Genomic DNA, 144,179 nt, shown 5'->3' with positions numbered 1-144,179 from the left:
GAACTAGATCCACTCAATCAAAGCCCTAATTGATCCAATCCAGAACTAGATCAAACAAGGCTAGCCTCAGATCCAATCGATGAACTGCTTCGCTGGCAAGTCTGTGCGGTTGCCGCACCTGGCCTTGGCGTCGGCGTCCATGCAGGAGGCATGACCGCACAAGTCAGCCAGATGGACCACGTCTTTCGGACACCGCCATCGCCGGAGGAGCTCCTGTCGTCCTACGCCGCCTCTCCCGTCGGAGGCTTAGTGTTGACTGCCGAGCAGTGAGAGCAGGGTGGCGGCAACCGAGTTGCAGGGGCAGGGGGCCAAGGATGCAAAGGCGGAGGCTGTCGGGCGGTGGGGGTAGGGTGGCGGCGACCAGGCGGCAGGGCCACGGGCCAGAGATGTAAGGCGGTAGTTGTCGGGCGGTGGGAGTAGGGTGGCGACACCCGAGCAGGGGGCGCAGGGCGATGACTGTGGGGCGGTGGGGGCAGGGTGGCGGGGCTCGGGCGGCAGGGGTAGGGGGCCAGGGGTGTAGGCAGCGTGAGAGAAGGGTAAGGGCGGCTTGTGGTGGCCAGTGAGGTGGGGAGCATCTTTTCAGAGATGGGCGTTGACGCGGGCTGGCCAACTGGGCTGCAATGTGGATGCACGATTAGGCTAGGCTGCAGTGCACATGCACTTCATGTAACATTTCAGGCGACCTGTGAGCATCCTTGGGTAAAATTTAAAACTCGAGCCCAACCTAACCCACAAAACCCCTATGTATAAAGTTGGACACAAACCCGAACCCGTCGGACGCAAAACCCATATATACTTAAATCCACAGATCCAATTACCACCCTTAATATGATCAGTTGGTTTGAAAATGGACAGGTAAGATTCAGTGTGATAAGGTGGTACAGTAATACTACAGTAAACTAGCACAGCATTATTATGAACAATACTCGTAATGCACTAGTAGATATAAATTATTATTCACCCTCTCACAGAAAAATACTATTTACATGTGCCTTTGCTTCTTGAAGTCAGATGAACCATTTCCGCTGAGGTAAAATTTATACTACAAGTACTGGCTCTTATATATTCAAGTACTACTAGATACTACTAGGTACTTAGATAAAATCAGAAGGCATGCATGCGGCATAGTATATATATATGTAATCCGAATCATGTGAGGTGGAAGCAAAGGTGGCCCGTAACCCAAGAAGAGCCAGCGGCGCCGCACTCGAGCGTGCTCAGTACAAGCTCTATCTAGCTAGGGCATGCAGTGCACACGACAAACAACCATGATGTCGTACGTACGGAAACAAACCTAAGTAGTACGAACATGTGGATGTTCCAGCTCCTTGATCGCGTTGAACAGTCTATCGTTTCATATTTCACACAAAGAGAATTTTACGGTACACCCACTTTAATATAGGTCGTCCACTTCCTACGATCTAGTAGCTAATATTACTCTTAACTCCTAGGATGTAAGAGGTTGTCAAAGACCACACCAAGGTCATTGTGGACTTTGTGGCATAAAGTAAATAAGGAAACAAATCATAATTTAATTTTAATTCTTAAATCAGAACACTATACAAGGAAAATAATAGCAAACATATTATATTAGCTCCATGACAGAATACTTGTGCATTACACAAACACATGAACCTCATAATATAGTGTATTTCATATAAATTTTTCGTGGGTATATGATATTTATTTAAATTTTGTTGCACCAATCATACTTTACCTTCTAGTGTATTTCATATCAGAGACGATTAAATGGGCTACTTGGACTGGTCTGGTACAGGCCGGCTCAACACGACCCGGCTACGGCATGGCTTGAACAGTCCGACTATTATAACGGGTCGTACCGTACCGACTCATGTGCCTCCCTCTCGGCCCATAGCGTGGTCCACCAGCCATTGTACCGTGCCGAACCGTTCCAAGCACGATTGCGGCCTGGCGGCACGACCGGCCTAGCGGGCACAACAGGCACGACGAGCACGGTGCCACGAGTGGCCCAACGGCACACGGGTAGCCCGTCAGCACAGCCTTATAAAATAAAAAAATAGCTACACAATTAAAAAAAATATAAAAAATAGATAAAAATGAGATTAAATATAGAAAATAGATTAAAAAAGCTATAAAATTAAAAATATATATAGAAAATAGCCGGACAAATGCATATCGGGCCGGATCATGCCTGGCCGTGCCGTGCCCGTGGCGGCTTGGGCTGGGCAGTGCCCGTGGCCTCGTGCCATACTGGCCCGACCGTCTCGGCTCGAGCTGTGCCGTGCCTATAAATTTGGGCATATTTATTTTATATCAATATTTTGGTCAAGGGAGAGCAAGAGCATGACACAAAAAGAATTGATGCTTCATAACGAAAATATATGCACTAAAACTAGCTGACAATACTTGATTTAGGTCCGATACCACTGCCTTAAATCGTGCTGTAAAGAAGGAAATGTGCCATTAGCGGATTTCATTTGAAACTTTCTTCGTTTAGGTATAATCATATATACTTGGTAAAACGTCATGGTAGAAAATTCCACCAGTAACCCGTTAGAATGGACGCCTGTGATTTAGAAGTGATCTTACCTCCCATGAGGCAAGAGGAGTACCATAAAACTCCCCTTCACAAAACGTCTGGAACCTTGTCAACCTATGATAGGACAACTCTTAAATATATTCTCTAAAAAACTCCTTAAATATATAGGAGAATGAGATGCATCAGTATCATTCATTACAAATGTCGTTATGTCTAGGATGCCACAGCAACAAAAACAGTCATATTAGACATCGTATCTCAGATGGCCCATATTAAGAGTTGTATGGGACAAATTATATGGCTGGAGACATTTGAGATAAATTTTATCTCAGACAGGTCCTATACAAAGTCATCTAGCTAATTTCTCAAACAGATTCACATTGGAATCATCCAAAATACTCTGGAAGCGTGAAGGATATTGAGGGCCAAGCTTACCTCACACGGTTCTCACTTTCCAACCGTCGGTAATAAATACTATTCATGTTCCGTGCTGGGCTCTGCACTCTCACCATCCTCTACCATTATTAAGGTCGGTTGGCATTGCCCTAAAAGAACCCATTCCTCTTCGCCAGCATTGCCCATCTCCATCACCATTTCCACCACCGGATCCATCACTTTTTTAACCGATCTTTCTTCTTTTTGTACATTAATGAAAAGATATGTTGACTTAGCCTAAATTATTTTTTTGTTTCATTTAAATTCTCTTTCATATACATTTATGAATAAAGACAAGAATGAATTTCAATTGCTATGTGAATGGATGATTTAAACACATGAAGAAATTTAAACACATAAAAAACTACAAGCAAAGGTAAACTTCAAAGAAATGCATCCCCATATTTAAGACATATTATTGACCCATGTTAAACACCATATTTCACTCCCGAATACTGATAAATAAATAGGGTGAACACTTTGTTCTATGCATTTTCGTCGCAATAATGCTCACTATCCACTAATTTTGATGCGTCAACTTAGTTTGCAGCAAAAGACAAAAAATATGAATAAATGGACGCCTTAGGAGGTATGGGAGAAAATGGGCCTTTCACAAATGGTTCAGCCACCCCATAGTGAAAGTGCATCTAGTCCCTCTATATGGGTTTTTGAGTTGTTGGTGTCCCTCAAAAAGAAAAGAGAAGCGGCATAGTTACTCAGTAGGTATAAATTTATTTTATTTTTGAATTTGAGTTAAGGATAGCCGTACTATCAGGAGGGGTGCATGTTGATAGTCTTGAAGATGTCTCAGTGCTCAAAATATCCTTTTAGGACCAAAATATGAGAGACACAATCACTCACGAACACCGGAAAATAGTTTTTGTTGTCTGAGCCCGGAGTCTCTGGGTTAGCCCGGATACTCCAGACTCTGTCCAATTGGCTGGAGTCTCCGAGTGAGACTCTGCTAGAGAGTCTCGGTTTGAGTTGAAGAAACTCAACCCGGAGTCTTCGGGTTGGCCTGGATACTCCGGGGTTCTGTTAGTGGCCAGTGCCTCCGAGTGAGACTCCGCCAGCGAGTCTCAGGTAAAGCCTTATGTGCTTAACCCGGAGTCTCCGGGTTAGCCTGGATACTCCGGTGTTCTGTTCGTGGACGGAGTCTCCTAGTGAGACTCCGCCAGAGTGCCTCGGGTAGACCTTAAGTGTGTGATCCGGAGTCTCCGGGTTAGCCCGGATACTTCGGTGTTCTGTTCGTGGCTGGAGTCTCTGAGTGAGACTCCGCCAGAGAGTCTCGGGTAGACCTTAAGTGTGTTACCCGGAGTCTTCAGGTTGGCCCGGAGTCTTCGGGTTAGCCCGGATACTTCGGTGTTCTGTTCATGGCTGGAGTCTCCGAGTGAGACTCCGCCAGAGAGTCTCGAGTAGACCTTAAGTGTGTTACCCGGAGTCTTCGGGTTGGCCAGGATACTCTGGGTCCTGATATGCCCAGACCCTCCAAAGAGGCTCCGGACAGTGTATTGTACCTAAGTCTTTGTGTGTTACCCGGAGTCTCCGAGTCAGTATAGACTGTAACAGCTAGTTTTTTGAAGTGAGCTATATATACCCCTCACCGCCTTTGTTGGGGGCTGTTGAATGAACTCGTGCACACATACTTCCAAAGCCATCCAATAGCCTCCCTAACTCCTCTAGAGCTCAAATTTGTGCAAGATTTGTAGATTAGGGTTTGGGAAGTGAGATTGAGTGCTAGAAAGCAAAAATTCCATTTTTGAGCACTTGAGGTCATCAACGAGTTTTTGATTCGCAATCTTTTCTCTTGGAGCTATGAGCTCCTAGATGGCAAGGCGTCACCCGGAGAGCACCCAAATTTGTGGAGTGCCACGGGAAGTTTGTGTTACCCTCGTTGAATTGAGTAAGAACCCTCGCTTGATCTTTGTGGTCGCTTGGGAGAGGAAAGAGTTGGAAAATACTCGGCTCTTTGTGAGCTCCTCAACGAAGATGTAGGCACCTCTTTGTGAAGTGGACGAACTTCGGGAATAAATTCTTGTCCATTTCATTTTGTTGCACATTAACTTGCTTTAGCTAATATTTAGGGATCTTTCCCGATCTACTCGTTAGTGTGGTTGTGACTGCATGGTGTTGGTGATAAGTTACTTAGACCTCCTCTAGAACCTGTGGTAACCCTTGGAATCACTTAGATTTACTCTATAATTATTCAGTTTCGATTTCTTGTATAATTCAGAGTATTCGGGTTCTGTATAACCTAGAGTTTCCAGATTAACTCGGAGTATCAGAATCCAGTTATCCGCTGTCAAGTTTTTAAATTGCAGGAATCGCCTATTCACCCCCTCTAGGTGACATCTAATACATTTCAATTGGTATCAGAGCCTAACCTTCTACAAGGCTTCATCGCTTGGAGGATTTGAAGACGTTGGCATCCAGAGAGAAAAGCCTGAGGAGTCCGAAAGGTGAAACTTTGGGTGGTGACTCAAGAAGGCCAATGGATTCGGGTGATGCTTCAACAGCTGGCGGCTCCAAAGATAGAAGGGGAGTCGAATTTAACTTTGATTATAGTAAACTGAATTCTCTGTGCCTTTCGAGCGTGCGTCGTTCTTTGATGGCACACATTATGCTGCTTGGAGGCACAAGATGAAGATGCATTCAATCTCGCTCCATCCAAGCATTTGGAAGATCGTGTGTGTAGGTCTTGACTTTCCGGCGGAAGACATTGAACTCACACCCGAACAAGAGCAAGCAATCCATCAAAATGCTCAAGCAACAAGCGTTCTCCTTAGTGCCTTAAGCCCCGAGGAATTCAACAAGGTGGATGGGCTTGAGGAGGCTAATGCAATTTGGGATACACTCCAAGTCTCCCATGAAGGCACCACTAGTGTGACAGAGTCCAATATAGAATTGCTTGAAGGAAAGTTGGGAAGATTCGTTATGGAGGACGATAAAACCCTACAAGCCATGTATGACCGAATGATGGTGTTGGTAAACAAGATTAGAGGGTTTGGAAGTGAAGAGCTCGATGATCACAAGGTGGTGAGGAGGTTGCTTAGAGCATTTGCACCAAAAAATCCCGCCTTGGTCACACTAATCCGAGAAAGAAATAACTACAAGAGGCTCACTCCAAGTGACGTACTTGGAAGGATCCTTGCTCATGAGCTTATGGAGGAAGAAGCCAATGAAGTAAAAAATCTTGCAAAGCAAAGCTCAACCTTCAAGAACAAAGAAGTGGCATTCAAAGCAAAGAAGAGCAAGCAAATCGAACAATCAAGTTCAAGTGAGGATGAAGACTCAGATGATGAAGAAATAGCATTCTTCGTAAGAAAATTCAAAAAATTTATGAAGAAGGGTGGCTATAGCAAATACAAGAAATACATGCCCAAGAAAAGAACATCCAAGAGGGCATGCTATGAGTGTGGTGAAGTTGGTCACTTTATCGCCGAGTATCCTAACAAGAAGAACAAGGATAAGGAAGAAAAGAAGAACAAGACTTTTAAGAAGGACAAATACAAGACCCACAAGAAGAAATACGAAGATGAAGGAGTCACATTGGAGAGGAGTGGGATTCCAACTCCGACTCTGACTTCGAAGATGAAGGAGTCACCACCATCGTCATTCGTGCCCCTACACCGCCAAAGTCACTTTTTGGTGACATGAGCGACGACGACACGCCTAAGTGTCTAATGGTGAAAGGGCGCAAGGTAAAATCACAACCTAAGATTTTAGATAGTGATAATGGTAGTGAAAGCACGTTTAAAGGTCTTAGCAAAAATGCCATGTCTAAATTAAAAGAGCTCATGGAAATAATAGAGAGTCAAGAGGAGATCCATGAGAAGCAAGATGACTTGCTTATCCTTCAAAAGGAGAGAAAACTTGAACTTGAGGAGATCCTTGCTAAAGAGAAGGAGAAGATTGAGAAATTGACCAAATGTCTTGATTTGGCCAATGTCTCTATTACTAATCTTGAGAGTAAAAATTCTACACTTCAAGAGAAACTATCATATTTGGATGAAACTCATAAGACTCTTGAAATGCAAATTGATACTCTTAAGAATAGCAAATCCATCTCTAATGATGCAAACTTACTCGCTAGTGCCTCCACTAGGAATGGTTGCTCTTGGTGCTATAATGTTGATTTAAATGCTTGTATTACTAATGTCGAATCTTTGCAAGCATTACAAAAGGAAAATGAGAGACTAAATGCTTTAGTTAAGTATGGATGCATCAAAACTTACAAACCCAAGGATACATTATACAAGACCATTGAGACTATGGATAACAAGCAAAAGAGAGGCCTTGGATTTGACACACATAAAAGCAAGATAAATGAGTGTGTAGTGATAAATGGCAAGGAATGCCTCAAATTCATCAAGGGAGGCAAGCAAGTTGATCATATCTCTTAAGCAAAACAACTGAAGACCCATGCTCCACAATCTACTTTCTATGCTTCTTATGCTCAAGAAAACTACCATGGTAAAGTGCTTGTTCTATATGTTAGTGCTCATACAAAAGATAGAGTTGTGAAAAGGAGCGTGTGGGTACCAAAATTACTTGTCACTAACATGAAAGGACCCAAACAAATTTGGGTACCTAAAGCAAGAGCTTAAAATTATTTTGTAGGCATACTCCTCCGGTGGATCAAGTTGGGTGCTTGATAGCGGTTGCAAAAATAATATGACTGGGGAAAAGAGTATGTTCTCATCATTTGAAGAAGATGGAGGACCACATGAAAATATCATATTTAGTGATGATAGAAAAGGAGATATAATTGGTTTAGGTCAAACTGCCATCAAATGATCATTCCATTTCAAATGTCTTGCTAGTTAAATCTCTTAGTTATAATTTGTTATTTATTTCACAACTTTGTGAAATAGGATATAATTGTCTTTTTACCAATGAGGGTGTGACCGTCTCTAGAAGGGATGACGCCTCAATAGCTTTCACCGATAGGTTGAAGGGTAAATTTTATCTTGTTAATTTTTCAACAGATGAAGTAAGGCTTAAAACTTGCTTGATTACTAAGTCTATCATGGGTTGGCTTTGGCATCACCGACTAGCCCATATTGGCATGAGAAACTTATCTAAACTTCTAAAGGGGGAGCATATCCTAGGACTAACAAATATTTCTCTTGAGAAAGATAGAATTTGCAGCGCTTGTTAAGCGAGAAAGCAAATTGGAGCTCCTCACATCGCCAAGAATGTAATGACAATCAGAAGGGCATTGGAACTTCTACATATAGATTTCTTTGGACCAATCGCCTACATAAGTATTGGTGGTAAAAATATGGCTTAGTTATTATTAATGATTATTCTCGTTTCTCTTGGGTATTCTTTTTGCATGATAAGAGTGAAACACAGGCTATATTCAAGAAATTCGTGAGAATGGCTCAAAACGAGTTTGACGTGAAGATAAAAAGAGTGAGAAGCGACAACGGAAGTGAATTCAAGAACACATAAGTTGAAGAATTTCTTGATGAAGAAGGGATCAATCATGAGTTCTCAGCACCCTACTCCCTTCAACAAAATGGGGTTATCGAGAAGAATAGGACTCTCATAGAGTCAGCAAGGACAATGCTTGATGAATACAAGATCTCGGATCAATTTTAGACGGAGGCCATCAACACCGCATGCCATGCCATCAACCATTTATAACTTCACAAGATTTTGAAGAAGACCACCTACAAGCTTCTAACCGGTAACAAACCAAATGTATCTTACTTTAGAGTCTTTGATAGCAAATGTTTTATTATAAATAAAAAGCTAAAAGTTCTAAATTTACTCCTAAAGTAGATGAATGTTTTATGCTTGGTTATGGATCAAATGCCTACGCCTACCGTGTCTTCAACAAAAACTCCGGTTTTGTTGAAATCGCGCGTGACGTGACATTTGATGAATCTAATGTCTCCCAAGTGGAGCAAGTTGATCCTAATATCTTAGGTGATGAAGAAATTCCAAGCGAAACAATTAAGAAGATGTCAATCGGTGAAATCAAGCCTCAAGAACCCCAAGAGCAACAAATGGATCACAATGATCAAGCTCAATCATCTTCATCAACTCGAATAGAGCCATCAACATCTATTCAAGATCAAGATCAAATTAATGATGACTTTAACAAGTTCCTTGATGATGATGAAGTGGGAGCGATTCAACTGCAATCCCAAGTACCACAATCAAGAGTTCATCAATGCATCCAAAGAGATCACCCAGTGAATAATATCCTTAGTGATATACAAAAGGGGGTAACTACTCATTCTAGAATTGCAAATTTTTGTGAATACTACTCTTTTGTTTCCTCTTTGGAACCATTGAAGGTTGAAGAAGCACTTAGTGATCCGGATTGGGTAATGGCTATGCAAGAAGAACTTAACAATTTCAAAAGAAATAAAGTATGGTCATTGGTGAAAAGACCCAATCAAAATATGATTGGAACCAAATGAGTCTTTTGCAATAAGCAAGATGAGAATGAGATTATAATAAGAAACAAGGCAATGTTGGTTGCTCAAGTCTTCACACAAATAAAAGGTTTGGATTTTGGTGAGCCTTATGCTCCTAGAATAGCTAGGCTTGAATCTATTCGAATATTACTTACCTATGCTACTCACCATGATTTCAAGTTGTATCAAATGGATGTGAAGAGTGCCTTTCTTAATGGATCAATCTCCGAATTGGTGTATGTGGAGTAACCACCCGGGTTTGAAGATCCCTCACATCCTCATCATGTGTTTAAACTCTGTAAGGCGCTCTACGGGCTTAAGCAAGCACTAGAGCTTGGTATGAATGCCTTAAGGATTTTCTTGTCAAAAAGAGCTTTGAAATAGGCAAAGCTGATTCTATTCTCTTTACTAAAAACATAGATAATGATTTATTTGTTCGCCAAATATATGTCTATGACATTATATTTGGTTCTACTAATAAAGTTTTTTGTGAATAATTTAGTAGGATCATGACAAAGAGATTTGAGATGTCAATGATGGGAGAGTTGAAGTTCTTCCTAGGATTTCAAATTAAAGAACTTAAGGAAGGAACCTTCATATGTCAAACAAAGTATATCAAAGACATGCTCAAGAAGTTTGACATGGAGAATGCCAAACCCATCAAGACTCCTATGCAAGCAAATGGACATCTTGATTTAAATGAAGATGGAAAGGCCATGGATCAAAAGGTATATCGCTCCATGATTGGTTCTTTACTTTACCTTTGTGCATCTAGGCCCGATATTATGCTTAGTGTGTGTATGTGTGCAAGATTTCAAGCCGCTCCAAAAGAGTGCCATTTAGTGGCCATTAAGAGGATTCTTAGATATTTGGTTCATACCCCTTACCTTGGCTTATGGTATCCTAAAGGTTCATCCTTTGACCTTTACGGCTATTCGGATTCTGATTATGCCGGTTGCAAGGTGGATATGAAGAGCACATCGGGGACTTGCCAATTCTTGGGTATGTCCTTGGTGTCTTGGTCTTCAAAGAAACAAAATTTCATAGCCCTATCCACCGCCGAAGCCGAATATGTTGCCACGGGTGCTTGTTGTGCTCAACTCCTTTGGATGAGACAACATTGAAAGATTATGGCTACAACATGTCTAAAGTCCTACTTTTGTGTGACAATGAGAGTGCCATCAAAATAGCCAATAATCCCGTGCAACACTCAAGAACCAAACATATAGACATCCGTCACCACTTCCTATGAGATCACTCAACAAAAGGGGATATAAATATTCACCATGTGAGAACTGAAAAACAACTAGCCGATATCATCACAAAGCCATTTGATGAACAAAGGTTTTGCGAGTTGAGAAATGAGCTAAATATCCTCGATTCTCGTAACGTGGCTTGATATGTTGCATGCAATTGACTGTTCTAGCTTTATAGTTTTGGTAGCTAGATTTTTGCTAAAATCTCCTTATTTGCTATTTTAAAAAATCATTTGATTCTTGATCTTTTGATCATAGCTTGCTACTTGTGATCATTGTTATGTACTGTTGTTTGTTGGCTGATCACAAGTGGTAAGAAGTTCTTATATGTCCAACAATCATTCTCTCAAAATTCTCCGTCAAATCTCAGCTCAAAATTCAATCCTGTCAAGTTCCAGAACCCAGAGTATCCAGATAGATCCGGAATGTCCGGATTCTGGACGACCAATTCTTTTTCTGTTGAGTTGACAGAACCCGGAGTCTCCAGGTTCACTCAGATACTCTGGGTCCTGTCACTCAACCCAGAGGATTCGGTTCACCCTCCGGGAAGGAGTCTCTGTCTTGTGCCTAACTCCAACCTGGAGTATCTTTGCTTTTTAGCCTTCCCCGAGCAGCACACCTCCTATTCAACCCCAAAACACCTCTTTCATCTCTCCCCCTCCGTGAAATGCCTCCTCTGGCGATTCAAGCATCCTCCGAGGATTTTGCAAGTTTTTCTTCAAATCAACCTCAACTCTAGGCCGGATTCTTTGGGGTTCCCTCTGGATCGATCGTTGGTGGTATTTTTGCCCAAAAAAGGTACTTCAAGAACTCTTTCACCTGATCTCTTAAATCCTCGATCTAGAGTTTGATTCCTTTAGTAGATATACTTCATTTACATCATAGTATCACATACTCAAAGGATATCGCAATCCCTACTCCAATATCTCATACCCTAAATTCTTGGTCTGGAGTCCGGGTTCACCCAGATACTCCGGGTTAGTGAATTTTTCTGCAAAAGCCTATTTCGTCGATTCCTTCGTGAGCAATCTTTCTAGTATCTTAATATGTTCATCCTCTGGTGTGTCTTAGGATTTGTAAAGATGGGACGAGACAAGGGCAACGCTTATCAAAGAAGAACTAAAGCGAAGTTTGATCCGCTTACCCAATCTTCTCCACATCAAGCAGAAGGAAGTGAGAGTAGAAATGGCAGTGGCCATGGGGGTGGTCTTGGTCAATCTCAATTAGTTGTTCGAAAAGTACCTCACTCATCTACAGGGATTCATATTAATGAGCTTGCTCTCACAACAACTTCAACTCGCGGGATATCAAAGATACAAGCTATGAGAGGTAGAGGAAGAGGTGCAGCGGAAGATAGAGGAAAAGGGAAAGCTGCTGCTGCTGGCTCTTGGAGTCAACATCATGAAGAAATTGAAGAAGAAGAAGCTCCAATGATAAGTCCTTTGAAGCTTCATCGACCCATTAGACTTGACACAACAAATGACATTCCAAAGCAAGTGGTTAATTACATGAAGAGGGCAAATAGAGTCAAGAAAGAGAGATATGAGGACCCTTTTCAGTATGTGAAGAATGTATCTGATCATCGTTTCTGAAGTGACTTTCAAGCAGATTTTTATGAAACGGTGATCCTTACAAAAAAGAAACCAATCACTCTTATGCAATGGATTGATTGGGACTACATGACCAAAAATAATAATCTAACTTTTAATGAGGTGATTTCAGGTTGTGATCACAAAAGAATCAAGTCCATCATGGGTCTGAGATATGATTGGAGTGAAGAAGTAATTGCTCAATTCTATGCTACACTCTGGTATGACTGGGAAGAGAACCAATCCATGTTTTGGACTATCGAAGGTGAAAAGTATGAAATCTCGTATCGAGCCTTCGCTCATGTTTTTGGCTTTGACATCCGTGACACTCAGAAAACTAAGATCCATATTGAAAATCTGCTCTCAGCAGAAGACTTGGATTTCATGTATTCGGATCATGGAAGAGTAGTTCATGGCATGGTCACCAGCTTGAGGCCTTTTTATAAATGCATAAACTCATTGTTTAGGGTCACATTGGCTCCAAAAAGTGGAGATGCCACCACTGTACAAGGAATTTCAAGAAATCTCCTTGCCATGATGTCCAATAAGGGAGATCCCTTCAGTGTGATTGATTTTATTTGAGAAGAAATTCACACAGCATCTCACACTCCCAGCAGAAACTGCCCATATGCTCCCTATATCATGTTCATGATTGAGAGAATCTCCCAGAAAAACTTCTTCAAGGAAGTGAAGCACGAGCCTTACAGAATGAGGTTGGTGAGCAATAGATTAGCCACACCTCCTCCTATAGCTCCAAGCGCTCCCAAGCAAGCTTCACAACGTATGTCTTCCTCGCATAGCTCTCCATCTTTCATAAGAGAGCTCTCAAGGCAATTTTTAAAGTGTGCACTCACAACGCCATCAAGATCAAAAAGCATAAGGATAAAACAAATTTGAGATTGAGGAAGATAGAAGAGAGGCAGAAAGCTATTTATGCCCACTTGAGGATTGAGCCTCCCTACTCTCCACTTGCCTCAGAAGAAGAAGTGAGTGAACCAGCAGCGTTTGAAAACCCTTGGGCATTGTATGATGAGGCACAATCAGCTGTGGCCGGGACCTCTCATGTACACAATGATGATGAGGAGGAGACTCTGGGTCAGTTCAAAATAGACTGTAATGACTAGTTTTTTTAAGTGAGCTATATACACCCCTCACCCCCTTTGTTGGGGGCTGCTAAATGAACTCATGCACACATACTTCCAAAGACATCCAATAGCCTCCCTAACTCTTCTAGAGCTCAAATTTGTGAAGGATTTGGAGATTAGGGTTTGTGAAGTGAGATTGAGTGCTAGAAAGCAAAAATTCCATTTTTGAGCACTTGAGGTCATCAACGAGCTTTTGATTCGCAATCTTTTCTCTTGGAGCTATGAGCTCCTAGACGACAAGGCGTCATCCGATGAGCACCCAAATTTGTGGAGTGCCACGGGAAGTTTGTGTTACTCTCGTTGAATTGAGTAGGAACTCTCTCTTGATCTTTGTGGTCGCTTGGGTGAGGAAAGGGTTGGAAAAGACCCGGCTCTTTATGAGATCCTCAACGGAGATGTAGGCACCTGTTTGTGAAGTGGCCGAACTTCGAGAACAAATTCCTGTCCATTTTATTTTGTTGCACATTAACTTGCTTTAGCTAATATTTGGGGATCTTTCCCGATCTACTCGTTAGTGTGCTTGTGACTGCAGGGTGTTGGTGATAAGGTACTTAGATCTCCTCTAGAACATGTGGTAACCCTTGGAATCACTTAGATTTACTCCACAGTTATTCAGTTTCGATTTCCTGTATAATCCGGAGTATCCGGATAAGGCCAGAGTATCCGGGTTCTGTATAATCCGGAGTCTCCAGATTAACCCGAAGTACCGGATCCAGTTATCCGCTGTCAAATTTTTAAATTGCAGGAATCACCTATTCACCCCCCTCTAGGCGACATCTAGTACATTTCAGACAACCTCGGCAAGGCCAGCCAATGATTTTCAACCTTTCAGTTGGAAAAACCCACGGCCGAGCTACCGAACAAATCTGGTAGATTTGGCCAACAGATTTCAACCATTTGGCAAGGGAAACCAGTGGCTAAATAGCTGGATAGACCTTGACGTACACCTCATTCATTCGGTCGGGGAAACCCATGGCCGAATGACAAAGAAAACACAAGGTCATCCAGCTTCCACATCTAGGCCGCCTGACCTTAATTCTAGGCTGACCGAGGGGAGGCCTCAACCACATATACCACCAAGGTTAGCCGTCCTCAATGCCAGGACAACTGAGGGGCCTCAACCACTGACCGAGTTAGCCTCAACCACCCATGACAACCAACCCCAAGTGTTAGGCTTCTCAGCCCATGGTCCCTAGGCGCTCATGGGTCCATTGGACATGTGACCTCCCAAGCATCCAATTGAGGCTAGACGGCCCCTCTACTAAACCAACCAAGTATCCACTGCCTTGCCACCAAATCCTAGGTGGGAACTCCCTTAGGCTGCATAGGGGGCAGGCAGGCCGCTCGACCCGCGCGCTTAGTTAAGGAAGCTAGGCCACCTGATCCACTGCCTTGAGAGATCAAGGGCCTATCAGCCTCCACGCCTAGGCCACATGGTCCATGTGCCAAGATTCCAAGCATGTCTACCTGATCCACTTTCTTGAAGATCAAGGGTTGGTCGGCCTCCATGTCCAAGCTGCCCGAGCACTAACTTAGGAAGATCGATCCCCTATAAATACCCCCTCATTCTTCACCTTTGAGGCAATTCATTCCATCTTCACCACTTCCAAGGCGCAATATAGGATCTTGTGCACCTCGAAGGTGTAATGTAGGCGACACCAAGAGAGTAGTTGCTAGATAGTAGACTAGAAAAAGAGAGTAGAGAGAGATGAAGAGAGTAGCAGCATGAAGGTTAGGATACTGGCTCTCCAACTACATTGTACCGCTCTGGTGAAGATCTTCCCTACAATAAAGCCTTTTGACACTTATGCCTGTCTGGTAACATTTTACATGATCCCTCCTATTTTATAGTCTGCCTCAAATTGGGTATCTTAATTCTCGTGGGTTCCTCTGCAAGTTTTGATTTATTAAATTACATTACTTAGTCTAGTTACTCAACTTGAGCAAGACTTGCCAGAGTATTAGATTTATGTGTGGATGTGGTTTCTAGGCCATAGGATAGCTTGGAATGTGGGTAGCCCACAGGAGACTGATAGGTGACAACTATCATGAAATCAGCTATGTTCGAGTTACTTAGTAGGTGACCATAGAAGGTAGGCCTTGAAAAGGTTCGATATCCTTGTCTCAAGCATTGAATTAACAAAACCAAAGCATTAGGATATAATATATCATTAGCTAATCAACTAGTGATGCCACAATGATAACTAAGTTAAATTGGACATGCTACTAGACTCCAGTTATATCCCTATTTACCCTTAGTTGTGTCATGTGCCCAGTAACACCATTGGTTGTATCGATGATTAGTAAACTGATGATCTTATGAATACATGATGAGATAAGGAGATACTCCGTCTTACCGAATCAAGCACCAAAGATAGAGATTTTTTACGAGTTTGAACCTCCCAGATGATAATAACCCTACGTCATGTGTTCTTATTTTGATCTTTGAGACAGAGTACAAGGGCGTCATAGCTAGCCTAGATGGGATCTAAAACTAGTCAAAAGCTCCTTGCGTGTTGTCTTGGTGAGTTGTCGATGTAGATCGCGATTGTGGTTGTGATTGCCAATGCCTCCTCTGTAGGGTCCGCCAGTTCCATATATATGGGGGTTACCGTGTAGCATCCAAACTCCTTTCTAAGTAGATTCTGTCATCCTTAAACTTAGAGATATATTTCCTAGTTTAAGGGATACATGCAGAAGATTTCTATACGTCCAGAGATTCCCTTCCTAAATACAACCGTACACACCAGGTATCTAGGGTACCCCAAGGATTCATATATGTATTGTATATAATAGTTTTGTACTACTCATCGTCATGTTGTGTGTGGCAGATACCTTCACTCGTCTCTTTTATTGACCAAAACACTATCATTAGAATGTTTGAAAATAATTAAATACTTATTAATTTGATATTATTTTCTCATTTGCTTCCCTGTAGAGTGTGTGTGTGTGTGTGTGTGTGTGTCTATATATATATACACACACCCTAGAATGCTCTAAGGAGAAATCCTACGACAAACCCTGTGTGCTTGTGGATATTTATTTGCATGGCATGAGATAGAGATTTTTTACGAGTTTGAACCTCCCAGATGATAATAACCCTACGTCATGTGTTCTTATTTTGATCTTTGAGACAGAGTACAAGGGCGTCATAGCTAGCCTAGATGGGATCTAAAACTAGTCAAAAGCTCCTTGCATGTTGTCTTGGTGAGTTGTCGATGTAGACCGCGATTGTGGTTGTGATTGCCAATGCCTCCTCTGTAGGGTCCGCCAGTTCCATATATATGGGGGTTACCGTGTAGCATCCAAACTCCTTTCTAAGTAGATTCTGTCATTGTCAGAGGATTAACTCCTGTCGCAGGGATCCCGAGAGACCCCTTTTTAGAGATTCAGCCGGGGGGATGATCCTGAATAAGTTCATTGGAGAAATGAAGGAGAGTAAATGCAACGGCTAGTGGTGGGGAGGATGACCTAGTGCAAAGAGAAGTAAATGCACCAGAATTTAGACAGGTTCGGGCCGCACGGGGGCGTAATACCCTACTCCTGTATGGATGTAATAACTGTTCTGAGGAAGTCCCTCAAGGATGTTGCTGGTTACAAGAATATTGGCCTAACTCAGAGCTTGAGGCTCCTTGTTCTTCGGCAGGGATTGTGCCTTGTGCCTTGTGTTGGTTCTTGTGTTCTTTGGTTGGGTCTATGTCTTCGATTCTCGCTATGTTCGTCGATCTCGGATTCTTTTCTCTTCTGTGCCGCCAGCTCTTATAAGCACCTGCCGGCTGAGACATGCCCCGAACAGGAAGGAGGGGGGCACAAGTTCCAAGACGCCATGACTGGAAAAGGCGTCATCATTTCTTCTGGGTGAAGTGATCGGGGGTGGAAAAAAACGCCGCACGCCCGGTCACCTGTCACCATAAACGCCCTGGCAACGGGCGCCGTGGAGAGGGCCCACCGGGCAGCCGCAGAGCAGCCCCGCCTGCCCGCCCTGTCTTGTTCCTCTGCCACAGCAGGGCGGCAGACGGAACGCCTTGATCCTCGCGATGTTATCCCGAGACAAGCCGGATGATACGGGACGGGACCCGTGCAATTAATAGCCCCCACGCCTCTCTGCCAAAACGTGGCAGGAACTGACACCGCGGCGGGAGCAGTTGGAGATGTCAGGCCACATACGCTCATTAAATGCGGCCTTGGACCTCTGACTGGTGGACACCTCATCGACGGGCCCCTCGGGGGCCTTTCTGGGTCGTCGGGGCACCGAGTGCTCGGGGGTACTGTTCACCTCCCCGAGCACTCTCTCCCGAGAATGCCTGTCTTTGTCCTCGGGGTACCGGGTGCTCGGGGGTACTGTTCACCTCCCCGAGCACTCTATCCCGAGCACTCTTGCATGATCCTTCGGGGAACCGAGTGCTCGGGGGCTGCCACGTGCAGCCCCGAGCACTCTCTCCCGAGCACTCTTGTATGGATTTTCGGGGAACCGAGCTCTCGGGAGCTGCCGTACGCAGTCCCGAGCACTCTCTCCCGGAACTTAGCTCTTCTGATCGTCGGAGGACTAGGGTGCTCAGGGGCGACCGGGCACCTCCCCGAGCACTTTCTTCCCGGTACTTAGACTCTGTGGATCATCGGGGAACTGGGGTGCTCGGGAACCACTGACTGTGATGCCGAGCACCTTCTCCCGGGACTTGAGCTCTTCTCATCCTTTAGGAGGGACCTCGTGGAATGGCACCAGGTGGCGGATGGCTGGCTGGGCCTCGGGACTCAGGGACCCCCGGTTCCGCATACACCGACAGTAGTCCCCGGGCCCATTGGCAGGCGATGGCACGGAGACTGCGGATAGGCCCTTCATCACGAACGAGGCCGAGACCGGCGTGGACGCCACGTGGCAAGCTTTCAGAAGGTGGCCCCTTCGATTCGGGCCTTTGGTACGGCCCAACGGGGAGACGAATGGACGCGCGTCCACACAGCTCCTGAAGGGCATGACAACGGGACGAGCGGCACGCGCGGCTGCCACGCAGATCGAGGGAAATGCGCCTGGCAGCCGCTGACACCGCACGACCAGTGGGAGATTCGCCTGGCAGTTGCGTTGATCGAGGAAACCGTCCAGACGTTTGAATTCTCTGAGGTATAAAAGGGGGAAGGGAGCGATCCGCCCCCCTCTTTACGCCATCTTGCGATCCTGCTCTTGCTTCCTTCGCGCTCCTGAGCCCTTAGAATCCCTTAGGCGATCAGAGCACTTCTCTCTCTCTCTCTCTCCACCACCCAGACAACCTCCCCCACCGACGAGATGCCGAGAGCTGGGGGAAGCTGCCGCGATAGAACTCCGGACAGCGTACTGCCGGAGTCTCGCTTGAGGAATGAGGAGGCGGCGGAGAGGGTCAGGAAACTGCTGGTCCCCGAGGGCTAGCAGGGGGCCCTGAAGGTGACGCCGGTGAGCTTCCCGCCGGCGACGACCCACCCCGGGCGCATCGTCTTGTTTACGTCCTTCGTGGCGGCGGGGCTAATGCCGCCGTTTTCAACATTCTTTCTTCAAGTCCTCGACACTTACGGCGTCCAGTTGGTGCACCTGAGCCCCAACTCAGTCGTCGTCTTGGCGGTGTTCGCGCACTTCTACGAGATGTTCATGGGAGTGGCACCGTCGGTGACGCTTCTTCGGCACTTCTTCGCCCTACGATCGGCCGGGAAGAAGAGAGGGTACTCTACGGTAGACGTCGTGGGCTGCTACAATCTTCGGCTGCGGGACGGCATGGGGGAGCGGTACATCCTCCAGGTGCCGCGGCGCAAATGGGAGGAGTGGCGGCGGGACTGGTTCTACGTCGACATCGACCCCCACGACCGCCTCGCCCTGCCGGAGGTGGCGGTGGAGCCCTAGAAATCGACATGGGAGGTACCGCCACCGTCGGACGTGAGGTTGGAGCCGGTCTTCGAGCGCATCAGGTTCCTGCGTGACGCCGGGCTGACCTCAGTGATGGTGGTGGCGGACTTCTTGCTCCGCCTCCTGGCGCCCCTGCGGGAGCGGGCCCGGCCCTGCTGGCTCTACACCGGGCCTAAAGACATCACCCGGACCCAGATCGGCGCAAGCTGGGACCTGGGCCCGGCGGAGCTGAGGGGCATGCTCCGGGTGGTGACCAGCGTGGAAGACATGAGCCGGGCGGAGCTCCCGTGGAGGGAAATGGCGCTCTGCGCCAACCCCAAGCGCGTGGCGATCCAGGCGCAGCTGCCGGAATTCAACGCCCAGGGGCTCGTCGACCGCCGCTGCCAGGGAAGAGCAGATCGCCAAGCGCGAGGCGGAGCTGACCGCCCGTGAGCGAGCTCTGTCCGAGCTGGCGGCGCAGGTGAAGCAGGCCGCTGGCCATGCACCCGACACCGGCTCTTCTGGCACGGCCGGGGGCCAGGGGCTCGAGGAGCAGCTGCGGATCGCGAAGGAGAAGCTTGAGGCCACCTTTGTCGCGCGAGCCAGCCTGCAGCATATATTGGAGGACACACTCCGGCGGATGCGGCGGTCCGTGGTGAGGGCCGGTCTTGGGCGACTCGTCGTGGAGTCGAAGGGCGACGGTCCCAGCCGATTCGTCCTGGGATTCCAGCAGGTCTGCGAGCGCCTCGAGGCGCTGCCCTGGGCCATCCAGGAGCTTGCCGCCCGGGAAGGGCGCGGCTTGGCCCAAGCGGTGGCTGAGCACGTCCTGGCCTACTACCGGAGCAGAGACTCGAACTTCCCGCTGGAGCCAGCTCGGGATGGAATAGTCGAAGCCGAGGAAGAGGCCGCCCGGGAAGAGGTCCGGAGTACCGCTGCCGAGGTGGCGGCTGGCTTCAAGCGGGAAGTGCCGCCGCCGCCAGCCCCCGGGGGTGGCCGTGACTATTCCGACTCCGACGCCTACTCCGATTAGGCTTTTTGTAGTTTCTTCTTCTTTCATTTTTCTTTGACTTGATGTAAATACGGGAGTGATCCCTTAGAAATGCTTGTATTCCCTTTGTAAATATAATGGAAGCTTTTCTTCGGGCTCGCAACTCCAGTATTCTCGAGTACTTAGTGCTTCTTCTGATGTTTTGCCTTGATGTCCCGAGGAGTACTCAGTCGGACCGGTCTTGACCTTTCCATCCCCAAGAACGAAGTCGTCCCAACCATCCTTCTCGGTGCGTTCAGCCCCCGAGCCCTCGCGAGTCCGCATCGGCTAAGTCAAAAGACAAAGACACGAACTTCCTTACTCGGGAGATAGATCGATCCAGCACGGAGCACGCCATGACCGGTGAACACTTTTCCACCTTGCGACCACTCAGCCAGCAGATCGGAGACACATGCGGGCGGGAATGCGACCAAGAGTCCCCATGGTTCGGTGGTGCCCGGGCTTAGGACGGACCGAACCGAGCACCGACAGCCCGCCCCTGAGGCCTAGGCTCCGGACTACTCAAGCGGCTCGAGCGATAGGATTACCCAAGGCGCCCAGGGACTCGGTAGTGCTCGGGGCCCTTGAAAGCGGACCGAACACCATGACCACCATGAAAGACTTCGATCAGACATTACCGCACGTACGGTACACCTTTCTACGGACCGTTCTGTTGTTCTAGGAAAAAGTGGACACACGGTAGGGTTTTGTGCGCGAGGAGACCATCTCACCAGGCAGATTAGAATACGAGGGCCCCCGAGGACGACTCGGGAACAAAATATTATTGAACGTAAATTCGTCTGAATTTAACCACTCACCGGACAGCTGTCGGCCTTTCGGCCAACCGATCCAGGAGGGGCGTGCACTCCGAGCTCAGGGTGCCCGGGGACTTGGTTCCCTCAGCCGGGGCGCCCGAGCATCAAGGGGCGCGTGAGGAGCCCGGGGTCGGGTGATCTTGACCACTCATGCTTAAGCGGTAAGACCACCCGAGGACCCTTGGGGCCGAGCAGCGACCTAGGCATCAAGGCCCTCGCGGTCGAGCTACTTTTGCTTTGATTGTCGATCTGTGACTTAAGAGAGAATGGAGAAAATCCTTGTTTGGTGCACTTTGTTAGTGCGGTACTTGCTATAGACTGCTCTCATTTTTGACTCGAGACCTCTCGAATATCCAGATCGGCGAACAAGAGCGGACAGAGGCATAACCCAGAGGTCCTATGGTTCGGTGGTGCCCGGGTATGACAGACCAGACCGAGCACCGACAGCCCGCCCCTGGGGCCCAGGCTCCGGACTACTCGAGCAGCTCGAGCGATAGGATTACCCAGAGCGCCCAGGGACTCGGTAGTGCCCGGAGACCTGCCACGACACCGAACACCAGAGCCTACCACATCGGACGTAAGTCAGCGGCAACTGCCCGTGCGCCTACCGATCGGGATTCTTTTATCAGCGGGGAAAATGAGAGAGCGAACTTTTCTCTCACAATCGAGCATCTCACTAGACAGATTAAACATATGGAATCCAGAAAAATGAAATTGACATACGATTGCACATTAATATTCATACTAAATTGACAATTTTTTACAAAGTTGGGTGACTTACCCAGCTAGTGGTAGCCCCCGGTCAACTTGGGCGGGGGGGAAGCCCCCGGCCTGGTTGACCTGAGTCGCGAGCATGGCCATCTACGGGTAGAACTTGCGCAGGTGCTTGATGTTCCATGGGTTGTGGAGCGGTTGCCCGTCTTCTGCAGCCAGCCGGAAGGAGCCTTCTCGCGGGACCCCGATCACGGTGAAGGGACCTTCACACATAGGGGATAGCTTATTCCTTCCTTCGTGTGACTGGACGCATCGGAGAACTAGGTCCCCCACCCCGAGAGAACGGGCCCGGACGCGGCGCTGATGGTAGCGCCGCAGACTTTGCTTGTAACGAGCTGCCTAGACGGCGGAACGCCGCCGGCGCTCCTCTAAGTAGTCGACGTCGTCGCGCCTCTGCTGCTCCTGTTCGCCTTCAGAATAGGCATGCACCCGAGGGGAGCCTAGGGTGAGCTCGGAGGGGAGGACCGCCTCAGCGCTGTATACAAGGAAGAAAGGAGTCTCCCCGATAGCGCGACTTGGCATGGTCCGGTTAGCCCATAGCACGGCAGGTAGCTCGTCCACCCATCCCTTCCTGTGCTTTGCGAGCACGTTATAGGTTTGGGTTTTGAGGCCCTTCAGTATCTCCGCGTTGGCGCGCTCAACTTGCCTGTTACTCCAAGGATGAGCGACGGAAGCGAAGCAAAGCTTGATGTCGAGGTCTTCACAGTAGTCCCCGAACAGGGCACTTGTGAATTGGGTGCCGTTGTCGGTGATGATCCGGTTCGGGACACCAAAGCGACTGGTGATGCCGCAGATAAACTGGAGCGCCGTGTTCTTGGTCACCTTGATGACTGGGACCGCCTCCGGCCATTTGGTGAATTTGTCGATGGCGACGTAGAGGTACTCATAGCCCCCGATTGCTCTGGGGAATGGACCCAGAATGTCCAGCCCCCAGACCGCGAAAGGCCATGACAGGGGGATGGTGTGAAGAGCCTGAGCTGGCTGGTGAATCTGCTTTGCATGGAACTGGCACGCTCTGCAGCGCCGAACTAGCTCGGAAGCATCCTGGAGGGCTGTAGGCCAGTAGAAACCTTGCCGGAAGGCCTTCCCGACCAGCGTGCGGAATGATGCATGGCCACTGCACTCGCCCTCGTGGATCTAAGCGAGAAGCTCGCTGCCTTCTGCTCGAGAGATGCATTTCAGGAGAATACCGCCTGCGCTACGCCGGTAGAGATCCCCATCTACTATGGCATAGCGTTTGGACTGCCGAGCAACTCTTTCAGCAGACGCCTCATCCCTAGGAAGGAACTTTTCCTTTAAGTACCCTCGGATGTCGTCCATCCACGAGGCATCCTGAGAACATTCAGCAAGTGCAGCGCACTCGCTGGACGGTGGCACCCTGACAGGGCTTCCCACTGAGGGCACCGCCGGGGTCCCCTGAATTGAGTTCGAGGTTTCCCCTTCGTCCTGTTTGGCAGGCAGGATGGAAGGTCGTGTGAGTCTTTCTTCAAAGACTCTGGCAGAGACGCGCGCACGGGAGGAGGCCAGGCGGGAGAGCTCGTCGGCCAGAGCGTTGTCGCGGTGAGGGATGTGCCGCAGCTCCAGGCCATCGAAGTGCTTCTCCAGCTTCTTGACTGTTGCCACGTACGCCGCCATTTGAGGATCCGTGCACTGGTACTCTTTGGATACCTGGTTGACCACCAGTTGGGAGTCTCCCTTGACCAGGAGGCGAAAAATCCCGAGGCCCACCGCGGCTCGGATGCCAGCGATGAGACCTTCATATTCCACCATGTTGTTGGAGGCGCGGAACTGCAGCTGCACGACGTACCGGAGTTCTTCACCCGTGGGGGAGGTAAGAACCACTCCGGCCCCCACGCCTTTCAGCGAGAGGGAACCGTCGAAGTGCATGATCCAGTACCCGGGCGCATCGTGCCCGGGATATGCAAAAATCTCTTCTGGGACGACCTCGGGGAAGGGTGTCCACTCTGCCACGAAGTCAGAGAGCGCCTGGCTTTTGATCGCCTGGCGACTGACAAAGTGCAGGTCGAATTCCGCCAGCTCCACCGCCCACTTTACAACATGCCCGGTGCCTTCTCAGTTCCGGAGGATGGGTCCCAGTGGGTACGTGGTAACCACCGAGACCTTGTGCGCTTGAAAGTAGTGGCGCAACTTCCGGGAAGCGATGAGCACAGCGTAGAGCAGCTTCTGAGCCTGGGGGTACTTTGTTTTGGTCTCCCGGAGGACTTCACTGACGAAGTACACCGGTCGTTGTACCCGGCGGGCCCGGACCGTGGCCTTACCCGGGGGGCTGTCGCAGCCCCCAGGCTTGGCGGCGTGGTCGGGGCTGACCGGGTGCTCGGGCTCTACTCCCTGGTGATGCGAATGGCGCGTTGGAAAGAAGACCCAGCATTGCGCAAACCAAAAGGCATTGACATATAACAATAAGTCCCCACTGGGGTGGTAAAAGCAATTTTTTCTTCATCCTCTATGGCCATGCGAATCTGGTGATACCCAGAGTTTGCATCTAGAAAATACAAAAGATCACATCCCGCAGTTGCATCTACAATCTGATCTATGCGGGGCAAGGGAAAAGGATCTTTAGGGCAAGCCTTATTTAGGTCGGTGTAGTCCACGCACATGCGGAGCTTGCCGTTGGCCTTCGGGACGATAACTGGATTCGCCAGTCACTCAGGGTGGAGGACTTCTCGGATAAATCCGGCGTCAAAGAGCTTGCTGACCTGCTCCCGGATGAACTCCTGACGCTCAGGCGCCTGCCGTCGGACCTTCTGCTTCACTGGGCGTGCGTCCGGGCGCACAGCCAAGTGGTGCTCAATCACCTCCCTAGGGATCCCGGGCATGTCGAATGGTTGCCATGCAAACACGTCGGCGTTAGCCCGGAGGAAGGTGACGAGCGCGCTTTCCTATTTGCCGTCCAGGTCACCGCCGATTCGGATGACCTGGGAGGCGTCTTCGCCCACCACGACCTCCTTCGTAGGAACAGAGGCGTCGGTGGCGAGTCGGGGTTTGGATGAAGAGGGTCCCGGGCCCCCTGGGCAGCCTTCGACCTCGGCCTGGGCTGAGACCAAAGCCATGTACGACTGCTGGAGTCAGCCATCACGGAGATGGGGCCTGCTGGGCCCGGCATCTTGACCGTGAGACACGCATAATGCATAGCCATCATGAATTTGGCGAGCGCCGGACGCCCGAGGATGGCGTTGTAGGGGAGAGGGAGCTCCACGACGTCGAAGAGGACGTTTTCCGTGCGGAAGTTGTCCCGACTCCCGAAGGTTACGGGCAGCTCGACCTGCCTGAGGGGCAGGGAGTGCCCGGGCGTCACTCCGCAGAATGGAAGCGACGGCTTTAGGCGCCTGGAGGGCACCTACAGCTTCTCGAAGGCCTCCTTGGAGAGGAGGTTGAGGCCTGCGCCCCCATCGATCAGCACTCTGCCGACCTTGACATTGCAGATGGTGGGGGACACTACCAAAGGTAGTCGCCCCACGCCTGCAGTACTGGAGGGGTGGTCGGCTATACTGAACGTGATCGGAGAGTCCGACCACCTCAGGGGCCTGGCGGCCTCTTCGCTCGGGGTTGCCGAGCATACCTCGCGCCGCATGGTCTTGATGCCACGTCGCGAGGAAGGCGTGTAAGCGCCTCCGTCGATGAAGGCGACGGTATGCTCGGGTTCCTGGAAGCCAAGCTCGGCGTTGCCGGGGGCGGCCTCAGCATCGCCTCCCCCACGGGACTCATCGCGCTCCCTCTAGCGTTGCTCGACGAGGCCTTTGACCGTACGACACTCTGTGAGATCGTGCCATCTGGTCTGGTGGATGGGGCACCATTTGCCTGGCTCGGGCCCCACGGGAGCGGGGGCCCTCGCTGGAGCAGGAGCCCGGGCGGGTGCCGGGGCTCTTGCGGGAGCTGGTGCCCTTGCAGGTGCCGAGGCCCTCGCGGGAGCCGGAGCCCTAGGAGGGGCCCTGGCCAGGGCCCTTGCAGGCGCGGGCCGTCTATCGGCAGCCGCCTGGCGTTCTTGCCGGCGGTCGGGCTCTTGGGCCGGCCTATGGGCGGGGCCCTGGGCAGGTTCGACAGGAGCGGCTTCGCGCTTTCTTCTCCTTTTCTTTTCCCACCTGTCGGAGCGGGAAGAACTTGGTTGGTCAGCGGCAGGGCGCGGAGCATGCCAAGCTCGGGCCTCCGCCGCCTTGGCGCATTTGTCGGCCAGTGCGAAGAGTTCCGTAGTGGTTTCGATTTCGTGCGTACCTAGCTTCTCGAGCATCCGCTCGTCGTGGACGCCCTGCCGGAAGGCGACGATGACAGCGTGGGGGGCTATCCGCGGGATGGTGTTGCGGACCTGGCTGAAACGCTGAATGAAGCGCCGCAGCGTCTCCCCCTCCTGTTGCTTGACGGTATGAAGGTCGCACTCCAAGCCGGGGCGCGTGAACGTGCCCTGAAAATTAGCCACAAACTGGTGGCAGAGGTCATCCCAGGAGCTAATAGATCCTGTGGGTAAGTTCATGAGCCAAGAGCGGGCAGAGCCCCTCAAGCCAACATGGAAATAATTTGCCATCACCTTTTCACTGCCATTGGCCGCTTGGACGGCCGTAGTGTATATTTGGAGGAACTCAACGGGGTCGATGGACCCGTTGTACTTCTCCGGCAGCTCAGGGCGGAACTTGGAGGGCCATTTGACCCGTCGGAGCTCACTAGAGAAGGCACGGCAGCCGGTGTCGTACCCCGTGGCGCGGGTGGCATTCCTTGGTGGTGAACGCCGGCGAACCGGGGAATCCTGGCGATCGTGGGCCAGAAAAGAGGAAGCCTGGTCCTCAGCCTCGGCCTCCTGCCGGGTCTCCCGCTGGCGCTCGAGAGTGACGCGCGCATCTTCGTGGCCCCTCCGCTTGTTGAGACGCAAGCGGAGGTCCTGGGCTTCTGACGCGGCCAGGGGGGTGGCACTCTGCCTGGAGGCCCCCGGGCCTGTGCGAGCGTTGCCCGTTGATGGGCCGGTTCTGGCGGCGCCACGCTGGGTGGTGGCGCGAGAACTCTCGGCCAGCACCTGGCGGCGAGCAGTGCTGACCAGGGCAGCGACTTCTTGGATCCAGCGGCCCTCTGGGGTTTCCGGAGTCGCCTGAACAGGCGGATGCCTGAGGAGAGCGTGCGCCACAAGCAGCGCACTCCCGGGGCCGGCCTCGCTGAAAGGGAGCCTACGCCGGAGAGGCACCCGGCGTTGTCCTGAGGCGGACCTGGCAGCCGGAGTTTCGACCACCAGCTGAGGGTCGGATAGTGCACCGGCGGCGGCGACGGCGGCCCTGCTGGGCCCAGCGCCTTGGTCCCCTTGGGAAGGGAACGCCGCGCGTGCAGATCGCGGTTGCTGCTGGGACGCAGCAGCGGCTAGGGCCTCCTGTGCGAAGGGCTGCATTTCCTCGCTGGAACTGGAGCCGGAACGCTGGAGGCGGTGTCCACCAGCCATTTTTTCTGTGGAAGAAAATAAACAAACAGATTCAGGGATGTTCCCCCCTACCTGGCGCGCCAGCTGTCGGAGGATTAACTCATGTCGCAGGGATCCCGAGATACCCCTTTTTAGAGATTCGGCCAGGGGGATGATCCTGAATAAGTTCATCGGAGAAATGAAGGAGAGTAAATGCAACGGCCGGTGGTGGGGAGGATGACCTAGTGCAAAGAGAAGTAAATGCACCAGAATTTAGACAGGTTCGGGCCGCACGGGGAAGTAATACCCTACTCCTGTATGGATGTAATAACTGTCCTGAGGAAGTCCCTCAAGGATGTTGCTGGTTACAAGAATATTGGCCTACCTGAGAGCTTGAGGCTCCTTGTTCTTCGGCAGGGACTGTGCCTTGTGCCTTGTGTTGGTTCTTGTGTTCTTTGGTTGGGTCTATGTCTTCGATTCTCGCTATGTTCGTCGATCTCGGATTCTTTTCTCTTCTGTGCCGTCGTCTCTTTTAAGCACCTGCCAGTTGAGACATGCCCCGAACGGGAAGGAGGGTGGCACAAGTTCCAAGACGCCATGACTGGGAAAGGCGTCATCATTTCTTCTGGGTGAAGTGACCGGGGGTGGAAAAAAACGCCACACGCCCGGTCACCTGTCACCATAAACGCCCTGGCAATGGGCGCCGTGGAGAGGGCCCACCGGGCAGCCGCAGAGCAGCCTGGCGTGCCCGCCCTGTCTTGTTCCTTTGCCACAGCAGGGCGGCAGACGGAATGCCTTGATCCTCGCGATGTTATCCCGAGACAAGCCAGATGATACGGGACGGGACCCGTGCAATTAATAGCCCCACGCCTCTCTGCCAAAACGTGGCAGGAACTGACACCGCGGCGGGAGCAGTTGGAGATGTCAGGCCACGCACGCTCATTAAATGCGGCCTCGGACCTCTGACTGGTGGACACCTCATCGGCGGGCCCCTCGAGGGCCTTTCTGGGTCGTTGGGGCACCGAGTGCTCGGGGGTACTGTTCACCTCCCCGAGCACTCTCTCCCGAGAATGCATGTCTTTGTCCTCGAGGTACCGGGTGCTCAGGGGTACTGTTCACCTCCCCAAGCACTCTTGCACGATCCTTCGGGGAACCGAGTGCTCGGGGGCTGCCACGTGCAGCCCCGAGCACTCTCTCCCGAGCACTCTTGTATGGATCTTCGGGGAACCGAGCGCTCGGGAGCTGCCGCACGCAGTCCCAAGCACTCTCTCCCGGAACTTAGCTCTTCTGATCGTCGGGGGACTAGGGTGCTCGGGGGCGACCGGGCACCTCCCCGAGCACTTTCTTCCCGGTACTTAGACTCTGTGGATCATCGGGAAACTGGGATGCTCGGGAACCACTGACTGTGATCCCGAGCACCTTCTCCCAGGACTTGAGCTCTTCTCATCCTTTAGGAGGGACCTCGTGGAATGGCGCCAGGTGGTGGATGGCTGGCCGGGCCTCGGGACTCAGGGACCCCCGGTTCCGGATACACCGACAGTCATCCTTAAACTTAGAGATATATTTCCTAGTTTAAGGGATACATGCAGAAGATTTCTATACGTCCGGAGATTCCCTTCCTAAATACAACCATACACACCAGGTATCTAGGGTACCCCAAGGATTCATATATGTATTGTATATAATAGTTTTATACTACTCATCGTCATGTTGTGTGTGGCAGATACCTTCACTCGTCTCTTTTATTGACCAAAACACTAGCATTAGAATGTTTGAAAATAATTAGATACTTATTAATTTGATATTATTTTCTCATTTGCTTCCCTGTAGAGAGAGAGAGAGAGAGTGTGTGTGTGTGTGTGTGTGTGTGTGTGTGTGTGTGTGTGTGTGTGTGTGTGTGTGTGTGTGTGTGTGTGTGTGTGTGTGTGTGTGTGTGTGTGTATATATATATATATATATATACAGCCTAGAATGCTCTAAGGAGAAATCCTACAACAAACCCTGTGTGCTTGTTGATATTTATTTGCATGGCATGAGGTTCACCAACACACATGAGATTTTGAATGAACATCAACAGTGTCCTCATCAAAAAAGGTAAAGGATCAAACCTACCAGAAAGATTAAAAGGAATGTATTATTTAAATTTCTATGTGAATGGATTTAAATTGCAATGTGAATGTATGGTTTAAATTCTCTTCCAAGCATTGTTGTGTCGTTTAAACATGCACCTACAATCCTCATATGCACTTTCAAGCATTGTCGTGTTTAAATTCCCTTCTGTTTATGCAGTTAAGTTTTGTGTTTAAAATTCTAAGTGAATGTATGATTTAAATTCATTTATGTGTTTAGATTTGGCATCAAGGCATGCACAATAGCCTCGATTGCGGGAACAAGTTGCTCATGTAGGGCATGCATAATAGCCTCATTGTTGTCGACGTCATCGACATCCCTGGTCTCCTCGTTCTCGTTCTCCCCCTCGTCTAGGTTGGTTGCCAAAACCAGTGATGGCCGCTCATTTGGAGAGGATGTCTACTAGGAAGATGAAGCCATTGTTGGCATTTGAAAGTGTACGATAGGACGAGAGCTACAAGAATGAAGTGAGTGAGTGAGTGAGAGAGAGAGGGGGGGAGAGAGAGTAACCAGTTAGCTCCCGGTCGTCCGAATATAAAGCGTGAAGAGACACATCCTATTGAGTTACCAACTCTTTGTATTTCAGACGGTTTTGAAATCACACAACCATTTGTGATAATGTTTTTGAATATATATCGTAGATGGTTTCATTGGTCGGAATTGTCTGTGATATAGGTCAACGTAGTCATCTTTTTCTCAAGAATGGTACGCGATATCTTCTAAACTCTTTTTTTACTACCTTCTAATCCTTGTGTCATGAATTGTGCTATCCATTTCATACACACTTAATTTGATTTAGAGCTATTTCATACACACAATACACATAGCTAAGATATATATATATATATATATATATATATATATATATATATATATATTGATTTTATTTTACAAGTAACCAAAGGCCATGGTCGGCACTGTATGTGAAGCCAAAATACAACCGACGCGCGAGAAGCCAAAATGAAGCCGCGTCATTCAGGCGTTGCCACACCGCCTCCATTGCCTAAGCTATAGCTAGCGAGAACTATATATCTATTGTGTGATAGCTTCATGCACTACTACTAGCTGCATGCATGCACTACTATCTATTACAGATTCCTCTTGTTCAAGGAAGGGGTGTCCTTGTCGCCACCTACTATCATAGAAATAGTAATAGCAGACACAACGTCACAAATAGTTATTTAAAACCGTCACTAATAAATTACGTATAGACGGTTGATAGGAAAAAAATATATGTGATATTTTCAGTCATCTAGAAGAGCGAGAATACACAAACGGTTTTACTAAAAAGCCTTTTATGTGTTGACGGCTCCTAGACACAGTCACTTTTCCTAAAAAATTGTCTATGTGTTTTTGAACGATACAGATGACTTTGTATCAAAACCATATATGTGTTTCATCTCTCCTAGACATAGATGATTTTTTTTTATAAATATCCATTTGTGTCTAGATGATCAACACAGACGGGTTTTATAAATATCCATCTATAGTATATATTTAAAAATTCATAAAAATATTCATACAAAGTTAGATGAAGAAATGTTTTATATGAAAATTGTAGTTTGACAAGATCTACAACTCTGTAGTTTATAACCTTTTCATTTGAAGTTACTAAATGCCCAAATAATTGCCCAATATTTTAGACAACAAGGATAAAAAGGATAAAATATCATAGTGCAATTAGCAATGATGTACAAGTGAGATAGTAAGTAAATTACACACGAGGCATGATGTCACTGGTTCAACACCTACAAACCGCATGCGCACGTATTTTGGGTGAAAATTGCGTGACTTGTGACTTGGGTGCAAAAAAAACTCCTATGTTGAATTTTTTTTTTCTAAAAATAATATCACAGGTGGTTCTTATTGAAAACTGTTTATACTATGTCATATTATAGATGGATGGTTACCCGTCTGTGACAAGCTCGATAACACAGACACTTCACACAGACGACTTCGTTCTCTGTCTGTGATATGTGCCAAACACCGTTTGTGATAGCATGATATGTGGCAATGATTGTTAGTTGACAGAAGCTAGGACCAGTGCAGGCTATTAGGCTTCTCTTCTGGGTCCTCCTCAGTACCCTTCTCGTCCTCATCACCGTCATTGTTGTCTCCCTCGAGCTCCTCCTCATTGGGCTTCTCATCGCGATCGCCATCACCTTCACTGTCGTCGCCCTCATCTTTAGGCAAGTCCTCATCAGAGCCCTCCTCACGATCACCCTCCTCCTCTGACTCCTCATCGTTGGAGTCATTGTCGTACTCTTCGATGACCTCGTCATTGCCTAAATCCATCGCCTCTTCATCATCATCTTCATAGCCTGAGCCCTCCTTGGGCTTCCTTATGCTCGTTTTCCTCATACTCAGACTCCTCCTTAGGGTTCGAGTCCTCCTCGTCATTGGGCTTGCCATCATCGGATGGCGACTCCTCCTTGTTGAGACGAAGAGATCCGCTGGCCTATTGTTGTTGACGCCATCCTCATCATGATCTGAGGACAAGGTGGGTGACGACAACCACAGTGACGAAACCATCGGCAATGGTGGCGGTGAATCGGGAAGCATGAAAGGCAATGATGAGGAGGAGGAGGCGACCATGGTGTGGATCTATCGAGAGGGAGGTAAGAGAGAGAGAGAGTAGAGTGAGAGAGTGAGAAACCCCTAACTGCATCCTGCGTGAATATAAAGCACAAACTATCATCTGCTCAGCTTCCTGGCCCAACTCTTCATATACCAGACGGTTTCACATGAGAACCAACTGCAATCACAACCATATAATTAACGGCTCTTATGAATATTCGTTTGCCATTTTATCATCCACGGTTCACTTAAATAACCATGTGTGATGTGATCATTATAATTGACGAATCCTATAAGCAATTGTCTAGGATTATATCACAGACAGTTGTTGTTGTTGAGACTAGTCTATGACGTTCAGTTTGATTTTTGCCTTGAGCTCTCTGAAGTAATAACAGACTGCTCTATAATAAAACCGTTTATCTTATCTTTCTTATAGTCGGGGATTTTTTTAATAGATTGTGATTTAATAGATTGCGATATCTATCATATACGTAGAGTTCTGTAAGTAGTGAATCACTCACGGATATCATAGTCGCGCGGTCACCGTCCGTCACGTACGCGCGCCGCGGTCCGGCGCTAGCGCGCGACGGGGACGTCATGGATGGACACGGCAACCGGCGGCGGGCCTTGATCGAAACGTAGCATATGTGAGTTCGTGTCGCCGTTGCGCACCACCCAGACGGGCGCTCCTACAGCGCGCTCGATGATCGATCGCTACCCCTCATCGACCAGCCGGCCACGCGGCGATCGATATCGATGGGTTAATTTCTTCCAGAAACAGAAACAGCAGTACAAGGCGAAATGTCCCTTTTAGCCAGTGCGAGCTGTCGGTTCCTGGGTCGCTGTGCCCATTGATGCGGCTGATCACACACATTCCACGGATGGCGAGAGATCGAGCCCGGCCTTCATGGTCACAGGCCTAGAAACGGCAGGACCGAGCAGGGTCAAGAACATGCTATATATAGGATAGGTGGCTGCATTTTGTCTTTGTTCGGGTTCGTCACGTCGCTGTGCGATCACCACCGTGCACCGATCATATATATGCATGGCTCGTCACGTCGCTCATCGCTGCGAGGATGAATCTGACCAGACCCGCAGGCCTCCTAAGCGCGCAACCACGATGACGACGTGAAAAACCGCGCGTGCCTGCTTGATAGCAAAAGATCGGCTGCGTTCACATGCAGACATGCCGATCCGCTCGCCTGAATTCTCCCGGCCCCGGTCTCGCCGCGTCCTTCTCCATCCTGCGCGTGTTGTAGATATTTGTTAAGAAACCGTGATTATTGGATGTAGTTCAGCGATTTTTTTAAAAAATAATTGTAAAAAGATATGATATAGGGTAAATCTACTTATTTTTTATTTATTTATCTTAACAACGAAGAGTTATGTCATATATATATATATATATAGTGTCAAAAACCTCTAAAAGATAAAATCGAATATTTCAATAGATCAAGATGAGCTCACATTCTGTTGTAAACTTCAGGTTTCCTAATACTTTCTATTGTGCATTTCTTGCGAAATGTATATATCTTATTAAAACTCTCCAAAACCCAATAAAAAAATTAGAAGAAAGAGTACATAGCTCGTGACAAAGTCACACAAATTATCGTATTAAAAACTTTAATATGAGAACTTTAGGAAAACTCATATAAGGAAAAAAGAGTACAATACATCTAAAATACTTCATATAATCTTTATGATTAATTTTTTGACACTTGCTCTTCTTAACTAAAATTTAATTTCTTATATCGGTATTATATGAAAATTCTTCTCATGAAATGTGCAACGCTCTAAGTCTCATTATCCCAATACCACAAATACATATTTCAAAACTAGATACAGAGAGAGGCTTAGTGAACAAATCTGCAAGATTCTCACATGACTTGATATACATTACCTTTATTTCATTCATCTTATGCAATTCATGAGCATAAAAGAACTTATGGTTGATATGCTTCCTTACATTGATTTTCACAGATCCCGATTGCACTTGTGTAACACATGTAGCATTATATTCATCGATAATAGTAGAGGTGTTAGTAGTGTTCAAGCCACATGACTGCTAGATATGATTGATCACTCTTCTAAGCCATGTGTATTCCCTATGGCTTGATATAAAGCTATTATCTGACTGGTTCGTCAAAGTAGATACAAGACTTTGCTTTGACGATTTCACGAAAATTACAGTTCCACCATATAGAAAAATATAGCTAGTCTATGATTTCGATGTATGTGGGTCTGATATATATCCAATATCTATGTATCCAACCAGACTTAGGTCCTAATTCTTTCTGTATAATAGACACATATCTTTGCTACCTTGCAAGTAATATAGAATATCCTTCAAGCCCTTCCAATTCTTTTTAATGGGCTCTGCATTGTATTGTATAAGTAAGTTTACTGCAAATGCTATGCCTGGTATAATGCAACTAGTTAGATACATCAGCATCTATTGCACTTAAGTATGGAAATTTCGGTCGCAATACTTCCTCCCCCTCTTCTCTAGATTTATAGGGATCTTGGTATGCTTGCAATGACCTTCGGCCCATAAGGGTATTAGCAGGAAATGATTTTTCAAAACCAAACCGCTCTAACAACTTCTAAATGTAGTTTGGCTGATGTACAAAGATTCTATCTGCCACATGCTTTAGCTGTAGACCCAAGAAAACTTGATTTTACCTAAATCTTTCATTTTCAATTTCTGACTTCAAGTACAAGCTTACTTCCTTAATTTCTTCTTCTATACCGATGATATTTATATCATCTACATATACAGATATTATGAAGAATCCATTCTAGGACCTTATGAATACATAAGGATAGCCTGTGCTATTTGTGTAGCCTCTTTTTCCGAGAAAATTCACTCAAACGATTGTACCATATTTTACCTGACTATTTCAATCCATATGCTATAAAGATATCTATTTCTTCTATCCTAATTCGGCAATGATATTCCTTCATGTACCATTATATAAATATTCGATTCAACGCTCTCATAAAGATATGCGTCATAACATCCATCAATTTTATTTTCAACTCTAGGTTGACTGCCATTGAGATTAAGACCCTGTTTGTTTCCTCCTTCTAGTTCTGCTTCTGCTGCTACTAGAATCCAGAAGGCAGAACAAACGAGGTTCTGGAGAAGTCAAAAATCTGCTTCTGAGGAAAATAAACTAAAGCTCAGAAGCTCGCTGAGAGACACTTTTCTGAGAAGCTATATGCTGAGAAGCCAAAAATTTATTATAGAAGCCAACAACCTATTTTCAAAAGCAGATTTTCAGACAAGCTAAAAGGACAGTTTTTCTGAAAAGCCTACAAGCAGAAGCCTAAACAAATAGGCTCTATATATCTAAAGGTAATACCACCCATCACCGAAGAATAGGTTTCTTCATAATCAATGCATGATCATTAAGTGAAACCTTGTGCCACTAGTCATGCTTTGTACCTCATAACTTCATTCATTTTATTCCTCTTACGAACAAAAACCCACTTGTATCCTACTGGTTTGATGTGGGGAGGTGTGCCGCATACTAGCTCAAAAATATTTCTTTTGTTCAGGGACAACAGTTCAGTTGTTATTGCCTTCTGCCAATCTGACCTCATTCTACATTCAGTGAGTGATGCAGGCTCAGGATCATGATCTATAATTGTGGCAATTTTATTTGTAAAGTATACGATAACTATTATGGTTGTTCTGTTCCAAGATTCCCCTGAATTCAGATAGTTTATTGCTATTTCATCATGGGTTATATTTTCAGGCGCTTCTACATCTTGCTCTTCATAATTTCTTACTATTGGAGCAAGGTCCTTTAGTTAACCAGCATCAATTTTAGTGCGTGTATTTTCACTGGTTTATTCCTGCATGGAAAGATTCAAATCCGTTAAGCCTACTTTCTTAGGTTCCATACTATCGTTAGGTCTCAACTAGCTCCCCTTCTTTTTCTTTTGGGGTATTTTTGTGATCAGCTATGATAAGCTCTCATTTCCCACATTCGTCAGACGTCTCCGGCTATTTGGGACTTGAGGAACCAAATTTCTTGTCGTTTTATTATTTTTCGAAGCTCCTAGGACAAGATGAGGGGTATCTTCTTTTGGTACTTCCACCCTCTGTGCTGCACTGTGTGCAGACACATGCAACTTAGTCACACTATTTAAATCACAAAAATGATCAAGCATATTGTTTGCTAATTTCTGCAAAACGATAATTTTTTGTATTTCATCATTTGCTTCACTAGTGTGAGGATTATGTGCCGCAATTCCTTCAGCATGCCAAATAATTTTTCGGCATTTTCTATCCAAGGGTATATTTCCTACCCTAATGATAGAAAAATATTTTCATCAAAAATACAATCAACGAAGTGGGTCGTATTGAAAGAAATCGTACAAACAGTACTCTAATTAATCATAAAAATTTTCATTTACTTAATCACGACTTCAACGATTAATCAGAATACCTCTCCAGTAGTCCCGGCACGTGTTTTGTGCCCAAGATCGGAACACACCCCTTTCCAACATATCACATCATAAAAAATCTTAACAAAGCGTGGGTAATTTAATTATTTTATAAGTTCTTAAGTATCCAAAATTTCTTATAATTTATAGCAAAATAGAGCTAGGATGGGCCCAAAACTAACCAACTGTTAGACAGAAGAGAACTATGCAGCGGAAGCTAAAACTATAAACAACACAAGGAAGATGGAGCTATATGCCTTTAGGCTCCATCACAAATGCATGACCTCTGAATAGTTGCCTACTCATGCCCGTCACCACTCTCGGCGGGCGTGAAGTAGCCAAAGACCAACTCCTCCTCGTCAGTAGCACCTGAAAGAACAGTGTGAGTACGAAGGTACTCACAAGACTTAATCTATATTGGGTACTTATAAATAACCTGACTCTAAGGAGTTGAAGTCCAATAAAGAAGTTGAGCACGCCCATTATCGATATCTCGAACTCCCTGCTCATAGTTTCTGCAAACTTGCCCATAAGTGAATGAGAAGAGCCAAAAAATGATATTATCCACATAAATTTGAACAAGTAATAAATTATTGACATGCCTGAGAGTGAACAAATTTATATTAGTTGACCCCGTGACATATTCATACTCTAGTTAGAAAGATCTAAGCCTATCATATCAAGCCCTAGGTGCCTCCTTGAGCCCATACAAAGTTTTCTGATGCTTGTATAATCTATTAGGGTATTTAGTATGCTCAAATCCTAGGGGTTGCTTGACATATACCTTTTCTCTATGAAACCATTTAGGATGCACTCTTGACATCCATTTGATACAACTTGAAATCTCGGGATGCCGCAAATGCAAGGAGGATCCTAATGGCTTCTAGTCTAGCTACTAGTGCAACGGTCTCTCCAAAATTTATCCCCTCTACCTGAATGAAACCCTGAGCTACCAGTATAACCTTGTTTCTTACTACAGACAAATCCTCCCCTTGTTTGTTTTTGAAAACCCATTTAGTACCTATGGTGTGAACATTTGGGAGTGGCTTTACAAGGACCCAAACTTGGTTTCTTTCAAAGTTTTCAAACTCTTCATGCATGACATTGACCCAGTTTGAATCAGATAAAGCATCTACAACGTCATGGGTTTCAAAGAAAGCAACAAATACAGAATTAGTAAAATAAGCATATTTGGACCTCGTTACCCTCTCAATGATGTCATCGATCATCGTTTGTAGAGGGTTAAAGAACTAGAGATGCCAAAGCATTATGAGGAGTAAACAATATAAATCAAAGGTGTACAAAGTCTAAAAGTGAGTTCATGTCACAAACACCGGGAGTGAAGTAAGTTTTGATCATGTTGTTCAATTATCCAAAAGATGTCACCAAAAGTATCAACAGTTTTATGATTAGTGCAAAGATTAGAGAAACTAGTGCTATATCAAGTTCAAACTAGGCAACCAAGTTTAACCTGACGGGCTATGCAAACACCCACATATCAATCCAAGCCTTACTTTGACAATATGAAAAAGAACATTCTTAGCAGATTAAAAAGCACAAGTTAACTTTCTCAATTTGATCATTTAACTATCCTCAAGTGAGCTTTAAGCAACCATGAGTTCACTTCTTTGGCAAACCACATGAAGCCTTAAGCCACTGTATTGAATTCAATTTTAGTTCAAAACTTGATCATTTATTTTATTAACTCAATTCAAGATATGCAATTTTTCACAAAGCTAAAATAAGTTGTGCCTTTACGACACGAAAGAGCACATGCTCTCCCAAGGGTTAATCATGTGCTAAATATTTACATAGATAAATCTCAAAGACCTCCAATCCGTTGAACTGAACAAAGCGATCTAACACAAGCTTTTCACAAAACTAGCCCTAATTTAAGTATTTATCAAGCTAAAGCAAATACTCAAGGGTGACAAGATATTATGTTCACATTTCAAGTTCATTTTTAGAAAAGACAAGCTTGCTCAACAGATTTTATGTGATGTTTCAATAAGAGTCTAAGCTTGCATAAATTATTATACATCCACTACACTTAGCACAAATTCACAACTAGTATAAGAAAGTGCAAAGAATATATAAGTGAAACTTGCTAACATGATTATCTAACAAAATGCTATGCAATGCAAATGCAATAAAGTAAGATATAGTATGTATAAAGGCAACTCCTATTCACATAATACTATAGGGATGGCACACACCAAAATCTCTCCTCATAAAAGCAAACTTTGTTGCATCTAGAGACTTGGTAAAGATGTCGGCTAGCTGTGTGGGTATCAATATAGCTCAACTAAATGTCTTCCTTCTAATTGTGGTCTCTCAGGAAGTGAAATCTCACATCTATGTGTTTGATTCTAGAGTGTTGAACTAGGTTATTGGCTAAGCTTATGGCACTGGCGTTGTAACACAAAAGTGGCATACTCCTGAAATCTATCTTAAAATCTCTCAAAGTAGCAATCATCCACAAAATATGTGAGCAACAGCTGGCAATAGTTACATATTCAGCTTCGGAAGTAGACTATATAACGCTAGACTGCTTATGAGAAGACCAACACATAAGAGAAGTACCTAAGAAATGATAAGTGCCAGAGGTACTCTTTCTATCACTTCTATAACCAGCAAAATCCGCATCCGAAAAGCCACAAAGAGAAAGCAAAGAGGATGCAGAAGACCAAAGGTTATACTCAAGAGTGTGCTTAAGACACCTCAGAATGTGTTTCACCGCTTGGCGGTGAGACGACCTCGGTGAAGCCTATAAGCGAGCACACAAGCATACAGTTAAGTGGATGTTGGGTCTTGTCGCCGTCAGGTACAGGAAGGAGCCGATCATGCTCTTGTACTCCCGCTGGTCCACCTTATCACCATTTTCATTCAGATCAAGCACAGTCGAGGTAGCAATTGATGTCGCCAATGGCTTTGCATCACTCATATCGAACTTCTTTAGTAGATCCTTGGTGTACTTCACCTGGTGGACGAATGTGCCTTGCTTGCACTGCTTGATTTGAAGACCAAGCAAGAAATTGAGCTCGTCTATCATCAACATCTCGAACTCCCTACTCATAGTTTCTGTAAACTTGGCCACAAGTTCATGAGAAGAGCCACAAAAAAAAGATATCATCTACATAAATCTAAACAAGTAAAAAATCATTGTCATGCCTGAGAGTGAATAAAGTTATATCAGTTAACCCCATCACGTACCCATGCCATAGCAAGAAAGACCTAAGCCTACCATACCAAGCCCTAGGTGTCTGCTTAAGCCCATACAAAGATTTCTGAAGCTTGTATAGTCTATTAAGGTATTTGGGATGCTCAAAGCCTGGGGTTGCTTGACATAGACCTCTTTTTCTATGAAACCATTTAGAAAAACACTATTGTCATCCATTTGATACAACTTGAAACCTCGAGATGCCGCAAATACAAGGAGGATCTTAATGGCTTCTAGCCTAGCTACTGGTGCAAAGGTCTCTTCAAAGTCTATCGTCTCTACCTAAGTGAAACCCTGAGCTACCAGTCTAACCTTATTTCTAACTACAGACTCATCCTCCCCAAGTTTGTTTTTGAAAACCTATTTGGTGCCTATAGTGTGAACATTTGTGGGTGGCTCTACAAGGACTCAAACCTAGTTTCTCTCAAAGTATTCAATCCCTTCATGCATGGCATTGACCCAATTGGAATCAGATAAAGTATGTTCAACATCATAGAGCTCAAAGAAAACAACAAATGCAGAATCAGTAAAATGAGCATGAGAAGCGGATTTGGACCTCGTTACCCTCTCATTGATGTCAGCGATCATCATCTGTGGAGGGTGTCGTCACTGAATGTGTTGATGGGCCTCACGCCTTGAGAGAACCTCCCCCTCAAACATAGCTAGTGTAGCCTTGAGAGTAGCTGATGTGGAAGTAGAGGCTGCAGGACCCTCTGTCGGAGTAGAAGAAGTAGGAGTCAGATGTGGAGCAGGTGTGGTCAAGGGAAGTAGTGGATCATCCTCATCATCATCAAGAGCGGGAAGGTCACCATTTACGAATATGCTCTTGCTCATCTCCTGATCACCTGCATAGTTAAAAGACAGAACTAGCACAGGGAGTTGACTCATCAAAAGTCACATTGCATGATTCTATGATGGTGTTAGTGTCAATATTATAAACCCTGTAAGCATGACTATGAAGAGAATACCCCAAGAAAATACTATCAGAAGAGCGCGACTCGAACTTGTCAAGATTACAACTCTTTAGGATGAAGCACCGACAACCAAAACTCTCAAATGTGAAACCTTTAGCTTCCTCGAAAAGCGCAACTCATAAGAAGTCAAATTCAAGATCGAGCACAAGAAAATTTGATTTGAGATGTAGCGTGTTGTGCTAATGGCCTCAGCCCAAAACTTCCTAGGAGTCATATGCTCATCGAGCATCGTTTTAGCCATCTCCACCAAAGTCATGTTCTTTCTTTCAATCACGCCATTGTGTTGAGGAATGCGTGGGCCAAAAAATTGATGCTCAATACTGTCGGAGGGTTAACTCCTGTCACAGGGATCCTGAGGGACTCCTTTTTAGAGATTCGGTCGGGGGGATGATTCTGAATATGTTTGTCGGAGAAATAAATGGATATGAATGCGATGGCCGGCGGGGTGGAATGATCTAGTACGGAATGAAGTAAATGCACTGGGGGTTTAGACAGGTTCAGGCCGCACGGAGGCGTAACACCCTACTCCTGTTTGGATACTATAAAAGCCCTGAGAATGTCCCTCAAGGATATTACTGGTTACAAGAATGTTTGTCTATCCTAGAGCCTGGGGCTCCTTGTTCTTCAGTCTGTGTGTGTGTCTGTTGGCTTTGGGTGCCCTTGGCTTTCTCGATCTTCTCTACTTCCTTAACTGCTTCAACCGTGCAGAGCTTGCCGAGAGATATTCACTTCTTCAGGGATTTTCCAACTTCCGAGAGATTGTCTAACTTGTCGAGAGCCTTTTTCACTTGTCTTTGTCCGAGCTGCCGGCTGCTTTAAATACCCACCAACAGTAGCGTGCCTCGAATGGGAGGGCACAAGTTTCAAGGCACCATAAATGGAAAGGACGTCATCATAACCTCTGTGCGAAGTGACTGGGGGTTGAAAATGTGCCCCGTGCCCGGTCATCTGTCGCCATAATGGCACTGGCAACGGGCGCCGTGGAGCGGGCCCACCGGGCAGCCGCAGAGCGGCCCAGCGTGCCCGCCCTGTCTTGTTCTCCTACCACAGCAGCGCGGCAGACGGAACACCTCGACCCTTGCGACGTTATCCTGAGACGTGCCGGATGGCGCGGGATGGGACCCGTGCATTTAATATCCCCACGCCCTTCTGCCAGAATATAGCAGGGACTGACACCGAGCGTGGCAGGAGCAGTTGGAGGTGACAGGCCACGCGCGCTCTTAAATGCGGCCTCGGGCCTTTGACTGGCTGACACCTCATCGTTGGACCCCTGTGGGGGCCACTGTCAGGGGGCTTCCTGGGTCGTCGGGGAACCGAGTGCTTGGGGTCACTGTTCACTTCCCCGAGCACTCTCTCCCGGAACTTCCTTCAGTGGGCCCTCGGGGTACTCGGGTGCCCGGGGGGCTACTGCTCGCAGCCCTGGGCACGCCCCTCCCGGTACTTGGTCTTCATAGATCATCAAGGAACCTAGGTACTCGGGGACCACTAACTGTGGCCCCGAGCGCCCTCTCCCAGGACTTAGTCTTTTTAGTTCTTCGGGGAACCCAGGCACTCGGGGACCACTGACTGTGGCCCCGAGCGCCCTCTCCCTGGACTTAGTCTTCTTTACCTCGCGGAGGAGACTCCGCGGGATGGCACCACGTGGCAGATTGCTAGCCTAGCCTCGGGATTCGGGGACCCCCGATTCCTGATTCACCGACAAATACCATGTTCAAGGAAGAAAGCATCAAAGAGATAGTTCTTAAATTTAGTGTCATTATCACTACAAATTGCTTTTAATGCTCCTGGGAGTATGGAGGGTGAAACAGAAGGCTATTGAGATGATGTTCGGGACATATGAAGATTCATATCACAATCTACCTCGCCAATTAGCCACAATATGTGAAAAAAAACCCTGAAAGTTACTATGACATCAAGCATTACCCCTCGATTGATGTAGAGTACAGCGGGAAACGAGTATTGCAGCGTGCTTTCTTTGCATTTGCGGCAACCATCAAAGCATTTAGGCATGGTCGACCCATCATTTGCCTGGACAGGATGTTCCTCACTGGGAAGTATAAAGGACATATATTGTCTGCAATTGGGGTTGACGGGAACAACCAAGTCCTGCCACTGGGATTTGCCTTCATGGAGAGTGAGAACAGGGATAGCTGGTATTGGTTCCTTGAGCGGGTGAAGCATGCTATCATTCTGGACCGGTCATATGTTTGTTTGATTCATGATAGACATGTGGGGTTGTTGCAGGCTTTGCTGGATATGCAATATGAAAGTGTTCGACGGTGTGTTACAGCAAAGTGGCCCGACTTGAAGAGCAGGTGGTGCACGCGCCATATGGGTGCGAACTTTTACAGACAGTTCAAAAACAAAGACTTGATCAAGCTTTTCAAGAAATTGTGCAGTCAAAACCAGCAAAGAAAGTTCAACGCCCAATAGGCAAGACTAGATGAACTAACTATGAAACAGACAGCTAAGGTAGCAGCCACAGGTGATGAACTGATAGCTGTTGGATCTCTACCAACAAATACTCCTCGGATAGTAAGGAGGTCAGGGTCAGCTATTAGGAACTTTTTGCAGTGGATACGTAATGAGCCAAATGAAAAATTGGCTTTGCTGTACGACAGTGGTGGGGCAAGGTATGAGATAATAACAACAAATCCTTCTGAGGTCTATAACTAGGTCATGCTGGGTATGAGGTCCCTCCCACTCGTTGGAATTGTATAAGGTATTATGCATGTCACTTGTAGATATTTTATTGATCGGTACACAGCTGCTTCGAAGGCAATGGAAGATAATCATATACTTTATGAATGAATGCTATGTGAGTACATGGATAAGGCCACAAAGAAGGCACACATGCACCGTACTAATCTAGAGGGGACTGTGGAGCACAGGTTCAGTGTCCTGTGTCGGGATAAGGGTCGTAGGGGTGGAAGACGTGAGCAGTATGTGCAAGAGTGCGTGCTTAGGAGTGGGTCATGCATTTGTACGTGCCAGAAGCCACAATTGCTTCACATGCCGTGTACACACGTCATAGCTGCATGTGCGGAGCACAATATGCTTCACAGGCAATATATTTCAAAGTACTTCATTAAGGATCATATATTGAACACCTAAAATCCTGAGCTGTATGGCTACGACATTGTTGATACATTTACAAGTAATTCAGGTCTCTCATGAATCTATGTGCCTGATTTGGAAAGGATGAAGAATGCAATGGGACGTCGACAAAATCGCCGAATTCGCAACGATATGGATGAATACGAGGCGGGTCCAAGGGTGAAGCGATGCAACCAGTGCAATGAAACAGGTAACACATACAAGTATTATCCGAAAAATACACCTGTTGTGTAGGTGAGTACATGACCGCGGTTTAGTGTGAATGTATTTAGCGTACCTTGCTGTTATATTTGTACGGTAATAGCCTTAGTTCCCTCTGTTGCATTTGGATCTTACATTTGTACCTACATGTTGCAATATATTCATGTAACTTTTCGTACGTGTATGTAATATGTTTTTCTGTTCACGTAACTATATACATATTTTCATGTAACAGACTGTACATATTATTCATGTATATGTAGTTGCAATGTATATTTTGATTCAATATATATTCTTCTTGTCTACATGTTGCAATATATTAATGTACATGTGGATATGACGCACCCTCCGACCCCCGAGCTTCTTGACCCTGCAGTGGACAAGAGACACCGCAGCTTCTTGTCCGCGGTGCACCAGACGAAGTTAGGGGTATTCCGACCACGTGGCCCTGGAGAGCTACTTACGATCGACAATCGTTGGAAGCACCGGTATGTCGCTATTTAGAAACGCATGTGCCGATTTATTTATGTATTGCATTCCCCAGTTTATTTCTATTCCCAATGGTGCGGGTTGGTAGCATCGGGATTCCCGCTTTGTCGTTTGGTGGAGGTCCGAGCGATGGAGAACCCCGAGGCAGCGGCGAGATGATTCTATTTTGACTGATCGCTGATAGCTACCCTGGTTTACCGATGCAGACCTGAGACCCATACTTTCCACCTCCCCTGTGGCGAGATGACTCTGACATTACAGGATGTAGTCTACATGTTAGGCTTACCTTGCACCAGAGCTGCCGTTGGAGTCATCGACATGGATGCTAACTGATGAACGTCATGCATTAGCGCTTCGCCCCTGTTCAGCGGACAGACGACGCATCCCCTTCGTGCCTGAGTTCTTGTCCAATCCACGAGGGCCCACGAAGAAGTGGATCCTATAGTTCCAGATACCTTCCAATTGAACTTCTCATTTACTTTTCGAGTTTCCAGATATTTTTCTTATCAGCACTTGCAATACTTGTAGCCTGCGTACATGCACCCGGAGGTTGGCATGTACTCGGTGTCGAGGCATTTGGAGGCCTACCTGCTTTGGCTATTTGGTTGGGTTCTATTCACCAGCGGCCAATGCCACCTGGTGTCAAGGACCCTTGTTCCATAAGCGAGGTGGATAGCGGATGCGAAGGGCGATGAGGTACCACAGTTGAGTTGGGCATATGCTGTCCTTGCTACGACATAACAGGTGTTGTGCGACGCGTGCACGAAAAAAGAGCCATTAGCCACTTTTGCTGGGTGCCCACTACTGTTGCAGCTGTGGTCTTACGAGCGGTTCGCGATAGGCCGGCCAGTTGTGGACCGCTCCCCATACCCCGAGGAATGGTTTGACAAGCTTGAGGAGGACGGGCCCAACATGGTCTCGCTGTGGTGTCGACGCCAGGTACGTACATAATATTTGAATGCTTTACTTCTCACATGTTTTTGTTCTGGATTCTGACTATGTTTCTCACACAGCAGCACTAGGCGCATGAGCAGGCCCATAGCGCGTACAACTTTTTTTATCACAGTTCGACTGGCTTCATCCAGACGACGTGATCTGGATCCCCTACAGCTACTTGTCCGTCCAAGGCCGTGCATCTTTGGGTCTGTCTCCATTGTGTACTCACGACGAGGAGTACTGGCTTACGAAGATGCCACTTGTCTTTGACATCTTCATCGAGGAGTACTCACCCCACCGCGTCATGCGGCAGTTCATACGCTACCAGGCTTTCCCCCTCGTCAACATTCGCACGATTCCAGGCCTCGTCCACAGGTAACTATAATCAAGTAAATAATTAGTAACATTTGTCTCATTGTCAATCTATTTAACGTGGTTCACTTGCAAGTATACACGAAAGGGACAGGCGGGTGGCAACCTTTAGCCAGATCGCTTGGCGTCGTACGTCTCAGCATGGTCCCAAACCCTTGAGGATGTCGTGGAGGAGGCGCGTCCATTCGACGAGCGGAGCTTCAAGGAGTACCTGCGGTGGTACATGCCACGTACACATACACGGGTCACCTTCACCCTAGAGGATGTCCGGCCACACATCGCGTCGACTACGGAGGCTTACCCGGGCCATTGGGACGAGGACGCTGCATTAGTGGTATGTGTAATTTATATCTTATTTCAGTAGCATATACTCGTGTAAGAACATCTATAAACTAAAATTCTCATTTCTTGTTTGTTTCCACATGTTGATATCATTTATGATATCCATAGGGACACAGCTAGAACCATGGACCGCCTCAGGCAAGGGGTGCAGCTCAGTGCGGCGGATGTAGCGGGGTTCGTCAAGCGGGTTTTCGAAAAGACCGCACGGGCCCTGAAGCTTACCTCTTGCCGATCCACTGCAGACGCCGTCGAGGCGCCTCCCAGGTCGAGTGGGGTCCACGCAGAGTCGTCCAGGAGGTCTAATGGGCAACACCGTCCACTGGGGTCGGCACCCACACGGCCCCTTGGACCACGACCTACAGGCCTGGACCCAATATGTACGGATATTTAATATGTACGGCGTTTAAAGATATTCGTTTGTTACTAATGCATTAATTTGAAACAAATATTAGGTGCACCTATATACATCTCGACGCTGCCACCTAGACCGAGCCCAATGCCGACACCCTCACCACTCGCAGGCCACTCAGGTACTAGGCGACACTACATTATCATATTCAATATATTCAATAGTATATCTAATATTGTCTACAGGTTACTTCGGAGATGAGGCCGGACCTTCTTTAGCTGCACCTCGACCGATCCCACCTCCACCGTTCGACCCCTACTACGGCACGCACGCCTGGCCATCCACTGCTGCACCTGCATACCACACAGGTACAATCGTGCATTTTATACAAATACTTTTATTTGCACATTTTTCGTATCTAATAAATTCATCTGTTCGTAGGACCCTCCAGCCAATACACATGGACGCTGGCGGAACCTTCGTTGTCTACATACCCGAGCCAGGAGGATGAGCCTGGGCCAGACCCCCCGTTCGACCTCGTGAGGGACTTCTTCGAGGGCACACTAGACTACGACGTCTTCCAGCAGTCCCAGCTACCCAGTGCTCCACTTCAGACACAGCACACCCAGGAGGAGGCCTCGACAACTTTGATCCCTAATAGGCCTACCAGGCAGGTTGGTGCACCCAACACCCTGACCTACTCTAGGGCCATGTGAGGGCCAACCAATGGCAATGGCACTGGGACCATGATGGTGGGAACAACCGGCGTCAGCGGGGGAGACAGCAGTAGGATTGTACATTTGCTTTTGTAACTTACATATGCATCTTCGATTCGCGAGCTATTCTTACATATTTGGACGCGTCTAATCTCTATGGTCTACTTACCATGTCGTAACTGCATTTCTTATTCCAATGTGACCGCATGCTAGTTGCATTTCTTAATCCAATGTGACCATACGCTACTTTCTATCATCCTCAGCTTTGTATGAACCGTTCACGACAGACCTAAAAAAGTATTTCTTACAAAGCTACTTATACACGAAGTGACCACTCGAAAACTCTGTCGGGAGTCTAGCTTTAGTCATGAAATGACTACACGACTCAACTTTAACCATTAAATGACATCACCTCTGTCCTGGCGTAATCTGCAGACATGAATTGACCGCACCACTCAACTTTAACCATAAAATGACAACACATTTATCCTTGCACAAGCTGTAGACAAGAAGTGACAACACGGGAGAGCTTTTACCAAAAATTAAATGACAACACATGTATCTTGACACATGAAATCTCTGTCCAGCATCAATGCCACAACTTTTCCATTCTTCAAGAGGGAATCCAATGCTCCTACCCTACGCCACCATAAATAACCCCACCATCATGCATGGATACACCACTTATTTCTCAGTTCTCTCAACTGCAATGTCTTCCTCAGCTCCACCAAGCCCACCCAAGAAACATTGGGGGATTTTCATCCCTTAAAGGGTCAAACCACCGATGTGCTTCCGTGGTGACCGTTGTAGGCTTCGCGAGTCACAGGACATCTCCTATACCTATGGCCTACGCTTCTTTATGTGTGCTAACCAATACGACAAGCCTTAACATGGACCATATGAGTACCCACCGGTATAGCGACAAAGATCAACCACATCTTTCCCAATTTCACGCACTGTTTTACTAATCCTTCATCTTCTTCTATTTGTCCAGTCTCCTCCACCTATCTGTGACTTTATTGAATTGCTCGATATTGTGCAAAATGAAGACCAGAAGCGGTGGGTCGACATGACCATGTGATGGAAGAGAGAAGCTTACGCGCGCCGGGAGTACAAGCAACAGCAAGAGGAACTATACCTAAAGCAGCAGGAAGAAGAGTGCATGAGGAAGGCAATACAGGACCATACCGCGGCTCAGGCCCGCGAAGCTGAGAGGGAAAGAAACGGGAGATGGCCCGTCGCGCTAAGGCGACAGGTCCCAATGCCCTGCGAAATGGCAAATATCCTAGGTGTACTCAGTAGAGAGTATCTAATGTAACCCAGCATATTTCCACTCACTAAGCCATGTTATGATTAGGAGCGGTGCACTATTAAGTATGTCTTTATACGAACCATACATGCCATCTTTTTTATCATCGTGTCTTTGTGGTTATAATCCCATATAATATGGTTTTCACCGTATATATAATCTTATGTTTGTTGCCGTTTGTAACCTCATTGTCGCGTAATATGCTGCGAGTGCTTCACATATATAATTTGTTCACAAAAATGGATTTTTTATCCTCCCAACAATATGTAAACTAGTCCGACATATGTACAACGATCTATATTTTTCAAAATATCACTTCCTCATTATACCGTATTGGCCACTTTTTTCTATTTTAATTCCAACTTTTACAACATATCAATTTTAAATATTTAGCAATACAAATGTACAATTAAAAAAATATAACAGGGCCTACCCGCCCGGTGAGAAGGTGGTTGGAACCTACCCGCCCTCTCAGTAAGCGGTTGCCGCCTACCCGCCCTCTCAGAGGGCGGTTACGCCCTACCGACCCTCTGAGAGGGTGGTCCTGCCACCGTGGCACTCCTTACCGCTCTCTGAAAGGGTTGCAGTCCTTTCAGAGGATGGCAGACGTCTATTTTTGCAAATGTTACCTCAAAGAATCTATTTATTTAAATTTTTAATGAAAAAATATTTAAAAAAAACTCTAATATATGTTGCGATCATTTGAACTGGCCCGGCCCACTGATCTGCGATCCGGACCCATGCGTCACAAGTTGTACCACCTGCTGCCTCTTTTTGCTTTGAGATCCGTACCACCTGGTCCAGCCCACTAATCAGCGATGCGGACAGGCTATGCCTCACAAGTTGTACCCAAGGTTCACGTTACCGATCGGAGCTTGGTTACCGAGCTCCGGCGCTAACCAAAATCTCGTGATAACCGCGATTACCGGTCAAAAATTCAAAAAAATTCGGAGAAAATTCATTCGGCAAAATTTGAATTTTTGCGAAAAAAATCGTGTTTTTGACCTCTCGGTAACCGCTCGGTTTTGGTCGGTTACTGAGCGGCTTGGGTCGGTTACCGAGCGATTTTCTCGCATTTTTAATTTGATCGGTTACCGAGCGGTTTGGGTCGGTAACTGCTCGGTTTTCTCGATTTATTGAGCGGTCTTATCGAATTTCAGCGCAGTTCAATAAAAAAATCTAAAAAAGGGCTCAATCTTGTAAAATCAATAACTAATTCATCTGAGCTTCAAATCAAGTGAAACAAATTTTGTTGCCTTCCTTGTAACATGATCTACATGATAAAAGTATTTATACTCATAAAAAAGTTCAAAATTTTCTGTGAGAAATTTTATTTTTTAAACCAAGTTAAATGCATAGTTTACTCTTTGCTAATCCAAAAATCATGAAACTAATTTTGTTAGTATTATTACATGATCCTATATCTTTTAAAAATACATGAACTCATGAATTAGTTATTGTAATATGCATGATTGTGTAAATGTGTTGCGACTAGATTAATTCATAACTGACCCATCACACCTCAAAAATTAGTGAAACTACTTTCATTAGCTTATTTATACTATGATTTACGTATAAAAAATAATAGTAGACATGAAAATTTTAATTACAGTTTTGTTTCTTAATATATTCACTTTATGCTTGTGAACTTTGTAAAAATCATAGAGAATTTAATAAAACTCTAAATAAAGTGAAATTAATTTTAAAGATTCTCTTAAAATACGTTTTATACAAGAAAAATATGTGTTTGCATGTTACACTTTTCCTTAACGTGAGTTAATAACTGAGCCGCACGCTTCAATTTTTTTCATTTTTTTCAAACTTTCTGCCTATAGAATATGATGCAAACGACATTATTTTTGAAAAAAAAAATCATAGAAGGTCTTAGAATTGTGTCTAGTTTTTTTAAGATGTTTTTTGAATTTTTTTGAATTTTTTTATTTTTTCGAATTTTTTGAATTCAAATTTCGGTTACCGTTCGGTTTCTGAAACCGGACCGGATCGAGAAGGTCAGTAACCGCGATTTTTGGGCGGATATCGACGGTTTTTTAACCCTGGTTGTACCACCTGCAGCCACTTTTTGCTTTGAGATCCGTACCACCTTACACCCAAGGTTTATCATATGGTTTGGACCCGGAAAATCGGTATTCGGGGTAACAGTTCGGTTTTTCCAATTTATGAAGTAGTTTTTTAAAATTTTAGTGAAGTTGAAAAAAACCAAAAATAGCATAACTTTATAAACTCAATAACTAATTCATCTGAGTTTCTAATCAAGTAAAATCAATTTTATTGGTTTTCTTATAACATGATCTACATAATAAAAGTACTTATACTTATAAAAAAAGTTGAATATTTTTTATGAAAAAATATATTTGCTAAACCTAGTTAAATATATAGTTAACTCTTTGCTAATCCAAAAATTATAGAACCAATTTTATTAGTCTTATTACATGATTCTATATCTTTTAAAAAATACATAAATTTATGAAATAGTTATTATAACATGCATAATTGTGTAAATATATTGCAACTAGATTAATTAATAACTAACTCATCACACCTCCAAAATTAGTGAAATCACTTTTATTAGTTTACTTATACTCTGCTTTATGTAGAAAAAATAATAATGGACATGATAAAGTTAATTACAATGATATTTCTTATCATATTCACTTTATACTTGTGAACACTATAAAAATCATAAAAAAATAATAAAACTTAAAATAAAGTAAAAACCAATTTTAAACATCCTCTTAAGTTACGCTCTACATAAGAAAAATATGTGTTTGAATATTAAGCTTTTTCTATGAGTTAATAAATGAGCTGAACGCTCCAATTTTTTTAAACTTCCTCCGTATAAAATATATTGCAAACCATATTATTTTTTAAAAAAAATCATACAAGGTCTTAAATTTGTCTCTAATTTTATTAGAAATTTTATTTTTAATTTAAATTTAAAAATCATTCATATTATAAAATTGATGTAGATCTATAAGCTCCGTAATCACAATAATCCCACGATAACTACCGTATTTTCGAACCTTGCTTATATCGGCTCCTATATACACGTAGTCTCTTACTCCTAGCATGACTGGCGCCTACAAGGGCACGAGGTTCCAATGCAAAATGGCTAGTTGCGCCGCACATTGCACGAGGCAAAGCACTGTGTCGTTCGTGTAGGGGTACGGATGTGAGGACACTTTCAATAACTGTAGATAGTTACTGGTTCTTAATTAAAAAATTAAAAATTTATAAATTTATATAGATATCGTTGTTTATAAATCTAGGAGATAGATATTGAGATAATTTACAAGTGCTAACTATTTATCTCTTCTCTTTGAGAACAAGTACTTAGACCATCTTCAACAGCTACCTCAAATTTTCATCCTCAAAATGCTATTACAGCATCTCCTATCACTATTACAGCATCCTCTATCCCTAACATTGTAGCAGTACTGTATCACTGGATAGAGGATCTGTTGGAGATGAATTTCCAGTGCTACAGTAGATCGCAAATTACTGTAGCACTAGAATCCTCAAATTTGAAGACTCCATTGGAGATGGCCTTATACTCTTTCTACTTTGCGTGCTATAAAGAATCATACTAGTCACAATATCGAGAGATGTGATATCACACTTAAGATATAGCAGCTATCTTTTATTAGAGAACTCTAATAAAATCATATAAAAAGATCAAAATCTAAAATTAAATAATATATAGACGTATTTACTGAAATAGATAACATGTTATCGTATCTACAATTTTAGCATTCGTATTCAGAACATCATTTAAAAAATGAAATTTCGGTACATCGTACACCGAAAAACCACGGTCCGGTCATATTCGACAATGTAGCTCATATTCGACACATCATATACCAAATATCAAACGTATTCGGTACACCGTGTACCGAATACGAGCTACAGTGTCATATCCAGCACATAGTGTGTCGAATATGACATTTGTCCGCCTTGCGGTCACATGGTCATATTTGGCACACCGTGTAGTGAATACGGTGATGTAGCCCGTATTCAGCATACCGTGTGGTGAATACGGCATTGTAGCCTGTATTCGTCACACCGTATGCCGAATACGGTTGATATTTGGCACACGGTATGCCGAATACGGGTTATAGTACCGTATTCATCACACGATGCGTTGAATATGTATTTTTTGACGTACGGTATATAAAAATTTATTTTAATCTATTCTGATAAATATGTTTATGTATGTTGATTAATTTTAAATTTTTACCGAGAAAGAGAAACTGTGCCGAGTGCTGCAGCGTCCCGCTCCTGATGAAGAAAGACTGCGAGCGAGGGGACAGCTCTCAGGCAATCTGATTTAATGCTTATCGATGATCGCTGCACCACCCTAGATAATCCATGGACGGTGGCCGGCCAGCTGCTCGTGATCGACATGATGATCGCTCAGTACTAAGCTGGTAGATCTGGAGCACACCTGTTTTCTCCACCTGCACCTGTGTCTCTACAGTGGTCGATTGGAGGTATTAGAGCGTGCATGTTAATTCCGGAGTTCGGTCGGACCACGGAGGGGAGGTAATTTGGCAGTGCGCCCTGCCTGTGTGCCCCCTGAACAGCTTAGCTATGGTGCATGAGCAGTGCAAACGACTGGCGTCCCGCGTGTGCAGTGATGGGACTGGCCGCTCGCTGGTCCTACTGCAAAAGGCAAGCAGGGTGGTCACGAGCGCGTGATTCGCGGGCGCTGTGACACTCGCTTCTTTCCTTTGTCACTTCGCACATCACTTCCACCGGTCGCGCGGTTCCCTCCAGCAGGCATGACAGAGCACATGAGATGAGGGCCGAGGAGCGCTACTTTCCTCAGCCATCTTTCCCAACCTTGTTCTGTTGGCTCAATGCGCGTCGCTAGCTCGTTCAATTCGTATATTTTTTTCACGCTTTCTAATTTTCAAATACCTGAAATTTAAAGAGACGATAAGATGATGGTGTAAATATGTGTAAATATGGGATAATCATTATAGTTAGGGAATCAAGATCCACGATAGGCCAACCTAATTTACCAACAAGTATTTACCTGCTGCCAAGCTTAGAAAGAGATCGACAGGCGACAGGCCAACCTGATGGATAAGCGCAAGGGCGAAGCGACAGGGCGGCAATGTAAGCTGCGGGTGGCAGAACGACAAGGCGGCGGAGGACAATCGGATGGACACGGCGAGTGGGAAGCATATACAGAGCTAAGTTAGCGTAATGATACCAGCAAATCCTGTGGCAAAAGTATCGCTAAAGAGAACGGGAGATTCAAGAAGATCACAACCCTCTCGAATATCGATGGGATAGCTGAGGACGTCATCAAGAAAAAAGAAAAAAGGCTATGAAGTATAGCTTGGGTCATATTTTTCATGTCCGGTGAAAAGATGAAATCTCCCTCGCTCGCTTTTAAAAAAAAATTGTGGAACATCAGGAAAAAAAATGGACATCTGGTACGCGAATCTTTCTCGATTGATCTATCAATGTCTTTTGAGAAACTAAGTTAAGATATACTTTAATTTATCTTTTATAACGAGTGATTAATATTTGTGTGGTTTTTGTTGTTTAGTATATGCTTAGTTATATACTGTAATAGTGATTTTGTCTAACCAAAGTCGAAAAGAATTAGAGTTTGTATCGGTGTCTCGGTGCAGGAGCTTAAACTCACTGGATAGTCTGGTGTGAGAGTTTTTAACCTAACCGGATAGTCCAGTGTGTGCTAGATGTGAGTATTGGAGCTTTTCAGCGTAGAGGCAGAGAAAAATTCATTCACCACAAGATTCGGTATGAGTGAAAGTGAGCATCGGACTAATTTTTTCAATGAATGATATAAATATGAAAGTCTGATGCGGTAGTCTCACCAGATGGTTCGGTGTGTGCACGGTGATCACCAGAGGCTTTACCGGACAAAGATTTGTAGAGAGGTTGAAAAACTAAGTTCCAGTATTGATGTACTCACCGGATGATACGGTGATTGGCGTATGAACATTAGAGAGTATCACTGGAGCCTTTCAGTTCTGAGGCGAATGCTGAGTTGTTCACCGGATTGTCCGGTGTTTGGATTTTATGATCACCGGTCTAATTTTTTCTAAAGAGGAATGCAAATCAGGTTTTAGTGGAGTTGTACTCACCAGATGGTCCGGTATTGCACTGGTGTGAACGTCGGGTCATCTGACGTTCACATTTTTGCTATGTCTGATCTTTTTCAATTTTATTTCGATTTGGACTAACTGGTAATGATATTATATGGCTCTGGAGATGCATATTTGTTGATCTCATTGTGTGCAGATGATGGATACAACTTGATTGTCGACGGCGAGTGATCTGGGCTAAACAGGTTGCTTGGTGCCGGACGGAGTCAAGGATGATCCTAATGATATACGTGAATATCAAATAAGATAAGAGATGAAGATTAATGAATGCAGTGTGTTGGCAAAGTCAAGCAAAAGGTATACCGGTGTAAGTGACAAGACGGACCAAGGGATTGGGAGCAGGAGGAACTTGTCGGCAGTCAAGATCGTAAGACGGAGGACACACGTAAACATCGAAAGACTTGCTTGAGGTCAAAGAAAGTAGCTATGAGTCACGCTTCAAAAGCGTGCGAGTTAGTTTCCCGATTTAGCCACAAAACAACGGGCTGATGGAGTGCATATGGCATCATCGTGAAACTTGCGTCGAGACGAAGCTAAGTCGTGAAGGGGTCATGATCGTCCATTGGATGGAGGAGAAGATAGACCAAAATACCTCTGGTGATAGGTAGGAATGTAATACAAGAGATGAGTATTTTGATAACAGTAAAAAAAACTTAGAGGTCAAATTTCCTAAGCTATAAATAGAGGAGTTTGGCTGGTTGTGAAGCCCACCTCTTGAGTCATCTATATGAGAGTTTTGTGTTAGCGTGTTAAAAGAAATGGAGATAAGTGCTTAGCCTATATAATATATGAGAGTTTTGAGAGATAAATTTTTGTAATCCGTTTAATAGAGCTGACATATTTGAGTAATGAAGTTTAAGTTTTTGTATATACTTGAATTCCTCTCCTTCTAGTTTTATTCTATTGGTTCTTGTTGGGATCATCTCCCGCCACCCCTTGACTCGAAGGGAACCGCGAAGTTTACTCGAGATGCTACGTGATAGCTATCGTGCTGATTGCAGAAGTTCGTCCGTCAGTCGCGAAGATCAGGGAGCGAAGTTGGTCGAAGGGTGCGGGCGTCCACGCACCTTCAGGTCCCCGAATCGGTGAAGGCGGAGGCTAATCGACTTCGACTGTCGAGCGAAGCCTCGGTTCGTATCCTGCATCTTTTAGAACGAGCGAAGGCACGACCTGATCTTCCCCGGGGGGCGAAGGCTGACCGTCATGCGGCCGGGCGAAGAGGGCTTCGACACCCTTCGAATGGATGGCCAGCTCGACAGTGGGCCCAACTACGGTTGTCCTGGGTACCGTTGTAATTATAGGATCACGCTCATTTATACCATATTACCCCTAGATATTCCGGGAATGTAGCAGGTTAGGGGATAAGATATGTAAACGGGACCCGTGATCGTCGAGTACGGGCTATAAATAGAGTCACAATGTAACCGTAAGAGGTAATTGAAAACGGTTCCACTTCCAGCACATGTCACTCTAAGTGACCTTCAATATCTCCACTTCCGAAGGCCCGCCTTGTCTGAAACTTCAATCCCAACAGTTCTCTTACAAGTTTGTAAGTGTTTGGTGTTTTATTGTTGATTTTCACTTTTTTAGCTGATTCAACATCCTGAGAAGTTATTTTTTTAATGCTAAAGGTTAGAATTCACATACACATACATTTGTGATGAGGTCTTAAATTCCCTTCCTTTAGACCATTATCTTAGAGAGTTTAATTGCTCGGTGATCTTGTCTCCGTTTCATCAATTTTCAAAGTTACAAGTTTTTGACACAAAGATAAATAAAAATAGTTTTAAATAAAACATATGATTCATATTCTATCTATAGAATCATATTGCCTTAAAACTTTTCATCTTATTTTGCTGAGTATTTTGCTTTCACTTAAGATTTAAGATATATTAGATAATTAAAAATAAAAAAACTATTTATTTCTTAAGAAATTATTGAGATATACATTCACCTCTTTAGTTGTCACTTTTAGTTCTACCACCTTCAACCAGAATTAAAGAAGCTGGCTGAGGACCGTACACGTACGTCGCTGAGATCGATAGATTAGTGCAATTAAGGTTATTTTCAGCAGCTATCTTAAATTTTTATCCTAAAAATAATATTACAGCATCCCTTATTTTTTCATCTCCAACAGCTACTCTATTTCTTACCTTCTACTACTCTTTTCCTCCCCCACGGATCTACTGTCACCCTATGTCTACAGTACTGCTACAGTACCAACGTCGGTGTTGTCCTCCCTACAGTACTGCTACAGTACTCCGCAAAAATTGCATCCCATAACCTCTCTGTAACACTGTAGCGCATTGTACCGCTGGATACTATTTTTCAGTGCTACAGTCTGCAAAAGTACTGTAGCATTGGAATTTACAAATTTAAAGACTCTGCTGGAGTTGGCAAAAGGGGTCGTCAGTGCGCGCCTTCCCTCCGACAGCAACTGCGGCAACAGTTCCCAATCCCATCCCGGCACACTTGCGCCCCGAGGCGACGCGCCACCCGCCGGCGGGTCCGGCCGGGAACATGAGTTCGGATTCCCTCCATCGCGCGCGTCGCCGTTGCGCACCGTAAAGCGTACCAACGGCGACTGTTTCACCCTCCGCCGACCCCAGCAGATGCACAGGACGACCGGCCCTGCCACTGTGCCCTGCCACAGGCTTCCTTCCAACAAGGTTCGTTCCTGATACACTCGTTAGGCTTACATGGGCCGCCTCGCGAGATTCCTTTATCCTGAAAGGATACAGCTTCACGAGAACAGACCATGGATAGATGTACTTCACGGTTAGGCCTGAAATGGGCCCAGCAGGCTGGCCTCGCATGTGTCGGCCTTCTTGGTTTTGTCGAGTCGTGGTCAGGATTAAAAATTCGTCAGTAACCGATCAAAATACATGATAACTGAGTATCTTGTCTGACTCGATTTCAGAAATTAAATGGTAACTAAATTTAAATTAAAAAAATTAAAAAAATCCTAAAAAGACTAGACATAATTCTAAGACCTTTGGTGAAAAAAAAATCAAAAATAATATCATTTGCATCATATTCTATAGAGAGGAAGTTTGAAAAAAATAAAAAAAGTTGAACCGTACGGCTTAGTTATTAACTTATGTTAAGGAAAATCTTAACATGCAAAAATATTTTTTTTTGTGTAGAATGTATCTTAAGAGGAACTTTAAAATTAATTTCACTATATTTAGAGTTTTATTAATTTCTCTATGATTTTTACAAAGTTCACAAGCATAAATTGAATATGTTAAGAAACAACATTGTAATTAACTTTTTTATGTCTACTATTATTTTTCCTACGTAAATCATATTATAAATAAACTAATAAAAATAGTTTCACTAATTTTTGAGGTGTGATGGGTCGGTTATGAATTAATCTATTCACAACATATTTACACAATCCTGCATATTAAAATAACTAATTCACGAGTTTATGTATTTTTAAAAGACATAGGATCATGTAAGAATACTAACAAAATTAGTTTCATAATTTTTGGATTAGCAAATAGTAAACTATGCATTTAACTTGGTTTAATAAATACATTTTCTCGTAGAAAATTTTGAACTTTTTTATGAGTATAAATAATTTTATCATGTAGATCATGTTACAAGGAAACCAACAAAATTTGTTTCACTTGATTTGAAGCTCAGATAAATTAATTATTGATTTTACAAGATTGAGATAATTTTTGAGTTTTTTGTTGAACTTCACTGAAAATCGAGAAAACCGCTTGATAAATCGAGAAAATCGAACTGTTACCGATAAAACCGAGCGGTTACCGACAATGCAGAAAAACCGATAAAACCGCTCGATAAATCGAGAAAATCGCTCGGTAACCGGTTCAATTCGACCGGTTACCGAGAGGTCAATTTTACGATTTTTTTCTCCAAATTTTAAATTTTATCAAACGAATTTTATCTGAATTTTATTCAAATTTCAAGCGGTTGTCGCAGTTATCGCGAATTTTCGATTACCGCTCAACCTCGGTAACCGACCGGCAAACGGTAAGTTGAACCCTTGATCGTGGCTCCTGTGAGTTGCAGATTTTTTTTGTTTTTATATTTTGAAAATAAAATAATTACAAAATAGTCATCTTTCGCCTGATGGAAAGGCGACATGCACTTGTCACTCTTTCAACGGATGACAAATTTAAAAAAATTAACATGTTATCCTTCCAACTGATGACACATTAAAAAATAAAAATACAACATTACAATGCTCTTAAAATTCAAAAAATTATTGAAATAGTCATGAAATTTCTAAAAAAAAAATATGGTATATAGGTATAATTTAGCATAGAAAAATTCAACTCCAATAAGATCCGTACAACTAGAAAAAAATAAATTTTATTATACATAGTCTGCCAGAATTTTTGGAGAGCAAGATTATAGTATCTTCTATACCACTATTTTATTCAGAATCTTTCATAGTACTTTTAATAGTATTTTGAATTTTGAGAGTAAAAGAACTAAGTATTTTTATTTTTAAACATGTCACCTGTTAGAAAAACGACATGTTTACCTTTTTTTTTTAACTTGACTGTCGCTCCAACGGACGACAAATGTCTATTTTTACTTCTTTTTTTTCAAATTGACATCTACTTTTACAATTTTTTATTTTTAAAATATAACAGAAAAAACTGTCAGCAAACTGCATACGATTGGTCAGGTTTTGGTCTGAAAAGGCCCACGCAATGTTTTGACAGATTTTCAACGCCTGCAAGCGGAGATCGTCGAGCTTCATACTTGAACGGATTTGGTTCTTCGTTTCCAGACTCCCTTCGCTTTGTACTTGAAACGAAGTTCAGAGGCTATTCGTTACCATTGGTAGGTCTGAAAGAGCACGAACAAAAGGAGAAAAGTACCGTGTCCGGTGCGGTCAAACGGATGTACACGACCAAGTAGGCCATGTTAAAGGATTGAATGGAATTTGCAACAAGGATTCAATATTCCCCAACTGCCCGAAATGTTGTCAAGTGGACCAAGCGAAGGGCGTCCAAACGATTGGTCGAGTCAGAGAGTCTCCGCGTAACGTCATCTTCAACTATTTTCTCTTTTATTTCGTTTTTTATTTTTCTTCTCATTACTATTCTTTTTATTTTTTTCTTACTTTTAACAACTTCTTTTTAGGTGATTTGTGGAAAAAAAAATAAGAGAAAACTCGAGTAATAAAAATGATATTAAAAATCCTTTGCAGAAGAAATCGCAAAGAAAAATCATTAAAACATTGAAAAGCAAATATGTTTTAAAAAGAATATAGCTCACGAATAAAATCCGTTAAAAATGATCTAAGCACACGGCTCCATTCTTCCAGCTACAACCATCACCACAGCAACTCATCGAGCTTCGAGATAATCGCGAGCAGAGCTGTTAACACCATCGCTAGCAGCTATGTCGACAGGAAGAAGGCCGGCGACGCCTCCCCCGCGACGGCCTCCAGGACAGCCGCGGAGGGGTCTACCGCTTCCACCCGGACGATCACGGAACGCACGGCGCGACGCGTGTGTGGCCGTCGTGCTACCAAGGATTGTGTCCAGTCATACATGTCGTGTTGTCCCGAGCTTTGTTGCGGATTTGTTGAATAATGTGTATTTATCTATCTACTAGCATATGGCCCGCTCTCTATAATTCCTAAATTGTGCTACTCTTTTTTTAAGGTGCTTCTCCCATCGACAACTCGATCCCAAAGTGGCGACAATAGGACCTGAAAGTACTTTGGGGGAAAAATATGTTGTTTCAGAGACATAGCTTTCAAAATGAACTTATGGCCACCAATTTCTGTTATAGTTTATTGGTAAAACGTAGAACAGATAATGAGCACTTCAATGCTTATTTATACTAGACCAACAATAAACGAATGTTTGTGTACTTCATCTCTATCCAACTATCCCTCTACCCTCATCCCATACTATAAATTGGTCAAACTCTAATAGCACTTAGCTCCAATCTGCCCTACCGTCATTTCCCTATCCAACTGTCACCTTGTAACCTAAGTGCTTTATTGTCATTCACCATCTTCCTCTGCCCCCCCCCCCCCCCAACAAAGACAAAACCCTCACAATCAGTACTTACCGTCAGTCTGTCACCAACTCAACCTCCTAAAGAACTTGGGCAGGGCAATGTCGGAGTTGGAAATGATTTTGGTAGCGTCATGTATTTTTTTTTAATAGGAGGAGTATGCATATATATTATATATTCTTTTTTATTTCTTATTTTCTGTTTGTCCTTATATAATGTTACAATCCTTCACTAGTCTAAAGCAGAGAAGAGGTTTGGGAGGGAGAGATTGGATAGATTCATCAGAGGGATACAGAGGAAGCAAGTTCGCCGGAGAAGAAGATAGCTCCGGTTCAGAGGTTCGTTTTGTCTATCCTCTTCCTACCCTATCTCTCACACGTTCGATCGTTTTAAGTTTGTTACAACAAATTGTCACTGGATCTACTTGTTAGCCAGGTATCACACATTTGGCTGCCTGGAGCGCTCACTGATGCGTCGGGCCTTCTCTGCATTCGCAGATGGAGTTGGCGCCTGATGCAGCATGTTCCATGCTTGCGCCCGAATCTTCTGCTCAGCTATAGTCGAAGTAGTAGGCGCCGTGACATACAAAATCAAGAAAAGACATAGCTATTCAAGCAAAGGCATATGAAGATATTGTAGCTTTCCTGAACAGTCGTGCACAAGTGTAAAACAACTACAACAACAACAAAAGAATGGAGCGGAGTACTCGCTTAGGTTTGAAACGGACCCAAACTAGCCTGGCATATGGCTGCCTTCTTGGTTCATGTGTGGTCGTGACGTCTGAATCGTAACTCGTGCGACCGTGCAACTGCCGGTTCGTCACTAGGGTTCAAAAATTCAATGGTAACCGAGTAAAAATCGTGATAACCGGCCATCTCGGTCCGGCTCGATTTCAGAACCGAACGGTAACCGAATTTGAATTCAAAAAATTTGAAAAAAAAATAAAAAAAATATTTTAAAAAAAACTATACACAATTCTAAGGTCTTCTGTGAAAAAAAATTCAAAAATAATGTCATTTGCATCATATTCTACAGGGAGGAAGTTTGAAAAAATGAAAAAAAATGAAGCGTGTGGCTCAGTTATTAACTCATATTAAGGAAAAGTTTAACATGCAAACACATATTTTCTTGTGTAAAACGTATTTTAAGAGGATCTTTAAAATTGATTTCACTTTATTAAGAGTTTTATTAATTTCTCTATGATTTTTACAAAGTTCACAAGCATAAAGTGAATATATTAAGAAACAGCACTGTAATTAACTTTTTCATGTCTACTATTATTTTTTCTATGTAAATCATAGTATAAATAAACTAATAAAAGTGGTTTCACTAATTTTTGACGTGTGATGGGTCAGTTATGAATTAATCTAGTCGTAACATATTTATACAATCATACATATTACAATAACTAATTAATGAGTTCATGTATTTTTAAAAGACATAGGATCATATAAGAAGACTAACAAAATTAGTTTCATGATATTTAGATTAGCAAAGAGTAAACTATGCATTTAATTTGGTTTAACAAATACATTTTCTCACTGAAACTTTTGAACTTTATTATGAGTATAAATATTTTTATCATGTAGATCATGTTACAAGAAAAACAACAAATTTTGTTTCACTTGATTTAAAGCTCAGATGAATTAGTTATTGATTTTACAAGATTGAGATAATTTTAGAGTTTTTTTTAACTTCACTTAAAATCGAGTAAACCACTCGATAAATCGAGAAAACCAAGTGGTTACCGACAATATGAAAAATTTGATAAAATCGCTCGATAAATCGCAAAAACCGCTCGGTAACCGGTCCAATTCGACCGATTACCGAGCGGCTAAAATCACGATTTTTTCTCAAATTTTAAACTTATTCAAATGAATTTTGTTCAATTTTTTATAAATTTAAGCGATTACCGCGGTAATCACGATTTTTGGGTTACCGACCGTAAACCCTGTTCGTCACATTATGGTCTAAAAAGCTCGAAGCACCTGCTTTGACATATTTTGGGCGTTTGCTAGTGGAGGTCGTCGAACTTCAACTTGAATTGGTTCGGTGTACAACAGAATTCCTTTGCCATGTTACTAATTCCTTTGCCATAAAGAGCACTCGACGAGAAAGGATTGCTTCTGCTTGGGGTCAACGGATTACTCGGGCACGTAACATGTTGACCGTACGAAAGAAATTAATTGGGACATGAACTCAATACTCCCCAACTGGCTCAATCAGGACGCGTGAGGTAAGCGATGAGTTGCCTGCTTGGCCGGATCCTCTGTGGCCATGCGTGCACATCCATTTCCAAAAAAAAAAAATAGTAACATTTGCTTCTTAGAAACAACGCCAGCTTGATTTGGTTGTATTACTATCTGTTTGACATGGAGTTATTTGGTGCTGCCGTTACATTTTCTTTTTGTTTAAACACGTGTGTCAGCATAGGCCAGCAGCCGTACCGGTACGTATTGTATTCCAGCATCGGTTTCGTTGGATTCTTGGCCAAAGCGGACAACCAAGACAAAACCCTCGAAGTCAGTACTTACCGTCAGTCTATCACCAACTCAACCTGCTACTAAGCATAAGGGCATAATGAATTCTTGAACCCAAATTCTGTAGTAACCCTAAAGAACTTGGGCGGGGCAATGTTGAAGTTGGAAATGATTTTGGTAGCACCCTGTATTTTTTTAACAGAAGGAGTATGCACATATAGTTTCATATGTTCTTTTTTACTTGTTGTTTTAGTTTCTGCAAAGTGTTATTTTTTGTTTGTCCTTATATAATATTACAATCCTTCACCAATTTAAAGTAGAGAAGAGGTTTGGGAGGGAGAGATTGGATAGATTCATTAGAGGGATACAGAGGAAGCAAGTTCACCGGAGAAGAAGGTAGCTCCGGTTCAGAGGTTCTAGTTTCGTCTATCCTCTTCCTACTATCTTCCTCATACGTTAGATCGTTTTAAGTTTGTAACAGCCAATTGTCACTGGACCCACTTGTCAGTTAAGTATCACACATTTGGCCGTCTGGAGCGCTCATTGACACGTCGGGCCTTCTCTGCATTTTCAGATGGAGTTGGTGTCTGATGCAGCCCGTTCCGCGCTTGCGCCCGCATCTTCTGCTCACCTGTAGTTACAGTAGTAGGCTCCGTGACATACAAATCCAAAAAAAGACAGCTATTCAAGCAAAGGCATAGGAAGATACTGTAGCTTACCAGAACAGCCGTGCACAAGTGTAAAATAACAACAACAACAAAAGAACGGAGCGGAGTACTTGCTTAGGTTTGAAACGGGCCCAGGCCAACCTCGCATATGGCTGCCTTCTTGATTCATGTGTGGCCGTGACGCCTGAATCGTCACATTATGGTCTAAAAAGCTCGAAGCACGTGCTTTGACATATTTTGGGCGTCTGCTAGTGGATGTCGTCGAACTTCAACTTGAACGGGTTCCGTGTACAACAGACTCCCTTTGTCATGTTACTAATTCCGGCATTGGCAGGTGCTAAGAAAGGACCGCTTCTGCTTGGGGTCAACGGATTACTGGGGCATGTAACATGTTGACCGTACGAAAGAAATTAATTGGGACGTGAATTCAATACTCCCCAACTGGCTCAAGCAGGACGCGTGATGTAAGCGATGAGTTGCCTGCTTGGCCGGATCCTCTGTGGCCTTGCGTGCACATCCATTCCCCCCCCCCCCCCCCCCCAAAAAAAAGTAACATTTTCTTCTTAGAAACAACGCCAGCTTTGTTGACATGCCGTTACATTTTCTTTTGTTTAAACACGTGTGTCAGCATAGGCCAGCAGCCGTACCGGTACGTATTGTATTCCGGCATCGGTTTCGTTGGATTCTTGGCCAAAGCGGACAACAAAGTTGTCAAACGGACCACGCGAAGGAAAGGAATGGCTAGGAAATGGTCGAAAGGATTGGTCGCGCGTGTCTATAAATATTCCTCTCCATCCGTCTTCCAGCCTCCGCCATCCCCGCATCAATTCAGATTTCACATAGCTTCGATCGAGCAGCACAGCGCAGTAAGCAGCTCAGCTGCCTGTCTTGGTGTGTCGGAGGCGGAGGAGGGGAAGCTAGAGGAAGCCGAAGCCATGTGCTACCAGGTGAAGTGCGGGGCGTGCGGCAAGTCCACGTGGGCGGGGTGCGGCCGCCACGTCGCGTCGGTGCACCGGCAGATCCCCGAGGGCCAGCACTGCGCCTGCCGCGACTGGCCCGGCGTGGTCCCGGCCGGCGACAATGCAGCCGCCGACGGCGCCGCGGAGGGGTCGTCCTCTTCTTCCACGTCCACCTGCGCTATCCTGTGAGCGATGCGCGCGCTCGCTGCTCCTGGACCCGGCGGTATCGGCTTGCGTGTGTGCTCCTGGACCAAGGATTGTGTGTTAGATTTGTTTTGTCGTGTTATGTAAACCTCGCTTTGAGAATAATGATGGGTGATTAGTTCTCTCTTTACCCTCCGATGCCGTGCCGCTGTTTCCCGTGAAATCGCCTTGCCGCGCTTGCAAATTCCATCGCTTTTGCCCTGCTGTGCTGACGCAGAGGAATTCCCGTCAGCTTCTCCTTTCCCTTCCATGCCGCCACGGCACGGTTCAGGAACCCATTCCGCGCACACTTCAGAGATGGGCACGCCAAAATCTAGTCCCACAGGTTCTTCATGACCAAATTGGTAGTAGCCTTGTAGTTGATCAGAGAATAGCTTGCAGCAGCAATAACAGATCTGATAAACAGCAGTAAATACAAAACTAGGCGCAGAAGAAACTGAACGCAAAAGGGGAACACTACTTTTACACAAGTAATGGACAACATAACCAGAGATGAAATGCAAAACTGTATGTTTGAAGAATCAATCGAAGAATAGTATTTTTTTTCCTTGTATAATAGAACATGAACGACCTGAAAAGTCATTCAGGCGTCAATTGACACATCAAAATTTCTACCCTTGCAAACGGGTGATGCTCCCTTCCATTTCTGCGTATATCTTCCCCTGTACGTGCTATGAATATAATGTGAGTGGTTTGTCGACTGTAAATTTACATGGGCGATGAAGGAATGGGCTATGCCGATAATCCTCTCTTCTGCAATCTCATAATGAAACTAAGTGATCTCGCCGCATTTCGTAGCTGACTGACAGGGAGCCCTTCCAGTGTTGGGTGAGATAGGTCACTGCTGGATTGATCAGCACTTTCTTTGCAGCTAGATTCACCGGAAGTGCCACTTCCATCTTCATCTTTACCAATTGTGTGAACTCCTTCCAAAGGGATATCATCAGTGTCAGGAAACTGGAAGTAAGCAGCATGAAGACGTTGATGAAGGTCCTCCATTCTCCCCGCTTGTTGATCTTCCCTGTCCATGACAATTAAATCCTGTGCATGCCCAGAAGAAGAGGAAGAGAGAGTAATTCATGATAAGAAAATTCATTGGAAGTGGCTAATAGATAGAGCTTCTACAGAGAGCTTTGCCGTATGCAAAACAAGAAAAACAGAAGTTACTAACTTCACAGCTGAGCTTAAACAAAGTAAACTGGCACCAAGGTGAACAATAAGGGCGTGTTTAGCTACCTTGCCAAGTTTTGCCTAGCCTTGCTCTTGCTTTTGTAAGAGAGCCAAATTGACTCTCCTCCACTGTTAAGGATTATTTTGCCCCGGCAAGGCTACGCAAGGGTAGGCAAGAGAATCAAGCGTGCCCAATGTTTGGACTTTGATCCTTCCGTGCTACACATAGATGAACTTCTATAAACTATTATGGAAATTATACTAACCTGTGCAGGGAAAGTCTTGAATAATGGGAGAAGACGCTTTCTGCAATACTGGTTGAATAAAAGAGTAAGGATGATAAGAGGTATAGTGAAGCCTGCAGCTACTGGGGATTCTTTGAGGCCAAATACACCAAGACAGATGATCTGGGTCAGGACGATGGAGAATATTGTTGTATTGTGTGCAATTGGCCAATATAGACCGCCTGTGTCGTATTTTGTGCAATAAACATTGAGGAACTGAAAAAAAAAATAGCTAACTCATTAGGTCACAGGAGCACAAAAACAGATTTTTACAAAATTTTGTTCTATACAAACTTAAATTCACTAACTAGGAAACAAATGTTTTCAATAATTTTACACTACAAATTAAGCAACTAAATGAAAGTTTAGGTATTAGGAAGTTTCTTTTGTCAATACAAGGAAATTACATATAGGATACAATAAGAAGCATATATAGAGGCCATGAAAGCATGTGTAACCATATCCAGAACATTGGTTGCCTTTTCACCTAAAATATGAAACTTGAAGAATGTTATGTCATTGTCAAAATTCCAGGTTTACTTGTTATTAAAACATATGTTAGACAGCATGTTCACCTAAATTTTACATATTCTCCTGACAGCATTCATAATAATGCATAAAAAGTTTGCATATGGACTTCCAAGCAGAATTTCATCCCCAGTTTCTCACCTGGTTGCGATACACAACATAGGCGAGAAAGAAGTACAGCAGTAAAAAAGGCAAGATTAGAGGTGCTAGTACAGAGCATGTGAAGCCCAATAGTCCAAACAAGAGAATTTTTGGAACTTCAGTGTGATAGGGAAATGAGAAAACAAAATCACTATCTTCTTTAATTCTCAGAATATATCTTCTTATAAAGTTCCATATGAGACCAAAGAGTTGCATAAGTTCTGATGACAGACTAGCCCATCCTGAAGTCAGAACATAGGTGGTAAAGAAGGTAGCCTGAAATGGAAATAAAATCCTCAATAATTTGCAATGAACTATTGAAGAAAACTCAATAAAAACAAATATTGTGCACATGTGCGTGATTAAAACATATCATTTTTTTTGCCTATTTATAGCCAAAATAAACAAACATGTGATTCACCTGTACAGGTACTGCTCTAGCAAGCTGCATAGGAATGTCCTTTGGGCTTGATAAAGCATTCAGTTGGCTAATTGCTGAACCTGATAAGACATTGACAAAGAAGACATTCCAAACGGTGAAGTACAATACTTTACAGCAGGCACTTCTCTTCCTTTCACTGTGAGAAATAGGACCCTCTAAAGTAGAAAATAGCATCATGGTTGGGGGAACAGTATATAAAAATATTTGCAAGATGACACTGGGAAGGTATCCAGTAATTAGCTCGGTCATGTATTTCCTGCAAGCAAAATAATAGTCAATATATTTTGCTGTTATGATGAATAAAAGACTACAGAGCAATGCTAGAATAGAAGGCCAGAAGTAACTATCAACTTTCATAGAAATGTTGTGTAGTTGCTTTCTCCCCATTTCACTAGTGTAACAGCCCAATTTTTGTGATATAAAAATTTCTCAAGAAAAATATTAAACAATGTTCCTAAAGCCTCTTTAGTCCAAATCAAATAAATAAATTAATATGATTAAGAAAATTGAAGAGAAAATAAATAAATGGAATAAAGAAGGTTGGGAAATAGAAGAGAAATAAAAGACGAAAAAACAAAGAGAAAAAATCCCTTTTGATCCCCCTCTCCTAGCCCGACCTAACACCGCCCCCCCCCCGGGGGGCTCTCTCTCCCTTTGGTTCGGCCTCGTGCGCGCCCGCCTCTCTCCCACGCCCAAGCCACACAGACCAAGCCGCTCGGCTCGTCTCCACTCCCACCCGCTCAAGTGCCCCGCCTCTGAGCCACAGCATGCCACCGACCCACACCGTGCTCACCCTCGCGCTTAGGATCATCTGTCGGACTTTCTTTCCACCTCCCCCTCTCCCCTTCCTTTCCTCTCTCTATAGCGTATTTGACACTGCGCCAATCCTATGCCCAAAGAAGGAAGCAAACCACCCCGCGACCGTACACATGGAAAGCCTGGCCAAGAAGAAGGAAGGAGAAGGAATCACGATAAGGGATTAGAGCTTGATCATGGAAATCCATCGCGGACTTGCCACCGGCACCTGAACCCTAGCCGAAGTCGAATCTCGCGCTCGAGCTATATAAGCCCCTCGAGACCCCCCCCCCCCCTTAAGCATCACCAATGCCTCCGCCTCCTTTTCCCCCATTTTCCAGAGTGAAAACGCCACTCGAGAGCGCTCCCGCCGAGTTCCAACTGCCGTTGTGGTGCCTTGTTGTCGCCAAACCGCTACGAGCTGCCCCGACACCCACGTGTTCCCCAACCGGACTTGCCATCGTCTTCGCGACACCTTCAACTGCTCGTCGTCGATTCCCGAGACGCGCACTGTCGTCTCCGCCCTACCCCGACCGTGCGCTGCCGTGCCCAGCCGTCGCCGACGTCGTCCCGAGCCGGAGTGGATGTAGGCATGTTTTTTTGCCGTCCGATTTTAGTATTCGGTTAGGATTATAAGTAGAGAATACCCTTTCGCGTTTAGATCTCGCCCGTCGGATCAGCGATTGACGTCTCTGGTTTATGTACTGCCACGTCAGCATGCCTCATCGGTGCTTTTGTCCTATGTGAGCCCCGTCAGCATAGTGATGTCAGCATGAGCAATAATTAGAGTTTTTCTTTAATAGAAAAATTGGGTAAATTAGAAAAAGGTTTTAAAAATGTTTTCTCAGTAGAACAATTTTATTAAAATGTTTTTAATTCTGTTTTAGGTTTTTAACTCAGTTTAATAATATTTAATATATTTTTGGTGTTTAAAAATGGAAATAAATTTAAAATAATTGTTTCATTATGTAAACAATTTTAGAAAATCTAGAATAATTATGTTAATGTTTTAATTTTGGAAAAATAGTAAATAATTAGGATAATTAATAAATAGGTTTTTCTTAGTAAAATAATTTGGAATAATTATTTTAATTCTTTTCAGTGTTTATTAATTCCTAATAAATAATTCCAAATACTTGCTAAAAAAACTAGAAAATTCTAGAAACCTCCAAAATATTCTAGAAAAATTCCTACACCTTTATTTCATCCTTTCAAGTCATATCTCCACCGTTGCAACTTCGATCTAATCTTTTCCTTCACCAATAATTCACAAAAATATTAAAATAATTAATTAAGCTGTTTTTTTTTTTGTGTTTTTGGCTCTTTTTTGTTTTTTTTTGTGTTTATTGCCTTGTTTTATTTTGCGCTTAGTCGCCAACGTCCCGGAGGAGGAATTTGCAGGACTTCAAGATCAGGAGTTTGAGGAACCCGCTGAGCAACAAGGAAAAGGCAAGTTGACCTTGATGCATTTTGCTCCTATGTTTCCAAATACTTTTGTTTTGCAAAGTTGCATGCTAAAAGATGTTGTTGGAAAACCTATGTTAGGCTTGACTTAGTTTCCTCATATCTACCTTGTTGTCTCGGCTTTGGGGGGATCAAGGGTAGTAATGCTTAGCCTTGTTTGGGAGTTTGATCATGACACTTTAAATAATAATCATGATAATGGTATTGTGCAACTTGAGTTAAAATTTGGTGATAATGTTTTTAGCAACATGGAAATTGAGGATGGATTGGGTTGCATAGTGCAGGTAGGTGGTAGTCTTGCTCAATTTGATTAAGGACCGATTCATGGTGCGATCGGACCAAACTTTACATTACAATCACAAGCCAAGTATGGGTGTAGCCTAGCCAACTAATTAGTTTTCTGCCAACATAGTGTAGACTAGTTGGTGGAACGGGGAACAGAATGTGATTTCCTTGAATCCGTATGGACGTGTGGCGCAAGAGGGGGCTTCCGTTGTTAAGGTGTTATTCACGTGGCAGTGAAACCATACCGGGTAAACACATTGAAAGGATCTAATGGCTCTAGAGGGGGGTGAATAGAGCTGTAATCAAACCTTAAAACAACTATCGATTTCTAGAATAAAAAAGCAACCTTAGCATAGAAGAAGAAAATACAACTACTCGAGCAAGCAAGTTAGAACATGAAGAACAAGCATGCAAGCATATAACTTAAGAATAAATTGCGAAATTGAAACTTGCATGAAAGTAGATGCTATAAGTAAATTGCGGAATAAAAAGAGAGTAAGAAAAGAAATGAAACTGAGTAAGGGGGCATATATAGGCTAGAGGTCCAAATCTAACTGTTGTCCAACCACCCACACTTTCTGTGAACACAGGATGGTCTGGTGCACGCACTATTGTAGACACCAGACAATCCAGTGAGTAACCTTTTTAAAAAGCTAGCCTACCAGCTGTCATTAGTCGTTGCCTGAAAAGCTCCGGTGTTCTCCATACCACATCACCGAACAATCCGGTGAGTTCATTTCCCATGCATCGAGACACCAAGTCTGAAAATATTCTGGTGTGTTACACATCTCAACACCGACCATCTGGTGCCTTGAATTCCAATTCCTTCGAAAATTCTAACTTTCTGTTAAATGCTCAGGTGTTCATTTTCTCTGAACACCGAACAATCTGGTGTACTTAACTTTAATTTTCCTCAGAAAATATCCCTTCTGTTAAACACTTCGGTGTACATATTTACCATCATCGAACAATTCGGTGAGGTCATTCAGCTTCTCCTCAGAACAGGAATAAGGTCCGATGAGTACAAATCCTTCAGCACTGGACAATCCGGTGAGAACAAAAACTCTGAGGTTCATCCAATTCAATCGACTTTAAGCACTAACTTCTTGACTTCTCACCCATTAACTTCTTTGAGATACCTAGTACTAGATTTTCACAAATGTGCATCCAACTAAGTCTAGACCCAACTAGTTCAAGCTATAATACTTAGCCTCCCTTTATAGTACGGTCAAAATAGTAGAAATGAACATATATCTACTCTAAGTATCTTTCATCACATTGTGACACTTAGAACTAGAAGATCCTTAATTTTTGTAATGTTGAATTTTTTTTAAAAAAAACATAGAGAGATTTGACCGAATTTTGACCTTTTGATCCGTGGCTCGTATGGACGACCGAAGACTGTGGTTGCGTTCATCTCGTCGAGACGAACCCATTTTGCTATTCATATGTCCGTTCCGGGCACTTTGTGACCCATAGCAAGCCCAATAAATTTAGACCGTTCGTTGTTTAAAAAAAAACAACAGATAAGGCCGGATGGATCGGTCGGCACCCCAACCCATCCAGAGCTTTCGAGCGCCTGCGTTCTCTTTCTCTCTCTCTCTCTCTCTCTCTCTCTCTCTCTCTCTCGCCGCCGTGCGCTGCTGCCGCCTTTGCGCCGAGCTCCCGCCGCCGCCTTGCCGCCTGTCGTGCGCCGCTGCGCCGCGCCACCGCCTGTCGTGCGCCGCCGTCGCGCCAGGCCGGCTCTGCTCCATCGCGCCGGGCCGTGCGTCCTGCCGCCTCTGCGCCGAGCTGCCGCTGCCGCGCCTGCGCCGCTGCTGGCCGCCGTGCATCGCCGAGGAAGTAAGCAGCAGCCAGCCGGCCGAAGAGCAGCGCGGAAGAAGAAAGCCAGGAAGGAAGAGAAGGAAAGAAAAAGAAAAGAGAAGGAAAAGAAAAAGAGAAAAGGAAAAAAAAGGAGAAAAAGAGAAAAAAAGAAAAAGGTAAAAGTTGGAAATTTTGGAATTTCGTCGGATTCGTCGTCAATCTTTCGAAGGCGATTTCTCAGTAATTCCTGGACGATTGTGGTTTGATTAAATCAAATCAATCAATTCCTGTCATATCATTTCATATGATCAATAGTCTGATTCGTTTCGATAATCGTTATTGATTCGAAGATACGACATCCGAGTCGAAGCATTCAATTCATCGAAGCGTTCAATTCATCGAAGCGAAGTCTAATTAGTGAGAATTTTAGTTCGACTCTGAATTGGAAATAGTGTATCATTTCATGTGATACAATTGTCTGTTCGGTTTTCCGAAATATAGGCGTAGACGCGACGTTTTCCGACGTAGGGTTGACGTTTCATATTTTATGTGTTTTAAATGTGTTTTAGTGCTAATAACATACCTGTACAGGTGGCACCACTTCTGGGCGTTCTTGATCGAATTTTCTTCGTCGCTTTTGGTAAAAAGCAAGTAACGTGGGGGTGTGATTCCGTGCTATGTTTATATTCATGTCTTACTTCTTTTGCAAAAAAAATTGAAGTATATGGTTTTCTTTTCTAATTCATTTAAATCATGGATGACGTTGCCTTTGATTATTTAAATCCATGCTTTTCTTATTAAGTTGGATTGTACCTTTATCTTCATGTATCAGTTGTGGTTTTTTATCATGAGTCATTCAAAAGGAAACTAAGAATTGACGTCAATTCACATGCATACATATGCATTTCATATGGTGATAAAGGCCGATCACTGCCATCGTGCGTGATTCGTACCGGTACATGGAGTTGCATGAGATGTTGGCATCGTCCAGCTCTCAAATGGAGTTGCATCATGGCATTCATATATTTTTTTTATGATATCTGGAGAATACAGAATTTTGGGAGTTGAATGCCATATTTTGTGGGAGACTGGGTTGAAGTTTGTCGTTACTTTCTCGACAAATATTTTGAAATGATAATTTCTTTAAAACCATGTGTTTTCTCTGGTTGATGTGAGAAGAATGTTTATTCTCCCAAATACTTTTGATCTAAGTGAGACGTGTTTATATTCATAGCTGTTACTTGCTGAGCTCGTCCAGAGTGGGAGCCGACATGGGCTAAGGAAGGTGGGTGGCGCCGAGCGGGGAGGGGGTCATCTCTTCTCAAGCTTTTCGTTGATATATTTACTTTCGCTTTATTAAATGTTTTGTTAAATTTTGCCTTTATGCAAATGAACCCCCTACGAGCTTTATTCTTGTGAATGCCTTCATTTCATATTTTACCACAACTTATAGAGTACAAGACGTACTCACACTTGCTATAATCACAAGACTCAATCGGGGAAGGTTTTGAGGATTATCCTGAAGATGGTGCATTCTTAGGTGATGCTCTACGTCGACTATCTGTAGGAGATGTGGGAATAAAGATCACACTAGTTGTGGGAGTTTTATTGCTTTTTGTCCCTCGAAGGTCCTTGTAATAACGAATTCTTACGTTAAGTTATAACATTGTGTAATGTTATCATCTATTAAGTCTCTGTATATTGAGATTAATTCCTGGCTCAATATATGGTATGGAATCGTTCTTCCCTTAGACCGATCCCGGTAATTAGTAACTAGAATATACCCATCAGGTGCTCAACATAGATATATCCAAACTAATAAATTGAGTCATTTGGAATACGATACACACTTTATTCTAATAAAAGTAAGAAAACACATATATAATGAAAGGAGAGTTGTAATAGTACTTACTTTTTTAATATCCCTCTCAAGAAAGGGAGCCTTTGCTGCAGCTGTTCCAGCTGAGTTAAACCTTGTATAAATGTCACGGGTATAAGAAATAAGAACATGAAAACAATAGAGCCCAGAAGTGTAGCAATGTGCCGGATCCAGAGTTGCTTGTAGGGTAACCAAAGATTAGACCAATATATGTCATCAGGTTCTGGAGCCAAACTAGTGACCCATCTCATAGGGTTGGATGTCTGAAGAATTTCTGCTACAATTAACGCTGCATACCGAGTTTTGAAAAATACAAAAGCAGCACCGCATACCTGTGTTCAGCTCCACCAAAATTAAATTACTAGTAATTCAGTAAGAATAGTAAAAAAACAACATAATTGTTTGTAGTTTGACCTCATCAGGTAGGCTCAAGCTTGAATCATTCACGTCAGGCTTTTCACTCTCTTTCTCAATGGGCAACAACTGGAATGAATTAGAAGACGCTCCACAAAAACAACATCGAAATGTAATTGGTCTGCATTTCTGATCAACTGTTGCACCCTTGAAATGTTTGAACTTCCTGTAAGCCTTCTTTGCCCCACTCTGTAAACATAAGAATAAAAATACTACTGTGAACAGCAATAATATATGGAAGATGCAATGACGGCATTTATTCAAAGATATGAAAAGTATTCCCTTCAGGATAAGGGACTGAAGATCACAGAGGAAATGAACTGCCATACATCGTAAAGTTCAATTGTCACAAATTTCAGTTATGCTACAGCCTCTGGTCACATGAACATTAAATTTGAATTTCGTCAATTTAATCTACCCATCAAAAGACAATGCCAGATTTCCAGCTACAATTGTAACGGAGCATATTCTTAATTAGAACATAACATCATGTAAGAAAAGGGCAAACAGCTCGGTAGAATTACAAGAATTATGCGCAAGAGCTTAGCAGGAGTTCTGATAGTTCCATTGTTTTCCATGTTAGCAGATGGTAAAGGGTGCCGCATGAATGTGCTAGACAGGCTAATAGAAATATGCATAGATGCTCCTGGCTAAACTGCATGCAAACTTTTTGTGCATAGATGCTCCTGGCTAAACTGCATGCAAACTTTTTGTTGGCAGTGGCCAAGCTAACTGCTTACTGTAATCCTGCTTGATCTGATTAGAAAAGGTTCTGTGTTGCTCTAGGAAAAAAATAAGAAGTTAGGAAATAACATTGGTGTCTCACTGACAAGTAGCCATAGGCCCCACATGTCAATCTCATTTTATGTTGTTTTCCACTTGCATATCTTTTGCAATGTTGCTGAGCTGATTTCAGATAACACACGAGGGGCTGTGTCTTTGTTTTAAGGGGAATGGAGCTTCAAACCCACAATACACCACACCACAACCTTTTATTTACCATTTGCTATAAGGGCAGATCCTTAATTTGCATTATTATGATGAGGTCTATATATAAATTATATTTAGTGTACTACCATGCCCATAACTAAGAACATTACATCAGGACTCTCTCTAGCAGCAGCATTTATATTTCCTCAAATAAGAAAAGAAATTTGGTAATTTTACATGATATATGACTGAATGTATTGCTTACCACTATCTTCTGAACTTTCCCAACTTTGTAAACAACTTGATGAGATAGGTAACTTGATGCATGGTACTTGGTAAAGAAACTCTCAACGGTGCTGCTGAATGATTCTTTACTTGATTTTGGTATTCCACGAACAAGGACAGTAAAATGGCTAGGATTGCTTGTTGCTCGAGAAACATGACATAGCCTCAGCCTAGCAATATGCTTGTACTCCTAAGAAATAACACAGAATAATATAAACAAGTTCCTAAACATAAGGTAATAGAAAAATATTTAAGTGACCTTCAAAGGCCAAACTACTTGATCTTACCAAGTATAGAAGAAGGCAAGCTGCAACAGATATGATGTACAGTATGACGCAATGGACCCAGAGCCTGCGGTTATAACTAGCATGTAAATAAAATCCAAGAGAATGTATAATTTTCTAAAATATAGGCGTCAATAATTCAGTGATCAGTACAAACTATAAAAACAGAAATAATTATCTGAGACCAAAAGCAAAAACAGAAGGCAGTACAAAATCAGTTATCAACATAAGATAATATATATAAGATGTCATATTTAATTATTGGCGTTAGCCGCCTTATAACCATAAGAGAAGTTCTACTACTCACCATCTTGATCTCTCTTGCACATTTCCTATCGTAAATGTCTCTAATGATGCTGCAGGAATCCAGACATGATGCATATCTTGTCCAAAATAATTCAGTGGAAGGACTCCAAATACACAAAGAATGGCGGCTAAGGAGAAGATGCGTATGCTGTTGAAAATAAAATATATCAGAATGTGCCATTGTATGTTGAGACTAAAAAATTGAAAAACTACAGGAACATAACAAAAGGCAGGACCAGGCAGAAGCACATCTAAAGGTTTTGCTATGTCCTACCAAGGCCACAAGTTTCCTTACCTTTTAATTTGAATTACACATAGATGTTGACATTTCAGTTATGACTTCTGAGAGAAATAACCCACATCCACCAAAAACAATGACCAAAATAAGTGCTTGTGTCATAGAAGTAGATAGAGTAGAGTAAATTGCAATGGACATACTTGAAATAGCTAAGTCTATCAAGTTGCATTTTAATCTCACAGGTTCGGCATTGTTTAATTATTTCACCTTCCTGTCGATCCATACAGATATCGGACAAGTGACATGAATGGTGATACTAGGCCTAGCCCTTGGTGTCACACCACATATGCAAACCATGTGACAATGCAAATGATATTTAATATTTTTGTTATATTCGTACATTGTAAATTTTCCCTGAATTTTTTTATTTTATTTAATTTCCCAGTTACGTTGATTTCTGACTTTTGTTTCCATATAACTTTATTTTCATGAAATTGCCAGTTGTAAGGTGGAAAGTTACGTGACTCACATCAATAAACCATTAGAGGTGAAAAGCCATGCAGTTTAAAAGCCACATTAGTGAGCTTGTCATTCTAGAAGTAACATTGTGAACCTTCTAGACCAAAATACAAGCTGATGGACTCAAGTGACACAAAGACAAACGACTTCAAAATTCTCTGTGGATACTTTTAACAGTAATCAGAAACTGAAGAAGCACAATATGTTAAAGTAAAGATGTATGTACCTAAATACTAGAATTCTATTGAAAACAACAGCATCCAACCCAGCAGTAGCTAAGATTTCATCCTCCGTACACCGCAGACTTTTCACAATCCAGCTAGTGGATGGAACAAATCTCTCCAAGATAAAAGCCTCACGGAGCTGGTTGTGCTCCTCAGCAATCCTTCTCCCAAAATAGACCTTGACATTTTGTGGCTGTTTCCTCAGAATGGAATACAGTGACAGAAAAAGTACACAGAGACCAATGTTGATTCCAGCAGAGGTCAGAAGGCCACCGACTTTCATCTCTTTCTAAAACAAATATGTGAGGTCCAACAACCCTGTCATCTAAATACAAAAGCCTAGTTATGTTTGTACCTGCAGGAAAAGAATGATACTTGAAATTTCACATATATACAAGTCTTACAGAAGTGACTTCAAATAAAATGTGACACCACATTCTTCTCATGTGCACCAAATAAATCAACACATAAGCATGGATACTAAAAGGCTAAAAACAGTACTCCGTCCTCTTGGGAAGCTTCGTTTCAGAATATTTATCCATTGTGGAAAACAAGAGTGTAGTTATTGCAATATCTCCAATATCTACTCCTACTTTGATGATGTGAACGAGTTTAAATGATTGTATCAACACACCAGCAACAATAATTCAAACCCCCGACTGGATCCAAGCTAAAATCAAGCCCCAAAAGATTCATTTCAGATATTAAGTATATTCTGTCATTTGGAAACGATGGAGTAGAACTTCCATTGAAGCAACCGCACGACACTAAGACAGTACGAAATGGAAATTAAAGTTATGGTGTGCAGCCTATTGTGAATAGGTAGGAGACAATCGACAGATAAATTAGGGGTAAGTATCTCAGTGTGAGTTCAGGCTTGAAATGGGCCTACACAGGGTGGGGTTTGAATTTTAACTTCTTGTCTAACTTTTTACCGAGTAATTTTCTGATTAATTATTATAACTACTAATACAACCTTAATTAATATATTTAGCATTGATAAACATTTTTTATCAAGGTGGGGTACTGAAGCAAACTCCATTTATCTATTTTTTCGACAAATAAATGGTGGATCCATGAAACAATGAGATGAGAACCTGGAAGAAAATTAGCTTAGGTAGCTCCGTGGACGGTTTTACTTCTATCAGTTGAGTGTTTGCGGTCTTCAGTGTTATTTTACTGGGAGGCTCATCTCCCTTATTGGGTACATAATGTAGATCTCACCTCTGTTGTTACAAGCATAATGTAGATCTCACCTCTTGTATTAAATACATAATGTAGATCTCTTTCGTTGAAAAAACAAAAGAATAATAGTTAACATTGATCAAAGGAGATGGTTCATTCTCGGTATAAAACTAGGGCAAAAGTGCTTAATTAAACAAACCCTGCAGTTAGATATAGAAGAGGTTGACTGCAGCATAAAAAAAGTACAAAACGGAATATCTGCCAAATCTCATTGGAAACATGAGGAATCTAGAGAGAAAAGCAGAACCGGCCATTGCATTTTGCCAAAAAGAGGACAAAAAGTCCACTACTACAAGGATGTTGTAACACTTGGACGGGACCTTAAGCACTTCATGATTCATGTTATTTGTTCTGCATCTGAATCCAGTTAGTCTTTTATCTCCATTTTTGACTGAAAACCAGTTCACCAACTAGAAGAGTGCAGTCCATGGAGTCTACTCAATACACCGGATTAAGAATATGTGACCCCCAAAGCACTGAAAATTCAAAATCGATCACCAGGATCGCAATCGCCGCCCCCCTCCAATTCACGCAGACGGTATAAATGAGCGGTTAGAATGATAGTTGTCGAGTAGACAAAGCCGGCACGGCGCCAATGCCGCGCACTTCACTTTCACTCCGCACGAAGGAACTCCAAATTTCCCAAACTAATCCTAATCTCAAAAGCAGCCTTACCCACCAAATCGACGCAGCCCGAAGCCGAATCCACCAATGCCGCCCGAAATCAACTCCGCAAACCCTGCACAACCATCGAGGACCCCCCAAAAAAGGGTTTAGCGACTAGAACCATGAATGGAGAAGGCAACTGAACGATCACCTGGGCTGCAGCAGCGAACGCGGTGGCAATGAACTGGAGAGCGACGAGGAGACACGGAGATTGTATTAGGGACTTGGGGTTGGGGAGCGATGGTTATAGCAGTAGGAGTAGTTGGCGATGCCGATAAAAAAAAAAAGCAGTTGGCGATCGCGAGGGGGATCGGAATTGGAAGTTCCGATCGGAAGGAAAGGATAGAACGGAGGGAGGGAGACGAAAAGGAAAGCAGCCGCGCAGGGGAGTCATACTGTCAAAAATACGAGTACTACGGAAAGTGGAGGGAGGCGGGCCCGCTGCCACTGGGATGTCAAGGGACACGTGGCGGGGTACCATTGGCCCTCGCCTAGGCGTCGCTGGAGGCACAGCCGCACGGGATGACACACAGAATCCTCTTAGTATTTTGTATGATATTTTGAAAAAGAAAGGTTTATTTTGATTTTTAACTTTAAATTATAAAACTAGGCATCCTATAATCTCAAGTGATAAAATTGAATAAAGTATCCTGCACCCAAACCACTCCAATTTCAGTATATATCAGCACATCGTGGTAGTGATTTTTACTGATGTGACATGATTTAAGATTGAAAATCAAACTTCCATGATAGGTGGAGGGTGTAAAACAAAATACTTCTACATACTACCTACTTTAGATTTAAACCTAAATATAACATATCTACCTTGGTTGGAAAAAGAAAAAAAGAAAAAAAACTTACCGCGCGTCCGAAGCCGATCCAACCTTGGCCTCTGTTGGTCGCCCACCCGCCACCTTTCTCTCTCTCCTGGAGGTAAGTTCATAAGCCAAGAACGAGCAGAGCCCCTCAAGACTACATGAAAATAATTGGTCATCACCTTTTCACTGCTGTCGGCAGCTTGGACAGCGGTGGTGTAGATTTGGAGGAACTCGACGGGGTCGATGGACCCGTCGTACTTCTCCGGCAGTTCTGGCCGGAACTTGGTGGGCCAGTTGACCCGGCGGAGCTCACCGGTGAAGGCGCGGCAGCCTGTGCCGTACCCTGCTGCACGGGCAGCGCCCTTGGGCGGTGAACGCCGGCGAGCCGGGGAGCCCCGGTGGTCATGGGCCGGCATGGAGGAGGCTTGGTCCCCAGCTTCGGTCTCATGCTGGGACTCCCGTTGGTGCTCAAGGGTGACGCGCGCATCTTCGACGGCCCTCCGCTCGTTGAGATGCAAGCGGAGGTCCTGAGCTCCGGTAGTGGCCAGGGGGCAGCACTCCGCTTGGAGGCCCCCCGGCCGGTTCGGCCGCCGCCTGAGGATGGATCGACCTTGGTTGCGCCGCGGTGGGAGGTAGCCCGGGAGCTTTCGGCCAACACCTGACGGTGTGCCGTGCCCACCAGGGCGGCCACCTCCTGGAGCCAGCGGCCTTCTGGGGTTTCCCCCGCTGCCTGGACTAGCGGGTGCTTGAGGAGAGCTTGCGCCGCAAGCAGCGCTCTCCCAGGACTGGCATCGCCGAAGGCAAGCCTTCGCCGTAACGGCGCCCGGCGCTGTCCAGACGTGAATCTCGCGGCAGGAGTTTCTGCGGCTTGCCGAGGGTTAGGTGGTGTGCTTGCAACGGCGGCGGCGGCCCTACTGGGCCCAACGCCATGGTCCCCATGAGAGGGGAGCGCCGTGCGGGCGGACCGGGGCTGTTGCTAAGGAGCAGCAGCGAGTGGGGCCTCCTGTGCGAGGGGCTCCATTTCTTGACTGGAGCTGGAGCCGGTGCGTCGGAGACAATGGCCACATGCCATTTTTTCTGCAGGAAAACAAAACAAATTCAGGGATGCAACCCCCCTACCTGGTGCGCCAGTTGTCGGAGGGTGAACTCTTTAAGCAGGGATCCGGAGGGACCCCCTTTGAGATTCGGCCGGGGGGATGATTCTGAATCTGTTTTGCGGGTGAAATAAATGGGCGTAAATGCGATGCGGGTGGAATGGAAGGATCGGATGCAGAAGTAGTAAATGCACTGGAGGTTTTTAAACAGGTTCGGGGCGCACTGAGTGTAACACCCTACTCCTGTGTGTGTGCTATAAATGCTCTAAGAATGTCTCTCAGGGATGTTGCTGGTTACAAGAATATTTGTCTAGCCTAGAGCTTCGGGCTCCTTGTTCTTTGGTGATCTCAGCTTCTGTGCTTGTACTGAGACTCTGTCTTCTTCCTCGGCTTCCTGTCCTCAACCTTTTCCTTGTCTGTCTACTCATCCTACTTCTGTGTCAACCCGCCCCCTCCACCGGGGAGCCCGCCCCGCCTTAAATACCCGCCGGGGCGGTAGCGTGCCTAAAAAGGGAGGGCGCGAGTTCCAAGGCATTATCGGTGAATCAGGAACCGGGGGTCCCCGAATCCCGAGGCCAGGCCAGCAATTCGCCACATGGCGCCATCCCGCGGAGTCTCCTCCGCAAGGTAAAAAAGATTAAGTTCCGGGAGAGGGCGCTCAGGGCCACAGTAGGTGGTCCCTGAGTACCCCGGTCCCCCGATGATCCACGAAGTCTAAGTGCCGGGAAAAAAGTGCTCGGGAAGGTGTACGGTGACCCCCGAGCACCCGAGTCCCCCGACGACCAGGAAGGCTAAGTACCGGGAGAAGTGTGCCCGGGGCCGCGAGCGGTGGCTCCCTGGGCGCCCAAGTATCCCGAGGACCCACTGAAGGAAGTTCCGGGAGAGAGTGCTCGAGGCTGTGTGCAGCAGCCCCTGAGCACTCGATCCCCCGAGGATCCGTACAAGTGTGCTCGGGAGAGAGTGCTCGGGGAGGTGAACAGTACCCCCGAGCACTCGGTTCCCCGAGGATCAAGAAAGGGCATTCTCGGGAGAGAGTGCTCGGGGAGGTGTACAATGACCCTCGAGCACTCGGTTCCCCGACGACTCAGAGAGCCCCCTGACAGTGGCCCCCGAGGGGCCCACCGATGAGGTGTCAGCCAGTCAAAGGTCCAAGGCCGCATTTAAAGAGCGCGCGTGGCCTGTCACCTCCAACTGCTCCCGCCACGCTCGGTGTCAGTTCCTGCCACATTCTGGCAGAAGGGCGTGGGGTCATTGAATGCACGGGTCCCATCCCGTGCCATCCGGACCGTCTCGGGATAACGTCATAAGGGCCGAGGTGTTCCGTCTGCCGCGCTGCTGTGGCAAGGGAACAAGACAGGGCGGGCACGCCGGGCCGCTCTGCGGCTGCCCGGTGGGCCCTCTCCATGGCGCCCGTTGCCAGTGCATTTATGGTGACGGACGATCGGGCGTGGGACGCATTTTCCACCCCCGGTCGCTTCGCCCAGAGGTAATGATGACGCTCTTTCCATTTATGATGTCTCGGAACTCGTACCCCCTCCTGTTCAGGGCACGCTACTGCCGGCGGGTATTTAAAATCGGCAGAACGGACGAAAAAGAGAGGAGGAAACAATTGCTCACAAGCAGAGAAGAGAAGATCGAGAGCACCCAAAACCGGTGGCTACACACAGACCGAAGAACAAGGAGCCCCAGGCTCTAAGATAGATAAACATTCTTGTAACTAGCAACATTCTTGAGGGACTTTCTCAGGGCATTTATAGTATCCATACAGGAGTAGGGTGTTACGCCCCCGTGCGGCCCGAACCTGTCTAAACGCCGGTGCATTTACTCCGTTCCGCACTAGGTCACTCCACCCCACCGGTCATCGCATTCATACCCATTTATTTCTCCGGCGAACATATTCAGGATTATCCCCCCGGCCGAATCTCTAAAAAGGGGTCCCTCAAGATCCCTGCGACAGGAGTTAATCCTCCGACAGGTGCCATAAATAGAAAGCAACCATCATGGGCTACTGCGCGAAGTGACGGGGAGGGTTGAAAACGCGCCCCCGTCCGGTCTTGTTCGTCATGATGCCGTTGTGCAACAGGCGCTGCGGAGAGGGCCCACCGGGCAGTCACTGAACAGCCCGGCGTGCCCGCTCGGTCTTGTATACCTTACACAGCAGGACGGCAGGCGGGGCACCTTGGGCTTCGCGATGCTATCTCGAGGCGCGCCGGATGTCCCGCGATGGGACCCGTGCATTACATGTCCCCACGCCTCCCTGCCAGGCCGTGGCAGGGACTGACACCGAGCGTGGCAGGAGTAGTTGGAAGTGACGGGCCAGCGCCCTCTTAAATGCAACATCGGGCCTTTCACTAGTTGACACATCACCGTTGGACCTCGGTGGGGACCACCGGTGAAGGACTTCTTAGGCCGTCAGGGAACCGAGTGCACGGGGGTCACTGTTTACAGCCCCGAGCACTCTCTCCCGGATATGCCCTTTCTTGGTCCTCGGGGAACCGAGTGCTCGGGGGACACTATTCATGGCCCCGAGCACTCTCTCCCGGAATTGGCTGTTCGGGTCCTCGGGGAACCGAGTGCTCGGGGGCCACTGTTCACGGCCCCGAGCACTCTCTCCCGGAATTGACTGTTCGGGTCCTCGAGGAACCGAGTGCTCGGGGGCCACTATTCACAACCCCGAGCACTCTCTCCCGGAACTAATTTCCTGGGGTCCTCGGGGTACTCGGGTGCTCGGGGGTCACTGTTCGCAGCCCCGAGCACCCCCTTCCCGGTACTTAGCTTTTCTGGTCGTCGGGGGACTTGAGTGCTCGGGGGCCACTGTTCATGGCCCCAAGCACTCTCTTCCCGGCATTTGGTCTTCTCGGGTCATCGGGGAACTCGGGTACTCGAGGACCACCATTCATGACCCCGAGCACCCTCTCCCGGGACTTAGTCTTCTCGTACCTGACGGAGATGATCCCCGCGGGAGGACGCCATGTGGCAACCTGCTGATCTGGCCTCGGGACTCGGGGACCCTTGGTTCCTGTGTCACCGACAAAGCCATATGTACTAAGGGAGGAGGAGCCCAAGAGCTTTGAGTCTTTACCACTTGAGCTGCAAAGTGTGACCAAGAGGAGGAAGGGTGGAATAAGGGTTAAATGTTTTTCCGAATTGATTAGACATGAACGATTGGAGAAATAGACACTCATTGCAGACACTGATGGTTCACGTTATGGAATTATGACAACTAACCTCACCAGGGTTTACAATTGGATAATGAAGGAGAATATGTCACTTCCATTGATGGTAATTGTGGAGGGAATTACTCGTGGTACGCAGTGGTATTTCCATAACGTGAACATGTGTTCAACTCTTGTAATAGTTCAACTCTTGTAATAGTGGCATGTTGTTATATTATGTAATATTCGGACAACTAGGTATGTGTTGTAATATTTGGACCATGTGGTGTAATATTAGCGTGATTATGATTGATCTGTGTGTTATTTATGATTGTTATTATTCTGTTAAACTTTTACTGTAGGAATGATGGACCTTATGCTTACTGGTCCAGTGATCGATGGTAAATATCGATCACATTTGTGAGACGTTGTCTCACATTCAACTCTTCGCCTTCGGACAACAGACCACTACTGGCCCATAGACCCACACTAGGTACCCAGGTAATTAATAGTTACATGTGTTCCATACAACTAAAGCTGGAGGTATTACTTTCTAAATTGTTTGAACCGCAGGTTGACCATAGCAGGGTTGCTACCATTTGTGAGACTGGTGGCACTAGCTCGGGATGGTTCTCCCTAGTTCCCGATTGACGCATCACTGATCATCATGTGAGTTGACCGCTGGAGGCCGGAGGTGTCAGGACCCCGAACCCGAGTTCCCCTGTGCCTCCTGTATCAGTCCCTGGATCAAGTAGCTGATACACACAGAATTTAACAGAATGATATCAAATACATACTTTGGATGCAAATAAGTAAAATAAATACCTGAAAAGTAAAAAGATGATCCAGTGGACAAAAATCCACAGCAGACCAGCCAGGCAGAAGAACCTACAGCGCAGCGGAGCGAAACGACGATGCAACCCAATGCCACAGGCAACACGGGTGCAGACGCAACCTTAGACTTCTTCTCTTTGACTTCATCTGGGTTGAGATTGATCTCCAACTCAACAATCTGAAAGCAAAAAAAACTGAGTATGGAAGGTACTTAACAAGTCCTATACTACTTCAAGGGGTTGATAAATGCCTAATGGATATTTCAAGGATAAGACTTTACATCATAGTTTTAAGCGTAAAGCAGGTTTTATACAGGTATCTAGTTATATTCTCTACTGTTAACCTTTTGAAATAAATGTAACAAAGCTTTTGAAAACAAAGGCATGCATCTTCTGTTGGTACTGAGTATTAAAGACGTCCAAATGGGCCGTGCCTACTGGGTCGGCCCGAGGCACGGCACTGTAGGCACGGCCCAGGCACGGCACGGCACGACGCCACGGGCCGTGCCTGGGCCGAACGCGCGGCACGACGGGCCGGCACGGCCCGGCACTATTTTCTATTTTTTTTTATTTATATTTTTAATTTTTAGCTATTTTTAAATATTTTTTTTATCTATTTTTAAATATTTTTTATCTATTTTTTATATTTTTATCTATTTTCTATATATTTTTTATGTATTTTTTCATTTTTTTTATATTTTTTTTTATCTATTTCGGCCCGTCGGGCCGACCGGGCCGTCGGGCCGAAATCGTGCCCGGGCCAGCCTGGCACGGCACGGTCACCGACGGGCCGTGCCGTGGGCCGAGAGGAAGGCACACGGGCCGGCACGGCACGGCCCGTTACTGTAGATGGGCTGTTTGGGCCGTGCCGTAGCCGGGCCGTGCCGAGTTGGGCCCGTGCCGGGCCGGCACGAACGGCCCATTTGGCCATGTTTACTGAGTATCACCTCAAGTCACCAACGTATTAGAAGGTAACCTGGTAGCAAAGCTGTCGAAATAGTTTTAAAACCAAAACCAGGGCAACAAGTTGTATCTGGGGGTTTTTGGTCCTGGGAGGGGCTATACCTCACTCTGCAGTCCCTTTTTATCACATCTGGTGTACCTCTAGTACCACACAGCTTCTGGTGGATCGAGCCAGGAATCACATCACACGGACATCTAGTCCACACACTCACTCATCAAAACACAGGCACCTGAAGTCTAGTCAAAACGGTTACTGCTGTCGCATGTCCATAACCGTGGACACGGCTATTCGAATAGGTTTATACTCTGCAGAGATTGTACAACTTTACCCATGCGATATGCTCAGCCTCCAACCGTTGCAAGCGGAGGAGCGAATCATACCGAGATCCTCCAAACACCTTTCCTGCCGGGCTTTTCTATATGATCCATCAAGCCCTTCAGGTCTCGTATGGTCCACCGTGGACCCATGGCCATGGACCGGGGCTGGTGGAGCCCACATGGCGATGAGAGGGGGGGGGGAGAAAGGATAAGGTCGGGTGGCCTTTTTACCCGAGCGGCTCATAGGAGAGAGAGTGAGACCGGAGAAATGGGCGGCGGCGCGCTGGGAGAGAGGGAGGTGAGTGCCGGAGCTTGGGGAGGAGAGGCCGAGACTGGCGGTGTGCGCAGCAGCGCGGCGCGTGTGCAGGACGCCCCCGGCGCGGCGACGCGGAGGGGTTGCGACGCATCTTCGGCGGAAGAAGCGGCGGTGCCGGCGAGAGAGGAGGAGGCACCAGTGGAAGGAGAAAAGGGAGCACGGCGATGCGCACGGGTGGGCAAGGCTGTGCGCAGTGCGGCGCGGCTGGGCGCGGCGAGGCAGCGTGCGCGGCGCGCGGATGGCGGCGCAGGAGGCACGGCCGAGGGGCACGACAGCGGCGGCTTGGCGCGCATGGGCAGCGCAGGTTGACGCAAAGGGAGAGCGGAGGAAAGGGAGGCGGGCTCACCGTGACGAACGACGACTGTGCGTGGGTGGCACGACACGGCTGGGTCAGTGCGGTCGGCTAGATTTGAGGTGGGCCACGGTGACGCACTGGCTGGACGTGGCCGATCGGCCGAGACGGCGCGGTGGAGGCTCAGCGGAGGAGAGCACGGCACGATACGGCGGCGACTGGAGCACGGTCGAGTGGCTGGCGCGCGCACGATAGCGGCTGTGACGGCGCAGGGGTGCTGCGGCCCAGGGCGCAGAGGGCTGGAATGGTTGTGTCGCGAAGAGGAGAGGCAGAGGAGCCATGGTTGAGCACATGTGTTTATGTATGCTTGTGTGTATGTATGCTGACTGAGAGAGAGGAGCAGAGGAAGTGAAGCAAATGACTTTTGCTTCCTGGGAAAAGATCAGAGGGATGGTGCTGGCTGGTGTGAACGGAGGAGGGAATGGCGGCGGTGATTTTGGCTGGCGCAGTGTGCCTGGGAAGGGGAGCAGGGTATGGGCTGCTGATTTGTTCGGTGTGCTCAGAGAGAGGAGAGAACCGAGAGAGGGCAGGGAGAGAGAGGGAAAGATCTAAGAGGGAGAGATTGATAGAGAGAGATTAGAGAGATATTTGTGAAAGGATGTGTGATTATTCAAATAAATGTATCTGAATTGTATTTGTATTTGCAAAGATTCAAATTGAAATTGAATGATTCAATTTGAATGTAATCGAATCGAATTGGATTTGTATAATTCAAATGGATGTATTTGAACGTGTAAATAGAATGTGTGATGATTCGATGAATGTAGGTGGGTTCAAAATGAATTTATAGCAATTCAATTTGAATAGCTCGAATTGAATCGGATTGGTATGAATTGACAAGATATTGCAACGAGAATTGGATTGAAAATGGATCAGAGTAAATCAAAATGAGATTCAATTGACATGATTTCGGAATGAGGATTTAAATATGAATTGAAGTGGCATAATTCAATTGGATTTGAATTAGAAATTGACAAGACTTTGTAACGAGGATTCGAATTGCATGCTGATTGAATAAACGTATTTGAATTCAAAAACGGATGAATGGTCATTGAAGGAATGATTTGAATTGAATTAGATTGGATTTGCAAATGATTGAACTTGGCATTAATTCAAATAATGGTATTTGAATTAGGAGTAATATTTGAACTGGAAGCATCGGGATTTGGATTAGGAAATTGCCGAGAAGACTAAAATGGATTCGAATTTGAGAGAACTTCAAATTTGAATCGCCACACAATGAACCATAAGAACCAATAAACCAAAATGCATATAATCAATTCATTGCAACGATTTATTTAGAAATTAACCTGGTGCTTTCTGGAATACTCATCGGTCTTTGACGTGAGCTCCAAGACCCTCTCCTTGTGGCACATTGGGCACTGAATCAAAGGCATGCCAGTCTCCTCCCTGATCGGATTCACTGACGCGCTGAACCGTTGGTGCTTCATCCTGGAGCTCGACAACTCCATCGATCCAATCGGTGACCGGGACATGGCAGTGGGTGGAAAGCAAAGGGAGTGGCGAGAGGAAGAAGAAGAACACAGGGGTGAGTGCGAAGTGGCTCGATCGAACCGAACACATTCTTATGTGTGCTGCATATGCACGCTTGAGCCGGAGGCAGAGCGGTCATTTCTCTTAGCGTTCCACGTCGGTAGCTCCCGATGGCCCTACCAAGTGAGAAAAGGAGGCAAAAATGGCACACGATTGAGTATTCATCTCCCTCCAATGACAAATACGTTAAATGAATCTACTCGGTGGCAATTGAAGGATGGCTATCGAAGACAGTGGCAAAAAGTTAATTTCCCCGGAGTCTTGCCACATCGACAGGCCGTGGCTTCAAGATCCAATGGTCGTGGCTTCTGTGAAGCGAAACTCCCAGATCAATTCGAGGTTTACATAGCCTTTGCCCGATGAAAAGATGGGTTCCTTAGGTTATACGTGCATCGCCAATGTCTATTGCTTTCTCATCTTTTCGAGTGCTCATGCATGTTTCTTCATTGGTTGGGTGATTTCTTATTCGGACTAATTGTTTACGCGTTGTTCATGCGTATCTTGCTCGGATATTTGCGTCGAAGACTGCGATTGAGATTTCACGGTAGCATTCGTCGTCACAATGTCACGTATATTATTGGGATACTTTGCATGCAATCTATAGGATCAAACTACCAAGTCCTGGTCGTTTTCTAATGAGGATCTGAGTTGGTGGCCAGTTCTCTCTGGTGATTTTAAATCTTTCAATGCACATGCTTTGGATTATTCATGGAGCTCATAGTATTTATTCTTCAATTGTTTGAGAGGCTCTCTGCTTTCTGGTATGGATATCTTTTAGCAGTGTCTATTTCTTTCATGATCATGGCAGAGAATGAGATGTGTGGCCGTGTGGGGGAGATCCAAGCATCAATTGCGTGGAGGGATGTAAGCGGGTAACTATTGGTTAGTTTTGGATTAGCACTTTGGGTAGTTCTGTCTAGCATTGAGTTTGTTTTTTCTTTAACTTAACTAGTTTTCTGCCTATGCGTTGCAACAGGCATAAAAAATTATTAAAGAAAAGTGACATGACACCATGACAAGCATGACACAACCCTGGCAAAAGAACATCGAGGTATTGTCGGACTGAAAACAACATCAAGATGTTAAAGAGATGTACATTGTACTCACATAGGTAAATACCCGTGCTTTGCAACGAGAGTCAAATTTTTTCATAAGTAATATAGTTGACCGTCTAAAACATATTTGAAATGCTCTAGCTCTCTTTGGTACCTATGATTCAAGCTATTGTACCTCTCTTTCCCTACAATATACCTGGACCTTTAGTATCTTTATGCAACAATTATCAAATGCATCACACAATATGTTCTAAAAAGCAAAATCAAGTGAAATTCCATGTGTACAAGAAAGACTTTAAACCAAACTATATTTGATAATATAGATCAAAATTTCAGTACCTTAACAAAAATTCACATTATGTAAAAGGTACTCAAAGGCTTGTAGCTAACAAATTGATTATATAGCATTCATAATTTTGTAGAAAATTGTGTCCAGTCAAATAATTAGAAAACCAAATGCTTCTATGTACATATTAATAAACACAACACATATGAGTACAAGGAGGACCAAAATACCATCCTTACTCCCAAATTCTCAAAGCAAATAAAGCATCGTTATTACAACAAAATATGAATCCAAGATGACATGTTTGACTGATGATTCATGAATATATGTGATGGTTTCCTTTCATTCCTTGCCGCAAAGTCATTGGAGATTTTCTTAGAATAAGAAAAGAATCTACATAAGAAAAGGTAAAATCCAAACTTGGTGAGATTCCCTTCTCACTTGATGTCCCTCCTAGTGCGGTCATTTGATGCATAGGTCCTTTCCAATCAGCATTCGGGCTGACCTTGTTGCATCGTTCCATCAGCTCCATGTTCTACTTGTACACATGCAAGCAAACATTTCAGCGGCGCACCCCCACCATCAGTCGCCACCCTCATCGCCTAGCGTAGGCGGTGCTCATCATCGGCTCAACATCAGCACTGACCCGAATCTACTCTGCCTACCTGCAAGGCTCTGCCTCCTCTGGCAGTAGTAATAACAATAACCTAGAAATATGGAATAAGTCACATTAGCAAACTACTGAAAGTTTAACACTGATACAGTTCACTCCTTTTTCTAATTGCTCCAATCATGTATACATCACCATTTGTTTGAGTAGCTAGTGAAAAGCTACAGTAACATATGTACATGCCTGTACTCGCATCCAACATGCAGGGAATTATTATTTGCCATTACTACGGTGCAGAGTGATATAATACGTGTAGGGAATTATAAGGTTAACTTGGTATATGAATCAGATTAATTTTCAAGATTAGCCTATCAAACAGGTAGGCATGTACGAACCTTTCCTGTCCCCGGGGGGGGGGGGGGGGCAAAAAGTAAGATGTCTTTCCATGGTGACAAGAGACTAGTGAAGTATCTGAAAATAGCACAAATAGTGCAAGTACGTTTAGTGAAGAATTGAAAGATTGCTCATTCATATCCCTTGCATAGTATTGCTATCCAAATTCTATGATATCTGGCATCAACGTTATAAAAAAAATCATAATCTTTGGTCACAAAAATCAATGCCTATTTCAAAAAGAGAAGAAAATCGTACAGGGCAAAAGAAGGAAAAAATAGTATTTTTAACTTCATTACTCCCTTCTTCCAAGTAGCAAAGAGCAGAATTCAGGTACAGTTGTAAAAAATTACATTACACATCATGTCCACAGGTTAGCATTAACCCGAGAAACATTTTTGGCAGGAAATAGCTAACTTACTTCGGGTATTGTATGGGCATGACAACTGACTCTTTTAGAAGGCGTTTTACATTTTCTAGTCCTTTGATGCTTTCCCATTTCACATCTGGACTCCCACAAATAATTTTCCTGAAAGGTTAGTGGAGAGAAATAAATGTTCAGTAGTTAGACAATTCTTTCCCTGATTCTTAAAGAATTGTGAGTTTAGATTACCTCAACAATATTTCTGCTAGATTACGCATTTCTGCCAACTCAAATGGAGGTAGGAGGGGCTTCTGGCTGCAAAAGTCACCTCCAAACTGGTGCCAAGTTAATAGCCAGTGCTTTGGCATCTCAAAAGAAAGTAATTTTGGAGGTTTTCCCTACATTATTTGTGCCATCCATAAACAAATTTTGGCAAAAGTCACTACCGATGAACTAAAAGAATCAAGAGATCTTAAGAAAACAAGCCAGCTCACCTTTCAAATGTTGTTCTTACTTATTTAAACAATAAGGCAAACATTTATGATTAAGTTTTTAAATTATTATGTAGAAACATTAGTGTGCCTAGTCTTTGAATTTAAGGTGTATTTGAAATTTTTGCACAGGGCCCCCATTTTTTAAGGGATGGCCCTGGCTATAATCCAAAATGCAAAGCACTGGCTATTATCAACTGCATCGTAATTTAGCAGACACAAAGATAGCTGAGAGGGTAACTACAATACAATCTCATCACAGGTTTACAATACTTCTATATAATATCTAAATGTGCAAACAAACTAACCAAAATTCTAACGTAGCCACACCAACAACCAACCCAAAGGTGCATCACCAAGCAGCAATCTATGTCCCTAAATCCTCACGAAGATGCATCAAATCAATCAAAAGGAATGATTCCTTGATCGCGCTCTCACCTGATCCCCTTCACCCTCCATGCCCCTCTGGTGCACACCACGATCTACATTGTGCTTGCTCGAGAGTCGTTCGGCAACAGCCACCCCACCCTCGACCACTTGGTGGCTGAGCACTGCGCGGGAGTCGCCGAGGTTGGCCCTGACTATGGACCTGAGAAGGCAGTAGAAGCCCACGGCGGCCATTCGTGGTCGCTTCGGTCACACCTGCCTCACCTGGTGATGGAACTCCGCCGCCGCGCCGAACGCCCTTCGGATCCGGCGGTTTCATGGAGGAGCTCGTATATGTGGATGGAGATGGTGGAGAGAGAGAGAGAGAGAGAGAGAGAGAGAGAGAGAGAGAGAGAGAGGAGTAAAGTGGAGGCTGGCTGACCTTGAGGAAGAACATCATGGTGGGGAAGTTCCAGGGGGATGATGACACCGACGACGCCCATGGGCTCCCTGAGCATGTACCCCTAATACTTGCCAGACACGTGCAACGCCACGCCGTGGATCTTGTCAGCAGCGCTCGCGTAGTAGCGCAGCATCTACATCTCCACGGGGACGTTGATGATCTTGCCCAGCAGCAAAAGCTTCCCGGCGTCGGCGCCGTCTAGCGCCGCCGGCTCCTTCATGTGCTGCTCCACCAGGTCTGTGAGCTTGTTCATGATCTGGCTCCTCTCCTGCTTTGGTACACCGACTTGCTCTCCCTCAGCGTCGTGTCGATATGCTCGTGCGCGCTGTCTAGATTGGTCACCACCGCCTAAATCCAGGAACAAAGCAAACAAGCCATCAACCAACCAAATTAGGATCCACACAAATCCACGCAACGGAGCTCCTAGGAGAAATCTGGGAGGCCAATGGTAACAGGACTGGCGACGCCGTGGAGACCAGCGGAGGAGTTGCGGTGGGAGACGCCGGCGGATGGGAGAGTGGCAGACCCTCCATCTCCTCTCCAGATGCAGCGGCGGGCACTCCTTCTCCGCAGATGGAGCGACAAGAGCTCCTTCCCCTCACCAGATGCGGGCATGCGGCGGTGTTGAGCAGCGCCTAAGAGCGCACAGTCGAGGAGGCCGAGCAACGAGAGGGCGAAGAGCGCGGGCGCACGACGATGGGGTGGGGGAGGAGCGCAGTGAGGACGGCGAGGCGGCTCGCGCGGGCCAGGATGTGGGGAAGGGAACGGATAAGGCAGTCCGGTTCTCTTGGCGCCGCCGCGAATCTTGCTTTGGGCGTGATCTCACGGAGCGACCCGCAGAAGAAGCGGGGGCGGACGAAGGGTAGAAAAAGTGCGGACGAACGACGGGCGGGCAAAGGAATCGCAGAGGAATATCCGGCGGATGGATCACGCCTTAGGACTTTTTTAAGTAGGAGAGATTAGATAGGTAAATTATAGTTTTTTAAAGTTTTGGATAGGTTCAATAACCTAAAAATATAAAACTTGCATCCTTTGGTGTTGGCTTCGTCGGTGCCTTTGTCCTGTTCTCTCCATTGCTTAACACACCCCTGCGTATGCTAATTCGTGTGATTTCACCAGGAGGCTACCAAAATCTTGGCATCATTCTTGATTTTACCAAAATTTGGCACAATTATCTCCCCAGTTTATTTCAACTACAAATTCTTCGAGTCATAGGAAAACGACCACGAGTTGCAAATTTGCACAGATGCTTAAAACATGGGAAGATTTGTATTGCACAATAGAAATAGAAAGGAAAAGGAGATCGGGAACGAAGTCTACCTCTTGGGCTTATTGGGCCGAGTGTTTTAACAGCCTAAATTCCAAATCAGAAAGCTCAGCAAATGAGGAACGGTGAGGGTTCCCAGTTCCAGAAGCTTCTCACTGGACACCCTAGATCCCCAAATCAGAAAGCACACGCATTTCCCTCTCGGTCCTCCCAACGCTCTCCAACTTGGCTCAATTCTTCGTCGGAGCTTATCTATTCGGACGCATCTTTGGTCAATGTCATCTTTTATAGACCGCGGAAGGTTTGCTCTTGCGCGGTTCATCGTGTAATCGATCCGGCGTTTTATTTTCTTTCTCCAGATGCTTCGCTTACATCTTGATTGCTTCACCGATTTATTCAACGGGAGTTTGGTCATTCGACAAGCAGTGGCTTCCAGATCTTTCTTGTTCCAATGGCTCCGGATTAATCTGAGCTCTACTAGCCCAAGCCTGAGAGTAAAAGACACATCCTTTTGTTTGCTTTAGCTGCATGGTTGCCAATTTTTTTCCCTCAATGTTGCTTGGGTTTTGATGATGGCATCTGCGGTTATTGCTGCGGGGCTGTGATGACAAAAGGATATTTGGTTGACACTGATTCTTCATATCATTGAAGGACCAAGTTGTGATGACCTATTTGTGCGTGTCTGAGCCGATGCAGCGCCCATGTTTGCGCAAGCTGTTTATGTTGATATTTTATCTCCGATTTTTTTTCTTGCTGATTCCTGGCAAAGGCAGTTCAGTGCCTGATCTTTGTGTTCTCCAAACTTCAGTGCCTGACCCTGTTGTTCATGCATGTTTGGGCCTTCGATGTCCATGACTGTTCTTGCAATCTCTCGGTTTCTCGCATATTAATTCAAGGTGCAAACAACATTATTCCACAAATGGCCAACTTGTATTTCTAGCTGACAGGATAAATGGTGAGGGAATAGATTTCCTTGTATTTCTGTTTGTCAGCTGGGATTTCTTAGTAGTGTCTAAGGCTATTCTCGCGTGTCTGGGATGACAAAAACATACGCTTCTCGATTCTAACACTTGATTTATTCAAGGACCAAACTTGGATGAGCTTTGTGCGTGTCTGAGCCAATGCTGAGTATGTTTTGCTTATTCTTTGGTCCAAAGTTATTGTCTTTTTTTGCTTCTGTCATGTATTTGTGTTGTTTTTGCACGGCTGTGATGACAAAAAAACATACATTTCTCGATGCTGAGACTTGATTTATTCAAGGACCAATTTTTGATGAGTTTTGTGCGTGTCTGAGCCAATGCAGCTCTTATTCATTGTGTGAAAAGTACGATCCCTTTTTTTTTTGTCCATGGTGCAATTGAATTTGTTTCACTCAGTTTCGTTCTCCTGATTGATGTACGGTGACAATCAGTCTACCAAATGATTTCGGTGGTTGTCTGTTAGATGCGACTTTTGGATAGTTTGTAAATTGGAGGTGGTTGTTCTGGTTCACTTTGGGTCCAGTTTGGTTCAAGGGACGAGGTGAGATGTGATGGGGGCGATCCCTATTTTTTGTTGTTGGTTCAGGGGCAGTAGCGAGGGGCGGATGGGATGATCCTTTTTAAGGAATATTCTCTTAATATGCTGGATGAAGATATCTCTCAAAATCGGAGGGATAAAATCATCCACCTTTACTAATTATATATATTAGTAAAATGATTAATGATATTAATATGCTTATATTACTTATTAGTACATATTACTATCATATCAGAATTTGTAAGGGTTAATGTACTAATTATTGCTAATTAATGAGCTAATTAGAGTATGATTATGGTTAATTAGTATATTTTATTGTTAATTAGTAATGACTACGGCAAGAATAACATTAAAATATGTTGGTGCATGTTGATTAGTGTATTATTAATAATTATTATTTAAAATTAAAAGATATAATTAGTTGATGTTTCTCATCAACATCCGTCCTCGTTCCTTCAACCAAATAAAAAAGAGATTCATCCCATCCAACAAACCAAATAAAAAAGAGGATATCTCATCCCTAAAAACAGGGACGGTCCTATCCCATCCCACTTTATCTCCTAACCAAACGGACCCTTCGTCACACTCTTGTATTCTCGTCATGTCATGTTGATTAAGATTATCATTGCTGTTCTAGATGATGATATCAGTACGAGCAATGTAGGTCATGGAACACTTGGTCTCTTTCTAGCATCGTATTATTAGACACGAATTTCATTTTACTGGGACTAACTGTCAATAAATATGATGTTTAGAACCCGAATGGTCTTGAATATGTGATAAGTTCTCAAATACCTGTTAATTTATGAAATGAATATCTATGTGATTGTGGTAAATAGTTTGTGACTTGTCAAACGGTTTCCTACCACTGTTAGTCTGTTATTACTAGCCAGTAAGACTGTAATATTTAATCTATGATGATTTTTCTGTAGAAAAATTTGCAAGAGTTGCTGTTTGTAGAACTGATTGGCCACTTGGTGCAGTAACTAAAAAAATTGATTTCCTTTCCGGCTGTGGCTTTGAAAGCCCCATGCGTATCGGTACTCATGGCTATGAGCAAATCAGTTCCTTTTTTTAGTTTCTAATTTTCAGCAAGTTCCTTGGAACCTTGCATATTAGAGCTGCTTTCTCAAACAATTCCCTGTTATGTAAAAAATAATCCTCATAGTTCCTTCTGCTAAATGCAGACCATTAAATAACTACCTAGCAAGATCTTATCTAAGGCAAACTAGAATTTGTTTAAGGTACAGCCAGATTCAGAAGAACAGACGATTCAACTAATTAGAGACTACAAAAGAAACTAAACAAAAGGGGAGATAACAAGCATGGATGGCTCAAACACCAAAGCCATGCCATCCTTCTTTTCTCATCATTGTCCCCTTTCATGGGTGAGAAATGCAAATGCCTAGCTCTCCATTGACTTGAGTGAGGGCTCAAGTTGCGTGGTCAAGATTCAGTAACCAACCATATGATCTTGATTCACTCTTCTTGGTCAAGTACTCATAATTCTTGGAGTTTGTTAACATCTCGCCTAGGGGACCACCTTGAGGCATCTCCCAAGAACTTGAGATGCAATCCTCTTGCACTTGAGTCATGTTAGATGCTAGGTAGCTTAGGCGTGGACTTTCTTCAGGATTGAAAGTTGATGAAACTAGTATGGAATCAAAGTATTTGTTCTTCTCAGACTCCATCTTCTCATTCTTAGCCAGGCTGAAATTTTGAAGAACTGATTGGATGCATTCAGCATCATACAGTTGTGTGGAAGAAATGTTCTTATTGCTCTGCTGGCTAATGCTTCCCCAGGCTTTCAAATCTGATGAGATCGATTCACTATCCACTTTGGGACTGAACGTGTCCGGTTTATTTTGTTGCTTCAGTTGAGAGAGCAGGGACAATGTGGGTTCTCCATTCGTGGAATTCAGCAGTGGAGTGTTGTCTTCTTTTGGTTTGTTTGCTTTCTCTCTGCTCAACATTGTCCTGCAAATGTGTAAAAGTTTTTCAATATGGAAATTATCCAACTGAAAACCGAAATAACCTTTTTTGTATTATAACACTGCATTCCTGAATAGAACATTGTTCATGTTCTTATTCATTTCATCTCTTTTTTTGGTTCACCAGCTGAAAACCTCCTATTACTATGTGATGCACTAGTGAAAATGGAATTGATTTATTCAGATTGTGATGTTGAAATAGTTTTGCTTCATATCAGAAAATAGCTCAGGGTAAGCATAGGTAACCTGCTTAAACTATCTGTCCAATAGCTGACAGTGCCTGGCTTCAAGTCGTTAACTTTTGCCTTCTTCAAGCTACCTTGTGAGACAGCACTTGACAATGCGCCAGCAGCAGGCGCCTCTTTCACAGTCTTTCTAGGTTGGTTTTCCACAGGCTTTCTTGAACGGTGGCGATTTCTATTGATATGCCGCTCACAGTACTTGTGATCAGCCATCGCCTCCTTTGAACATCGCCATTTCTTGCCATCAGTTCGACGGCATCTTCCAGGTTCTGGGTCAGAGTCTGCATTTGTGTAGCCTTGATAGAGAGGTCTCCAACTCACTGCGTTAGGAAAGCATATCATTTATATCCAAGACAATATTGTGGTTCTCTATGACTATGCCATGTTGACTTGTTTGGTGACTAACTAGTTATAAACTGATGAGAGCAGATAAGGAGCTGTTTCTTTTACATCTATTGGCATATATCGGTGTGGAAACAGTTGAAAGTAATATCTCGGCAATTACATAACATGCATATATTGAACTTGATGATTTGTAGTTTTCAGATATTACACAGAATGAACACTTTTATCCTAACATGTGCTAGGGCAAATGCAGCTCTATATGTAAAATAAGATCTCTTTTTTTTGTATCTTGGTTCACTGAAAGTGCTAGTTGAAGTAAAAAGCATAGATTTTTGGTTCAGAATATGCATACCTCTATTGGATGATCTGAAGCTTTTGCTGATTGAAATGAGCAGGCTGGAAGGTATAGGGGCCTTTGCATTGATATACTTGTATATGAGAGCCTGGTGCTCCAGCTCCATCCACTGTGAGGGGGTAAAAGGCCTATTGGTCCTAGATAGCAAGAAACTCTGCTCATTTGGCCTTCCATAATTCAAACCTAGATGAAACAAGGAGAACATTTAGTCTGACCAATGCTCAGGCAAGCAGAAACCTTATCTGCAGATATGCATATGGTTAAGGGAGTGCCAAGATAATAGTGTCAAGCAGAAAAGCAAATGAACTGTTACAGCCTTGGCTAGGGAGGGGCCCAGTGGAAGGTAGTGTTGTGCGAATCCCTATGGCTAGGCTAGGCCCTTAGCATTCATGAGAGTTCATCAAGTTCCATGAATGCAGCACTTCTGTTTTCTTTTGACTTTTGCTTTTCTTTCTGAACATTGGAACAGAAAATATCACTGTCTATCATGAGTTGCAGTAGAAGATATCAAAGAGGCAAAGGCCATGCAGCATCTTGGTTCTACTTCTACACTGCATGTGGAATGAAGAAAAAGAAAGAAAGGAAGAGACATGATCAAAGGATGTGTTGATGAGGCATCCAAACCTGAGGGCAATGTGTGAGCAGCCTTGGAGAATCTGAGCATCTTCTGTTCATCAAGGAAGGGAGAGGGGTAGGAGGCGGCAGCAGCCTGGGTGAAGCCTCCTCTCCTGAGGAGACCCATGTCACTCTCCTTGGGGGATGGCACGGTGACTGTGAGCCCTTGCAACCCCATCACGTCTCCAAGCTCCATGGCAGCAGAGGAGGAGAACTCAGCACTCATTTGGGGTGGAGAATCTGATGAGAGAGAAGGGGGAGGAGAAGAGTGTGGGAGGGGGTGGTGTGCATTGTTGGGGACAGCCTGGTTTGTTAAGTGGGTAGAGAGAGAGAGAGAGGTGGGTGTGCTTTTCTGGGAGGCAGGGTGTGTGGCTCTTTGGGGGACTAGGGGTGGCCCTTAAATAGCAGGATTCCTTTCATTCTTTTGGCTTTGGGGTTTTCCTTCTTTTTTAGTTTTTTGAGCTCAATACTTTATAGGGTTTATGACTAGTAGTGAGACCACGTTAAGTGTAGCAATGAAATAGATCTTCATCCAAAGGATAAAAGGATATGACCAAACTGATTGGCCCTACGGCCCTACACTCTGAAAAAAAGTTTGGATTTCCGGCGAACCATTTGTTTGAATTCATTGTGCACTTGTTTCAACGTTAAGAAAAAAGGCGTGATGTACTGTTCTTCCACCATAGCTATGGGCTTTTTTTGAAGCAAATTCATTGGAGCAATTACGTGTGGATATAGTGTTTGCGGTGGTACGTGCATGATTAATTTCTTTGAAGCAGTACTTCAATAAGTGCCCTTTTGTATTCTTGCAGGTAAATATCTCCAAGTAAATGGCCGTGCTTCATCCATGTGACGGTCGCAGCCCTTGAAAGAAAATGTGATGGTCACACACAATACACTGGTGGTGTATTGATCCTCTCAAAAAGGAGAGAGAAAAACTGGGCGGTGATTTTCAAAAATGAATGAAAGGAACCTGTGGTGTTATAGACAAGTTGTACCAGATCTCTCGTGTACATATTTTACTGTTGTCAAAGTAAAAACAAGTTGCCAGATTTAGTTTCTAACGTAATCCCTGAACCTTAAGCCCATCCGAAGGAGATTAACTTTTTACCTTTTGATATTACAATGAACAGTCCTGAACTCACCCTCGTCTTTGAGCAAAGCTGCAAGGGAAATAGTGCCTACCTGTCGAGCCAAATACAGTACTAGCTAAACATGCTAGCAACGGAAGTAACGGTATTCTAGGATTAGGACGGGGTATGGTTTTTGGGTGTGTGCTAGTGAACACTATAACAAAAATTATTTTTTTAATATCTAAAGTGCTTTTCTACATATGGGTTGTATGACAAACTGTCTAAGAGATTTTTTTAAGATGATGATATAAAAAATCACTTAGGCAAAAGATTATTTTCACAGATAATTTATATAAGAAATCGCATATGGTAATAGTTATTTTCAGAGACGGTTTCTTATATGAACTGTACGTAGAAATGAAGGGTCAATTTTAGATACGGTTCACATAAGAAACCGGCTTTAAAAATAAATAATAACTTATCTTAAAAAATTTATAACTTTTTCATCAAACTCGGATATCGATAAACTTTATATAAAAATTATAGCTCTCGACTAGATCTGCAACTTTTTAGTTGAAAACTTTTTTTATTTAAAGTCATTTAGGTGTTCAAATAATATATATATATATATATATGCTATTGTTACCATAAATCCTATTAATACAAATAAACTCAAGAACAACGAGAAGAAAAAGAATACTATCAACTCCAACATGATTAACAAGAAGAAGATCAAAGATTCTCACTATCAACAATAAGATTTGCTTACAGAAGTACTAATAATAACAATAGCATATGTACTCCTTTTGATTGATATCTTATATCTAAAACTTCAAACGATTATTTAGACATATAAATAATTTCAAATAAAAAAATCAACTACAAAATTGTATATCTCGTCGAGAGCTATAATCTTCATATAAAATTTGTCCCTATCCGAGTTTGTATGAAAAAGTTATTATTTTTTAAAGATAAAATATCATTCATTTTCAGAGATGATTCACATATTAAACATGTCCTCTATTTACACGTATGATTTCTTATATGAACCGTCTGTGATAATATATGATAGTTTATCTTAAAAAATTCATAATTTTTTCATACAAAATCTGATGAAGACAAATTTTATATGAAAATTGTACCTCTCAACGAGATCTCTAACTTTATAGTTGAAAATATTTTTATTTAAAATCATTTAGATGCTCAAATAATAGTTTGAAGTTTCAGATGAAAAATATCAAAAGGAATGCATATACTGGTACGATTTGTAGTAGCTCTATGGTGGGATGGTGAGGAGTGCGTGTATTTCACATGAAAAAACGTGTTTGAAGTGTCAGATGGAAGATATAAAAAAGCCACAGCGTGTTTGGTTGGTCCAATTTTTTTAAATATAGATTTGAGAACTGATTATTACAGACGGTTCGCTTAAGGACCACATATAAAAATCGGTTTTATAGACACTCTGTGATAATAGATTTCTACGAACGATCTCTTTTTCGTCTGTAAAAAATATCTATTTATTACATACGAATAGGAATGTAAAAATGAGTTACCTGTAGAAATAATTTTTTATAATGAAATGGGCAAGATATCTCACAGCTCGACGCTGTGCGTAAACATGGCATGGGGCCCCAGCCGGCCAGGCAAAGCAAAGTACGGCTGCGCGCAGGCAGGCGGCGCTTTGGCGCTGGCAGCAGCGGGGCAGCAGAGCAGAGGCCATCTGCATCCATCGGCCGCTGCCTGCCCCTGGCGCTGCGCGGTCACGAGGTTGAGGTGACGCCTTTCAAGGCCCTTCCCAGTTCCGCTGGCCGGGGGCCGGGGGCCGGGGCTGCCCTCATTCATTCATTGCGCGGCCTCCGCTCGCTCGCCCAGTTTCGCGTTCGTGCGGGGTCTCGCGCGCGCTCTTGTGAGACGGCCAAGTGCTGGCGGGAGCACGCGATCGCGGGGGTCATTTACTCCGGGCGCTCGCGTTCGTGAACCACTGGATGGACCAGCTTCTCACTCTCTCCTCTTCATCCCTGATGTTCCTTCAAAGTTCAGTAGCGTACTGCCACGCACCTGCCTCCCTCCGGCGAGCAGACAGGCGTCATGTGTGAGTTGGAGAGGCTTAGGTTGGGCCCCGTGGCACGCACCAGGTGAGTCTCTTATGGTGGTCTCGTTCCACCGCTTTTGAAATGTAGATTGCTTACTGTGCGTGTCAACATGGGATCTAGAGGAGGTGTAAGATCGATCAGCCACATTTCTTATATGACATGTTTTCTTAATCTATGAAAGGTAACCCAAAAAATAATTCACTAGCCTTAAAAATAGAGGAGAAAAGCTAGTGACCAGTCTCAACATATGATTCATGCTCCGGCTACTGACGACAAGATTTGATTAGGGTTCTCTTAATCCTTAACTTCAAAGGGACGTAAGCAGGAGGAGGGCACTGAGGAGGAAAAAATAGTGATAGATTCGACGATGAAAAGTGATGATAGTGACAAGTTAATAAAGGCAACAAAAAAGAAAAAAGCCAACAGAGACGGGGAGAGAGGTGCCAACACCGCCTTTTATGCCAGCAAGCATGAAGGGAGAGGATGCAACGAAGAAAGGAGGAGTCGGTAGCTGGGGATGAGGTCAAGGAATTACAGTCTTGGTGGGTTAACAAATGATAGTTGTTGGATCCTTACCATCATGCTTAAATTTATCCAATGATTTATGATATGGAATGGTAAATTAGCATCTAATTATGAGTTTACGCTGGATTCTTACCCATCCTCTAGTAGACCATCTTGTGGTAGCAGTGATCAAATACAACAATTAATGGCTAAAGTCTTCTCAAGTAGAGAGAGACCTGTCTGTAACGGGGTAACATTTTTCCCAAGAGGGTAATTGAGGAGCCCATAGCTCGCACGCATGGTGATTCGTTTTTGATTGTTCATATTTTTTCGTAGAGAATAAAATACTATTAAATTTTATGTTGTTTTATTACTTAGAAACATGAAAAAATCATTATAACCTTATCTGAACGTCACCTCTCGAAGGCTAAGTCTACTCTGATTCGAGGTTAAGCTTTAGTCGTGGTCGTGATCGTGTCACAGAATAACCTTATCTGAACGTCACCCCTCGAAAGCTAAGTCTACTCTGACTCGAGGTCAAACTTTAGTCGTGGTCGTGGTCGTGTCGCAGAATAACCTTATCTGAACGTCACCCCTCGAAGGCTAAGTCTACTCTGACTCGAGGCCAAACTTTAGTCGTGGTCGTGGTCGTATCGCAGGATAACACGTCAGTAAAACAGACATAACTCTCTCATACGAAATTCATTTTAGGTAATCTTGGACATTCTGAAAAACTTATGATGAGCACTTTCCAATGAATATGAGCTCGACCAAATATTTCTTATAGTTTAATCAGAGTCATTAAATATAAGGTGTTGTGTTACTGTTTTGGATCCTGTTGGATCTTATAATCGTATCGGGGTCGGAGTCCAGGTTGTGCACATCTCTTTCCACAGATGTACAGCCCTAGATCGACCTCCTCACGTCCCCCCTATATATACACAGTAGCCGTCATAGTTTAAGCTTGTGTTTAACTTAGATTATCCCGTTTTAGACAGTTTCACCGTTTATCAGTTTGTTGAATCCCACCTCGTGCACTTTATAGTAATTAGCAATATTCAGATTGCATCTACATGTGTCTTAGGCTTGTGTTTAGCTTAGATTATTTTGTTTTAGACAATTTCACCATTTATCAGTTTGTTGAACTCCAACTAGAGCACTTCATAGTAATTAGTAATATTCAGATTACATCTACCTGTTCTTACTTGTGTTTTCGTTTCGCTTGCAGGAAAAGTCTTTTTGGCGAGGTCAACTGCGTCTTGGCACGGTTAATAACCGCAGAGTAGTGATGTAGTAGTTGCGAGGGTTATTGATCTGTTCTAGTCGGAGCATTTGAATCATCAATATCGAAATTCTACCAATTGACTTATCATATTACATTCGGAAGATCAGACAAATGCGCATCAAGTGGTATCAGAGCCTCGGTTGCCCATTAGGTAATCTCAGTTATCCCTTTTATTTCGTCGAGTTCCATTACTTAGAGTCCAGAAAATTGCCAAAAAAAAAAAGATTTAGATCTTAGTTTTCGCTGTCCAAACTATTTTGTGCATTTCGCAATTTTGTTTGCGTTGTTGAGTTTGAGTCCATTGTCGGTGTCTTTATTGCTGATCAAGTCATCGTGTTCTAGTTTCTAGCGTTGAGTCTTTGTTAATTTAGTCGTCGAGTTACTCGGTTTGCCCTAGTCTACTATAGCCGAGTTTGTGTCCCTGCTTAGGGTCCCGACCAGTCACTTTGATCACCCAATCGGGGTCCGACTAGGTACTCCGACCACCTAGTCACCGCGACCATCTAGTTAGATTCGCTCCCTTTCTCAGATCCGACCACTATAGATAAAACAGAGGTAGCCAAAGTTCAAAGAGAAAGTATCTTTTTATTACCTTTATACCTATGCTCTCTGAAAAACGTTTGTGACCCACGTACCTCACTGGTCTTAGAAAAGGCGTAGAAGAGTTTTGAGTTTGTGTCATATTCGAAAAAAAAGCAAGCAAGAAGCAAAGAGTGCAAAAAAGAGAGAGAACTAAAAAAAGAGAATTAGTTTGTATTCCAAATTTTGTTCCATTATATTTGTGTCTGTTATAGTTTTTGACTTGCTTGAGCTAGTTCTAGCAACGTGTTCGGGCCAGCAACCGTGACGAGTACTGTGGACTTTTATTCAACTTTGTTAATCTGATTTTAATTATTGCTATTCCTTGCTACTAAATATTGCCTGTCTAAGCTACATCTTCTCTCGATCAGAACAGTTTTTTCCCTTGCAACTACCACACTCGTACCCAATAAGGTATCACGAACCAGCCACCGGTTATGCCAACTGCTGTGTTTGGTAAGAACACTTGCAAGAGCGTGGTAAGACGCTTGAGAGTGTGTAACTCCACTTCACTTTCCACCACCTAGCAGTTGATAGGGATAATATCTTTTGTTATCTTTTATCTGCTACTAACCATAAAGGTGAAACATCGGATGCGAAAGAGTGTGTTTTAAGGTAAGAACTCACAATATTGTTGGATGATCATCGACAAGCTATTAATGATGACATCGATAAGAAGCTTGCGAAGACAAATACTACATTGCAACAACTTAATAATAGTATCGTTATGCTCAATACATGCTTTGATCGAGTGGTTAATCATCCACCAAACCATTGGCGTGTGGATCCTCATAGCGTACCCATGGGCAAGAAGAGTTCGTCGCAGATGATGAAATTTTAAGGCAAGAACAAGATGCCTTTGATGCACGATAATGAAATCGATTGAACTTCAACCGTCAAGGTATGAGAGGTAATCATTTTCAGCAACATAACCCACGTGTTAATGATGATTAATTTGCTAAGGTTAAGTTACTATACCATCTTTTACGGGTGCTTATGATGCTGAAAAGTATTTAGATTAGGAGATGACAGTAGAACAGAAGTTTAATGCTTATTTGGTTCCTGAAATGTATAGAGTTAGGCAAGCCACTAGTGAATTTAGAGATTTTGCAATCATCTGGTAGAATAGAGTTTGTATCGATGGGTTGGCGTCTACTACATGAAATGCTTTAAAGGTTGCTATGCGTAACAGATTTGTTCCACCCTTTTTAAATATAATTTGCATAAGAAATTACAGCGCTTAAACCAAGATGATAGATCCGTAGAAGAATATTATCAGGAGCTACAAATTAGTATGTTGCGTTGTGATATTATTGAGGATGAAGAGGCTGCAATGACACGCTTTTATGGAGGTTTAAGGCGTGAAATTCAGGACATAGTTGATTATAAAGAATACAATAGTGTTCCTAGATTGTTCCAACTTGCATGTCTGGTAGAAAAAGAATTGCAGGGACAACAATAGAGCCCAAGGAGCAATTTTGAAAGCACGACTAGCTCAAAATCAACACCGGGATAAGTCAAAATAGTCCAACATTTAGTTACACGGTCTGCTGCCCCCTTCTCAAGTAGGGCGCGTTCAGCAGCACCTCCGACACCGTCACACGTTTCAGAGGTAAGCAAATCGGTAAGTGTGCAGAGTCCAACCAAAAGCTCTTCTTCGGTTGCTTCTTCTGACCGTTCGACCGGAATTGTATGCCACCGATGCAAGGGAATGGGTCATGTCATGAAGGATTTTCTAAGTCAGCGAGTGTAAATTGCAACAGATGACGGTGGATATGTAAGTGCTAGTGATGTTGAGGATGAATATACTCTTGCAGCTAACCATGCAGGTGACGAGGATGGACATAGAGACGGATATCGACCATAAGGAAGTGTTTGATGCCATTGCCACGTAGGATTATCGAAACCTCATTGTGCAGCGAGTATTAAGTACTCAAATGGAGCAACCAGAACAACTACAACACCATAATTTGTTTCAGATGTTCATCATAGTCAAGGATTATCGTGTTCGAGTTATTATTGATGAAGGAAGCTGCAACAAATTGGTAAGTTCAGATATGATCAAGAAGCTTGCCTGGCCGATAAGAAACCATCCTCATCCTTATTATATTCAATGGTTTAACAACAGTGGTAAGGTGGAGGTAATGCAAACAACTAGGGTGCATTTTTCTATTGGTTCATACTATGATTGTGTTGATTTCGATATAGTTCCCATGCAAACATGCTCACTTTTGGTAGGATGACCATGAGAGTTTGATACTGATGCAACATATTATGTAGAAGTAATAAGTACACCCTTATGCATAAAGGAAAGAAAATAACTTTTCTACCTTTAACCTTTGCTGAAATTGTGAAATGTGAACGAGAGATAGCTGAAAATGAGATAAAAGAGCTTGAGCAAAAATCTGAAATCAGCAAGTCTGTGTTATGTTTACCACTAAATCTGACCTTTGTAAAATTATTGATAATGAGTTGTCATGCTATGCTTTGAAATGCGAAAAATCCTTAGTTCCAACGGAGGATATTTCTAGCTCTTTGTCTCCTGCTATCAGTAACCTTTTGTAGGATAGCAAAATCAACAAAGCAATGGATGAAGAGAAGAAGAAGTTTCTTGATTGGGAAATAGCCCCACCATTACTACTACATTTTCTCCCACAGGTCGTAATATCCTTTCCTCACCTCCTTCTTATGATGGTTTTAGTACCGAGGAGTACATTGATTAGGAAATAGCGATAGAGAAAATGTTTGTCCAATGCCGAATGTGTGAAAAGAGGAAGATTAGGATTGCCGCTTGTGTTTTAACTAGTTGTGCATCCATTTGATGGGAGAATTTGTGTGCATCTAAAAAGGTTTCACAAACTTGGAAAGCGATGAAAATTCTTATGAGAGAAAGATTTATTACTCAATCTCATGTATCTATTTGTAAAGAAGAAGTGCATCTTTTAGAGGAGGAAACTCTTGTTGCTCATCCACCTGTGACTAATATTTTGCAAGAAAAAATGAACAAACAAGAGAAGGAAAATGAGAAAAATAGCAAGGAGAAAGAGGAGACACTTGCTAGTCCATGCATGTTACAAAGAGGTATAAATGCTAATGCACCTATATCAACTGAGGAAGAAAATAATGGTAATAAACAAGGTGCTACACTCATACAAGGTGAGGAATACTTTGATGAGTAGAAATTGCCTACTACACATGCTATTGCAAAGCAACCATTAGTGGAACATATTGTTGTTTTATCTTTGTCATAAGATGATTTGTTTATTGTTCCTTGTGATAAAGAAGAGTTATGTGGTAATGCTTCACTTATATCATAACCACAACTTGTGTATGAACGTGTTAACTTTGTTTTACAAATGAAAAATTGTTCTGAAATTAAACGTGTTCAATGCATTTCTAGTGAGCAAGAAGAATTGAAATTGTTATCTTTCATAAATACTTTAGGTTATATTGAATTTGATATTCTTTGTGATCTAAATAATTTAGAAGAGATATTAAAACTTAATTCTGATTTACCATGTTCATCATAGAATATATTTCTTGTTACTGGTAGATACAATGATGAATTAGAATATACGGTGCATCGAGTTTAATTTTTTTAAAATCTGAAATCTTCTACTATTGTGTCTGAAAGTGAATATTTAGAGGACTGCAGTTGCAATATTAATGTCATATTAAGTTTTTCTAGTCCTATTTGCAACCTACTAAGTAGTTCACAGGAATGAGAGTGTTGTTGGATGCTACCATATACCACAACCATTACTTCATCTTTCTTTATACAGAAGATACAAATTAATACTAGGTTACCATGTAATGGCGCTTCTTTTGAAGAAGGGGAGTAAGAAAATATCATTTCTTTTAAAGAAGGGGAGAAGGAAGTGATACATGCATATATTGTACCAATGATGTTTACTATGGTCAGTGATGATCAGGTACAATCGTTTCAAAGAGAATTACAATTTGTTTGATAAAAAACTTAAGATATTGCATAACGAGAGTTCCTTGCACATTTTGCTTTGTGTAGAAGTTTATAGACAAGACAATAATATACGTAAATTGAGGACAGTTTGTTGTAAAGAAGGGAAGTATAACGAATCTATGGCTCCCTCGGATACATATATGGTGAATTCGTTCCTTATTATTCATATTTTCTTCGTAGAGAATAAAATACTATTAAGTTTTGTGTTATTTTGTTACTTAGAAATATGAGAGAAGCACCACAATCTTATCCGAACGTCACCCCTCGAAGGCTAAGTTTACCCAGACTCGAGATCAAGCTCTAGTCGTGGTCGAAGCCGTGGTCGTTGTTCTGGTCAAGTCGCAGGATAGCACGTTAGTAAAACAGATATAACTCTCTTATACGAAGTTCGCTTTAGGCAATTTTGGTCATTCTGGAAAGCTTATGACGAGCTCTTTCGAATGGATATGAGCCCGACCAAATATTTCTTATAGTTTAATCAGTCATTAAAATAAGATATTACATCACCGTTTTGGACCCTATTGGGTCTTGTAATCGTGTCAGGGTCAGAGTTCAGGTTGTGCACGCCTCTTTCCACGGCTGCACAACTCTAGATCGACCTCCTTATGTTGCCCTATATATACATAATAGCCATCGTAGTTTAGGCTTGAGTTTAGCTTAGATTATTCTGTTTTAGACAGTTTCGTCGTTTATCGGTTTGTTGAACCCCAACTCAAGTATTTTATTAGTAATTAGCAATATTCAAATTGCATCTACCTGTTTTTACTTTGTTCTCGATTCGCTTAAAAAAATCCTTTTTGACAAGGTTAATCTTATCTTGGCACGATTGATAACCACAAAATAGTAATATAGTGGTTACGAGAATTCTTATCTGTTCTGATCAGAGCTTTTAAATCATAACATTAAAACTCTACTTAATAAACTTATCATATTACCTCGTAAGATTAGACAAAGTATCAGTAATTCGGCAAAGTGTGCCACTGTGCTAGTGGATGACGGGTAGAAAGCTGAGCGCGGTATGTAACAAGTGGATGCACGTGTTGATTGATTCCTGAACCGTGTGATATGCCTGCACTGTAGCGAATTTTTTTTCTCGTAGTGATCGCGGCACTGCTACGTAGGCCAGCGTATGGAAGTACCCTACGTCTATGCTAACACTGCCACTCATGGGCTGCAGCAAACACACACAAACAATGAAGCTACTGGTGCGCGCGATGTGAGCGCACAGTGCCGTTTCTCCGCCCTACCACGAACGAACCAGGGCGCATTTAGGGAACGGTGATCCGTGGGACCTGCCTGTTCTCATCGTCTCTGTCTCTCATCTCGGGTGTGTACATGGTGCAGGACAGACAGGGGTTTGCATCTACTGGTCGATCGATGAGATTTGATGGAACATCTGCACGGCATGTTTGGATCCGCCGCACCCCACTTTTAACTCTCTTTTATTTCGCCCAGGATGGTACTCGGTACGTACGCACAGGGCGTGCATGCACGTACTGTACTGTACTGGTATTGTACAGCGGCCCGAGCCATCAGTTAATGTGATTTGATCTCTCATGTGCCGGCAACAGCAACTCCCCCCCCCCCCTTCCCTCCCTCTCTGTTCAAGTCTCGTGGATGAGGGCAGCAGGCAGGCGGTACGTACGCGCCTGCTCCGTAAATACGAAGCCGTAACGGCAAGAAGCGTCTCCATCGGCTATCAGCCTGTCTGCTTCGGGTTTCGGCGAGATTTGCCCATGTTTCCGACAGCTAATGAACGGCCTGTATGTACGGAAATTTGGTGTTCTGGACCTAGTGACCTCTGGGCGCAGGTGCAGCTCAACAAGATTGCGCGTCGGCTGGTTAATGCGGCCGATGCAACGCCGCCGTAGATGCCCTGGGACACTGGAAAATATTTAGGAGGCAATGTGAATGCGCAGCATGTTGCCTTGTTTACGTCTCGTTTGGAATAACAAGGCGACGAATCTGATGACCGGCCGTCGTCCTCGCGCGTCGGCCGGCGAGTCTTACCGCACTCCGATCCACACCCAAGGCCAAGAGGATCCCAGCGGCATCGCATCGCCCGTGAAAAAGTCAACCGCTGCCGCCACCGCGCGCACCGAGCGGCTCAACAAGGACGGTGCCACCTCGCCGCCCCGTTTCGCCCCGTTACCGTCGTTCACCGCACGGACGGCAGACCCTCGCGCAACTGTTTTTGTCCAGGCCGTCGAAGGCCAACGGGGCCGGACAGAATCGCCCCACCAACGTAATGAGCTACATCCGAAATTCGGCCGACGAAACTTCAACGGACCGAATCTGAAATTCGAGCCGCGAACAAAATAGGTTAATCTGAAAATTTTTGACCGAATTACAGAATTTTGGGAATTAAACCCTGATGGCTTTATTTTTCGCAAACAATTTTTGGGTAATAACATTCTTGTACTTTAACCCCCTAAATTTAAGGATATGGCAAGAAATTTTTTTGACAATGGTATATTTGCGTGCTACACCCTTTGCCCAAAATTTTACTGAGTGGCACTTTTATGATTTAAACCCTGAAGGAATGCAGTAATTACATATTTGTTCTTGAAGGACATGAATATTTTGAAATTTGCATAAAGGTATTTACCTGCAATTATGCGGAGTATAGTATTTTTGCAAAAATACATCCTATTTTTCTAAAAAATGAGGAACTATGGGAATATTGTACAAAACCCCTCGAGAGATTGAAAATTTATGGAGGATAATGAGATTAAGTTTTCTTTTGCATGCGCATCATCATGTTTCTTTATATTTACACCTTATGTTGTCGATATATTATTATGCTTTTTTGAAAGCATTCAATTATCACACATTGTATATCATGCCATGTAATCTCAAGAAAATATTGAAGGATTACATTAAAAAATGGTTTGAGGCGTATGAACTCTCTTAGTTTGGAACCTTAGACCAAACCCCCTACAACAAGAGTTCGGCCGCGAACCTTGCGGTCATGATAACAACAGAGCGCTTGTTGATATCTTGATCACGAAACTCGTCTAGGAAATTGATATCCTCTTCTCGTCGTGGAACTTGCTCTTGTTCCTAAAAGGCTTCGACTTGTGGAGAGCCTATCTCTAGTTCATAGGGGACCATTGCTTTCGCGTTGTAGACTAGGAAAATGGAGTATCTCCCATGGCTCAACACTTAGTTGTGTGAATGACCCACAATACTGAAGGGAGTTCTTAAACCCAAGTTCTCAAGTATGAGGTGAATTTGTCAAAGACTTATCTCTTTATTCCTTGCATTATGATACTCATCTCTTTATTGGTAACAATAAATTCAAATTTGTTGACAATTTGTGAATCACCGATCTAACGAATTTGTTGAAGAATTAGGGGATGCTTTGAGTAGACAAATCATAAGGGGAATACAAAGGAGATTTTAGACAAATTCGGGCCTCCCTGAGGATAATAACCCTACGTCTTTTTGTCTTATATTGATCTGAACATGTTACAAGAGGGGTGTAGCTAGCCTAGATAGATCTAAACATAGCCAGCGACTTCCTCCTAAGTTTCAGTTGGCTTCTAATGACTTGTTTGGGCTTGTAATGACTTGTTTGGGCTTCTTTGGGCATGTAATGACTTGTCCTCCGTAGGTTCCCCTGGCTTCATATATATGGGGGTGTCGTATGTCATCTGGACCTTTCCTTCCTATTATTGGAGATAAACCTTTCCAGTTATAGGACGTCTTGATTGCATACGGGTAGTTTCCTTTTATCCAGGGATCACATTCTTAGAGATAAAGATATGCCCCGAGAATTACGAAAAACCCTGAGGTGCCCGAATATGATAACTATCAATTATTCATCGTCAAGTCCCCATCAGTACATGAAATGAGGTTTCAGCGGATCAAGTATATGGCCAACAAAGATAAACTTTATGTCCAACTGTAACATCCCGAGTTTTAGCATTTTAGAAAATAGAAAATTTCACTCAAAATTAAAAATTTCTAATTATTAAACAAATATAAAATCAAGGAAATATATATTTGAATATGCATATACTTGTATGTGTGTATTCAAATATATTATTTTGGCTAAGGATTCCATAGATCACTAAATTAATTTCTAAATTAATCATTGCAATAAAATGATCATATGCATTTTGGTTTAATTGTTCTTATGGTTCTTTGAGTGAAGATTTGGAATTGAAGGTCTCTCAATTTCAAATCTATTTCTTTGATTCAATTCAGCTGAAATCCAAATTGAATTCAACTCTTTTGAATTCAAACATGTCTCAAATCTTGAGGCTTCACCTTTGAATCTTTTTCTTTATTCAAATACTCCTCTTTGAATTAATGCCAAACCCAAATTCAGATCCAAATTCAAATACTCCTATTTGAATTTAATCTCAAATATCTCAAATTCAGACTCATTCAAATCATCGTCGATTTCATATTCGAATGCAATGTGAATTATTCAAATTATATTTGAATACTTTCCAATTTAATCTTTTCACAAATTCATTTCAATACAATCCAATTCAAATTCAAGTCATTTAGTCGAATAATTGTACATCTCAATTCAATTCAAATGCACTCAAATTGAACTATCATACAACCAGTTTACTAATGAAATTACAAATTCAAATGCATCAAATTGATTTGTCATACAAATCTCTGATCTCTGTCACTCATCTCAATCTCTCTCATTTCTCTGTTCATCTGCACAGCAGCAAAAGATCTACCGTCGCCTTTCTCCTTTGCATCCACACTGGCCAGCACGCTCTCTCCTCTGATCTTTCACCGAGCAGGCAAAAACCAATTTTGTATCCTCCTCCCTTTCCTTCACATGCAAGCATCATCCACCCCATACATACACACCACCGAGCAACCACAAGCATACATACATGCATACATCACACAATAGCAGCGGTAGCACCTCCCTCTGCTCCTCTTCATGCCACTACCAGCTGCCATCGTGCCACGATACCGCTGTGCCGCCCAGCTATTGAACTGAACTAGCCACAGCTCCAGACCGTCGTTCTCATTCGTGCGCACCGCTTGAGCTTTTTCCACCGTCGCCACTTCCCCCTTGCATCGACGGGCCGCCACCGGTGAGCCCCACTGGGCTCTGTAGCGATCATGCCAGTCCGACCTTCCTAGCAGCGGCGTCCTCCTCCCGTGTCATCGGGCCAAACCCCACCGTGCTCGGCCGCATCTTGTCCCTGCTCGCACCTCAAGCTAACGCACCGTCGCCATCGAGCGTGCTTGTGTCGTCTCCCACACATCGCCTAAGTCCTCACGGTGAGCACCCCTCCCCCTTCTTCCCTCCTCTCTCTGCTCGGCCGCTGCGCTGCGCAGTCACCGTGTGCGCCGACCCTGGACGCGTCGCGCCGTGCCCTCCCTTCCACCATCGTGGGCTCTTGCGATGCCCCCTACTGCGACGCCCCAGCCCACGCGCTCAACCATGCATGTCGTGCCACCATCTCGCGCGCTGCTAGTGCATGTCATCCTGTGCCGACCACGTGAAACTGTCATGCGCCCCACCGTTGCTTGTGTGTGCCATCCCTGCCACCACGCCTTTGTCCTCCAGCAGCCCGGCCTCAAGCCGTGCGGGCCCCGTTCCATGTGCGATGCCGATTTCCAGCCGCACCTGTGTGTCCTCCGTGTCGCGTAGTCACGCCACGCGTCTATCCCACATGTTAGCACCGTGCGTGCAACCGTGGGAGCGCCATCCACTTCGCCACCGGTCCCCTCCAGCCTCCATCTCCACCGTCTACCTTCCTCTCGGTGCCACCTCTTCCTGTGGGCCATCATCTTGCCCTCCCTCGCACCACGCCACCGCCGCACACCGAGCTCCTCACTCTGGCCTTCTCCGTCGTGCCCTACTCTCTATGTGGCCGGCCCATGCTAACCATCCCGCCGTCGACAAGCCCCGTCGGACATGCCCCGGCTGGCTCCCCCTCTTCCTCTGGTGTCCTCTCTCCCAACGCGACCTTTACCCCCTCTGGCCATCTTCTCTCGGGCGCCCACGCCTCCTTCTCTCCCTCCGTTCCCTCTCTATGCCGCACACACAGGTCAGGCCACCCGACCTTATCCTCTGTCCAGCGATCCACAAGTCTTGGTCCACCATGGACCAAGCCTACCGACAGCACAGCCCCCTTCGATCCACGGTGCACTGCACTCAAAAGCTCCCTCCAGTTCAAAGCCCCACAGACCAAGTTCGCGGAATAGTGTTCCCTCTCTTTTTCTAGAAATTCCATTTCTGCTAAATCTCCGATAGCCATAACTCCTATGTTTTAACTCCGATTTTGATGATTCTTTTATTGATATTCCTCTAAATCATAATCTGTCTCCCGGCCAATTCTTATAATTTTTGGAGCTATGTTTATTTTCTCGTTCGATGTTTATTTTCCTATCATGGCGTTTATCTAGATTTAGAATTTATCTTTTAATAATTAAAGTTGAGTTAGTTATTTCAATATCCATGTTTAGATTTTAAACGTTGAAGTCGCTTATGTTAATCTAGCTTAAGCGTAGGTTTAATCCTTTTGCTAATTAGAATAGTTACTAGAATAACTAAAGAATTAATCTTTTAATTTAAATGTTTAGAATAGTTGTTATTTCATGCCAAAGGTTATAGATTAATCTTAGTTTAATTAATACTGCTAGATAAATAAATACCAGTCATTAGAATATGGTAGAATAATTTAACATTAGTATTAATTAATTCTATACCCTTTTAGTAATTAATTAATTAGATTAACGTAGTAGATTATCCTAGTTAATTAATTACATGCATGTTTTAGAAATAGCAGTAGTTTATGGCTTAGTTAGAGTAGCAATTAAGCAACACTAGGTAATTAAGATTAATTACTATATAACCTTGGTTAGTACAAGGTTAGAATATTTAATCCAATACTTAAGCCTAGAGTTATACTTATGTATATATGTATACATTCTCACATACATATACACGTAAGTATCACACATACATATATGTCGATACACGTGCACTCACCTATATGTAGAAATCCTAACTGCCATCTTTCGCCAGTTAAGCTAATAAATTCTCAGCTAGTTGATCGTGTCTTGATTAGGTTTTCTCTTTAGTTAATAAAACAACTAGACTTACAACTTAACCTAGCTTCACTAGATCACCCTGCTAGATTTTGTATGTCAGTTTCGCTTAGCTTAGAGATGACGATCGTCTTTCCGCTAGGTTAGATTCGTTGTTTTCCCCATCGTTCTTTCTTCGCTTTGGTATTCCTTTGGTTTTGCTATGGTGTTTATTTGCTTAGTCAATGTGCGCTTTTTATTGTTAATCTGCATAGGCTCGAAGTCGAAGTTCTAAGAAAGAGCGTAAGGAAGGAACTAAAGGCGAGACTCAATGATGAAGAACCTAGAAGACTCGAATGACAAGACCAATCAAGAATTGACATTTGCGAAGGAAAGTCCTATCTCCTTGATCATATTGACCTATGCTTTCAAGTAATCTACATGATTAACTAAAATATGACTTATTATCGCATGTGCCATGTATTGCGTGTTCTTTAAAAATTGCATGTAGTAGTTAATCCTATTAACACTTGCCATGCTATAAATGCTATCATCCAAAATACATATCACCCTAGGATTACCTGTTGTTATCTATATTAATAACAGACGATACATTGATATCTAACATGCTTAGGATTGAATAAGTCTCCTCGGAGACGTCGCTTTTAAAACACCTCTCATCGGAGATAAGATTTACTATTATCAATGATAACTCATATATCATGAATCCTTGATGGTTGTGAATTCCATGATATTTGTGAAATCCTTAATGTCATATGGGATGTGGAGGGTGATGTGTAAAAATGGGTGAAAACTATTTTGGTGGAGGCAGGTGGAGTAGTACTCTGGATGAGGATGCTCCAGAGTACTACTCCACCTGCTCTTCCATTTCACTCTCACTCACTCACTTCGCTAAAAGAGAGAGAGCCCGTTGATCAAAGTTCACTCATCTCTCTCTCTTCCATTTCACTCTCACTCTCTCACTTCACCAAAAGAGAGAGAGCTAGAGAGAGTGGAAGAGATCACCCCGACGCCCCAACTGGCTAGAGATCGACGGAGAGGACTACCCCGAACTTCCCGAGGACTTCCCCATGTTCCACCCCATTTTTCCAATGCCGGAGGTGCTTTTCCCCGAGTTTTCTTCATCTCAAGCCTAACAACCACCTCGATGCCCGATCCACAAATCGGAGTTCCCCCGAGGAGAACCGATCCAATACAAGCTCCCCTACGCTAAGGTGTGCATCACCCTATCATTTTCGGCCATTTTTGAGATTTAATTGGTCTCCATCTTGATTTGGCCGAGTTCAAACTTAGCTTTAGATCCTGTTCATGGGGCTTCTCGAGTTTGGTTTGGTGCATGTTGTCCAAACTACCCTAAAAACACTCCACTAGTGTCACAGAGCGTTTTGGTACCTCTTATTTTTGAAGGCATCACCGATGACCTTGCCGACGTGGTGTTGGTAGGGTCCCATGGTCTGACCGCTAATAGGGCCAGTCTGACCACCAATGAGACTAAGTTGCTCGGATTGACTCCATAGTCAGGAGTCAGACCGCCATCATGGTCGGTCTGATCACCATACCTACTCAGTACTATTTTTCTCACTGCTCGATTCCGATGGTCTGACCACCAGACCCCGGTCTGACCACCAGTCATCCAGTACCCAATGGACTTAGGATGTCTTAGATGAGGTTCAAACCTTTCTTCTTTTGTGTCATAGGCTTTCGTTTACGAATGCTTTCAAGACATGATGTCTTCCATGTCAATTCACGATCATGCATCATAAACATTTGTTTTTGTCTCTTTCATTGGTTTATTCGGTGCATTCTTGATTGTTTAGAGAGTGACACGCTAACGGTTCACATGGTCGAAGCCGATACCGAACCAGAATTCATGAGCAAAGCGCCGGAGCAACCAAGCAAGCATCTAAGCATATTTTACCTTGTACTTTGGATCATGTGATGTCTAAATTGATAACCTATCGCGTTATGTATGTTATGCATGTTAGCGAGTCAGTGTCGAGTTCTGTGGGTAGAACCTATGTTGATGCATTGTTCCTACCTTGACATTGATGATCTCAATCCTTGTAACCTTGGAGTATTCATGTTAATGTTTAACTTAAAAGTATCTAATATGCTTAACAATGCATAGGTTATCAGTAGAACCCGACCAGTGGTTCGACCATTGTTCGTGAGCTTAGGGCTTGTTAATGTTCACAAAGTTCATGATGATGTTGGGTTGTATGAGTTGTGAGGATGAGATTAGATGTGACGGTGCTAGGGGTAGGTCAGGAGAGGAACCCGAATGCCATAAACCACTTGCATCAATTAAGTATCGTTCGTTGTTGCAGTTGGCTTTAGAACTTTTCCGTATTTACCACGTATCTGCATATGGGATGAATGAGTTGAATACCATTGTAGCTATGACCCTTTGGCCTGTGAGTCTATGGTGTTGTGGGAATAATAAACTTGTAGAGGTATCTAGTTTGCTTGGGGATAGTTCTAGATGACCTCCATACCTATATGCTCATGTTCAAATGATTATGACTTATTGGGAAAGGTTGTCACGAGTACCTCCTTGTGTGGACTTTAGTGGATCGCACAAGCCAAATGATCCTCATGTTGTGTGGGTAAAGATGTACCTCTTGTAGGGTGTAAGATCAATTTGAATTACCGTGCTCTCAGTCATGAACACGCTTCTGTCCATTTGCATCAATCATAGAGTTCCGATGTGGGAAGTGGTTGTGATAGTTGAGGTTGGTTATGAGATGGTTCCTTGTATAGTTATGTTTATGATATTGATCTCTGGATAGGAGGGTACAGTTGTTTAAGTTGTAGGTGCTCACATTCTTGTGTCAAAACTGCTTTGCATATGAGTTCGATTAATCTTATGGCTGATTCCTTGTTAATTCACCCCCAAAGGCATTATCCTTGGAGTCAGGTTATTATATGTACACATTATGGATTAGGTCTTGCAAGTACCTTTGTACTCACATTGCTTTGTTGTGCAGGTGAGGAAGAGTTAGTGTTCAACTACTTCACGTCTTAGGGTGGTACTTATGAGCACATGACACTACCCGTCTTTTGTCTTCTCGTATGTGTTTTCCTCTGCGTAGTAACTCTAACCAACTAGGAGTTAAACTGTATTTTGTCCTTCAAGTAGTCATGTTATGTAAATTATGGCAAATTGTAATAATTTAAAGACTTGTAATATAATTTCATTACTTGCTCTTTATTATACCTTAATATGATGAATCATGTTGTAAAGGGTGGTCGAAGGTGATCGGGACTTTAGCCCACTTGAGACCATTTGGCATCCTGGCCATCATGGTGCATATCTCACACTTGACGTTCTTGATCTGTCTCTTGGACTCATAGCTGGAGTATCCTTTCAAAATATGAGGTAGTTTGTGTTGTTCATCCTAAAATGATAAGTCTTCATCCTCCTCGTCACGACTCTAAGACCTGGAGCTAAAAGGTTTGCCGGATGCTCTCACCTTCTGATATTGCCCCGTTGCTCGAGCACTACTCGGCAACTTTCTAAGTCATGAGTGTTAGTAGGATGGAACAACACTTCTTCCTGGAATCATCCCCCGTTGAAGGCTTATTGCCCTTATCGAGGAACTTTCGGGTTTGGAGGCTCTTGTCCTGAGACACAACCATAACATTATGAATATTCATCTTCTTCTTCTTGGCCTTATTAGTCTTCATGCTGGACTTGCGCTTCTCAGCCGACTTGGAGTCCTTATCTTCCACGCCAGGCTAGGATAACTTCTCCCCCTTCTTTAGTGACTTGTTCTAGGCAACATCATCGGCAACGGTTGCGTAGCGATCGGCCAACTTGAAGAGTTCCCTGACATTCTGATGAGGCCACATCACAATATCTTCTACCAGCCACCAGACTCGTACACCATGTCGGAAGGCTCGAGTGACTAAGGAGTCGGTGGTATCCGAGATCATGTTCCTGAAACATTTTATGAATTCCCAGAATGACTCCTTTGGACCTTGACGGAGGCGATGAAGATCATCTTCTTTCCCAGGGAGTTTGCTAGGAAAATGTCACATAACTCTTCCCAAGAAGAGACCTATTCCAGATGAAGGTTGGTCAGCCACGATCGGATCAACCCTTCAAGAGTTGTGGGGAGATAATTGTTCATGGCCTTCTCTTCTCCCCCAATAGCTTGGATGGTTGTCGTATAGATCTGAAGAAACTCCATTGGGTTGGTACTTCCATTATATTTGTCAATTGTACTGGGTTAGAACCTGCATGGCCAGCACATGGTCCTGAGTTGAGGCGTAAATGCCTAAAATCATGTAAGCATAAGACTTCTCTGATAGCGATGCTCATTACCTTGAGCATCAGGGGTCAATTGTTTGTGAACCCTGTAGATCTGACGGGGTCACTCAAAAGACATGGCGGGGTCTCCAATCCTATCATGTCGGATCCTGCCTTCGTGATGGACATACTTGCTCAGGTGTTTCGTACGGGACTTAGATTAATGTTCCCATTGGAAACAAGTGAGAGTCCTCTCAAAGGCATGCCTTCCCCATGCCCTCTTCCCTGATATGAATGTTGGTTGCCCTGAGGTGTGCGGTCCTTTTAGACTCTGGTGGCCGAGGCTTCGGCTTACAACTGGGCCCTAGTGATGCAACCTGTCATCTCCTGCATGCAACACTCACCTGGAAGGAGGGACATGTTTGGTTATCGTGTCTCTTGATTCCCCGTCCTTACGATCACCTGGAAGACCACCTTGACCAGCTGACTCGGGAGTCTCTTGGTCGCAAGTTGTCTTTGGAGGTAGATTAATCACCGGTAACTCATCGAGTTTGGCATAGATGTCAGGTCCAAAAATCACTGTAGGACTCGAGATCTATAAAGCCCATGAGTGGAGATACGATACTTTCTTCTAATAAATGATCTACTCACATCCCCACAGATGGCACTAGCTTTTGACGATCTGTAAACGACTGTTGAAATATTTAAAGGTAAAAATAGAGATGCATGTTTATCATAGAAGAGTATCACAAAAATAGAATTAGATTTATACAAGTTCAGACCTCCCGGAGGATAACAATCATATGTCATGTCTTATGCTGACTAACTCGGGGACAGATGATAGAAACAATATGGGGGGTGTATGTGTATCTAGTCCTAAGAATCTAGGTAGATTGCTGTGTTTTGGTTCTAAGCCCTAGTCGGATGATGAGAGTTTATGCCATGGATCTTCGATGGATATATGGTTTCTACATGACTAGGCTTAATCTAGGGTTTCATGACTTTGTAGATATTGAAGGCGCAAGTTGTTCTGTTGTTGAAAGGCTTGTAGGTTTCAATTGGTGTGTCTTGGATGTACCCTTTCCCCTACTTTTATAGTCGGGATAACGTGGGCGTAAGCTACTCAATATGAGAATAACTTCCTTGTCATGTACAATTGCCTATCCAATGTTTATCTTCATGCCTTAAATATTCTATGGTTGTTATGAACCATACCGGAATGAGTAAAGGTCACATGTGACATGGGTATCCCTTGTAGATATACCATATTTATAGAATATATAATAAATAATTATATGTCCTCATTAGATTCATTAAATATAGACCTTGAAAAATAGCTAAATATCATGAAAATTGCTAGGAAAATTATTGAATAATCCATTGAATAGATTAAGTCAATCTTTACTATTTTGCTAGTTTCATTGCATGAATAATGTAGGTTAATTTGCTTGTATGACATGAAGTCAATAGCGTATAGAATTTTGGCTTGCACTAGTTGTTTATAGGGCAATTGCTATAGCCAATGACAATATAATATATCTTTCACACCGGCATTGTGACTTTATCATAGAAGTATAGTCTTTAAGAATTATGCCAATCATTCTGAGTTAATCTATAACATGTCGTTATGGAGAATTAGAATTAATGGTCTCTTGAAGAATCATGCTACTAGCCATGTAGGCACTATTGCAATTCAAGAAGAATATGCATATACTCACAAAAAGAAGAAAATACGTGTATCTTAAGAAGTGAAAGAAAAAGAAATTTGGTGCATTCCAGAAGTAATGTTAGGCTCAGAGGAGATGAATAGAGACATAGCAGGCTCGGACATACCCCTTAATAGTTAATAGTACAAATTACCTACACGAGTTGCATAAATAGTTAAATTCTTGAAGATTTTGGTTAGACTCATGAATAGCAATTCCTTATGTTTTGCTTTAAATTAGAAGCTTCAACATTAGATTAATGATTTTTCCCATATGGACAAACTATAGACAATGGTATATCTTACCTCTGTATAGGTTCCTTCTTACCTATTGCCCTCTTTCTTGTAGTACCTTTTACCTGTAGTATATATGTTAATATTGCATGGAATAGAAGCTTTGAATTATATATCTGACACTATAAAGAATTACATTGCCTATTAGAAATAGTTATCTGAAATGAATTCTTGATATCCACTAAAGCCTCTTTAATCATGTAGGTTGTTTAGTAGTTCTTTGTGCACTACTACCAAGTATAGAAGGGAAATCATATTTCCTAGCAGCATGAACAAATGGAATATATTGGCATTGTGATTAATTTTAGAAGGATCAGTTTTGCCAAAAAAAAAAAACAATATAATCATTAGCTAAATATTGGATATTGGATACTTTAGCCTTGAAACTTGAAGTTTATAACATTTCACCCATTACAACATTGTTTCTTATTTGTGAACTCTATACATTAAGTAGTACCTATAAATGTGGCTATCATGCCACATCAAATTGTACTCGAAGTATAATTGTAACATATGTAGCATGTTAAATGATTTATAGGTGATGCGTGAAGCATACTACCTCTTAGTGTAATTATGGCATGAAGAAAGGGAGAAGTGTAGGGCATTAGAGACATAGGAAAGTGTAGGGCATTAGAGACATAGGAAAATTTGAGAAACAATATCTTACCTTAGACATAATGGCATATTTTTAGGTCCAGCTTGAAGCAATATTAGTCCGAACAATTATTGAAGAAGTGTATTTGGGAGATTAGTCAATTAAATGCATGATGATTGTCAATATCACAAAGCTATGAAGTATGACATTCATGTTACCTTCATGACCACTATATTTGAAACCGAAGCCACAAATTGAATACTTTTGAACCGTGCCATCCTAACCAGCCATGAAACATGCATATTAATGAAAACAGTCTGCAACTGCTTTGGTACTTGAAAACTAAATTGTTTACTCGAAGTAAACATGACTCCTAAATATGAGAATAACCTTTTAGATTATAATGATCTTGAATGATCATGAATTTGCCAAGTTTTATTGTTAAATTGAAGTCAAGCATATCAATATCACTTATTTCCTGCACCAAGTAACCGCACACGTGTGTCCTATATGGCGCCATAATCAACATGTCGTCTCGTACGTGCTGTAGATGAGTTGCTTTTCTTACATAATTTACATGATTTGTACTTGTGCATGCAATATGAGACTCGTGTTGGATCAAGACATGGCCCATCGGTCACCCCCACTGGTTTCTGCACATGTCGCATGTTAAATCTTAGGGTAATCTAGAATTAAATATTTTGGTAGAAATTTTATGCAGATTAGATGTTGCGTAATTTTGAACTCGTAGTTTCAGGATCCAAAGTAATTTTAAGTAAATGGTATGAACAATTGGATCAAAATGTTTGCAAAAGAATAAAGAAGCTAGACAATGCGCCATCAGACGTCGATGCGTCGAGGATGCAAGCGCAACTGTGCTGGTGTCTGTCCGGTCCGCCGTTCGCTCTGGGTGTTGCTGCGGTGTGACTTGTGAGTAGTGAGAAGGACGCGCAGGCGCAGCGCGTACGTACGACGTAGAGCAGTGACCAGTAGGTATAGGCAGTGCCGTGTATGTAAGTACGTACCCGCTACGCGAAGCTGCCAGTGCACAACAGAGAGCGGGGCGCGCACCCGCCGCGTGCACCGGGGGCTGCACGACACAAGGCAGAGCGCGTGTGCCCCGCCGGGAAGCAAGTCGCCGCGACGGTGCTGCACTGCTGCTCAAGTGCAGTGCTCTTACGCCGAGCCGCGGCCGCGCGCCCAGCGGTGGGTGCCAGGCGGAGGCGGCCACACGGCGGCATGTGGGGTCGTGGTTCGTCCTCGGGCTGCATGCCGAGTTCCCTTTCCCGTGGCACGGCTGCTCGATTCTGAATTTCTGATTCTACGTCGCACCGTTCATTGGACTGTTGACCGGCCTGGCCGAGGCACCACTGGCAGTGTCATGTTGTATACAACAGTTCAAAGCGAGCATTGTTCAGGGATTTTTTTGAAACAATATTATTTTATTAGAGAAATGCAAAAATATTATTCAAAATTAGAAAGTTACAGAAATAGGTGCCGGTGAGTATTCTAATTGCCAACTATGCTGTTATCGACCATTGGAGTGCCGACATTGGCACACAGATGGAGGTGAGACTTTTTTAAATAATATTATTTTATTAAAAATTGCAAAAAATATTTGAAAATAGAAAATTATAAAAATATGTGGCAGTCGGTACTCCAATTACTGAGTAGGGTTTATCGGCAATTGAAGTGCCAACTAGTCCACCCTAGTCGGCAATTGAAATATTGATGACACATATTTTTGTGATTTTCCTATTTTTAATTATATTTTTTATTTTATAATAAAATAATATTATTAAAAAATCTTGTTCAGGTTGTTAGATACTGTGAAGAACAGTATCAGTGGCATACATTCTCCCTTCGACAAAACAAGGATGGTAGATATACAGGCACCGCTTGATTCCTCGACTACCAGGGTTAACAAATGCGACGAAAACTGTTCTGAATGTGCGGTTTTCGATCGATTCAGTCTGGTTCGCATTTAGAAACCGAGCGGTTTTCGATCAAGTTCAAATATGAAATTCAAAATTTTGATTTAATTCGATAAAATTTGACCAAATTCTTTGGTTTTCGAAGAATGCGCTGGGTCTGATTTTCGGTCGTGGATCACATTTGTTAACCCTGCTACAGCTTGTTGCATGTTTCAAAAAAGGTTTGAGATCTCGTTAAAAGTTGGCAAATACTGCATATTTGAGGCCTCGTAGGAAGCCGAAATCTCATTGAGATTTCTGAACCGAATGGCGCCGCCGCGTCCAAGCCTCTAGAGGCGATGCATAAAATTGACCCACTGGTGTCACCAACCAATGATCTAGCTAGCGAGAAACACGGGGTCATCTTCTACCTAACAACAGTTTTACCAAGGTTATTGACATACATCACCGGGGTCACATGACCTAGGTACTGTTTTCGGACGAAGCAATCGTGCTGACCCATATTGGGCAAAAGTATATACACTTAAAATTTTCTTATAAGCGCACCGCAAACGAATGGAAGTTTTTCTTTGTTACACTGTTTGTTGTGTCGGTTCAAGATTACATACTATTCAAGCCGTTAATATTGCGAAATGAAATGTTGTCATAGATGCCCTAAGACACGATGCATCGTTTGTCTGTTCATGTACAATAAAGCCATGTCATCGGGATATTAGTGCATCCATGTTAGCATAGTCATAGGTGGAGCCCGCCACATTCTCTCTCAAGTGGGGACGATTAAATGGTAAAGCCGTAAACTCAACCTGAGTTCTTTATATTATGTTGTCTGTATATGGTGGCGGAGCTTTCTAACATGAGGTCATGTCTATTGAAAAAAATAGTTTGTGTCTTTCTCTTCAAATTCCTATGTTTTTCTTGCATTCCTTTAAAATATTCATTTCTAAACTTTTTTCTATGTTCTACTATTTCATAGGATTGGAGGAGCTAACACATTCTAATTTTGTGTTGTTCATACTCCCTCCGATCATAAATACTTATCGCTTTGATTAAGATTTAATCAAACTTTTAAAATTTTAACCCTCAATATCTTACAGAATATTTAGTTTAGAAACATAAAAAATTATATGTGTAGATGTGTTTTCAAAATTCTTTTTATAATAGTATATTTTTATTAGATATTATAGCTATATTTTAATAAAAAATAGTAATCAAAGTGGTACATCCAAGACAGTAAAAAATCAAGTATTTATAAGCTGAGGAGTATTAACTGCAGAAGTTGTCCCCTGCTGCAGCTGCGTGGAGGAATCAAGCGCAACTGTACTGGTATCCTTGGGGCCGTCCTTTGGTTTTCTGTTTTGTTGTGAGAACCCACTGAAAAGCACGTAGCACGTACGGGGCAACGCAGTTAGACTGTCCCCCAACGGTTTCCTTCCCTTCCCAGTCCAAAATCTCTTCCCAAAAGGATTTTCTTCCCAGATTCGTTCCCTTCAAATTCCTGCACTCCAACAGCATTCCCTTTCCCATTCCCTTCCCTAACAGACTTCAAATATTCTATTATTTTCTCATACCTGCCATAACGTATACAATACGGTTGCGTATACGTGCTGAGTAGGAGACGCAAACAAGATTGCCATGACACGAACAATACGACTACGTATACGACCGCGTATACAAATATTCTATCATTTGCACCATAAATCTCTAAACCACTATGTTTCTTTGTATTGTTCATTTCCAAAATCCGAAGAGCAGAGGTTGATGCCTGGTACCATCAGTATGGATATGTGTTTCGTACAACGGTATTTTTTTGAACCCGTATCGCTTTTACGTTCGTGTAGTACATCCTTCTCATGGAAGAAAGGAATCACACGTGTCCTGTGTTCGTGTTGAAGTGTCTTCCCCTGGAAGCAATTGAGCACATGCCTGGGAGCTTACAGGGGAAGCCAGGCGCGGGTTCCTTGCACGGGAAGTGTGTTGTCGCTATAAAAGAGTGCACCTACCATAGCAGATAACCACAATTGCCTCCACATTTGACACTGGCAAAATGGGCTCATCTTCATCCGAAGATATGTTCATGTTGTCATCAGACTCCAGCGACGAGGAGGATGATTTGCTGTTCAAGGTCGCCATCGAGGAGGAACAAATTGGTGCCCAAGGTCACCGCCGCCACCGCGGCTCCGTGCCCGGACATGCGGTCATAGACCGTGGGCACCAGGAAGGAGCTGCTAGGCTATTTCAGGATTACTTCGCCGACATGCCAGTGTATGGTCATACATTGTTCCGTCGTAGGTGAGACCATTTTTCGTACTTAACAAAGGTGTGGGTTGTGATTCGTAGTAACGAATGTTCACCTTCTTAGGTTTCGGATGAGTCGTCCATTGTTCTTGAGAATCGCCGCTGCTGTAGAGAACCACGACCCATGGTTTCGGCAGGGGAGGGATGCCGCTGGAAAGCTGGGCCTAAGTCCCCTCCAAAAGATGACAGCTGCCATACGTCAATTGGCATACGGAGTCAGTGCGGACGCAGTAGATGAGTATGTCCGGATTGGGGCTAGCACAGCGAGGCTCGCCCTGAGAAAGTTTGTGCAAGCCGTTGTCCGGATTTTCTCCGAGCAGTACCTCCGTGCTCCCACCGCGGAGTATACTGCTCGACTATTAGCCATTGGCAAGCAGAGAGGGTTCCCCGGGATGCTGGGGAGCATCGATTGCATGCATTGGGTTTGGAGGAACTGCCCGAAAGCATGGCATGGTGCATATACCGGTCATACACGCAAACCCACTATAGTTTTGGAGGCGGTTGCATCGTATGATCTTTGGATATGGCATGCTTTTTTTGGGATGCCCGGTAGTCTTAATGACATAAATGTTTTGCACCGCTCTAACATTTTTAGCAGGGTCACGGATGGAACTTCGCCCCCTGTGTCATACACCATTAACGGTAACACGTATGACATGGGGTACTACCTAGGTGACGGAATTTACCCCGAATGGGCGACCATAGTTAAGCCTATTTCAGCGCCTAGGGGGAACAAGAGCATGTATTTCTCTGCCAAGCATGCATCTGTCCGGAAAGATGTTGAACGCGCATTTGGCGTGTTGCAGTCGAGGTTCGCCATAGTTCGCGGTCCAGCAAGAATGTGGGATGAAACCACACTGCACAACATTATGACTGCATGTGTCATAATGCACAATATGATCATTGAGGACGAGGGGACCGGCCCAGATGTGGACGAGGTGTTTGATTACATGGGCGAGAAAGCGACCGCCCGCCGCAATCCTGACCAGGCTGTACTGCAGTACATAGAAGTCACTGAAGCAATCAGGAACCGGGCATTGCACCACCAACTACGTGATGATCTCGTGGAGCACTTATGGAGTCGTCATGGAGCACATTAGATTTGTCATCACGTTCCATCTAGATTACGCGCCGTCGTTGCGTTGTCAGTCATCGCTTTATTCAATGTCAATGTTTACTATCGCAGTGTATCGTAATGTCTGTTTCAGTTATGTCAGATGTAATCGTAATGTATCAATGGATTTGTAGCAATGATTCAAATGCAATCTGTTTTAGTTGAGTACTGAGCAATTGGAGTTTTTTGCCTATACGCGCATTGCGATCAAACCAGTCGGCCAGGGCTCCCCTCTTCTTTCCTTTTCGAACATACCAACTCATGTACTTGTGCGTACAGGTTTTGCATATTTGGAAGCAACTTGATGTACCATAGGAAGCACACAAGTGAAATCATGGAAGTGAAGCAAACTAATATAGGTTTGTAGGGACTTTAGCCGACCACATTCAGCTCACACACAGGTCCACACAACAATTCATAACAGATTACACGACACATGTCTGCAATGGATACAGGTCTCGCAAATCCACACATCATCAACTACGGGATATGTCCTGCGGCCTTCCACCGCGCAAGGATCTCCTCCTGCCTCCCCTTGTAGTAGTCTCTGAGGGGACCAGTAACACTATCCAAATTGACCTTCATTATACGCTCATCCTGATCATTTACTCGGACGGATGCTTGAAGACGCATGACAGAAACCTGCTCCTTCTTCAGCTCCACCATAACCTTCTTTGTTTCAATGATTTCAGTTAGTTGTGTGTCATACATGCCGAGCGAAACGGTAGGCAAAGATGCTGTGGAGGCTGATTTGCGAGCACGAGCCGCTTTTGCTGTGTCCCTTCCAATGGGCCTAGAAACCTCGGCCGATGCATTGGATGCTGCGTCGTTCGGGAATTCTGTCCCTGCAATATGGCTGTTCTGTGCGTCGGCCACATCTTTCATCTTCTGCGCCTTGGCGGACTCGTGCGCGTGCCACTTGGGGTGCTCGGCAAGCATCACCCAGCAATGCATGTAAGCAAAAGGCCTGCCCTCAATCCCCTTGTATGCTGTGCAAGCCCGCGCCATCTGCGAATAAAGGAAACCATGAGATACAATCTACAGAACTGGCACATTGTGTACAAAACTAAATATACATCAACACTTGTACCCAGCAAGCAGACAGGTAGCAAGGGTTCACAAACAGCAAGCATACACCTGTTGAACACAATGGGTACTGAAGAGGCCTTCTACACATGTGATGCAAAAAATAGAATTCTACAATATCATACATAGGATTCAGTTACGTTCGCAAGCACGAGTTCACAAACAACCAGCATGCAGGATTGATTTGTGGACAATATCATACAAGTAAGGTTCATTAGCTTGTGTTAGTTACCTTGTCAAGCTCGTTGGTCCCGCTTGGATTGAGCTGCTCCACCTTCCTCACGTGCACAGCAAATTTGGTCACTGCGTCCGTGATGAGCTTCATGTGGTTCACCAAAGCCTTGTCCGACCTCGGCATCATATTCGGCTTCCTATACGTGTTGAAGTACTTGGCGATCCTGCCCCAGTATGTCTCCTTGCTTTGATCAGTTCCCACTACCGGATCCTGGCTCACGTTTAACCATGCGGACACGAGCAGCTCATCCTCCTCATCTGTCCACTTTGTCCTGTCCGTTTTGTTCTCCACCTTATTCTTCCTCTTTGCGGAGGTCACCTTCTTCGCCCCTGTGTCATTGCTGCCAATGTTGAAATGACCGAGGTCCGGTTCCGTTGCGGGCTGGAATTCTTGACTGTCTGCAACCACGAAATGCCCCAGCTGTGGTGATGGTTCCTCACTGGACGGTCCCCCCTGCAGCGGCGGCACCGACCATGCCATCCGCTGCACGCCGTCCTGCATAAAGCTTTCATAAAATGGATCCATAGAGCAACTGCAGAGCACAAGGACAAGTATACATTAGCATGATAATGAACCTAATCCTCGAGTATAAGTAGTTAACAAATATTGCAAGGCTCTCATGGGGGCACATTACCAACAAAAGTAAAGGTACCGGTTATGTTTTCAATAGTTTCAAAGATAATTAACCCAATGATACATCCAGGATAGAAATAATGGATTTGATTTCAGAAACAGAAATCACAAATAACTTTGTTTTATGTAATACATAAAAGAAGCTGCATGATCAAAAGGATACCCTTCTTGCCAACAGTTGTTTGTCTCAAATACTCTCCATACAAGATACTCCATACGACCAAAGGATACTGCCTATTCAGACTATGGTGCAGTAAGGTTGTCTCAAATACTCTCACAGCTTAGTTCATGCACATTAGCGAGAATCACCAATCCTACCACAAATTGTAAAAGAGACAAAGACAAATTACTGCAGTCCTGAGGTTGCCATACAGACAGTAATGCACCAAATTTGACATTAATGAAAGATCTGAGACTAGCATGGATATAGACAGAAGGTTTCATGCCATACTAGTGCCATCCTGTACAGGACCTCCTTCAAAGAGAACCATACTAGTTACCTAGGAAGAATAATGTAACTCATAATGTAAGATCTCAGATTACCACGAATAATAGGACTCATGGTACAAGTGCTTTGGTGCCAACAAACTGGTACATTGTAAATTTAAATTCTTCATGCCACAACTTGCCTCGAACAACATTGAGGTAATTGACAGCAATGAACCAAGAAAAATAACCGCAATGCAGCAAATTTGACAGTAAAGACGCAATAGTTAACCTTCATATCTACACATACAGACCTTAATAGCTACACATACTGGATCTCCATCGAAGACAAGCATACAAGGAAACCTAGCAAGAGATGAACAAGACATACAAGAACCAACACCTGAATTGCATATGAAATTGGAAGGAAACCCATACATAATAATGCTTCATAGTTCATACATTGCAGGGACTTAATACATTGCATAATGCTTCATAGTTCAGACATAGCACTCCCAAATCCTACCGATTTCAAACTAAACAAGTCTTGCGTACATAAAACCTAGCACAGCATACATCCATCATCAACAGTGTGGTTGCTACATTGATCATATACTGGCCTTGCAGGGTTCAAGTGACAGCTGAACCACAAATTATCAAAAGGCATCATGTCCAACAGTCCACACCATATGACACAACTATTTCATAAAGTACCGACCCGACTACAGCCTCCACGAACGATCGGATTCAACGGAGAAGCCGTCGTCCGTATCACCACACGGTTCGTCTTCTGAGGTCCAGTCGGCCGGAATGACATCATCGTCGTCAAGGTCGTTCGATCTCGAAGGTTCATCCTCAACAGCCACACTGCTATTGTCGGCCAATACAACTTGGTTCGCCACGACACCACGTTGGAGAGCATCCTCTACTTGGAACACAATCTGCTCCAAATCCGCTGCAATTGACTCGACCTCCATAAGGGCTAAGTTGAACTCCGCAGCAGCAGGAGTGCTCTCCGGACTAAAGTTCTCGTGTGCCACCTTCTTCAACGCGGATGCCGCCCCCTGCACATGATCCTGCAGGTTGGACACAAGCTTGGCAAGCGTGGTGGCGTCCATCTACAACATGGAGGAGGGAGTCTCAGTACCCAGTGCGATTCTGTGTCGCCGGCAGGCATGCCGAGGCCGACATCGCATATCCAGCTGCCTACCGCCGGTCTACCGGCCCTACCCGAGACGCCCTTCCAACTCGACATGGCGCCCAAGTCCACAGGTCCCGTCCCCGTCGCCCACCTCCCCTCCGACGGCGCCACCCCACGCCACGGCCGAAACGCCTACTACCCCAACCGGCGCTCGTCCCCTGGACCTACTCCGCCCTACAACCTGCCGCCTCTCCTTCAGATCCGATGGAGTTTGAGGAAAAAAGGTATACCTTCTGGACAGATGGCCCCTCCCGTCCACAGCAACGAGCGGATCTAGCCTCTGGGAGACCAGCGCCGGCGGCGACGCCAACCGTCCGTTGCCTTCCTCGCCCTCCTCGTGCTCGCCTGCGTCGACGCCCCTCGCTTCCGACGCACCGCGCGAGCCCAACCGCCTGCGACTTCCCCGGACCGCTTCTCCGCGAAGGGATAGGAGAGAGGTTCCCTCGGGCGAGGGAACCTCTCTCCTATCCCCTCCCACGCCGGCCCGCGACGGGACTCCGTTGGACCTCGCCCGCGGTTCCCCTCGCGTCCTTTTTGCCATCGGGAAGGGAAGAGGAATGGGGACGAGACACCGTTGGAGACAGTCTTACGCACGCGCAGGGAAGAGCCCACCCGAGTGTACCGGTATCAGAGTCTCAACAAGCTGAGGGAAGAGCCCACCCGAGTCTACCGGTATCAGAGTCTCAACAATTTATCTAATATTAGAATCCTGTTTTTACTTTTTATACATTACTCAAATCTAACTATGTGCACTAAAAAGCTGTCAGTTCAGAACAACGTGGACCAAAACCGCATTGGTTCCAGCTACGCGTACGGTGCAGTAGTGGGCCTCCACCCCTCTTCTGTTTAGTCGCAGCAGTATGTACACGGTACTACGTACCTATAGTACTAATGCCCAACGACGTCACGAGCGTAGCCCAAATGCAAATGGCGGAGCGGACTAGAACGCCCGCGCGAGCAAGTCGGAAAAGCGTCGGCTCTGCCGCGTCCGGCCGTTTCCGCGTGCGTACTTCCCCGCCCTGCCGTGCCGTCGCGCGTGGCCGCGGACACAAGCGACGCCGCTCTGCTCCCGCACGTCCGCGCGGCGTGGCCATGGGTGGGCGGGTGCCAAGCGCAGGCCACGCGGCGGCACGGTACTGCTAGTAACGTGATCCTGCGCCGCGTGCACGGTTCAGATTTCTTACATGCTATGCAGAACAGTATCAATGGGTAGTGGTAGAAAGCCATACTCACCTAGAGAAAATGAGGAGCGGTAGATATATACCGTCGCTGCTTGATTCCGTAGACTGTACCTGGCTGCATGCTGCAAAAGGTCAAGAGACCGTTAAAAGTTTGGCAGAGGCTGCAGATGAGAGTCGTCACAGAAACCGAAATCTTATTGGGATTTCTGAACCGAACGGCAGCGCCGCATAACCTCCACTTCCAGGATTACTCGGTACACAGCTTACGGACCAAGCAATCCGAATTCCAGAGGGTCCTACTACTACTCTAGACATAGCCTCCTAGAACTGAGATGAACTACCAGTATTCTTCAATGTATCTGCCTATCTACATGGAGTACAACATTACATATATACTACACTTTCGCAGCAAAAAACTGCCGTAACAGGCTGGTTCTCTGGTCCAAAAGGGAAATACACAATGGGACCAAGGCCAGCGTCATTGTTCCTCATGTACGTCGGTCTCGTCGTATATCTCCTCCTGCATCATGGAAGGAAAAAATGAGAACAATGGATATAATAGACGATGGAAACATACTCGGTGGGATAACAGTAGCATTGCTTAAGCCTTGAGTGCACATATAGGAGCATTCTTTTGAGTCTCAATAGAATCAGGATACATATGTAGCTGTTTTTCAGCATCCCTGAACTAGGCCATACTATCACTTATCCGGCAGAGCAGCATTGAAATTTAGAACATCTTATGATTTTGAACAACGAAAATTATCATTATAATTTTGTCACAATTATGATAAACATCTAGAATAAATGCACTAAGCATATGCCAAAAAATATAGACGATAAAACAGTTTAGTCAACAGCCTAAACAAAAAATTAGCAATTTGCAGACCACTGACCTGCAGAAGCTCTTCTATGACGTCCTCCATGGTTATGATACCAACAGCCTCTTCATCTTCACTCAATGTGGGCAAGGACTCTTCATGTATCTGCAGAACATCTGATTGATCTTTGGACCATTTTTTAGTCCTACTTCCTCTATTTGAGTTCTGAGTGTTAGGGTAGCTCTTCCATCTTCGCAGTGGTGGTGGAAGGTTCTTCAACACCTTTTCACTATTCTTATCATCAATAGCAATGGACACCTCTTTGTTCCATGCGAAAAGAAAGGAAAGCAAAGATAAAGTAAGAGATATTAATAAGATAATGAATGCCAGAGGCAAGTTACTGATGAGTAAGGACTGCACTGGAGCTCACCAAAAGTTCCACCATCATTGCCAGGTTGTTGTTGAGCAGGGTAACTCGGATTGTTTTTCCTTATGACTACTGCCATGTGGCTGTGGCCTTTCTGAAATTCATTTAGGATGTCATAGAGGGGCATATCTTCTAAAACACTGGCATTTTACAAGGCGAGTATGTGTTAGCTTAGCTGAATACATATATATTGTCTTGCTACCATAATATGTTCCAAAATATGACAAGAAAGCAGAAGACCTCCAACTTTCAAACTTCTCAAGAAATAACTTCTGCATATTCAAACTTCCACTTGATGCATTTATAGACGTTAAATAGCTGTCACTCACATAATAACTTACTAATACATATCAGAGATACATACTGTAGATGACAAGAATAACAAAACAAAACTAGTCTGCAATTAGAGTACAGACCATATTAATTATTTTAGGGCACGTTCTACAGTGAAGTCAAGACTGGGAGAAACAGGTTTACTCGTGGAGAATCATGGATAGTGTTGTAGGTCTTTCTTTGTATCTCTCAAGAAGTGATCCACAATAATCAGTGAGCTACAGTGAACTACAGAAATCACCTAAAAATGTTGCACAGAAAGAGCTTTTATATTACCAAGGAATTTTGCGGATAGTTACACTTTTTATTGGAACCTCACCATCAGCGTGAACGGATAATAAATTCTTTACCTGAAAATTCATAATACATTTTACATAAATACAGTACAATTATAATCAAAAGGTCACCAAAAAATAAATCTATAAGCCATAAGTAATAAAATAGACACTAACATTAACATATACATTATAATGTCTAAATCACGCATTCTTTTAAATTATATAGGTGGTTCATACAAGAGACCATAAGTCTATAACAAACTCTGCATTTCTTGTGAATGCCACACATGATGCAAGTGTTGATGGTGTTGCTTGATATCAAATTAGTTTACCTATCTACATGTTTCAACCTTTTCTAAATCACAGTTAAACCATGCTTTGAATGTTAAATCTATGCAGTGTAGCTACATGAACTGCAGGCAAATTCAAAATCTGTAACAAAATAACAAATTATGCTATGTGTATGCAGATTATTGCATGATTCATGGTTGCCTCATTCCACAGACTGCTATCCTAATTAAGAATATATGTATAAACAAGTCACTCCAAAGTCCAAACCAATTCTACATACTTCAATAGTTTTGCTGTCAACCTACTTGGCTCCAGGATTGACAATGACGACCCTGCAGGCCACAGTTCCCGTGCCATTTACCTGGAATCTCTCCTGAACTTTTTTTGAATGTTCTATTCGGACAGTAATCAGTAATCACTGCCGCTATGGCGAATCTATGCCACTAAAGGATCATTCTTCAATAAGAAAGACAGAAACTAATGGATTCCAAATTTTAGACAGTAAATACTTCTAGAAATTTCATAATAACATTACCAATATCAATCCAATGATATTTGTCTTCTTTTCATAATAAACTGGCACTCTGCTATGCCCTTTCTCAAGGACCTCTTGCATTAATTCCCTGTAGAAAAGAGAGTATGAACAAGGACAGTCCCTTTAACAAAAATTCTGCAAAACAGTAACACATAGTTTGACAAAAATCATGCGTAATTAGATATAACCCAGTTACCTGTCAAGCTTCGCATTTATATCAATTGCAAAGGTTTGACATAATGGTGTCATAGCATCTTTAGTTTTCTTTTCAGTGAGTTCAAGAGCTCCAGCTATTATGGTAGTTTCATCATGGGTTAACTCTCCACCTTTGCCAGCCTGTTTCAATTACAAAAAAGTAACACGGTTAAGAAATAATTAATACAGTTAAAAGACCATAAACTCGCAATTTAAAATATAGTATAATATTGCATACAACAACAACAACAGCCTTTGTCCCAAGCAAGTTGGGGTAGGCTATAGTATAATATTGCATACACATGCAAGAAATCCATAGACCTCACTAAGTATATGTTTTGGCACCCCAATGAATCAATTGATGATACAAATACCATCAGCTGCCCCACTAACCCTCACTAGAATTTTATGTGTGGATAACCTATACCCTGCATACCTAACAAGTTGACCAGCTGTATTCATGTATCTAAAACAAGGTGGATAAGGTGGATACCCACCTGGGATGGGACAAGGTGGAGGACGAAATGGCTTGCAAGATTACGCATTGCTGATAAAAGGGTTTACAAAGGATATAATCGGTGAAAATACAGTTGCTTCAAAAGCAACAATACTATCATGGTAACCGCATTTATACATTAGCATGATATTTTTACAATAGAAGTTAAAACACTATCAAAGTGAATACCCATATCTACACTATCTTTCAGTAGTTGACCTCCCTTGGGAAAGATGCAACAACTATCCCCAGTTGATGATCGAATTGCACTGGGATCCAGCAAAATGTTGGATAATATTAGAGGTTTTAATACCAAAAAAGTGTTACAATCTAGTGCCAAATTCATATTACAGATAAGCAAAAGCGACATCCCAAACATCAGGGGAAAAAGGAGGAAAATAGCCGAAGATATTTCTAACTTGTTTCACTAATTCCTAGATAGAGGTAAGGCATAAAAGGGATTGCTAAACCTTGAGGAATGAAAATAGCAAGATAAGTCTACGATAGGCTGAAAAACTTGTCACATCTAGCTGGTTGTGATGCAAGCTGGAATAACCTCAGCTAGTCTTAGACACCTTGTGATCTTCTCCATATCCTCCCTCAGTTTAACCATGCACTGAACATCAGCTATGCATGACTCCATGGGTCACATTTGATATTGAATTCATATAGGAGAGTGTTATGCCATTATTTGCCAAGTATATCATTCTCTGCGCTCATACGAATGAAATGTTTGACCCAAGCAAGCAAACTTAAAACTAACATAATACACAAACTTCTCCCACAAGGGCTTCTAAAATATGCATTTACCAAGTAGACACTGTGGATGGCTCATGTGCCTGTTTCCTAGTGGGCACGTAGGAAAATCATGCCTTAAAAGCTACATATTATAGACACATAAATACACTATCAGCAAGTCCAAGATCCGTGTAGCTTCACAGCAAAGGAACATTTGCATTATGAACTTGCTATTTGGAAGATAACATAATCAGTATACCTCATTTCCATGCAGAGTGACAAGTGTTTTTAGCTCAGCTCTACGGAAGAGAGCGGTATGACCATGACCCAGCACATAGTCCAGTAGCTGAAAAAAGAAAGGACATATGTTCAGTATGTATATATTGGAGAACTACTCCCGTAATGATAACACACTCGATCTGGGAGTACACTTATTACCTTGCTTATAGGATACGCAACAGGAAAGCAGATCCAAACAAGCACACGGACTAATGGAGCAACTGTGGCACCAATGGCCAGCCCATAATGTGAGCAAATGGACTGTGGTAATATCTGTTCATACCAAAATATTACCAGAGGATACCAAGTTTCACACTTGCATCTGAGCATTAATAAGTGAAATTCGAATGATTCACCTCACCAAACAGCAGAATCAGTGTCACTGAGATAAAAATCGCACCCCAAGCAGTCACCAAGTTATCAAGGAATATGGGCAAAGCCTAATATACAGGCAGAAGCATCTCATCACACCTAATTAATCAGGAGAATCTTTAACTCGAGTTCACTTAAATGTCACTGGAAATAAAGAGCAGCACCTCCATGGCTGCAGCGTTGCAGATCAGAAGAGTGCATAACAGAAGGTGTTGGTTCTTCACAACAGGTAATATCTTAGCTGCAAGAAAGGTGGTTGAAACGTTGTGTCACTGCACTGCAACAGAGTGGGTACTTACTTACTGCAGGCTACCTCATAGAAAAGTCCATGCTTTAGCATTTCTTTCTGGGTATGGAATATCCTAGGTCTCATCTCCAACTATTTCAATGTGCCGAAATAGCGTGACATTACAGCAAAACCAACCTGAAGATCACAGCATTTCACCTTGTGCTAAAAGCCACAACCTCACACATTACTCACTTCTACTATGAACTAAATCTCACTTCACACAAGAACACCAAAGAATTGACTCTTCTTTTGAAAAAGAAAAAACTACTGAGCACCAAAACATCGAACCAAAAATGTGGCTCTAGTTTTTTGGTTTTTGACAGACACACTGAAACCATGCCAGTGCAGCATTTCATTATGTCCAGAGAAAATCACAACCCACTTCCCTGGTGATCAAGTCCACTCATATCACAGGTCATCAAGTTCAATCACACGAGGGCCAATATAGAAAATTGTCGGGGTTTCCAGATGGCTAGCACAAATTGATCAATCAAAAAAGGGAAATGGCCCATCAGTTCAAAATGCCCGATACCCTGATCATCCACCGATTCCTCAATGCAGGACGCTAATTCTATTATTATTCATGGACCAATATTTTCTAACTCGAAGCAATAACCGGAAGCTGTTCGACGAAATGCCAAGCCAGTCCGGGTAGCCGATCAGCCAAACCCGACCAATCGCCCACCTCGATCAGGCACCGCAGACGCCCGCGCCATGCCACCTAACAAACAGGCTGTAGGCCGGAAAGCAAAAGCGAACGGACCCGGAGAGCCCGCATTGCCGCGCGCGCGACCACGGACGGTGAAGGCCCTCGGGGGCGGGAGGGCGCACGCCGTACCTGCGTGCTTGCGGTCCTGTTCGGTGCCGGACTTGGCGAGGACCTCGAGGTCGACGAGGCTGAGGGACATGAGCCCCAGGGTGAGCCCCGACATAAGGCCCGCGAAGAGCACCAGCAGGACGATGATGGCGATGTGCTCGAAGAACCCGGCCTCGCAGCAGCGGTACACCACCGCCATCCACGGCCGCCGCGCGCTCCCTCCCTTCCCGCCTCCTCCCTCCGCCCGCCCCGACGACGAGGGGCCACCAGAAGCTCCCCTCTCCTCGCGCGAGCCCTCCACCTCCCGCTTCGCGAGCGGAGCTATTCTCCCATTGCATTGCCGCTTCCTCGTCCTTTATTTAGGGGGACGTTTGATTTTTTTTTTTTGTCACTCATCATTTATAAACTCGGGATCTATTTGTTAGCTTTATTAGAGAATTATTATTTAAATAGAGGGATAAAAAATTAAATATTCCTTATTTAGGAGTTTGACATGGGTACTATTAGTTTATTGTAACAATTTTAATCTTATACTTTTTCTTTTAAAAAGTTTATAGATATCTAAAAATATTATATCATTAGATTTATTCTGAAATGTAATTTATTAGTATTGTATACTTTTAATCTTACATTTTTTCTTATAAAAAGTTTATAAATACCTAAACTTTTATATTATGAAATTTATCCTAAAATGTACTTTATTAGTATTATATACTTTTTAATCTTACATTTTTTTATAAAAAGTTATAGATACTTAAACTTTCATATCATTATATTTATCCTAAAATATACTTTATTAATATTGTATACTTTTAAGCATTTGTAATTTTTTTAAAACGTAAAATCAAATTGCTACAGTAAATTAATGGTGACAGCTAAAAACGAAAGTAGTGTTTTATAATAGGTGGGCCCCAGTCGGTTCAAGCCCACCGCGCAGTGAGTAGAGAGGATTGCTGGTTAATTACTTGGTTTAGCCCTTCATTACGCCGGGTTTTGGGAAGACACCTGCGCCGGCTTGTGGACTGTCGGCAAGTGCCGGCGCTTCCGTGGAGCTGGTCTATGGACATGCCATGGGACTATCTCCTTTCGAACAATGGTAAAGGGTACCACCGGTTCAGCATATTCAGAAAAAATCGCTCCATTTTCATGCAAGATTCGTGTATAATGTCCATATTCTTCTGATGAAAAGAAGTGGCTTCTATTCTCACTACACATTACAAGTCCACACATTTGCTCATCCTTATTCACTAATCTTGCTTGATAAGGTTAGATAAAGCAAATCTTGCTAGAAGTAATACTACAGAACCAATCATAAATAACGATTTATCACTACAGGTTGTACAATAATCGGTAGTGCAAATATATCACTATTGCTTCTTAATTTTTCATGTCCAAACTATGATGGAGCCGCTAAAAACCGGCACTGATTATCAATGTTGGTTCGTGTTACAAACCGATGCTAATATATCATGGTCGATTTGTAACCGGTATTGATACCGATTATCAGTGCCAATTCTAGCCCGAATCGTCAGTGAAGCATAGCTCGGACCCGAAATTTCCATTCAATGGGAGTTTACCTCTCTCACGTTTGATTGGCTCAGTCTTCTGTTGACCTTATCTGTTCACGCTTGTCTGCTCTCTCTCTCTCTCTCTCTCTCTCTCTCTCTACCATATCTCTCCACGCTCCCCTTATCTCTTCGTCTGCTCCCGCTCCCCTACCGCCACATCACCTCGACCGTCGTCGCCCTCACCTGTTCCCGCTCCCCTCTCGCTCCCCTACATTATCTCTTCGCGCTTACGCTCACCTTGGTCACCGCCACCCTCACCTGCTCCCGCTCCTCTCCCGTCATATCGGTGCCGTCGCCGAGGCCCTACCGCCTGGAGCACGCAACGACAGAGGCCAAGGCCACGGCCGTGGCATTCGAGTCCTTCCGCCTCTTCAACGACGCCGGGTTCAAGTACGCAAAGCCCGCCCCTCACCCCGCAGAGGTCGCCGCACTCTACAACTCTGTCTTCCAGCAGTTCTATGCCAACCGTAGCAGCGGCGTCAACCGCGCTAAATTCTGCGACGAGATGCGTCAAGTTCTTCCTGCAAGCAAGGCTGCACTCAATTTGGCTATGGGCAAGGCTATGGGCCAGTGCGCGGGACGAGCGTGATTCGGTTGCAGGCGAGTGCGCGGGACGAGCGCAATTCAGTCACGGACGAGCGCGATTCGGCTATAGGCGAGCGGTCGGGATGAGGATGGCCGAGCAGAGGGGCTAGAGGCAGCCGAGAAGATGACTACTTCGGGACAACCGCGTTTGTTCTTGTGCAGTGACGGAAGCCTTTGAGCTGCCGTATTTTCTTGTTGTGTAGGTGTTCGTTGTCGTCAGTTGTTGTGCTAGCGGTAGAACTCGCGCGGCAGGGGTGGCAACCGAGCCGGCTCGATTTCGAGTCGACTCATTTCCTTTTTTTTCTTCACTGCCAGTTCTAGACTCAGCAGTGATAGGTGTCGAGTTTCACTGCCGAGTAAGGACTATTGGTTCCAAAACCGAAGTAATAGAATTTTAGAAGTGGCAGTGATCACTCTTTTTGTGGTAGTAAAGAGGAGAGCCAATATGACTCTCTCAAAAGCAAGACAAATCGTGTATAATGTCTATATTTGGCTCTCTCTCAAAAGAAAAGAAAGTATTGGCCACCATATTTAAATTCAAACCAAGCAAATGAACCAATCATACTTGTTTGTTCTATAGTTTTGCTAGAAGAAAAATGAGCAAAAGAACTAAATATACCCTTCATCTTACCCATCACTCATTATACATGTGAGGTGACTAAGAGCTTTGTAGCGTTTGGACATCTAAGGGTATGTTCGGTTCTTTGGCGGAGTTAAGCTATAGCTGAAACGGGCAAGCTAGCTCGTTTGAGTTAAGCCACGATCGGCATATGTTCATGTTATATTTAGAAATTGTATAGGTTCTTGTTCATGTTATATTTAAAAATTGAATTAAGTTAAATTTGAATGTGCTATTTTTTCCAACAAGTAGCAGTTGTGAGTCCTTTGCTTCATCCTTGAGCGAGATTTTCCTTTATTTTTTTAAGTGTAAGTCGGACGTACACACTCACACACGTACACCACACGCTTATGCAAGATTAGATGCATAACCTAAGTTCTACCATAGGAACTTAATCAATGCGGATAGATGCTAGTTTGTCTGTAAAAGCCAGGATTTTTCAGCGGTTCCAAACACCAAACCTGATCAGTCTAGGCTAGTTCTTTTTCTTACTACATATCCAAATGTACCCTAAGTTATCTTGGTCATTGTATTTTAGTGGCATATTGTTAACTCAATGGCAAAGAGATAAAATGGCAGCATTTTTTTTAAAAGTAGAAACAAAATCCATGGCAAATATCACTCGTGCCACAACTAGTCACGTCAGACGCGCTACATATCTTTAGGCGTGTGTTTAGTTCAATACTATAATTGTAACTAACCAAACTTTCTTATTCTCTTACTTCACATGTCATAGACTCATTTCATGCCAAATTTTATCATAAGTGTGATGGCTATTTTTTTCGCCACACTTTTTATGGTAGACACATTTTATCTAACTTTAGCTATAAACAGCCGACCAAATAGCCCTATAAAACTGAGGGATCGAAACCTATGAGACTAGGTCCATGGCTTCATAAAGTTGGCCCCTCTCCAAACCGCGACACCTGGCAGCACTAATCTTAATGCACCCATCTCACTAACCACCCCATTAATCTAGGGATTACATTAACAAACCATTCCATTTCCTATTCCCATATGCAATCAACATGCATACAATGGGAACCAATAAAGACTAGGGCTGTTGCTCCGATTCCCTCCATCAACTGGGGCTCGACCATGGCGTGCTCCTGATTGCTCCATCATCTGGGCTCCCCATCTGCTCCCAATCTGCGCATGGCCAGAGACAACCTTGACCACAATGGCATGGTTGGCCTGACTTCGACTACGATGACGCGCCAAATGGAAACAACCTTCGCCGCGACTTCACAGTGCTCCACGATGCCATGCTCGGTGTGGGGTCCGATCACCACAACGCTCTAGTTGGGAAAGCCTTCACCGTGAGGATGTCGTCGGTGTCGTATTGGACGACATGCCACCAGGCACTAATTTCGTCGTGCGCGTGACTACTGACATCCATGATTTGTTATCCAAGTCCCAATTGTTTCACCCTTGTTCCTTCTCAACTTTTATAAATTAATCAAGTTTGTAGCACTGTATTAAGTAGTCATCTGGTCTATTTTTTTAATCCTCCTGTATTACTAGATCGAGCATACTTCACTAATCACACACAACTCGTTTTGCCTTTGGAGATCGATAATGTGCATAAAGCTCTGCTCTGAATACTTTGTTTTATCTGATCTTGGCACTACTCAGATTTTATGTCTTGTGTATTTGTGCGTGCTCTCACTAATCTGGAATATATCGATATATCATATGAAACTCCGTAAGGGTGAATGGTAAACTCATGGACATGGGACAGGAAGCAAATTTATATCAGAACCAATAGATAAATTATCAATATATGTTTCATGGCCAGTAATCAAGAACCAAACAAGCCCATGAAGTTATGCGATCACAAACCGTTTACGCATTGATTGGACGATTGGAAAGAAAATATAAGGAAAATATCACAAGAAAGACAGACTTTTTTCTCAAGTAAATATGCTACTGCCAGTTGTCTCATCTACATGGACTCCAGCTCATGATCATGATGGCAAGTCACTCCTCAACCTTCCTCTACTATATGTCCTTCATTAAAATCTAGTCGCCTAACAGTCAACAATGTTGTAGCATCTTGATGAGCTTGAAGTAGCAGACTTGTAAATTCTCGATGGATATTTTGAATAAATGTTCCATGAATTTCCTTCAACTTTGTAATCAACAACTCTTGCTGTACCTTATCAAAAAAATGTGCCACTGACCTATCTTCATAGACACATTTCTTGAACTCTGAAGAAATTCTGAACGGTTGGCAATTACATGGCTAAGATGTTTTGGAGCATTTTGATAGATATGCCACAAACAGAGATGATGGCTTGTGTCCGGGAAAACCATTGCGATGCCTTTGCCGTCACAGCACACTGATCAGTAAAAGTTGTTTCAGGTTGCTTACCAGACATTGCTTGCAAAAAGGTGCTAAAAAGCCACATAAACGATTCAGCAGATTTATCGTATAATAATGTTGCATTGAAAATAATAGTCTACTTGTGATGGTTAACTCCAAGCAGTGGAGCAAATGGCATTTCAAACTTATTTGTTTGAAACGTCACGCCGAAAGAAACTGCATCCCCAAAGCAAGAATAATTCATGACAACTTCTTGTCCATCAACCCAGTAAAAATTAGATATTCAACCATTCTCTTCATCTAATTGCACAACATAAAAGAATAAAGGGTATTCAGTTAGTTTATTCCTCAAATACTCCAGCAGTGTTTGTGCATCATTGGTCTCTAAGTATTTCTTGCGCTCATTTCTAATGTAACTGTTGCAATCCATCTGTAAGAAAGGAATATTTTGGGCTCTGCCAGACCACTATTAAAAGAAAACGAATATTTCAGATTGCTTGATTCCCGCTGTCCGCATTTTCTTCATTATGTGTTGATCAGCATCTGATATTTGACGCTGTGACCTAAACATGTGCTTCTTATCCGGAGGACTTACAAAAGAATGATTATGTCCAAGTTCAACTTTTTTATCTTTCAAATACCTTTCTGAGTGATGAAGAACTGAACACGAGCCCTACAAGATGTTCGGGAAAAAGCTTGTGTTTTCTTTGTTTCATGAGTTAGATGAATAGCCTTCTGACCTTCATTACTACAAAGTAAATATCTTAAAGATAAAGTGCCATCTGCTCTAAGTTTCCTGTGGCACCATCGGATGTTGAATCCTATCATTTCAGCATAAGAATCCAAGAAGTTGTGAGCCTCTTTTTAGATGCAAACCACATTTCAACTCTTGGGACATTTTCTAAGGATGCACTCTGATTGTTCACCTATCTACATACATGAAGCACATGATCAATTAGTGATAAATTTATTGTATCAAAGAAAATATCCCACGTCAGTGACTATTCGATGAATGAGTGTATTTTCTTGTCAAAGACGTACCATTTTGCTAAAGCTGTACCTTGTATTATTCAGTAAGACAGTTATAGATTGCTATGGCTTACCTCCGAATTTATTGCAATGTTTTCTT

At 43.9% G+C, this 144,179-nt stretch overlaps 6 protein-coding genes and 3 non-coding genes across 12 annotated transcripts; 5 read left to right on the top strand and 4 right to left on the bottom strand.

Annotated features, from left to right (window-relative positions):
* Positions 1–31,397: 31,397 nt before the first annotated feature.
* LOC133914603 (uncharacterized) lies at positions 31,398–31,724 on the bottom strand. The gene has a single exon (XM_062357680.1). It carries the CDS (start codon positions 31,722–31,724, stop codon positions 31,398–31,400), a length of 327 nt encoding a protein of 108 aa, XP_062213664.1.
* A 32,746-nt stretch (positions 31,725–64,470) lies between these two features.
* Positions 64,471–65,040, top strand: LOC133915729 (uncharacterized). The gene has a single exon (XM_062359010.1). It carries the CDS (start codon positions 64,485–64,487, stop codon positions 64,893–64,895), a length of 411 nt encoding a protein of 136 aa, XP_062214994.1. The 5' UTR covers positions 64,471–64,484; the 3' UTR covers positions 64,896–65,040.
* Positions 65,041–65,075: 35 nt separating this feature from the next.
* Positions 65,076–79,191, bottom strand: LOC133915728 (CSC1-like protein RXW8). 3 transcript variants are annotated; one of them, XM_062359009.1, is made up of 13 exons: positions 78,964–79,191; positions 78,822–78,885; positions 77,999–78,127; positions 76,904–77,256; positions 75,922–76,068; positions 75,618–75,681; positions 75,311–75,520; positions 74,116–74,304; positions 73,735–74,033; positions 67,455–67,731; positions 67,034–67,309; positions 66,347–66,580; positions 65,076–65,951 (listed from the first exon to the last, which is right to left on the bottom strand). In XM_062359009.1, the coding sequence occupies exons 4-13, from the start codon at positions 77,182–77,184 to the stop codon at positions 65,643–65,645; spliced, it is 2,286 nt and encodes a 761-aa protein (XP_062214993.1). In that variant the 5' UTR covers positions 77,185–77,256; positions 77,999–78,127; positions 78,822–78,885; positions 78,964–79,191; the 3' UTR covers positions 65,076–65,642. The 3 variants fall into 3 exon arrangements, with proteins under 3 accessions (XP_062214993.1, XP_062214990.1, XP_062214991.1); XM_062359006.1 differs by lacking the exon at positions 77,999–78,127; XM_062359007.1 differs by lacking the exon at positions 77,999–78,127 and having other exon boundaries at positions 78,826–78,885.
* Positions 79,192–94,106: 14,915 nt separating this feature from the next.
* Positions 94,107–94,201, top strand: LOC133917197 (small nucleolar RNA snoR126). Its single transcript, XR_009909606.1, has one exon. It is a non-coding gene; the product is annotated as a small nucleolar RNA snoR126 (small nucleolar RNA).
* Positions 94,202–94,539: 338 nt separating this feature from the next.
* Positions 94,540–94,632, top strand: LOC133917196 (small nucleolar RNA snoR126). The gene has a single exon (XR_009909605.1). It is a non-coding gene; the product is annotated as a small nucleolar RNA snoR126 (small nucleolar RNA).
* An 81-nt stretch (positions 94,633–94,713) lies between these two features.
* Positions 94,714–94,808, top strand: LOC133917195 (small nucleolar RNA snoR126). The gene has a single exon (XR_009909604.1). It is a non-coding gene; the product is annotated as a small nucleolar RNA snoR126 (small nucleolar RNA).
* Positions 94,809–96,173: 1,365 nt separating this feature from the next.
* On the bottom strand, positions 96,174–98,959 carry LOC133915727 (growth-regulating factor 9-like). Its single transcript, XM_062359005.1, has 4 exons — positions 98,586–98,959; positions 97,959–98,144; positions 97,266–97,581; positions 96,174–97,005 (listed from the first exon to the last, which is right to left on the bottom strand). Exons 1-4 carry the CDS (start codon positions 98,800–98,802, stop codon positions 96,462–96,464), a joined length of 1,263 nt encoding a protein of 420 aa, XP_062214989.1. The 5' UTR covers positions 98,803–98,959; the 3' UTR covers positions 96,174–96,461.
* A 26,758-nt stretch (positions 98,960–125,717) lies between these two features.
* On the top strand, positions 125,718–127,333 carry LOC133914200 (uncharacterized). Its single transcript, XM_062357334.1, has 3 exons — positions 125,718–126,199; positions 126,270–126,595; positions 126,809–127,333. The coding sequence occupies exons 1-3, from the start codon at positions 125,955–125,957 to the stop codon at positions 127,303–127,305; spliced, it is 1,068 nt and encodes a 355-aa protein (XP_062213318.1). The 5' UTR covers positions 125,718–125,954; the 3' UTR covers positions 127,306–127,333.
* Positions 127,334–132,258: 4,925 nt separating this feature from the next.
* Positions 132,259–138,300, bottom strand: LOC133915725 (DUF21 domain-containing protein At2g14520-like). 2 transcript variants are annotated; one of them, XM_062359003.1, is made up of 11 exons: positions 137,974–138,300; positions 137,011–137,087; positions 136,831–136,914; positions 136,634–136,747; positions 136,455–136,541; positions 134,963–135,102; positions 134,767–134,854; positions 133,939–134,012; positions 133,333–133,469; positions 132,978–133,222; positions 132,259–132,601 (listed from the first exon to the last, which is right to left on the bottom strand). In XM_062359003.1, the coding sequence occupies exons 1-11, from the start codon at positions 138,149–138,151 to the stop codon at positions 132,560–132,562; spliced, it is 1,266 nt and encodes a 421-aa protein (XP_062214987.1). In that variant the 5' UTR covers positions 138,152–138,300; the 3' UTR covers positions 132,259–132,559. The 2 variants fall into 2 exon arrangements, with proteins under 2 accessions (XP_062214987.1, XP_062214988.1); XM_062359004.1 differs by lacking the exons at positions 132,259–132,601; positions 132,978–133,222 and having other exon boundaries at positions 133,333–133,423.
* Positions 138,301–144,179: the final 5,879 nt, after the last annotated feature.

Source organism: Phragmites australis, chromosome 4 (genome assembly GCF_958298935.1).
Source record: "Phragmites australis chromosome 4, lpPhrAust1.1, whole genome shotgun sequence".
NCBI lineage: Eukaryota > Viridiplantae > Streptophyta > Magnoliopsida > Poales > Poaceae > Phragmites > Phragmites australis.
Note: the sequence above shows the minus strand (reverse complement) of the source record. Positions and strands in the feature narration are given on the sequence as shown.

What these genes read in the sequence shown, in the direction of transcription:
- LOC133914603 (XM_062357680.1), bottom strand. Translation starts at nt 31,724, where the DNA reads ATGAGGAAAACGAGCATAAGGAAGCCCAAGGAGGGCTCAGGCTATGAA.
- LOC133915729 (XM_062359010.1), top strand. Translation starts at nt 64,485, where the DNA reads ATGGCTAGGAAATGGTCGAAAGGATTGGTCGCGCGTGTCTATAAATAT.
- LOC133915728 (XM_062359009.1), bottom strand. Translation starts at nt 77,184, where the DNA reads ATGAAAGTCGGTGGCCTTCTGACCTCTGCTGGAATCAACATTGGTCTC. An exon ending in GCTTGAGCCTACCTGATGAG is followed by an intron (nt 74,034 to 74,115) that starts GTCAAACTACAA and finishes AGCTGAACACAG; the next exon opens with GTATGCGGTGCTGCTTTTGT. An exon ending in TTGAGAGGGATATTAAAAAA is followed by an intron (nt 67,732 to 73,734) that starts GTAAGTACTATT and finishes TTTTGCTTGCAG; the next exon opens with GAAATACATGACCGAGCTAA.
- LOC133915727 (XM_062359005.1), bottom strand. Translation starts at nt 98,802, where the DNA reads ATGAGTGCTGAGTTCTCCTCCTCTGCTGCCATGGAGCTTGGAGACGTG. An exon ending in TGCTCACACATTGCCCTCAG is followed by an intron (nt 98,145 to 98,585) that starts GTTTGGATGCCT and finishes TGTTTCATCTAG; the next exon opens with GTTTGAATTATGGAAGGCCA. An exon ending in TGGACAGATAGTTTAAGCAG is followed by an intron (nt 97,006 to 97,265) that starts GTTACCTATGCT and finishes ACACATTTGCAG; the next exon opens with GACAATGTTGAGCAGAGAGA.
- LOC133914200 (XM_062357334.1), top strand. Translation starts at nt 125,955, where the DNA reads ATGGGCTCATCTTCATCCGAAGATATGTTCATGTTGTCATCAGACTCC. An exon ending in CATACATTGTTCCGTCGTAG is followed by an intron (nt 126,200 to 126,269) that starts GTGAGACCATTT and finishes TCACCTTCTTAG; the next exon opens with GTTTCGGATGAGTCGTCCAT. An exon ending in CAAGCAGAGAGGGTTCCCCG is followed by an intron (nt 126,596 to 126,808) that starts GGATGCTGGGGA and finishes TTAGCAGGGTCA; the next exon opens with CGGATGGAACTTCGCCCCCT.
- LOC133915725 (XM_062359003.1), bottom strand. Translation starts at nt 138,151, where the DNA reads ATGGCGGTGGTGTACCGCTGCTGCGAGGCCGGGTTCTTCGAGCACATC. An exon ending in ACAGGACCGCAAGCACGCAG is followed by an intron (nt 137,088 to 137,973) that starts GTACGGCGTGCG and finishes CCTTTCTTGCAG; the next exon opens with CTAAGATATTACCTGTTGTG. An exon ending in GCAACGCTGCAGCCATGGAG is followed by an intron (nt 136,915 to 137,010) that starts GTGCTGCTCTTT and finishes CCTGTATATTAG; the next exon opens with GCTTTGCCCATATTCCTTGA.